Source organism: Vicugna pacos, chromosome 15, assembly GCF_048564905.1.
Source record: "Vicugna pacos chromosome 15, VicPac4, whole genome shotgun sequence".
In the NCBI taxonomy this organism is placed as follows: Eukaryota; Metazoa; Chordata; class Mammalia; order Artiodactyla; family Camelidae; genus Vicugna; species Vicugna pacos.
Window position 1 is genome coordinate 22,628,289 of NC_133001.1, and position 144,179 is coordinate 22,772,467.

Below are 144,179 nucleotides of genomic sequence, written 5' to 3' on the forward strand. Positions count from 1 at the left end.
CATACCTTGAGCCTCACATGTGTCTGATTTTGATGATACTTGAGTGAGACTTCGGACTTTAGATACTAGAATTGGTGTTAGAATGAGTTAAGACTTTTGAGGCTAGTGGGATAGAAAGAATGTATTTTGCATGAGAGAAGGACATGAATTGGTTGGGGGAGGGAGGGCAGGGGTTGAATGCTGTGAACTGGATTGTATCCCCCCTGAATTCATAGGTTGAAGTTCTGATGTGACTGGAGATAGGGCTTTTAGGAGGTAATTAAATTTAAATGAGGTCATAAAGGTAGGTCAGTTGCACTCACCATTCCTGTTCCTAAATCACCTGTTTCAGCTTTCATCTCTCAATATTTTATTTTGTTTTGTTTTGTTTCCTATCTTTTTCTTTCTTTCACTTTCCCTGTTACAGTCTTTTTATAATATTTTGAGTTGAATGTTTTGTTCATATGCTGCCTTTCCTTGATACTCACATTTGGAAGGGGCAAGACATTTCATCTGAATATAACTTTGATTTGCATACACCTTGAGCATCTTACAAATTGTGAAAGTCTGTAATTGATGTTGATGTGATCATTATTTAGGAGAGGGTATCCTGGAACAAAGCAGGCCTATGTAACTTTCCTACTGAACCAACCTGCCTATCTATGAATATATTCTACATACATGCATAGGGTATTTTTCAGATATCTGATTGGATTTAAAAATTAAACCTCTTATTAATTTATAATTTCACACATTTTGGACAGAAGGTAGCCTGTGCAGGTTGCCATCCATCGTTAGTGAATTTTTATTTGTTCTGTAAAATAAGGGAAATTTTTTATTCTTCCAAGTATATTAGAGGGAAAAAAAGGCATGTACTTTGTTTTCAGAATACAGAATTCTATATATAATATACTGATTTAACTTTTTTGTATTATTTTAATTCTCCATGGCTTGAATTATTTTTGTCTTTTTGATTTATCATTGATTGATAATAGTGTGTCAGCACAGTATAGAAACTTGAAATAATTAAAGATGACTTGAATAATAAAACTATAATGATGAGAAGAATATTTGAGTATTTGTTTCCCCGGTTTTGTCTCTAAGTAGATGACAGCTTGTCTCACGCACATCTGTGTCACACCAGTTGTCCTAGTTTCCTATCGCTGCTGTAACAAATTACCACAAACTTAGTGGCTTAAAACAACACAGATTTATTCTTTACAGCTTGAGAGGTCAAAAGTTTGAAATGGCTTTCACTGGGCTGAAATGAAGGTTTTGCTAGGGCTGCCTTTTTCTGGAGGCTTTAGAGAAGAGCGCTGTTTCTTTGCCTTTGCCAGCTGCAGGAGGCCATCTGCGTTCCGTGGCTCATGGTCCCGGCCTCTGTCTTCAAAATTAGCAGCGGAGTAGCATCCTCAGATATTTCTCTTTTTCTTCTTTTTTCTCTCTCTTTTACTTTGTCCAGCTTTGACTTGTGTTGTTGCAGCTCCTCTCTCTCATGCCTCCCTCTTTCACTCATGCAGACCTTTGTGGTAACTTTGGGCCCATCTGTATAACTCAGGATAATTCCTCAGTTTCAGAATTCTTAATTTAATCACACCTGCAAAATCACTACTGACATGTAAAAGAACATACTCCAAGCCTCTAGGAAAAGGATGTCTTTAAGAGGCCGTTATTCTACCTACAACATCAGCCACTTCTGAAATTTTTTCCCCAAGCCTTTCATGGGTGGAGAGCGTGTAACTACTCTGCTACAGTCATTTGCTTTTCATCATAAATGGAATGTAAATTTGCTGACCTTACATTACCATCTCTTTTTAAAATCTCAGACAAATGTTTACTAAAGTGAATTTTAGAATCCTGGTGTAACTTGATGATGCCTTTGACATTTGGATGGCTTAATTATGTTTCAGTAATGGGGTATTTTGATTTTTGTATGCTAATCTTCAATTCATTTATCAGCACAATGATGATTTTTATCATGTTTGAAAATGTGCCCAAAAGTTTCTAATTAGGATGGTTTCTAACCTGCTAATGGGCAGTATGAAAAAATATAAACTCATTGTAGGTTTTTGCAAAGGTAGAAGGATTAATTAATTAATTACTTTACCCTGTCCTCCACCCCCTCCCCCTGCCAAGAAAGAATAATAGAAGAGCCTTTCTTTCTGTTATTTACGTGGAGCTGGTTTTTTTTACTTCTTGAAGTTGGTAAGGAAAAAATATGACACATTATTTGTCAAAAATACAACAAGCTGTGTTTTGTATGCTTTGTTTTTTCTAATTCTGCCCTCAAATATGAATAAAGTATAGAATTGGCATATCTTTTATTTATTTAAGGATATATGCTAGCCTTAAAGAGCTATTAGCTGAAAATGTTTAATAGTGATCTTTATTTTTTGCATAGTTCATCAAACCAAAAACCTCCGGTCATTTTCTTTAAAAACACTTTTATATTTGCTCATTGACAGATAAAATATTTATCCTAGCCCTGAACACCTTACCAGCTGAATGCCTGGCACTGTTTGAAAAAAATAAAGGAAAAAAAAGGGTTCTGAACAGCATGTATTTATCAGTCAGAATATAAAACATCTCAGACTGATCTAGCCAAAAACACCAGCAGCAACAAGTGCCTTGTGAGTACTCCATCATTTTCTAGAAAACTAGGCTCACCACTGCAAATCTTCTAAAGGTCAAAGAAATAAGAAGATATGAAGGAAAAAACAAAACAAAGCAAAACACCCTAAGTCATATATTGATCTCCATGGCTCTCCAGTTTAGTTTCACTGTGATTATTGACATCCAAATATGACCTAAAAGGTGGAGGGGATTTAAAATTAAACATAACTTCTAATTTTCAGTAGTGTCTTTAATAGTATAGATCTTAATGGTAATGATATTACATGGCTTTTTCAAATGACCAAATTGCCATTTATTTTATTGCTAAATATTCAGTGGAAAACTAAACACTAGGCTAAATGAGAAAATAAAGAGCAACCGAGGCTACAAGACTGCCTCTTAGAGTATAAAGCAGTGGGTAAACTTCATGCTGTGAACTTCGGGAGTATGGACCTTCGGAGTAATTGCCACTTGATCAAACTAAAAATGAAAAATATGTAGGAGCTATAGAGAAGAGAAGGAGTGAAAGGACTCAGAAAAGGGGAGATGATCTGGAGCAATTCAGCAGCCCGTTAATTTACCTATCTTCTTAAAGGTTTACATTTCGTCACTGATGTTGCTTTTTGGAAAGGTTATTGGTGGGTGAAGATGAACATGCTTTTTTATTTGAAAGCCCTAAAGTTGCTGAAACAATATATATTTGAAGGATTCTAAGCATAAACATTTTTTTACTCTTAAGTGTATACAACAGAATATAACATGTGTAAGTTAAAACAAATAAAAATATAACCAATGTGAGCATCTCAGTGTCCAGTGTAAGAAGTAAAGCATTATCAGGATCTCGAAACTCCTCGATTCCTCCCTTATCAGTCTGATCCTCTATTCTCTACTCATAGATGACTACATTTTCTACTGTATTTATGTCATTCCTTTGCTCTTCTTTATAATTTTGCCACATGTTTAGCTCTGCATGCTTTCAAATGTCTCATGAAATTGTGTGCTGTTCTGAAGATCGCTTTTTAAAATAATTAATAGTACGTTTCTAAGGTTCATCTGCATGTGTTTCTATAGATTGTCCAATGTCAGAGGAGCATAAACCAGTCTATATATTTATAACCCAAGCTCTGTCCATGGATATTTGAATTGTTTCTGGTTTTTTTTTTTTCCTATTACAAAGCAATGTTTCTATGAACATTCTTGGATACGCCTTTTGGTGCCCAGAGGGAAGAGTTGTCTCCTGTGTACATGAACAAGTGTCACATTTCTGGGTCATGAGGAGCAAAATTTCTGAGTTAATGCTTTTTAATTGACTAAATATGCCAAGTTGTTTTCCATAGTGGTTACACTCCCACCAGCAGTCTATTAAAGGTTCTTGATCCACATCCTTGTGGACTTGCTATTTTCAATTTAGTCTTTATCCATGGAATGGATATAAAATACTGTGTATTTGAAGCCTTCAATGTGTATTTCCCTGACTACTAATGAGGTTTAATAACCTTCTGTATGTTTATTAGTCATTTGTTTTCTTTTTATATGTTAGATTTATTTATAATTTTCTGTACCTGTCCTGTTGTGCTTGTCTTTTATTGATTTTGCGTTCTTTTTATACTTTTGATATTAAATATTAGTTACATATGTTATGTTCCAATATAATTTTGCTTTATGATATGTATTGATGAATTGAAATTCTTGATTTTGAGTAGTTGAGTTTGTCTATCTTTTGTTGTTATTTCTTGCATCTTATTGTAGGTCTTGTTTTAGAATTCCTCCTTTGTTCTCAAGAATCTCTAATATGTGCTGCTATAGTTTCATGTGTCAACTTGTGCAGTGCAGGCCAGTGACAGAAAACAATGCCTGATGCAGGTTCACAAATCGCTGTGGGGGTCCTGGGGTCCTGGCTGTCAGGTGTGCCCACGTGTGGCTGCATAGTGTCTCCCTGGGCATCACAGTGGAGGCTGGAGACAGGCATCAGGCTGTTGGCATGCAAATGTATGGCTGGAGGGGCAAATCCTGAGTTGCGTGTATGGTGGTGAGAATCAGCCACGGGGGTCTAGCCTAACATCTTACACTCAAGCAGCTGCAGAGGCCTGGGTTAGCTGCCAGTGCAGTTTTGGGGCTGAAGCAAGTGGGGAAAGAGCAGAGACTCAGGCAGCCGGCATCAGCGAATGCAGACAGCTGTGGGGAACAGGCTGGTGAGATCTACAAGGGATCCACGGCAGCTGTGATGGCCATTGGTTCCTTCTTCAGCAGCGAGAGCAGAGTAGCTCATTGTGAATCGTGACCTTTCCCACTGTGTGGCTGCTATTGGTAGACCCTGCTTTACTTCCTTACTCCTAAGGATTTCTGTCCATCTCAGCTTTGCCAGTCTTGATGGGGTGAAATCAAAGAGAATCTCCGTGTGGTGCCCTGAAAGGTTGGGGAGGCCGGTCACTTTCCTTCCTCCAGCTCTTTCAGTGAGGGGAACTCCGTCTCGCTGGTGCTGAGCAATGCTGCATCCAGTTTTTAATGTCAAGGTTATTATGTAGGAAAGCAGGCCTACGCTACTGAAACCAGGCACATTCCCTAGAAAAACATGTCTGTAGGACCAGCTGTTGGCCAGTACCTGGGAGATGAACGCTTAGCCCTTGGGATATTTTGCCTTGTGTACCTGAGGCCTTGGACCGTTGGTACTAGTTCAGTCAGATAGTTAGTGCTAATAATATGATTCACGGTGAAAGCTTGTTTTTGATCTGGGGGTTTGGGGTCTGAGTATCTAAGATCAATTGTGTAAGTGCGGCACGTGTACCTGACAGAATCTAATAAAGCCCTGGATGCTGATGCCCATTTGGACTTTCTAGTTGGTAACACTTTTAATGTGTTACTGTATATTCTTGCTGGGAGAATTAGGTGTGTCCACGAGACTGTACTGAGAGTGGTCACCTGGAAGCTTGTGCCTGGTTCTCATGGCGTTCACCCATGTTCCTTTTCTTTTCCTGACTTTAATTTGTGTCTTTTTGCTGTAATAAGCCATAACCACCAGTATAACAGCTTTTCTGAGTCCTGTGAGTCCTTCTAGCTGATGATTGAGCATGAGAGTTGTCTTGGGGTCACAGTGGGCTTCAGAAATGGAATTTACTAGAATGGGACTGACTGACTGATACATGGCGAAAACACTGTTTGGGAAAAGGAAGGATGATGGGAATAGGGGATGACAAATCTTTGGTTCCTAAATGGCTATCAAGTCACACATGGTGTAGGACAGTAGCTGTGATGTGATTTGTTATTGTAAGTAAATAGTATCAGTGGAAATTAGAAATGGTAGAGCTACTTCCTGAAGAGTTAGCTCACTGGTGTATATACAAAAACACCAAATAATGAGAAACAAGGCAAATATGCAATCCTTGGTTATTTTTATCCATAATAGATAAAATAAAAGCACAGGGTTGGCGTGGGTCCTGGCGTTAGATGTTGGCCTTCCTGAACTATGGCCACTAGCTTCAGGGCTATTAGCGATGGGAGAATGTACACTGGAAAAAACATGTAGTACTTCCAGTATCTATAGTCACTGAGAATGCAGTTCATGTGCCAGCGATATGTGTGTGTTTACAAAACCAAGACACTCCTGAAACTGGGCGTATAATGTGAAAGAGTTGTCTGGATTTTGTGGATTAATGTAATCAGCTTCCCGAAGAGCCTTTACAAAAGTGAACTGTGAGAGTGACTAACTTTGAAGCAATCCTCTTAGTTCTGGAAGCTGTGGACTGGAGCAGCACGTTTGGGTCGCTGCAGGACCCATAGCTTGCTTTTAAACAATCAGAACCGGCTGCTGTACATGATCCTAACACACAACAGGGTCTTCCTGAAGGGACAGGTAGCCGGGTGGACTGGACAGAAGACACTGTAAAGTTTATCCTGGGAAGGGGAATTGTCTTTTCCCTCCTTCAGATGACAAGTGAAGAGGCTGATGTGCAACATATGCAAGGCAGGCTGAGATATTTTTATAACCATTGGGACGTTCATCCGTTTAATATTCTCTTTAACCACATTATGGTAAATGCTGTGATTAAATGAGCCCTTTTCGCATGGGCACTCCATGTTACCTGCTGTAAAATCCAGGAAAGATCAAAAAAGCCACATCTGATTTGTTGTCTTAACTTTCCGTCCTAAGACTCAAAGATTCTAAGAAAATTAGAATGATCTCCAGGTAATGGGGAAAGACAAAGAGAATAATAGTCAAGGGATTCATCTTAACAGGTTGAAAGTCTTTAGTTACTTAGGGAATTGGATGAATAAAATGGACATTGATGGCCTTCAACAAAGGTCTCATTCATTCATTGATGGGTCTTGAACAAAGGTCTTCAGAGATTTGGTAGACAGATGGGAGCCATTTCTGGTCCCCCAACATTGAAGGGCCCTAGACGTATCCACCCTATCTGCCCTAGTTTGGAGAGGTTTTTAAGAACCAGAAGGCAAAGATCACAATGACAAATGTGACCTCAAACTACCAGGAGGTGATATAGTCTGGCAAACTAATGAGGATGTGGATTAATGAAGGGGCCAGAGTTGCTTGGCTTGGCCTTTGGCTGGGGACTCAAGGCCATATGTACACGTGTGGGCAAACTAGAAAATGGACAGGGAGTAGGAAAGAACATTTCCTGGAGCCGAATGTACTTTGATTCCAAAACCTATTGGTGAAGTCCCAACAGGGGCTACAGTTATAATGAGATGATACAGAAATGCAATGGTCAATGAGATAAAGGTAAAAGCTTGGATGAAAATTAGAATGTCTGAAAAGACTTTATGTGACACAGTGGTATCTCCTTTACCTAAAAGTATTATTTGAATGGATATTATGTCTGACTAGAGAATCCTTCTCCTACTTAATATGTTAAAACAGAAGGCCTATAAGTCTGTCCTTCAGGTGGCATTAGTTGGACATGCTAAATGAGAATTTATGGAATATCCTATACAGGTTATTAATTTAAAAAAGTATTAGATAACTGGTGGATAAAAAGAGATTACCATTTTGATTAATGCTGTGTTAGAAATTGGAGTACCGGTACCATCACATTTTCTGTACAATCTCCCTGTGTGACCCATCAAAAAGACAGATGACTCATGGAGACAAGTGGTAGATTATCAAGGCTTGAAAGAAGCAGAACTGCCTCAAGCATCAGCTGTCCCTGGTATGGTTTCAAAAGTATTAAAGAAAAAAAAAAAACAAGGCAGAGGAGACTGGTATTTAATGACTGATTTTGCAGATGCTTTTCGCTCAGCCCTGAGCTTACAGAAGAGCCAACCAGTTTGCCTTCACCTCGGAAGAAATCCAGTTTACCTTTATTATATTGCCATAGGGTTATTTGGAGTCACCAATTTACTGGCATAATTTGGTTAGAAGGGATTTGTATTTGAGGCAGGTCCCACGTGTGGTAATATACTATCTTGATGATACAATCATATCAAAAAGTAAAGCACAAACTAGAACAGACAAATTTTATGGTGACACACATGAATAACAGAGGCTGGTTGACAAATCCAGGAAGGATCTAAAGACCCACTCAGAGGATGAAAGCATTAGGCATAGCCTGGGCAGGAGACACCCCTGACATTCCACAGGCAACGACAAGTAAATGGCTGTATTTCCTACCTCTAGAACTAAGTGAGAAAAACTGTACGTTGTCAGGTTGTTTGGATTTTGTAGGATGCATATTGCACAGCTCGGAACATTATTAGCTCCTATGCATAAAATTCCCCCAAAGAAGGCAATTATTTGAATGGGAACCTAAAGAACACCAGAGTATGTCACAACTTCAAAAGCAGTGTCTCATCCAGTGCCTTCGGGCTTTTATGATCAGCCCTCGGATACAGTTTTGGAAGGAGCTGTAATTCACACTTAAGTAGACTGGAGTTTTTAGCAAAATCCCATGAATACCACTTAACAACAGCTGGGGTTTGTACCACAGAACTTCCATATGCGGTGGTATGGTACAAACCATTTTATGGACTTGTTGTTAGACATTAATAGAAATTAACCCTGTTACTGAAGATCATAAAATAGACCCTGAAACTTAAAATACCTATAATGTCTGGGTAGTATCAGACAAACACTCTAACAAGGAAATCAGCGTTCAGAAGAGTCCCATAATGTAATGGAAATGGTTTACATAGCAGCATGCTACCTGAGGAATGCAAGGAGGTACTTACCATGCTCACGAGCAGGTAGCCTCTTTCCCTCCAGGAGTGACTTGGAACCATCTGTTGTTGCTTGATCCTCTTGCCATATGAGTGGTACCTTATGAACAGATCTCAATTGATGAAAAGGAAGCTGCTTGGTTTGTGGATGACAGTTCCAAGCACACCTTTGAAAGGCCACTGCACCATGAGTGACTCTTGGAAAAACTGTGATTGATAAAAGGCAGCAACAAATGAGTTCAGGGGACTGAATTGCATGCCATTTCCTTGTAGTGATGGAATAATTCAACAGCCATATGAGCACTTGATGTTTGAGTGTATACAGGGTCATGAGCAGTGGCCAGTGGAGAATTGTACTGTTAAAGGAATACCTCGATGGGGCATGGACCTATGGAAATCATGATGACAATTTATTTAGTGCATTAAGGCAGGGCATGTTGATACCCATCAAAAGAACCAGGACAGAAGTTGATTGGAATGAGCATATAGACGTCCTGGTGCACTTGTTTGAGGTGTCCATCTGAGTTCAGAAAAGGAGAGGAAATGGAGGAGCTGCAGCAGTGCAGAGATGTGCTGAGCATCGATGTATTCCTGTTGCGCCGTCTGAGGCACGAAGCATCAGCTAGACCTGTCCTGTCTGCCACCACGGAAGATAAACTTCAGATGGCAATGGGGAAGGCTCCCCCGGGAGAAGGCCTTCACACACAGCTGTCAAGCAGATTATATCAAACAACTGCCAGTGGCCCCAGGAGGCTATAAATGGGCTCTGACAGAAATAGACACTTATTTTGGATTAGCTTTTGCATACCCGATGGTTGATCACAAATGCTCAGAGCACTATAAAAAAACCTGGAACAGAAGATACAGTACCAGTTTGGACTACTGAGTTTTATTTCTTCAGAGGAAGGAATCATTTTACAGTTAATAGTGTCCAGCAATGGGCAAAAAGTTATCACATCAAATGGACATATCACATTGCATATCATCTTCAAATGCATGGTTCGATAGAGAATTGGAACAGATGCTGGAAACAGTTGTCTAAAATGGGAGGAGGAAAAGGCATACAAGGCTGGCTTACATGACACACTCAACACGAGGAGAGCCAGGAGAGGGCCCTCACCCTCAAGCAGGGCTCCTCTGCTTTTCTGCGGGACCCGAAGAAGGTGTGGAGGAAGATGCTGGGATGACTATAGAGTTCTTCCCCACATCACCTCTGCTTCCTTTTTGTCCCTATTTGGTGCCATGGTCTTGGGACCAGGGCAGCAACTGTGGGTGCTGGGAGGAAGGCTGACCCCTAAGCGAGAAACTATAACCGAACTTCTAAACCTTTATCCAGGATTTTTAAGAGCCTTCACCCCATCTGGAAAAATTAAGATGGACAGTGAATGCAGCTGTATTTTCTTGTCTAGTGGTTGGAATAGCCCATCAGTTCTCAACCTATGTAACCCTGAACTGTTGGTCTGAGAGTGGAATGGCGGGGAGGTCGTTGCTGGATTGGTATTACTGTCAGCAGTTTGGGTAAACACATTGGCTGACCCTAACGTTCTTTCCAAAAGCAGAAAAGTTTGGGTTAAAAATCAGTGTCAAAAAGAGAGAAGGAGAAATAGTAGCTGAGAGTAAACGCTGCACAAAGAGGGACATCCATGACATTGGTGCCTTGAAATAGGCTCAGAGAAAGCAAATGATACCGTCTCTTAGCACAGTTACACCTCACCTGAAACGGCGAGGCCCACAAGTGCAAGACCACCACTTTTGGGGAAACTGACAAGGACATATGGAAGCCTAAAAACCCGAGGGACATCACCCTGGGAAATACTTTGGTCATACATGATGACGATGAGCAGGACCAATATTTGGTGACCGAGTAGAACTCTGGCAATCTGCCAGTATCATTGGACTCTTGTTTTTCAGGTTACAACTGCTTTAAAGGATGTAATTTACTCTCCTCTGGGCCATCAAACCATGCATTGTACAACTTCTGGCTGATTGATTATTGTATAACTATATTATCTTGATAATAAAATTCTTAGAAAGGTACTTGTTCATACTGGACAAAATATAACAGCTGCATTCCAACAGGCCAATGTGTGCTGTGCTCAAATCCTTGTGTTCGTGGGTGGAAATCTACTGAAAAGTTGTCTTGTTTGTTCTGGAGCAGTTTTGCTTCTAGTTCATCTTTACCCGGTGGATGTAGCCTGGGGGCTAGGATTTCGTAGGGGTTTCCCATTAGGTTGTCAATATTGGGCAGGACCTAGGTTTTTCCCTTAGGCCTGATTCTCCTTCAAAATATACACATTAAAAAAAAAAAAAAAAGCAAAAACTCAAGTTTGCCAGGATTTAGATATGCCACATGGTGAAAACCAGCCTTAGAACTGGCTTTACCTATTAGATTCCAACTGTCACCAACTTTTTGGCTCCCGATCAGTAAGCTTATTTTATCACTGTCTTACTTATTCATTTATTTTTTTCTCTAACTTTGTAGTTTTTTTTTCAATTGTGAGAGTTGCTGCATATTTATTCAAAAGGAATTTTGCGATACCTCGTTTTCTTGTTTACAAAAGCATGGAGTAGAATTCTGATCATTTTGAAAAGTAAAAATTAAAGCATCACATATAAAATGTATTAGCATTTTGAATTAATCTTCCTCCAATCTCATACACACGCACACACACACGCACACACATATCCACCCCATGTATAGCACTAGTTACTTTATAAAGGGCATTTTGTCATCTTAAGCTTTCTTCAGAAACCTAATTCTTTGTATCTTTTTAAATTTCCTACTGCAAAAGTCACACACATTGATTTAGGAAACAGAAAACACAGATAATGGCAGAAAGAGAATTAAGAATTATCACCACCTGTTTATAGCAGCTGTCATTTATTTTATGACAAATGTGAGTTTATACTATACATGCTCTCTTGTAGCTTACTTTTCTTTATTAAAATACTGAAGATTTGTTTCCTAGTTATTCAGTGTACTTTCAAAATATCTGAAATAATTCATCACATTCCATTTTATGTAAGCAAGATGCTTTTAAAACCAATCTCATATTTTTGAGCTTATGTGTTATAAAATTACCATTTGTGTAACATATACGTTTCTGTTTATTTGCATTGAATAAAACTGAACTGTTGAAAATACTTTTTCTATATTTTTACTTCATATAGTGCTATGATAACTCTCCTTGCATTCCGATATTTATCTACAGTCTTATTCTTCTTAAGATTGCTTTGGCTATTCCAGATCTTTTGTATTCTGTACAAATTTTAGGAACATTTGTTCAGTTCAGTGAAAAATGCCATGAGAGTGTTAGAAATTGCATTGAATCTGTAGATTATATTGAGTAAGTATGACCATTTTAACAGTTCTCCCAATTCATGAGCAAAGTATATCTTGTTTGTTCTTCTTTTTCTAGTTCCTTAACATGTAATGTTAGATTGTTTATTTGAGATCTTTCTTGTTTCCTGAGGTAGGCCTGTGTTACTATAAACTTTCCTTTTAGAACTGCTTTTGCTGCATTTTGTCCCATTAATTTTGGACCGTTGTGTTTCCACTCTCATTCCTCTCAAGGTATTTTTTTATCTCCTCTTTGATTTCTTGGTTCACACACTGGCTGGATAGGAGCATGCTGTTCAGCCTCTGTGTGTGTTTTTTTCCAGTTTTCTCCTTGTAATTGATTCCTAGTTTTACACTGTTGTGGTTAGACAAAATGCTTGCTATGATTTCATTGTTCTTAAATTGAATGAGACTTGTTTTGTGGCCTAACATGTGATCTACCCTGAAAAAAGGTCCATGTGCACTTGAAAAGAATGTATGTTCTGATATTTTGGGGGAGGATTGTTCTGTGTATGTCTATTAAGTTTATCATGTTTAATATGCCATACGGCCAGTGTTTTCTTACTGATTTTTTGTCTGGATGTTTTACCCATTGATTTAACTATAAGGTCCCTTACTAGTATTATATTCCTGTCCATATCTCGCTTTATGTATATTAGTATTTGCTTTACGTATTTAGGTGCTTCTGTGTTGGATGTGTAGATATCCTTCTGTTGGGTTAATCTCTCTATCGTTATGTAATGCCCTCTTTGTTTCTTGTTACAGTCTTTGTTGGTTTTTTTTTGTTGTTTTTTTTTGTTTTTTTTTTGTCTAATATAAGTGTTGCTACCCTAGCTTTTTAAAACTTTCCATTTGTGTGGAATACCCTTTTCTTTTGTTTCAGTTTAGTCTGTGTGTCTTTAGCTCTGAAATGAGTCTCACATAGGCAGTTTATGTATGGGTCTTATTTTTTTATCCATATGGCCACCCTGTGTCTTTTGATTGGAGGATTTAGTGTATTCATACTTAAGGTAATTATTGGTGTGTAAGTACTTATTGCCATTTTGTTAATTGTTTTTCTGGTTCTTTGCTCCTTTCTTCTCTTGTTCCTTTCTGTTGTGATTTGATCATTTTCTTTAGTGTTAAGTTTGTATTCTTTCTCTTTTTGTGTATCTGTTACAGATTTTTGTTTTGTGATTACTATGAGGTTTATTTATAACAACCTAATGATATAGCTGCCTGTTTTAAGCTGATGGTCCCTTAAGTTGGAGTGCATTCTAAAAACAGTACATTTTTACTCCCCTCATCACCTCTTATGTTTTTGACTTTATATTTTATTATTTTGTATATTGCTTAACTAATTATTTTAGCTATAAATGAGCGTACTGCTTTTGGTTTTTTTAACGCATATTCTAGCTTTATAGGTAGTTAATCCACTACCTTTACTATATGTTTGCCTTTTATCAGTGAGATTTTTTTCTTTTATAGCCTTCTTGTTTCTAGTTATGGTCTTTTCTTTTCCATTTAAACAAGTCCCTTTAACAGTTCTTGTAAGTCTAGGTGAGTGGCCAGGTCAGTGATGATGAACTCCTGTGACTTCTGCTTCAGTTGTGAATGGTAATCTTGCCAGCTGTATTACTCGTGGGTATACATTTTTTCCTTTTAGTACTTTAAATATATTGTGCCTTGATTTGTTTTTAATGCTACCTTGGCCTACAAAAACCTTCAGTCTTTTTATCCTCAATTTTTTGGTTAATGATTTTGTTGTCATTCCTTCTGTTGCATTTTGGGTGAGAAAGTCCTTCTCAACTTATATTGTTGGCATTTTTCATTGAAACATATTTCAGTTAAAATATATTTTCATATATAGTATGAAATGTGGATCTGAGTTTCAGTTTCTTCACAATAGTTAGCCAAGTAGCTAGCTCAAGTACATTTGTATCTTTACATTCAATTGGATTCACAGAATGTACCTTTTATTTTAGTATTTAAAAAAAATTTAGAGCACAATGCTAAAAACACATGTATAAAAAGGAAAAGTGTTTTCGTCTGCCTTTACCTTTGTATCATTTTACTAAGTATAATACGGCTGCTCATCTTATTCTATATGCTTGCATCATTGAATAACACTACATAGATTTTATTTCTTCCTAAGTATTGGCAAAGTTTCTTTTTTCTCTGCTCTCATTTCTTCTTGGCCAGTTTTGCCAATTATAATATAGATTGCCTGTGGATGGATATGTCTAAAAGGATATTTATATCTGAGCACAGCTAATTCTAGTCACAGATCTAGTGTCAAAATAAAGTAATCAGCATATATCCTGTCCCTTGCCTTTCTTCACCAGTTTTAGATTCCGTTTCAGGGAACAAAAATACAGCCCCTTTTTCTTCTGCAGTGACAATCCAAGTGAGATAACAGACTGTTCAATTAGCTGAGCTAATGGAGCGGCTCCCCCAGTTAAATAGTGAGAATGGTTTTGAAGCCTTCATGCTTCCTGTTCAATTTCAGTCTTTCTGATAACATTTTTAACTGCCTTGCGAATCCTTTTTATTTAAAAGCATTCTTCCCATACCTTATTAGTAGGGTGATAGTCCAGCTAAATACCAAAGATGTCAACCTTGTTGGGCACATGGGGCAACATTTAAGCCTTATACACAGTGCATCTCCAGCCCATCTTAACATCTTCCATCTTTGAATTCATTCCGATTTAAATGAGGGCTGCCAGCTGTGGGACACATCTTTGCCACAGTCCTTCCCATAGTTTGCCCCAGACCTGCTGTCTTCCTGGAAAGGAAGCCTTCAGATGGCTGAGAGATGGAAGTGGAATTGTCACTTTCACTGAAATATGCAATGTTGACAGCAAGTGTGTAATTAGCGGAAACTAAGGAATGCAGACACATCTGTGGGACTAGTGGTTAGAAGCCATGCTTTTAACTCTGTCAGTGCTGGAGGAAGCTGTAATAAGCCGATGTGTCTGTGGCAAATGGGAGAACAGTGGATTTGCATTCAGACGATTTGACTCGGAGAATAGGGTCTAACACATACTGACTGTGCAGGTTGACACTCCCTTCATTCTTCAGCCTCAGTTTCCTCATCTATATTTCATATGGTTCCTTGAGAGATGATTTTGAAAGTGTTTTATAAACCCAGAGTGCTGTACAAAACAAACTGAAATGCTTGTATTGTTATTCCTGATATACAAACAATGAGGGGAGGAGAGAATTTTATTTATAGACCTTTTGTAGAAAGACTTGTAGAGTAAGACTGCAAGGAGGATGACGGGAAAAAGCCAGAATTACACGATGATCAGTCATCCTATGGGCTGCGTAAGCGTAAAGGCATGTCCTTCAGAATCTGGTCAAAACATTTAGAATATGTTGCTTGAAGTAGATACCATAAGAAGACGTTATTTGCTTATTAAGTAGGTTAAGTCCTAAAATCCATTTCTTAAGAAATAGGTTCATATATCTATCCATATTTCCATCCATCTACCTTATCCATTTATTCATACATATAATTTGTATGCATTCTGTGCTGACTTTGTGTAATCTACTATGTTAAGCTGTGTGATTACAAAAGTGAAAAAGACAGGGTTTCAGCTTTTGAAGGTACTCCAAGTCCTAAAGAAGACATGCATATGGCAATTATAGATGTAGGTCTTCTTTTTTAAAATTAAATCTTAATAGAAGGCTAGATAAATAAATTTACAGATGGTGTACAAAACCACTCTTAGGTACAAATTTAAAGACAATTCCGTATCACTTTGAGGGGCCCCTGACTAGTCTTGTTTCTTTCTGTTCTCAGGGTATTTAATTTTACTCCAAAGTGGCCAGTACGTAATTCCTGTTTTAAAACTTCCAGATATATTTAAACTTACAAAGTCAGAACCAGTACACTAGCTGAAATAATTGTGTTTAAGCATCTTTTAGTAAGTATAGCCAAGTTACCAGACTCAAAAAAAAAAAAAAGATTATTGAAATAAGACTAAAGCAGAACCTTCCAAAATACTTGGGCCCTAGGCAGGCTGATTTAGTTTGCACTCAGATGTTTTCTTTGTGAATACGTCTGTTTAAAGGGGTTAAAATAAACTCAGGTAAGGCAGGCTTTGTTGTTTGTTGTTTTCTATTTTAGGGAGGGAAGTCGATCATTTTATATTTCACTAGTCGCTCATGTGTAGGGAGATCTGAGTTAACTGGCAACACATTTTAGATTTATTGAGGTGATAATTTAGTACTCTTTATAAACTGGCTTATTTGGCAGCTCCCCTCGGCTGGCTTGCCCTTAATCTGGCTCAGAAAGGAGCCGGGCATATTCTTGTCTTTAATGCTTTACTTCTCTGCCCAGATGTCAGGGCAGAATCGGTTCTCAGTGCTGCCGGTCTTCTTGTCTCTCTTCCATTCACTCACCTTTATGGAACTTTTTTAGAGCAGCTGTAAAGACAATGGGCTGTGCTTTAATATGGCTTTTTTCTTTTTTCTTTTTTACCTCCCTTCTTGAAAACAAATTTTGTCAGAGAATATTTAGAAACTACATAAGAAAGTAAAAATTACTCAGGAAAGTACAGCTAACTCATATTTTAGTGCATTTCTTTCTACTTGCTGTAGAAGGTATATATGTACAGGCAAGTGAGTGCGTATGCAGTTGAAGTACGATTTATTAAGTTACTGTTTTGTAATGCAAGGTTTTTGTTGGCTTAAAACACAAGCATCTTTTAAAAAAATTTCTCTACAGTATAATTTCTTTCTAATTCATGGCTTTACTAAGGTTGATTTACCAATCCCCCAGTTATTTCTAAATTTACATTATAAACTATATTGTAACATCTTGTAGTAAAAATTTTATAGATGATTATTTTCTTTGACATACATTACTGTCAATGGGATAATTAGAACAGAGAATATTCATATATAAGACATGTACTAGAAATACAAATTTCTAAATTCTCTTCCAGAAACGGACAAATTTATACTTCTTGCATATGGGTGACTGAAAACTCTGTCAAAGCCCTCTTCTTACAAAAGGAGACTCCGCAGGGCATGTCTTTTCTCTTTTTTAACGATACAATATTTGTAACAGAAGGAAAAATTAATTTAACTCACTTTTGTTGCAGATAAGTATAACTTCCCTTTAATATTCTAATTAATTCTAATGATGTGGTCATGAAGTGTCAAAAAAACAAGGCAGACTAATTGAGAATTTAAGTATTAACTATAATTACTTTAATAATGTGAATTGATAAGTAACAAATATGAAGAGAGCAAAACAAAAAGCAATGAATTAGTAAAATTAGTGTGAACTAAGATTAGGTAAATTGCTTTGCAGAATGGAGGAAGCTATGCGTTATGCCAGAGAGAGCCCAGGGCTCCTGAGTTTTTGTATTGCTGACCTCAATGCTAGTAAGCTACAATGTCTTGCAAAATCTTAGCTTCTTTGTAATCTTTTTCTCCCTATATAAGTCTAACAATGATAGTTTCTATACCAAATGTGTAGGGCAGTTAGTAGGACTAATGAAAGTGCACTGACCAAGGTAAGGCATACTCAGACCTGACCTGCTGTTAGTATAAGCAGACTGGGACACAGAGTGAACCAGCAGCATCACCCGAGAGCAGAGCCGAGCAGGCCGCACTGCAGACTCACTGAAATCAGAGCCTGCGTGTTAGCGAGATCGAGTGATTTCTAGTCACATTAAAGACTGAGACGCATTGGCTTGAAAGCAAACGAAGAAAAATTGCTGTCTCCTTTAAACAAGAGATGTTTACCAAAATATCTTGTCAATCTCTTCTCTTCCTGAGGCTAATAACAGAATGAACATAAATAACACAGGTAAAATATATAGCATGGTTTCTTGGCACCCAATAAACACTCAAAATTGATAATGGTAACAAGTTAGTTGAACTACAATTTTCCCATCTGTAAAGTAGGGAATGATAGATAATACATTCACATGTCTCCTAGGAGAGGAATAGGACTGTGTGTAAAACACGGTAATATGACTGGTATTCATGTATCCTCCTTATTGGATGACTCTGAGATGCTCCTTGGTTTGGCATGATGTCCTTATCATCAGCATCATCACATCTAACATTCGTGCATGCAGTATTTTGCTTTAAAGATCACAAACATTACATTTGTGGTGATAAGTAGACTTTGTTATTCCCGTTTTATAGATAAGACTCAAAGTCACAGTTTAAATGATTAGCCCGAGGTTTCTCAGCTAGTAGGTAGGGAATCAGGAACTTAAAATCATTAATGTCTGAATTCAAAGCTCATGCTTAGTGTTACAGTGATCTGAAGGTGAATGAAAAGTACCCGGTTGGTTCAGTGGCCGTTTTTTAAGCAGAAAAAATGTCTAATTTTGTGAAGTGTAGTAACCAACCAGCAAGGGACTAACCCTTTTTTGTCAAATTCTCTGGTCTCTCTTATGGGTCTGAATTCTTTAAACCAACTGAATTTTTCCACGTAATATTTAAAATACAGAGTATAGTGTGTCGTAAAATAATATGACATGTCTGTAAGTAGAAGATGAGTAGTTACCAAGGTTTAGTTTTCTGTAAGCTTTGTGTAAAAGAAAAACAAACAAGCTATTCTAACAGTATGTCTTTCCAAAAGAGTAACATTGGATGATTACATTTTGCCAAAATCCACGCTTCTGAGTGCTGGAGCTGTGAAAATTAGCAACCTTTATAAGACAAGGTATCATGTGAAAGGTAAAAGAGTGTAAGTAAGCGTTTACTGTGGAACATGACGTTTCCCAGAGGAAGGTTCTTCCTGCATCTACTCTTTCTGATATGATGCCTTGTCGGGACTTTTTTATTTCTAATGGACTGAAAAATAAGAATGACTCCTGGGGACTTGAAACTTACTGGGTTTAAACTTTGAAATGTCAGTGAATTTCCTTCATGTTGGTATTTTTTTAGTTTTTGAACAACTACATCTATTCAAAACAAGCAGTATATGAGAATAAAAGTTTAAATGGTTAGCTGATTTGAACAGTCTTGCCTTATCTGTTTAGTGGAATTTCTATGATAGGTTTTTCTCTAAGATTATCAATTCTTTTTAAAAACAAATTTTATTTTGGTTTATATGTACATATGTACAACTGGAATAAGGAATACATTTATGTGTTCATTCAACTATATATCTTGAATGTCTCCTGTGTGCCTTGTGCTGTGTGCTGTGGGTAGAAGGATGGAGGAGAGAGAATCAGATTTCAAGAAACTCGTAGTCTATATGAAAAAATACAAATATAGGCAATTATAATAAATGAGGTTAACTGCTAAGATAGAGACACACTTGGCTCTAGGAATACTGATGAACACCTACCCTGCATCTCATATATGCCCCAAATACGAGAAAGTTGACCATCAATTTGAGTCCATACTTCCATAAATACTCAAGGCTATGTCCTATGCCTTAATGTTGTGATCACACAATTTTTCATTTAATTATATTCTGTTTTCCCAACAATGTTGTAAGATGGATATATAGCTTAGTGGTTAAGAGTGTGGCTTCTGAAATCAGATTTTTTCACGTCTAAAACCTGTGTTACCACTGCCTTGGGAAATTTCTTACCATTTTTAAAGCCACATATTCTTTAATTTTAAAATATAAACAGTAGTGCCCATCTTACAGCATTGTTTTGGAGGATTAAATGTAATAGTCTATATAATATATATCTAACACATTTTCTGTCAGATAGTAAATGATAGCTATTATCATTATTACTATTATTTCCTCTCTTAGACTGTAAGTGTGTTATGGACATGGTACAGTGTTTATAGTAGGAAAGACATTGGGATCAAGGATCAGAAGTGTGTTGATTCTAGTTCTGGTCCTTGACTTGTTCACTTAAACTTATTGGACATATACCTCTTTCTGAGAACTGGAGATGGGCCTGGAGAGTGAGGCTGAGCTACACAGACTAATGGGTCCCTTTGGTGTCTACCTCATTTGTCTTTCCAGCAGGCCCTAGCATTCTGTACTATTGGAACAACTGAAGAACATTCATAAGATGAAATTTCATAGAATTCAATGTAAAGTCTTTGGATCCAAGAAATTAATAAGGCAAGTATGTCAGGGCAGAGAAGTAGATAGTGTTAGGAGCAGTTCAAATCCAGAAGCCAAAGATCTTTAAATTGACTGTAAGTTCAATGTGAACCAAAAAGTGTGACAAGTCTGTTAAAGAGTTAATGGGACTTTAGAGTATTATGTAGACCATGGTGTCCTCCTTCTGATCAGAGCCCATGTGGAGGTTGTGTCCCTGTGGAGGTTGGGTAAGAATGTAGGCAAGGACGATGTTGGCAAGTGTGAAGTAGTGTGAAGTGGCTAGAGGAGGAGGAGTGGAACGTAGGCATGGTTAAGGTTCTGGGAATTATATTATGTGTAGAATGTCTGAGGAAACAGGAGCTTGTCAATCAAGGAAGAGGACACATCCAAGAGACAGAGAGAGGCAAGAACAGGAAGTTCTCTTCAAACATTTGAAACACTTCTCTATGGCAAAGGATTTAGATATCCTCAGGGTGGCTCCAGGAGGCTGAGCTAGGGCTGATGGTGGAAATGCCAGGGAGGAAAATTTGACTCAATCAGCAGTGTAATTCTCAACAATTAAAGTTCTTTTAAAGGGGTTTTTGGGTAGAGTAATAAGTAATTTTCACCATTAATGCTTAAATAATGATTAAATCAGCATCTCTCACACTTACTCCATGCAAAGAATAACCTAGGTTTCTTGATAAAAATACAGACTCCTTGACTCTCCCCTGGAGTTCTGATTCAGTAGGTCAGGGAAAAGGCATAGATACGTGTAATTTTTAGCCAGCATCTCATGAAATTTTCATGAGCAAGAAAGTTTGGGAAAGCCTTTGCTGTTCATCTGCCAAGGATATAGTAAGAATATTCTTGATTTTGATGGGAGGATTATTTCTCTGATGTTGAAGATTCATTTTAAATTTCTGGTAGATTCTCAAAAGACTTAATGATTGACTTTCATTGTAATCATTGTAGCAACAACATTTTAAGAAATACATATTAATTTGATGCATAACATATATACCAGTGTGGAAAAGGTGCTTTATATCTTAAGATGTGAAAGTATTTTTAGAAAGCTCAGGAATAATTTAATCATCAGTATTCAGGGTTTATTTTTAAAAGATGTACATATTTTCATAGTTTAAGATGAGGTTTTCCTGTGTGTTATTCCATAAAAATAAAGTTGTATCTTTCTAGTTAATATGATGGATAACTTTTTAAATGACAGCCCAAGGTTAAAAAAATAGTAGTTTGCAAACTACAAACTATTAAACTCAGAGCAATTTATGATCCACAACTCAGGATATATATTTTTGTATGGTTTAGAAAAAAATTAGCCTCTGACATTTCAGGCTGTGGAAGTGACGGCTGTTAACAGAAACATCTACTTTTAAGTTATTATTTTACCAGCTAAGTTACAGTAACCATCTAGGGATCTGTGTGCTTCTAAGTTTGTGTCAATTGTATTTCTGTGATAATTGAGCCAACTCTGGGGGTAGTGTCAGAAATTATATTTTGCAAAATGAAGAAAAATATGTTGAACTAAAAGTAAACTAAGGAAACATTCAGAAATGCTTTCTAGTTATAAGGAGCAAAATCAATTTATCAGCATACATTATCACCTTCTTTTACTTCTAGAGGGGAGAACATGGAAATTTAGATACAAGAAAACTTGCCAGCATTTATTCTGGAGGAAGAAAAAGAATAACGATTATTTATATACTGGCCGTTAGGTGGAACAATAAAGCTTTTAAGTTAGAGGCCTCCTGGGCAGCATGGGAGGATAGCTATGCGAAAGAAAGACTCCGGCCAAAGGGCTCTCAATTTCCATGAAGAGCATGAAATTTGAGCAAACACATATTGCCATTCCTGTGGTCTTAAAATTTGTCCACACGTTCTTTGATTCTCTTCATTCAGGACGTAGAGCCTCATTCACTTCCCCTGAGGGCTGTCTTGTCTTCGTTCCCTTCTTCTAATAGGTGGAATATGGGGGCAGGGGCAGCACGCGGCATCCGAGACGAGGTCATAGAACGCTTGTGCAGATTCCGCCGTGCTTGTTCTGACTGGTTCTCTCTTGATCACTCGTGCTGTGAGAAGGCTCGGGTAGCCTGTGCAGGGGCCCAGGTGGCAAACAACTGAAGTCTCCCACTGAGACCCAGTGAGGGGCTGAGTCCTCCCAACTGGCGACTGCAGCTTCCCCTACTCAGGTAAAGAACTGCAACCCCATGAAGGACCCTGAGCCAGATGCAGCCAGCTAAGTCTCTCCAAGGGTTCTGACCTAGAGAAGCTCTGAGATAGTAAATGTTTGTTGTTCTAGGTACGATCTTTTGAGATAAAAGTTGTTACTCAACAATAAGTAGCGTAGGGCTCTTTGTAAATTTAGATGTTTTCAAATAATATGTGCATCACTGAAATAGCATTGACAGAGTATTGTCAAAATCACCATTGACTTTGCCAACTATAATACCATATCTATTAGAGGATAATCACTGTATACAGAAGTTTGAGACAAATTCTATTATAATTCTATATTCAATTCTTGCAATTCATCCTAGTAAATTTCCTTTCAATGTGTACATCTCCAAATTCTAAATAATGAACAAGTTTATTTTTGAAGAAAGGACCGTATGTTGAGGAGTCTTTAAGTTTATCCCAGCTTTTCCCAGTGTTAGTATAAGCACGAGGAGTAGAGAAATGGTCAGAATAAAAGGTTTTTTTTTAATTTCATATTTTGAAATCTTTAATCTCATATTTTAGATTTATATATTATCAAGGAAACTAAATTTTATTGAACTTGTACCACTCAACTGACTATTATAGGCTTTGAGTATGTATATTAGATAGTATTTATTGACATAGTCTATTTTCATCTATATTAGATTAATGGATTCTCAAAACAACTTTGGTGGTGGATATTATTTCCATCTTATACTTGAGAACATGGAACCAGAGAAGCTCATTATGTTTTCCATGTCTCCCAGAGAGAGCCTTTTCCTTTATAGCCTAATTGTGCCTGTATTTCTACAAAGAACCATGTTTAACCAAATTGTCTGATATATATTGAGATAGTAATAATTCTTATCTGTAACTTATCTTCTTTGTTTTCTAATACTTTTTCTTTTATTAAGTTCTTGGGTCCTTTTTCAAATTCATTTCATTATTGCAATTCCTTGCTCAGAGTGGAAATTGGAACAAATCCATTTTTTGGAAATTCAAGATGGGGCTCTTTCATAGGGATAGAAATAGGAAGGAAATTAAGATCTTCACTACTGTATTTATGGTTACTTGACATTATTAGAAACTGACTATGCTTCATAAAATATGGCTTCTATTCTTCTTTACAATATATTGTCAAAAATGTTCCAAATTTTTTTTGGCCAAGAATCATCTAGAAGAAAAATATAATTTGAAAGTGCTTTGTTTTAGCTACAATGTTAGTAGCTTTCTCTGTTTTCAGTCAGTCAGCTTTAGTTGGCAAAGAAATTTCCAGGTGATTGTCTGTGGCTTTATCTTGGAGAGGAGATCTCAGGAATATTTCCCAAAGCGTTTGGATACTGTGGACAGTGAAGAAGAGTGAAGAAGTAGCAAAGCTGACTGGTTAGAGAAAAAAGTAGGAATATATATTAAAGTGAATTCATACCATATACTACACTTTCAAAAGAACAATGCTTATTAGAAGATGAAAGTTGCAATCCAAACTCAAAATAAATTTTATGCAGCTAGAAATAGGGTATTTTATTATAGATAATGCTTCCCTTTCCAAAGGATGTGTGATTGTTCATAGTCATAAAATCTGCATGTTTTATAAATTGAAAATATTGTAAGGGCAGTGTAATGGTTATTTTTGTGTCAACTTGCTTGACCATGGAGTTCTTAGATTAAACATCGCTTCTGGGTATATCTGTAAGGGTGTTTCTGAATGCAACTAGCATTTGAAATTGTGGACTCAGTAAAGTAGATTGTTCTCCCCAATGTGAATGGGCATCATCCAATCTGTTGAGAGCTTGAACAGAACAAAAGGCAGAGGGAAAGAGGAATTTACTCTGTATTCCTGCTTCACTAATTAAGCGGGGACCTCTCATCTCATCTTCTCCAGGCCTCAGACTAGGACTTAAACAATTAGCTCTCCTGGTTTACAAACTTTCAGACTTAGACTAATTATACCACTGGCTTTCCTCTGTCTCCAGCTTGCAGACGGCAGATCATGAAACTTCTCATCCTCCACATTGCAAAAGCCAATTCCTCACAAGAAATCTCTATGTAATAATATATTTATATTTATTTATCTATAACATATATATAGGATTATATATTATAATTATATATTTCTATATTATATATAATATTTATCTATTTAGATAAATATCTCAGTAGTTCTATATTTTTTTGAGAACCTTGACTAATACAGGCAGGGACAAAATATTTTAAAACAAATGATCTACAGCACTTTGTACACAATTGCTGTCTAATAAATATTTATTGACACTGATTAATGTCTTTATCTGGAGTCAGTGAATTGATGTGCAGTGCCTTCAAGAATTAAAGTTACAGTGGTTTAAATCTAAAGAGCTATTCAAAGCATTCTGGCAAATGGCCTGGTGCCTCACTTTTTGTTTTGTTTCTATCTCCATCACCTTGTATTCTCTTTCTCTTCAAATTGTAGAGTTCTGATGACACCATTCGATTCCCGTGTGTAGCCCAGCAAGTCTTTTAGAGCTAAATGAGCAAATATGTGAATCAGACTGTTAGCAGATGCTGGGCTCTGGGTCTGAAAGAAATGGACATCCTAGGTTATAAACATTAATTGGACAAAATAGTAGCCAAGCAACACTCCTAATTTTGAAAAATGTGCAGTAACAGAGAGTGTCATAAGAACATGATAAATAAGCAATTCTAAAGACTTCCTCTGAGAAAAATACCACTTGAAAGTGCACAGAGTTGTAATTTGTTACAGTAATTAGAGAGAAATACTCTGATTTTCCCGAGTATTTTTAGGATAGACATCTTACTTTTCTTTGTGATTCATGGATTTAGAATGTTCATTCAGGAGTAATACCAGCAAGAAATTAGAATAGGAAGTCCCAGCCCTCGTCCCCTACAGAAACACTGATTTAGTAACACTGTATGGAGCAAATACTTTTATGAGAAGTCCTAGATCCAGTTAAGACGTTGCAGTACTCAGAGCAGCTGAACGGATTAAAAAAACAATCAAAACCCAACTAAATGCTGTCCACAAAGACTCATTTTAAATCTAAGGACCACATAGGCTGAAAATGAAAGGATGGAAAAGATGCTCCACATAAGCGGTAACTGAAAAAGAGCAAGGGTGGTATACTTAAATCAGACAAATTAGACTTTAAGTCAAAACTGTCACAGAGACAAAGAACATCATTACACTGTGATAAAGGGATCAATTTATCAGGAAGATATAAAATTATAAATATATATGTACCCAACATCAGAGCACCTAAGTATATAAAGCAAATAGTGACAGATATGAAGGGAGAAATAGACAGAAATACAATAGTACTAGGAGACTTCAATGCCCCACATTCAACAATAGGTAGACCATCCAGACAGAAAATCAATAAGGAGACAGCAGACTTGAGCAACACCATGGATCAAATAGGCCTGAGAGACATATACAGAAGATTTCAGCCAACAACTTTAGAGTACATGTTCTTTCAAGTGCATATGACATACTCTCTAGAACAGGTCACAAAACGACTGTTAACAAACTTAAGACTGAAATCACAGCAGATAACTTTTTCAATCACAATGCAATGAAACTAGAGATTCAGAATAGAAAAAAACAACAACTAGAAAATTCAAAAATATGTGCAAACTGATACTCTAAAAAATCAGTGGGTCAAAGATGAAATCAAAAGGGAAATCGAAGAATAGTTTGAGACAAACAAAAATGATAATACAACATACCAAAACTTATGGAATGTAGTAACATCACTCTGAAAAGGAAGTTTATAGTGATGAACACCTACATTAAGAAAGAAGAAAAATTTCAGGTAAACAGCCTAACTTTATTTACACCCTAAGGAACTAGAAAAAAGGTGAACAAGCTAGGCCCAAATTTAGCAAAATAAGGAATAATAAAGATTAGGGCAGAAATATATGAAACAGATGAACAATTAAAAAAAGTCAATGCTAAGAATTAGTTTTTGAAAATCCAAAGATAGAAAAGCCAAGGACCAGATGACTTCACTGGTGAATTTTACCAAACATTTAAATAATAATTAACATTACACAGTGTTATGTGTAATCAAATATATTTCAATAAAAATCCAAATATCTTTATTACACATTTTTTAAACTACTTCTCTAGATGCATTACAGAAGAGCTATCACATCTAGTCCATGAAATAACACTCTTATCAAAGCAGCTTGCACAGACCACTCATATACTCACAGTTAATACAAAAAAAGGAAAATTAAACAGCAATTCTTCTTAAACTCTTCCAAAAAAATTGAAGAGAAGGAAATACTTAAAACTTACTTTACAATGCCAGAATTATTCTGGTATGAAAATCAGACAAGGACACTACACAAGAAAAAAATAATCACAGTCCCAAATCTCTGATGAACGTAGGTGCAAAAACTCTATGAGGAGTTTAAGTTAAAACTGGGACTGTTGTCATGTGATTCAGGAGAATGTATTATAGAGTGGAAATTAGATTTTACGACTTTTGGAAATGGCTCCAGCTACTTAGAAGATAATATTTTAAATCCAGAAAGTGTCTGCCACTCACATACTCTGCGTAGAAACACTAACCATCTATTACTCCTGTTGTGAGAAGAGTGATATGATTGAAGGTATGAGGTTTTATTTAACAAAAAGTAGCTGTTTCATTTAGATTTCCTGAAGGCTTTTAGATAACGAGGATAATATGGCACTATTATTAATACAGTAACCGTTTATTAACTATAATCGACAGTGCCAAGCCAGTTTATGATTATATCATTCTATATTTACCACAGATACATGTGATATTATTATCTATATTTAAAATTTAATGTAATTAACTAACATGTTCCAGGCCATAGAACTTGTAACTCAATTCTGATCCAGCTTAACTCTAAAGCCCTTTTCCTTAATGCTGTGGTGTACTGACAGGCAATAAAGCTACCCCAACCCCCTTTCAAGATTCAATTTTTTGAGGTATAATTTACATAAAATACAATGTACCCATTTAAAATGTACATTTAGATAAATTTTGGGTAAATGTACACAGCAGAGAAATCATCAGCTCAATAAAAATATAAAATGTACCCATCACTTCAAAGAGTTACCTGTGCCCCTTCTAATTCAATCCTCCTATGCCTACCTTATTTCTTTTGGTCATGTATGTTTTCTATAGAGATTCATAAAAATGGGATTGTATGATACGTAGTCTTTTGTATCTGGCTTCTTTTACTTAGCAGAATATTTTACATTTATTTGTGCTGTGTTTTGTTTTAATAGTTGCCCCTTTTAAGGTTTTAAGTATTCTGTCATATGAATATTTTAAAAATGTGTTCCTTTATCTGCTGATGGACATTTGGGATGTTTCCAGTTTGCAGCCATCACAAATAAAGCTGCTATAAAAATTTAAGTGCAAGTCTCATTTGAGCATAGGTTTCATTTATTTGGTAAACACCTAGCAAAAGGATTGCTGAGTCTTATATAGTGAATATATATTTAGTTATGTGAGGAAGCTTTCAAACTGTTTTCTAAAGCGGTGGTGCCGACCGCATTCCCACCAGCAATGTATGAGAGCTCCGCTTGCTCCGCAGGCTCATCAGTACTGAGTACTGTCGGACAGTTAAATTTTAGTCTCTCTCATGGGTGTTTAGTAGTATGTCACTGTGGCTTTAATTTGCATTTACATGATGGTGAATGATGTTGAGCATCTTTTGTATATTTTCTTTGATAAGTATTTAAATTTTCCCTGTTCTTACTGGGTTGGTTATATTCTTAAATAGAATTCTTCATGTAGTCTGGATATAAGTATCTGTCATTTATATGTAACATGATTATTTTCTTCTACTTTGTAGCTTTTCATTTTTTAAAATGAGTGTCATTCTTTTTTGGAATGAGATCCAATTTATCGATGTTTCTTTTATGATCTATCCTTTTCCAGGACTACTTCAGAGCTGTGTCTAATTTATGCTGAACCACTAAATATGTGGTTGGTGAGAGTGAAAGATTTATTGTATGTTTCTGGCTATGGTGGCTTGCAATAAAATTTGCTGAAAAACATAGAACTGAACAGCATATTTGACATGAGAAGTAGTGAACAGTAACATAACACTTAAATGAAAGTCATACTGGTCTTAATGTGGTGGATTTTTAAAGAGAGAAATCCTAATGTTGCTAAAATTATCACCATAAAAATTAGCCCTCCATTACTAATTTTCAATATAGATTAAAGAATATTTTGGAAGGCATGCTTTGATATTCATTTAGGACTATAAACTATTTTTAATTAGTACTTATTACTTAATATGCATAATATTTCATTGAATAAATTATTTTATTTTGTCCTTTCAGTAATTGTATAAGGTACATACTAACTACCATCTTCCCATTTCATAGATAAGAAATGAAAGTTTTAGGAGATAAATTTATACTTACAATTTCACAGCTAGTAAGAGAGACAGTCAACACTTGGATTCAGGCACATTTACCCCCAAGCTCATATTTTTCAACAGTGTACAAGTCTGGGCAATAATTAATATAAAATGAGTGAAAAATAGAGCTTATAGAATTTTTTCCTCTGAAATTAATGTTTCAGAAATAAGCTTTAAAAGACATCAGTGTCAGTGACTCTGCTTAATAAGTCTAAGGGAATAATACAGGTTACCATGTAGCATAGTTGGTTGGTTACTTTTGTTTCTTCTGTTAAAAACTAGGAATTACTTAAATGCTATTATCTATTTAAATGGAATACTTCTGAGTATCTTATGCCAGTAAAATTTAAGTATTTCTGATTAATTTATTAACTGTAGGATTATAAGTCCAAGCTAATTGTACAAACACAAGGATAAAATACGGCTAACGAGAAAGCTCTATATCATCCTTACTACTGCACCTGCACAAAAATACTATCCATTTTAGAAGAGAAAAACAAAATTAAGATTTTATATTGACATACTGCTGTGAGAAAACTGAATGATGAACACAGCATTAAAACACAATAAAAATAAAGACATATAATAGACATTTTGAAGTCCAAAATAGTAGAAATTTAGAATAGATTTTGTGTAGCTTTAAAGTAATCACTTGGAAGTGTTTATTAATGTAAAAAACAAAACTACTGAATTGACACATTATATCTGGGGACAATGAAATAGTTCTTGTTGTCGTTTTGTGGAGGCAGTTAAACTGAAATGTTTTTAAACTTGAAGAAAAAGATTGATGAAAATAGAGAAATGAGTTAAATTTTAGATTAAATGTAATATATTCAGGAAACGATCTTATGAATACTTTTATTGCTCCGAATAAGATTTATAGGGGGCCGGGAATAGACTAGTGCAGATCCATCAATAGCACATTATCAGTAGAGGGTACTCTTCAGTGTGGTGAGGGAGATTAGGAAAGGACACACAGAAAGTTAAAGAAGATATTCAGAAGAATAACAGGGGAGTAGATTTATATGGTAACTTCCATAAAGTAATGACTTTGAAGTGCCTTTAAAAAGAGATAGCAAATCAACTGGTCTTCATGTACATTTAAAGTAACAGATCCAACAGCCCAGGAATAGGAAATAGTAGAGGAGAGAGCAGCACCTCCACAAATGCAAAAGGAGGTATGCCCAGATTTATGGACAATCTGGTATTGGTGTTCCATGCTAGAATGCTGAGCTAGACTTGCTAAGTAACTGGAGATGGAGTTTCAGAGGCATTTCAAAGTCAACATGGCCGTTTTTGAATATCTCTCCCCTGGGTCATAGCAAACCAATAGCGTCAGTTTCTCGGAGCTGATGGAAGAAATTAGTACCACCATTTCCTTCCAGTTGTGGTGGGTCCAATGTTGTATTTGGAAACACACTTAAACTATGTCCACTTATCTCTGATACTGACCTTTCATTCAGTCCAAACAGCATGGTGTGTCTGGAATGCAGTTCTGTGGCTGGCAGGCGCTTGGAGCTCTCAGGAGCAGTGACTGGGCCCATTTGTAGACAACAGTATAGAGTGATTTTATGATGACATAGTCTAATTGGAACAGGGCAAAAAATCATTCTAGTACTGCATGTAAGGATTTGCATTTGTAGACTCAAGAAATAGATGTTATTACTTCTTCTGTTGTTGTAGTAAGAACACTTATTTGAGATATACCATCTTAACAAAATTTTGAATGTACGATACAGTATCATTGACTATAGCTACAATGTCGTACAGCGGATCTCTAGAATGCATTCATCTTACTTAACTGAAACTTTATGCCTGTTGATTAGTAACTCCTCATTTCCCCTTCCTCCCTCCCAGCCCCTGGCAACAACCATCCCACTCTCTGATTCTATGCATTTGATTATTTTACATACCTTATATAAGTGGAATCATATGCTATTTGTCTTTCTGTGGCTGGCACATTTTTCTGAGCTTAACGTCCTCAAGGTTCATGTATGTTGTCACATATTGCAGAATTTACTTCTTTGTAAGGGCTGAATAATATTCCATTGTACATGTAAACCTCATTTTATTTATTCATTTATCTGTCGAAGGGCAGTTTGGTTGTTTCTGTATCTTAGTTATTGTGATTAGTGCTGTAATGAACATGGGAGTGCTAGTATCTTTTCAAGATCTTGATTTCAGTTCTCCCGGGTATATACCAAGAAGTGGGATTTCGGAAGGCTTCTTTTCTAGAATTGAAATGATTCTCTATCTGAGTACCTTTCTCAGAGTCCCTTGCCAGCTCCTGTTCAGTGCACCACTCCAGGTGAGCCATGCAAGTAGCATGCCATAAAACGTGTGTCCCAGAGCTGTGCAGTGCCCTGCCATCTTGTCAGGATAAAAAAAATAATCCTGTCAGCCAATCTGGGACTTCTAACCCTTCATCCCTTTCTTCCTGAGATTTCCTCTAAATAACAGAGCATAGTGGGTATCATTCATCTGATTTTTTATGTCATGTGCCCTTGCTCACATCTCTGAAATACTGCCTGGTGGTTCTTTGCTCAACCATCCTTGCAAGTTGCTGATGTATGGACAATTCTGTGAGGAAGGATGTGTGAGGACCCTGCTGGAGGTGGGGTTGAGATTATAGCTTATAATTGGTTGATAAAAAGATTCTCTTATAATAGGCCTCTCAAGGCTTTCTATTCAAAAATGTCAATGTTACACAATTAGTCTTACTTCTTTGGACTCTGCCAGTAGCATTTGCCAGGAACTGTTGACAGATTAAGTAGAAGTTGATAATTTAACACCTGAAGTATTAAATGAATCTGTTCTCCTATCCCGGTTTAGTAGTATTATAATTTTATAAAATTTCACTAGAATCTAATGTGAACTCTGATCTGAAGCTTAACACATAAAGAATTGATTTTGTTTATGCATTACTTAAGGCCGTAATCAGATTTATTGATAGGCAGTACTGCATTCCTGTCTCTTCTAATAAACTATTTTCTTACCTGTTATCTCTGTCTGTCTGTCTATCATCTCTTTGTTTCTATGTTAATAAAAATTACAACTTTTACTTAAGACTAATATTTTTAAGAGTGGCAGGCTTTACTCCTCCAAGCCTTGCTTGGCAATAATTGTCCCTTTGACCAAGTCATTAGACATTTCTAGATCTTAGTTTCTTCATCTGCAAAATAATTTTGAAATAAATAATTCTTAAAATTTCTCTGAAATCTGTAACTCTATGAACTTACGATTCTCAGGTATCAAAAGTCATTATCTACTGACATGTTGATATTTGAGTATAGACAGTTACCACACAGAAGGTTGCTCAGTTGCTGTCCTCAAAGGGCTTGCATTCCAGTGAGAAGGGTATAGCCATCACATCCTAAAGCGCGGTACTAGCTGCAGTATCATGTAGGGCCAGAGAAAGAGACTGAACCAAATTACTTCTTGCTCAGCAGACCAGAACAGTGCTGTAATAAATGATAGCAAGGTTTAGGTAGGAAGCTTGCTTTGGAGGTAGGATATATATCTCATTGCTAAATAAACAGTAAAATTCACAAATAGGAAAATGAGGAGACCTAGGAAATTATTTTCTAGATAAGAGAGGACCTAAGTTTTCTAGAATTTTACATCAGTGCTAAGGAATTAGTAATGAAACAGGCATTGAAATGTTTTAGGCAAGGAATGACAAAGTCAAATCTGAGTTTCAGGTAAGTATACTGATGGTATTAAGAATGGATCTGAAGTTTCAACTGAGGCAGTGGATAGAGAGAGGGGATCTCAAGCAGACCTGGATGTGAACAGTGGGCAGAAATGGTCTCGGGGAAAACTATGGGGGGAAGACAAGCACTACATTCTTTATGCATGACTTTCCTGTCTCCTTAACCAGACTGTACCCAACTTGAGTTTGAGACCATGATATTTAGTCCCCATAATTTCTAATAGAGATCTGATTCATAGTTTTTGCTCAGTAAATATTTTTTACTTCTTTTGACCAGTTACATCAGAATAAGATCTCTGTGAGCTAGTATTTTGACCTAATAGTATTTTGCATACTTGTGTGCAGTCAGCCTATTCCAGGGGCTTTCTGGCATGGTATTGTCAATTACTGGGAGCTTCGTGAAATTTAGCCCTCTTAATTATAGCATCAATAAACCTGACTTGATAATAGCTTTTGATGTCAATAAAGTTTAAGTGTTTTACCATAGTCATTATGTCATTGGGATACTAATTGACATTAATACTAGACCCAATTTATGACTAATTTTATTATTGCTATTTTATGAACTCATGTTCTCCATTAAGGCAAAGAAAATACTGCACGTAACTTCCCTGTTCTCAGTATGAAAAAATTAGTTGAATCTTGAGTTTTAGGTTTGACATTTCACTGTAAATGTATTAAACTATGGTATAATTGTATATATGTATGAGTACTTATATGTATGCATATATACATAAGTGTATATACATACACAAATGCATGTGTATATTAATATATATTTTTTCTTACCATGTTTCTGATCCACTGACATAGAACAATGGCTCCCAAACTCAGCCATGCAGAGAATCCATGAAATAGTCTCATTACTTCAAAAATTCTAATTAAAGGGAATCATATATTTACTCATGACAAGGCAACAGGGGCTACTGACCCACGTTTATTGTTTTTTATTGAATTATAATTAATATACAATATTAGAGTAGTTTCAGATGTACAACATAATGATTAAGTTGCTTTATACATTATGAAATTATCATCACAATATGACCAGTTACCATCTGTCACCATACAAAATTGTTACCCTATATATATAACCTATGTATTATATATCCCTGTGATATTTATTTTATAGCTAGAAGTTTGTACCTCTTAATCCCCTTCACCTAGTTGTTCATCCCTCTACCCTCTTCCCCTTTAGCAAACCACCAGTTTGTTCTCTGTATCTGTGAGTCTGCTCTGTTTGGTTTTGTTTTCTCCTTTGTTTTGTTTTTTAGATTCCACATATAAGTGAAATGATACGGTATTTGTTTTTCTCTGTCTGACTTATTTCACTTAGCATAATACCCTCCAGGTCTATCCATACTGATGCAAATAACAATATTTCATTCATTTTTATGGCTGAATAATATTCCTGTGTGTGTGTGTGTGTGTGTGTACACACCACATCTTTATTCATTCACCCATCAGTGGACATTTAGGTTGCTTCCATAATTTGACTATTGTACATAGTGCTGCAATGAACATATAGATGTATTTTTGAATTAGTGTTTTCATGTTTTTCGATAAATACCCGACAGTGGAATTTCTGTATCATATGGTAGTTTTAGTTTTTGGTTTTTGAGGAAACTCCATACTGTTTCTCATATTGGCTATACAAGTTTACATTGCCACCAATAGTGCACAAGAGTTCCCTTTTCTCTGCATCCTTGCCAGCCCTTGTTTTTTGTTGTATTTTTTTTCTGTAATACCCATTCAATAGATGTGAGGTGGTATTTCATTGTGGTTTTGATTTGCGTATCTCTGATGATTAGTGGTGTTGATCACCTTTTCATATGTCTGTTGGCTACCTGTTAGTCTTTTTTGGAAAAATGTCTATTCAGACATTTTTATATTATATATATATAAATTATATATATATTAATAGAAAATGGGTCCTCTGCCCATTTTTCTATTAAGTTGTTTTTTGTTTGTTTGTTTTTTGATACTGAGTTGTGTGAGTTTTTATATGTATTGACTGTCAACCCCGTATTGGATATATCATTTGTAAATATCTTCTCCCATTCAGTAGGTTGTCTTCTCATTTTATTGGTGGTTTTCTTTACTGTGCAAAAGCTTTTTAGTTTGATATAGTCTCATTTGTTTAATTTTGCTTTTGTTGCCCTTGCTTGAGGAGGCATATCCAAAAAAAAAAAAAACATTGCTAAGACTGATGTCAAGGAGGTTATCGCCATGTTTTCTTCTAGAAGTTCTATGGTTTCAGGACTTACATTTAAATCTTTAATTCATTTTCAGTTAATTTTTATATACGGTGTATGAAAGTTGTCCAGTTTCATTCTTTTGCATGTAAGCTGTTTGATTTTCCTAATACCATTTATTGAAGAGACAATCTTCTCCCCATTGCGTATCCTTGCCTCGTCTGTGGTAGATTAATCAATCATATGAGCATGGGTTTATTTCTGGACTCTATTCTGATCCATTCACGTATGTGTCTGTTTTTGTGCCAGTTCAATATAGGTTTGATTACCTTGCTTTTTAGTATAGTTTCAAGCCTGGAAGAGTGATACTTTTCCAAAAGTGCTTTAGCTATTTGGGTTTTTTTGTGATTTTGAACAAATTTTAGGATTATTGTTGTAGTCCAGTGAAAAATGCCACTGGTATTTTGACAGAGATTGCATTGAATCTGTAGATTGCTTTAGGTAGTACAGACATTTTAATATTAATCCTTGTAGTCCAAGAGCATGGTATACCTTTCTATTTATTTGTGTCATTTTCAATTTCTTTCCTCAGTGTCTTATAGTTTTCAGAGTACAGGTCCAAAAACTCCTTGGGTAAATTTAATCCTAGGTTTTTTATTTTTTGATGCGATGGTAAATGAGATTGTTTCCTTTACTTCTCTTTTAGATAGTTCATATTAGTATATTAGTATATGCCTTTGCCATAGGTTTGTGTATTGATTTTGTATCCTGCAACGTTACTGAATTCATTTATTGTTCTAATAGTTTTTTGAGTGTGTGGAGTGTCAGGGCTTTCTGTATATAGTATCATGTCATCTGCAAATAGTAGCAGTTGTATTTCTTCCTTTCCAATTCGGATGCCTTTTCTTTCTTTTTTCTTGTCTGACTGCTGTGGCTAGGACATCCAATGCTCTGCTGAATAAAAGTGGCAAGAGTAGGCATGCTTGTCTTCTTCCTGATCTTAGAGGAAAAGCTTCCAGCTTTTCTCCTTTGAGTATGTTAGCTATGGGCTTATTTTATATAGCCTTTATTATGTTGAAGTATGTTTCCTTGATACTCACTTTTTGTTTTTTTTTTTTAATAATAAATGGATGTTGAATTTAGTCAAATGCTTTTCGGCATTTATTCTTCATTTTTTTACTGTGATATATCGTGTTGATAACCTTTTAAATTTAATTATTGAGATTTATTTTGTGGCCTAACATGTGACCTGTCTTGGAGAATGTTCAACATGCACTTGAAACGAATGTGTATTGTGCTATTTTTGAATGAAATGTTCTAAATATCTCTATTAAGTCCATTTGGTTTAGTGTATCATTTAATGCCAGTGTTGCCTTATTGGTTTTCTGTCTGGAAGATCTATCCATTGATGTAAGTGGGATATTAAAGTCCCCTACTACTATTGTATTTCTGTGTCTCTCTTTATTTCTGTTAATAATTGCTTTATATATTTAGGTTCTCCTTTGTTGGGTACATGTTTATAAATGTTATATCCTCTTGTTGTATTGATCCCTGTATCACTATATAAAACCTTTCTTTGTCCCTTGTTATAGTCATAGTTTTAAAGTCTATTTCATCTGATATGAGTTTTGCTTCCCCAATTTTCTTTTTTGATCCATTTGATTGAGTATCTTTTTCCATCCTTTTACTTTGTCTATTTGTGTCTTTAGAGCTGAAGTGAGTCTCTTATAAGCAGCATATAGATTAGTCTTTTTTTCTTAATCCATTCAGCTACCTTAAATTTTAGATTGGAATATTTAATCCATTTACATTGAAAGTGATTAGTGGTAGGTATGTACTTATTGCCGTTTTGTTACATGTTTTCTGGTTGTTTTTGTAGCTCTCTGTTCTTTCCTTCTTCTTCTAGTCTTTTCCCTTGTGGTTTGATGGATTCCTTTAGCATTATGTTTGGATTCCTTTCTGTTTATTTTTTGTATATCCATTGTAGGTTTTCGGTTTGTGGTTACCATGAGGTTCGTATATATTGACCTGTGTGTATGTATATAGTCATCTATTTTAAGCTGATAGTCACTGAGGTTTGAAGGCATTCTAAAAACACTGCATTTTTATCAGCTCCCCCACTCCATGCTTTATGTTTTGATGTCATTTTTTACATCTTTCTATTTTGTGTATTCCTTAACTACATACTCTACTTATCACTGATTGTACTACTTTTGTTCTTTAATCTGCATATTAGCTTTTAAAGTGAGTGATTCACTGTCTTTACTATTTATTTGCCTTTTTTCAGTGAGATTTTTCCTTTCATGTATTTTCTTATCTCTAGCTATGGCCTTTTCTTTTCTACTTACAGATGACCCTTTAAGATTTCTTGTTAGTCCAAATTTAGTAGTGATAAACTCCTTTAGGTTTTGATTGTCTGGCAAGCTCTTCATCTTACCTTCAATTCTGAATAACCCTGCTGGAAGCAGTATGCTATTTTGTAATATTTTTTCTTTCAACACTTTAAATATATCCTGCCACTCCCTCTGGCCTGTAAAATTTATGCTGAAAAAATCATCTGATAGTCTTACGGGGTCTCCCTTCTGTGTGATGGGCGTCGTCTGTTTCTGCCTTTAAGCTTATTGTTAACTTTTACCATTTTATAATTATCTTGTGTGACTCTCTCTGGGTTCATCTTATTTAGAATTTTCTGTGCTTTTTGTACCTGGATGTTCTTTACTTTCCCAGTTTAGGGATGTTATCAGCCATTATTTCTTTAAATAGTTTTTCTGTACCTTTCTCTCTTCTCTTTCTAGGACTCCTATATTTCAAATGTTAGTATGCTTTATACTAACATTTGCTTGATACTAACATTGCTTCATATCCCAGAGATCCTTTAAACTCATCTATTTAAATTTTTTTTCCTTCTTTTTGCCATCCTGATTGGGTGATTCTATCTTCTAGATTGCTTATCCATTCTTCTGTATTATCTAATCTCTTCTTGATTCACTATTAGTCTATTTTTAAATTTAAGTTATTGGATTCTTCAATTGTGATTGGTTCTTATTTATTCTAAGTCTCCTTTGACATTTCACTGAGTTTCTTAATCCTTCTGCATTTCCTGTACATCCTATGACCACTCTTTGAGCCCTCTATGAGTTAAATTACTTACCTCCATTGCATTAGGTTTTTTTCCCCTAGGGTTTTATTTGTTCTTTTCTTTGGAACATATTCCTGTCCTCTGTATGAATTAGGCAAAACAGTTACCTCTCCTGGTCTTGAAGGAGTGGGCTTGTGTGGGGGTGTCCCCTGTTTAGACCACTTTGTGCTGGGGATTTGGCCAGCAGGAGATGGAGTGAATGTGAGTAGGGGGGCAATCCCTGGGGAGTGCTGTGTCCAAGGCCACTTTAGTGAGGTGGCTTGGTCTAGAGTAGGGTGTGAACTGGAGTCAGTCCTTGGGGAGGACTGTGCCTGGGCTAACCTGGTGGGGCAGCTGGGGCCCTTGTCAGAGCCTATCCCTGGCTGAGGCTGCCTTGAAAGGACAGCTGGAGCTAGAGCAGGAACAGACTGGGGGGAGTCCTGGGACAACTCAAGCAATGTCACTCTCTGGTGCCGCTGACCCTGGAGAGGGCTCCAGCAGCTCCCTACCCATTTGGTAGAAACTCTAGGGTTAGTAAATGGATTTTTTTTTCCTGTATAGTCTGGGTGTTCTTTAAACTGCTAGTTTTTTGCTATGTCCCAGGGTGGGTGAGTCTGTGCTTTGGCCCCTCAAAAATCCCTCTCCACTGCAGGTCACTGCACTGGGGGTGGAGTCTCCCGTGGATACTTGTATCTATGTGTTTCCTGTCTATTTGTTTCTATGTGGTCCTTGTATGTGCCTTAGCCGTTCAATCAGCCTGTAGGTCTTCTTCAGGAGAAAATGGTCTATATGACGGTATAGATTTGGTGTGTCCATGGAAGGAGGTGAGCTCAGTGTCTTCCTACACCATTTTGGACTCTTTTCCACATTCCTTGTTTTTGACTAGAATTATGTATCAACTCAATATGGCAATATTCTTTTTCTCGTGCTTGTTTTTGATTAGTAATTTAAAATATACACAAACGCACCTATACATATGGAAAATTGTTGCTTAATATATGGTAGATCTATCCTTCAAAACACTAAGTCCAAGGTGAATAAATAGTAAATGAGATCCCTGAAAGTAAAAAAAAAAAAAATCAGAATTTAGAAACAGATAGCATAATGTAGACTCATTGAATTCATGCCTAATCAGATAACAGGTAGATGGAAGGAATTCCTCAACCTTCATTAAGCAACACTAGGCATCAGGCACTATTTTTGGTGCCCATGATACATAAGTGAGCAGAACAGAAACATATCCCTTATTAGTGGTGTTTATGTTCTAGTGAGATTTTTATACAGTACTGCCAAAAGGCAATTTATTGGATTGTTCTGGATTATAGAGTTAAGAAATAGATTATCTGTAGAGAAGGAGGGAGTGTCTCAGTGACATTAAAAATGGCTATAGAAATCAGAACACAGTAGAAATTTCTGGGTAGATGTCATAGACACACTGCTTCTTTTAGTAACTTTCCATACAGCCTGTCTCCTTTTTTCTGTAACAGTTTCTACTTCTTGATATGAAGACTCTTTGAAAGGCAGGGTACTTCTCATTTCCAGAGAATTATAACTAAGTATGTGCTGGGAGCTGTTTATTGATTAGTTGTACTGTGAAAGGGACAGGAAATGTTACATACTGATGATCTGTATGGAGGTTTAGTCCTGTTAAGCTATAAGCTCTTGTTTCTTTTTGGACAAAATATGAAGTAAAAGTTCTGAAAATTTTCTCTCTGGAATCTGTTCTTTTCAAATAAAACAAAGCCATAATCTGTAGGCAATTTATGGCTCTTTCAGAAAAGCACTATAACATCTAAACTCCCATAGCATTTGGCAGCTGGCTCCATTTTATTTTATTTGGAAGAATAACAATATTTTTAAAATTTTATTCAGTGAAATGCTTAGAGATGCTAGGGTGTTTGTTTGACAATGGTCACAAGAGTTATGTACTTTAAAAAAAAGGAGGTGGTGTATTGAAGAATTATCTTGATAATTCTAATTATAGGAACATATATTTTATAGAAAAATTCTGCCAGAATTATTCAGATCACAAAACTTATTAGGCTGTTGTTGAATTAGTCTTATTTGTTACCTCCATAGGCATAAATTTAAAGCAAATAGAGCTTTATCTGATATTAATGTTTAATTACACTGTTAGTTTATTATGAATGAATGTTTGAAGTTTGTGTGTGTGTTTAGAATTTTCCCTTGAAAGCCACAAAATAATGAAAAAATGCATTAAAAATACTGTACATCATCCACACTAACTTTGAGTTTGAACATGGTCACAAATGGACTCAAACTATTTAGAGAGATCTGATTTGTCATTGTGTGTAATTGTGTGTGTGGTTAATTTCAATTTTTTTACATGCAAATGTTCTACTCATCTAATAGTTTCAATATTTTCATAACAGACACAGATGAAGTGTAAAAATGAATGAATTCACAAAGTGAAATGGATGAAAGAGAGGAGTTGTCTTCTTTAGCCTATTTAACCCAGTGGGTAGTTTACATAACGGGTGGAAAAAAGTGTATGTCTTTATGTTTCCCAGAGGACTGGGGTTAGGAGACTGCCGTGGCTTGGTTTCTCCTCAACCAGTTGTTGCAGGGCGCCAGACAACACTTCCCCAAATTCTGTTTAGGGAAGTTGAGAAGGGAAGCAGTGCAAGGATGGAATCCCATGTGAAGCATGACCTAACACTTCTCCTGTAACTCTCAGCTCATTAGTAAATGTAATTACAGTCACAAGATGCATGATGGTCATTTTTGTGTGTGAGAAAACTGTTATCGAAACAAGATGGTAAGAGCAGGGACAAGGAAATGGTGGTGAAACAGGATGCATGACTAGAAAGTAGAACATTTATACTGCCCCAGGTGGTGATACTAGAGCTTGGATCACGTTCAACAAGAGGCAATTTGGCCTGGTTGACAGGATTTTATTTATATTAAGTGGCACCCACCTTTATTCTTTTTACCCATGGCTTTCTTCTCACCTTTGTAACTCAAGTTAACTTTTTTCCTCAGTAACTTGTAAGATGTGCTGCTTTCATAGAACTGAGACTTTCAGCAGGTATCCAATAGTTAAAATTCCTTATTGCTATCCTATGGTACTTCTGTGCTAATTTTTAAATTTATTTTAGCAAAACTGGGTCCATATCTTTATCTTGACATTCTCTACTACATCTGTTTAATGATGACTATAACAACAAATTACTTTTCATTTTAACTCTATTCAACATTGACTCAGTAAGAAGTAAAGCAGTCGACCTCTTTACCACACTTCCAGATACCAATAACACACCGTAAAAAACAGAATCAGCCTAAGATAACTATTGCCTTTTAACTACAATTCAACTGATTTTAAAAATCCACTAAGATATGCAAAGTTAAGGGAATAGTGTTGTAACATTTATGAGTTTATATACTGGGGGTTAAGTGCAGAAGACAGAGGCATAATCAGAAACTTGCCAGTGCAGTTCTTCAAGGTCACATTCAATCTTAAGAGTCTACAAATCCAGATGGGAAGATTTAGCCACTGTTTCAGGCAGCTGTAGATAGGCACAAAATAGTTGTACTGAGGGCAGGTAGCAGTGATTCCGGGGTCTGTTTCTGCCTGTGCACTCCCAGAAAGTTCCTCCTTTTCCTTAGAGGGTAATCTCTCTCTCCCTTTAGAGACTCTTCTCTCAGCATCTACTTTTGCAAGAAATGCCAGCTTCCATGATGAATTCCTGTCACTGCCTATGCTATTATGTGAGTAGTAATTTCTCTCATTAACAAAGAAATAGGGCACCCTGCTACAGTTAATACTGCCGTTTATTTCACACTGGAGATGTCTAAGTAAATGGATATAGAGAGATAAAAGATGGAATGAGTTAAGGAGATCAGTGCTAATTGTGTTCTATTTGGTTGCAATTAAATTCTGGTTTCATCTTTGGCTACACATCCTTTCCTGGATTTTATTAGAATGTTTCTCCCTCATCATGTGATGTGTTGTTGTGATGGAGATACCATAGAGGTCCTGAATCTTTAATGAAGAAGGGCTCATTTTTACTGTCTAGAGGTCTTGAGACCAAAGAAGTTTGTTTTAGTGGGGACCAAGCATGTCTGAGAAGACCTGGGAGGAGTGTGGCAGTGAAGATTAAATACCGATTTGGAGAGTACATGGTTCAGGAAAAGGGAAGGCACAGAGGTGAGGAAGTCCTAGAACATGGTAGGAGGCCAGAGGCCAACTACTCCCTTCAGAACTGAGAACTGGTAGGAACTAAAGAAACCAGAGAGGAGTGGTAACAGCTAACTCAGCAATACACCAGACCGCTCTAAGGCTCTCGACCTGCCTTGTGTCTTTCTTCTTCCCTTCTTTTCTCCCTCTGCATCTTTCAGCCATCTTTTATAGAGTCTCCATCAGGTGTTTACTGAGCAATTCTTTGCTGCCAGCCTTGGGCTGAGTGCTGGGGATATAAGGTGACACTGACCTTGAGCTAATTGATGTCTGTGAAAAAAGTATGAGACGATGAGTACAGCTTGCTTGAGGGGCATGTAGAAGGGGGCACACCTCAGGATCAGGAATCAGTTCTCTCTTCCCAGATGGAGAGGAAGAACATGGTGGTTTTATGGGTTTGTAAGAAAGTCAAGAGAGTCTGTGTGACTAGACTTTGGAATACTTGGTTGTGTGTCCCGGGGGAGCAGTGCAAGAGAAGAGTGCATTACAAGGCACAGTATTGAGAAACAAAGTTTGGGAGATAATCAGGGACTGATCATAAAGCTCTTTTTAAAAATAATCTGGACATTATCCTGAGGTCAATGGGGACCTGTTGAAAGATTTTAATCAAGCAGTGACATTATTAGATTGAGATTTTCAAGAGACCACTTTGGCTGCCACGTAGAGAGAGGATCAGGAGGAAATGAAATTTATCTATTATTCATTAAGGTATCAAAATTGGTCAGGGAGCATTAAATGAAGACTTCTCTTCATTTACTTCATTTACTCAAAAAATTTAAAGGCAAGATTTAAGCTCTTGTTTTGTGACTTAGGAAAAACATAGGTAAGACAACCAAAAATCAAAGAAAGAACAACCATGCTTCTGCATGCGTGGTGCTTCTCAGATTTGAGAATTACTTTATAACTGTTTCTTTTGCCCATAAATCTCCAGGCACACACACCTTTTATCATTAAAACAATAATTATCATTCTATCTGGACTTGTTCTTAAAAAAAATCAAGGGAAATCAACATTGTCCTCCCTTGATGTCTTATCTGAAATGAAAATGGATTCATATAAAAGCTTACCACTGTGCTTTGCCATGGCTTCATCAATTATCTCCCATTTTTAGGGTCATTGTTGGGTGAAGACCAAACACATTTCAGTGTGTCTGACACTAAGCTGTGAGATAAAGCTTAGGGGCTCCCAACTGATAATAGAGATCATACACCATATTTACATTGTGAGATGCTCTAGTTTCCATCACAAGGCAATTATCTCCTGCTGCAAGGTCTTTATGAATAGTATAGCAGTAAGAGCAACTTACAGGGGCTGATACGAGTTTGAGGGTTGGAGCTTCTCTCTTTCCAAGACCAGTCATGGAGTCGCTGTTTGCTTCCTCAGGAGAATTGTTCATAACACAGAATTATCACACAATTGAACACAGCTGGCACTCTGGCCTCCAGAGAAACCAGAAAAAGATTGAGGAGGCTAAATGGCAGGTAGGTTGAACACAGGCTAAGAAAGGGACCTGGAGAATAGAGAAACTCATTGTAAATTTAGGGATGTTTTATATCCCTGGAGGTTTCTTTTCACACTCAGCCAGATTCTGCTAAAATTGCAAAGTATACCATTTGATTATTAGTCCTCCTATGACCACATTTAATACAGTTTTCTAAATGTTTTTTCTACTTTAGGGGGACCTCTTTTCATCTTTGCATTTTCTTGTGAGATGCATAGTATATTATTGTCATTTGGCAGCTGAGGGAAATGAAGTACAAAATATTAAACAACTTATTCAAGGTCATATAATTAATTAAAAACAGCAAGGATAAGACTCCAGCTCAACTTCTTAATCCTAGCCTCTTTCCACTCAGTGGTGATCAAAACAGATTTGGATGTAATCATTAAGTTTTGCAAAGAATTAAAAATACAGAGTCACATAGCCTATAATTTGGGATTTGATTATTGAGCATCACTCCCCACCCCCACTATCATTTTGAAAATGGAGCAAATACTAGCAATGATTAAGAAAAGATTTAGAATAAGAAAAAATTTGATTTTGTGAGGAAGTTTCTAATCAGCATCCTGTCTTAAAGGCTTTGCTTTTTCTCTCTTCTCTGCCTAAACACAAGTTCCCTGTTGTTTTCCTATTCTTTATTTTAAGAAGTAAAGGCAGAAAGTTGAAAGGGATAGATGCAGGAATCTCAAAAACTCACTTGTGTAACTCACATATGAGCATATTAAATATGTTCACAGCATTGTGGTAGACTATGAAGAGGAAAAACAGGGTTAAGCCTAACAAAATGTTTGCCTTACTGGGTTTCACTGAGTTCCCATGGTGCTCACTGTAAAGGGGACTAGTGAGAGAATTTAAGGGGAAGAAAATCAGACAAAATCCATTCCCCCGTTAGGGGAGCTTTGCAACCCAATTAGAGAAATAAACTGTGCACACTTGAAATAGCTAAGTAACAGCACAAGGTAATGTGATTAAGTGTAAAAATGGATGATTCCTGGCTATGTTTCTTTTTTTGCTGCAAGAATCATAAAATGATTTCAAACCATAAAGCAAAAAAGGAACATATCCTTGCCCAAGTCAGGATATGCAGCAAAGCATCGCAAGAGAATAGAAAACTCTTAGAAACCTGATCAGCACCTGCTTTCAAATCTCATCTCTGCTCCCAGCTGCATCCCTACCATGTTCCTTCCTTGTTTTTATGTAGATGGAGATTTTCCTGCTTCATTGTACACATGGCTAAAAATGGCCTCCTTGTTATTCTGAACTTTGTTTTTCATTTAAATAATCAAGCCAGAGTCGTCAGCTCTCTATCTCTGAGTCCCAGTTCTGGTTATTAGGACAGAGATTCTGACCGGTTCCTCTTGGGACAAGTCACTGCTTCCTGATACAGTCAGCTGTGGCTGGGTTGCAGAGCCAAATATACAAAACAAAGGCCAGGTCAAGCATTTGGGGGAAGAAGTCCTAGGGAAAAAGCGTCATACCCTTGTAGGGTATCTTAAACTGTGTTTATAAGAGAAACTGATTAAGAAAAAAAGTTACGGGCTAGGATGAGTTGCTGCAAGTCTGTGAGAACTACAGACTAATCCAAGTGTTACTGATTCATGTTCTGAGAGGACGGAGGCGAGAAATAATTACAGATAGAGCAACAGAAATAGCATAGAAGTGGAGATGAGTCAGGTGAATTTGAGGAGCAATGGGTAGATGGGTCTTCCTGGAGTTGAGGGTTCATGTGGTACGGTTTTGGGAAAATAACTCAATATTTTATTTGTTTATGTGGGAAATACATTAGAGGTAGGTTTCTGGTTTCCTTTTTGGGTTATAAATGTAGTTTTAGGAGTTGTCAGCATTAGAATGCTAACTTCTCTCAATTCATGAGAACAGATTAACTTATCCAGGGATGTATATTTAAAATGAGTAGGGAAGACAATTAAGGATAGAACCTTGAGAAACATCAACACTTTAGGGATGGAAAAAAAGAAGAGAATCCTGAGGAAAAGCCTGAGAAGAAATGGCTACAGAGATTGAAGGAAATGCCATCCATAAAAGGCAAAGGAGAAGAGAAATCTCAATTAAAAAGTAGTCAACAGGTCAGTTGCAGAAAATTTGAATAAATGTTTATTGGATTTGACAGTTGAAAGCAATTGGAGACCTTAAGGAGAAACAGATGGATAAAATGATAAGTCTGTGGAGATGACAAATATATGCATCAATGTGTAAATGGGAGGGTATAGACAGTGGAGGCATAGAGGTCACCGTAAGAAGATGCTCTGTGAGGAGGAGGTGATTGGAAGGAAGTTACTGGGGAAGAAAGAAGGAGGCAAAGGACTAGGGAGAGGTCTGAAATAGGGGAGCACGTCGACTTGTTTATAAATTGAGGAGAAAAAAATAACGAGGGAAAATTCACAGATGGATTTGTGAGAACGTGAAATGTGGTGGAATTGTGTTTTGGAAAGTGATAATGTGCAGAAAGAGTCAAGGACTAAAAAAAGGTCATTAGATTTGAAAATACAAGCTATGAGGGGGTATTCTGAATTACTTGGTTTCTCAATTGCTTTTATTTACATGACAGTATTAAATCTATCTAACCGCTCTGTGAGGTCTGCAGCCCAAATGTTATTGAGCCACTATTCAGAAATGAGGAATTAGAGCCAAATAGATTAGTTTGCTGGTGGTTCCAAATATTAAGGCACAAGGATTCAGATTCAGCTTCTAAAACATTAAATCTGGTGCTCGTTCACCTTCACCGTGATTTGCAATACCTGTGTATCTGCAGCTACCGAGGAGAACTAGAGTCACAGTGAGAGCAGAGAGCGGGTGACATGATTTTGAGTGAGAAAGGTAGAAATAAGACATATAGACCATATTTTGAGAAGTGTAAAGGGAAGGGAAGGGAAGTTTTAGGACAGAGTAGGGGTGTGGGTATTTTCTATGGTTTTAAGTGGATATAGAAGCTTTGAGCTGTTTGTGCCATAAGGAGAAGTCCCAGAGGTGAAGGACAGCCTGGTCAGTGGGCTGTGAGCAGAAAGTGATGCAAGTTCCTTCTGGGACAAAATGTGAAGAGCCAGTGATTCTTCCTTGTCTTTTCCTCTGTCCAGCAAGGAAATGTTCCACATGGTAGAGGCACTGTCAGCCTGGGTGGAGAAGTTTCCCCTTCTACCTTGCCTGACTAGCATGGGACATGTGTCATCATGAAAATGAAAAAATGTACTTTTCTTGTGTTTTGCCACTGATGTTAGGGTTAATTTGTTAAGTCTGCAGAGCCTAGCCTATCCTGACTACTACTACCACCACCAGACTAATGGCATTTTCCACTTCCTATTCATCTTCTTTCTAAGAATATATGTTAAATTTATAAAGTATTTTCTGTTGAGCACTGGGACTTCTCAGTAAAGTTAAATTTACTTAACTTCCTTACAAAGCAATTCAGGAAGTACTGTTTCAGTATGGACCAGAGCCACCACTGTGCTAGGAGTTTAGAACACAAAGTTAATAACAACAACAATGTTATGTATATATCAAGTATGTATCAAGCTGCCTTACTCTAGGTGTAATGTGCCTCAAAACAAAATTATGAGTTTTACAATTAACTGCATTTTACAAATGAGGGATCTGATCCCAGAGAGATTAATTACTTTACCAAAAACATACAGCTAATGGGTGGTAAAACTAAAGTTCTAAATTAGGCACTAGAATTCATACTTTCAATCACTGTGTTCTATTTTCCCCTTAGTGGTGTCTATCCTAGGGGACTTCAGAATCTCTGGAAAGAATTCTAAAATTCTAGGCCATGAATTAGCTGAGGAACTTTTACAAAAATAGGGGCTCACAAGCCCTTCTTAGACTCACAGTTTCAGAAGCTTTGTGATAAGGCTTTGCTTATTCTAACTGCCAATCAGGTTTGAGAAACACTGTCTAGGAGTAATACAGACACTTAAGTAATTCTAATATAATGAGAGAAAAAGATTCCTTGAAACGTCCAATGGAACATATATGAGAGCAATTAATTCTGCTTCTGGAACTGCAAGGTGAACTTGTAGTTGAAGGAGGGGTGACAGTCTGACAAAAAGATGGGCAAAAAACAAAATCCATGATATAAAATAGGCAAACACAAAAAGGAACACTTTACTTAACCTCTAAATATTGGGGTTTCATAGGGCTTAATGGAAGCCCCCTTCTCTCGTCTCCCTATATTTTCTCCTAAGTGATCTTAATTATTGCCATGGGTCTGTTACCAAGGCCAAACTTGTTCTGTTCATTGCATGACAGGCCAGTAAATTGGGAGATGAGGTGCTGGGGCAAGGAATAATGACTTTATTCAGAAAGCCAGAAGACATTAAGAGGATGACAGTCTAATGTCCTAGAGAACCATCTTACCCAAATCAGAATTCAGCTTTCTCTTATACTAAAGAATGGAGAGGGTATGGTTGGTTGTTGTAAATTTCCTGGTGTTGGAATCCTTTGTTCCTACAGCTGTCCACGTAGGTCAGGTCATGAGGCTCCTATAAACCTCCGACAAGACGAATGTTATTTTCTGTTCTGCAACATTTTATCTCTGTATGAATGGAAAGATATCCTACCCTTAAAGGTCAGTGCCTCGAGAATGGGCTATCCTATATATTTCAGGCAATAGGCAACATTCTTTTTTACAAAAGGTGCAGAACCAGCATGACTAAGCACAGGCAACAGAGCACAGGGTTAGAGCTAAAGGAACAGATCTAATATGGAGTCAGATTTCTTCTTCCCTTACAGGTCTAAATACCTATCTCTGTATTAATGACTTCTGAATTTCTATCTTCAGCCCAGGGTCTTCCTCTAAGATCAAGGCTCTTCTAGGAATCGGTTATTATCATCTTCCTCAGATAACTTCACAAGCTTCACAAACTCAATACATCTGGAACTTGACTTTTCACCTAAACTAGTTCTTCACAACTTTTTAATCTTGATAAATGACACTGGTCCTGTGTAACAAAGGATTCCAAAATTTAATGGCTTAAAGCAACAATTTATTATTATTATTATCCCAAGATTTTGTGGGTCAGGAATTTGAGCAAGGCACAGAGGGGATCACTCACCACTCACTCACAGACATCCCTAATGTCCGAGACCTCAGCTGAGGTAAGACTGGTGGCTGGAAGCTGGGAAAGCTGGGGGCTTGCTTTTACATTGAGAATAAAATCCAGATTCTTTTGTGTGATATAAAGGTCCTTCCTGATCTACCCCATTTCACTCTCTAACCTTATGTCAAACCATTTTACCCTAATTTATTACACTCAAGGCCCACTATTCTTCACACAGTCTCTAGCATAGTGGTTCTCAACTGGGGGAAATTTTGCCCCCAAAAGGCATTTGGCAATATCTCCAGACATTCTTAGATGTCATAATGGAGAAGGGGGTTGCTGTTGGCATGCAGAGGGTAGAGACCAGGGATGCTGCTAAATATCCTCCCAGGCATAGGGACCCCTCACATGAAAGGCTGCTTCTGGCAAAAGATGAGAGGTATTTCTGTTTATCAATCAGAGTGGTATTACACTGTGCAAGTCACTTGGCCCCAGCAGCTTTGAAATATATGATTCTTTACGTATTTAAAAATGGGAATTTTCATTATTTCAATTATTTGCATAAATTGAGATTTTACTACTAGTTTTATATCACATTTCAAATTTGGATAATTCAAAAGCATATAGAATGTACTGTTTGCCATTTCCAGTCTATCTCCTTTAGGGAAGAATGAACTAGCTTTCTCTCTCCACTGCTCCATCTGTTTTGGGGAGATCTCAGGATGTGCTGAGAATGGCTCTCCCTTTGTTAGCTGGCAAATCCTTGCAGTTCTGCATCTTCCTCTGAGGCCTGATGACCACTGTTTTTTGGGATTTTTTTACATTTTTAAAAATTATTATAGTCATTTTACAATGTTGTGTCAAATTCCAGTGTAGAACACAGTTTCTCAGCTATACATGAACATACATATATTCATTGTCACATTTTTTTTTGGCTGTGAGCTACCACAAGATCTTGTATATATTTCCCTGTGCTATACAGTATAATCTTGTTTATCTGTTCTACATTTTGAAATCCCAGTCTGTCCCTTCCTACCCCCTGTCCCCTTGGCAACCACAAGTTTGTATTCTTATGTCTATGAGTCTGTTCATGTTTTGTATTTATGTTCTTTTTTTTTTTTTTAAGATTCCACATATGAGCAATCTTACATGGTATTTTTCTTTCTCTTTCTGGCTTACTTCACTTAGAATGACATTCTCCAGGAGCATCCATGTTGCTGCAAATGTCGTTATGGTGTCACAAGACATGGAAACAGCCTAAATGTCCATCAATAGATGACTAGTTAAAGAAGATGTGGTATATTTATACAATGGAATACTATTCAGCCATAAAAATGACAACATAACGCCATTTGATGACCACTGTTGCTAAGGAATCTGATGTGACCTTAGGCTCTGAAGGTTGATGGTGCATTTATCCTTGGTGTTTAGCCTGCTGCTGAATTCCCTTCTCCCTTACACTCCTTTTAGTACTTGTTATCATGAACTTAGACTCCAGTATTGTCCTTGACCCTGAAGTGCATTTATCAGTAGACTCTGAGCAATATGGACACACACACTTCACACAATCTTAGATATGGATTAAGTTATTCCAGCAGAAAGATTTGTGAATGCATCTTTCCCTGTCCACCCCTGCCCCCACTACATGCCCAGAAGAGTCTCTCTGCAAGGGGAAGTGACTAGCCACCTCTAGATAACACTAGTCACACTAACATGATGCTTCTTCTGGCCCAGTTTGGAGAGGAAAACATGGGCACATACATGTGCATACCAACTGGCACCATGACTTTGAGTTTTTTGGGGAAAAAAGCACAGAACAGTGAGGGACATCTATTTAATCACTTGTCTATTCTGCCTTTGGACATAAAAAGTACTGTTTGCGGTCAGTTTTCCTGAGTCTGACTGAGGTATCACTCGCAACTATGAAATCTGAAAGTTCAAGTAGGGTAGCCATGCAAGGCAATAGCTGGTTCTTTTTGCTAAGCTTTCATTTCATTCTTAGTTAAGGAATATTTTCAGGGACTATAACCTTTACAAATCTATGGACACTTCAGGCTATACTCAAGATAGCTAAATGTAGAATAAAAATTTATTTTAAGCATCTGTGTAATACTTTGAAATACACACAGGATTTTTTCCTGCTTGGTTTGCTTAATATCTACACTAGGCAAGATCATCAAAGAAAAACTGAGCTCTTTTCTTTCAGCTGTTAGATGCCTGGTTTAAGTAAAATCAGTCAATCTCATGAAACCAAGGAAGAAGAGGACTATGACCTCTTGTGGAGGCTAGCTGAAGCATTTTACTGCAGTAAGGATCATATAGCCAAAAGTATACAGACATACACATAATTAGCTTCTGTGATTCGCTGATCATAGCACCTAGAATTGGTTTCCCCGTCGTTTGACCTCCAGTACCACGTATCTTCTCTGCTCGTAAGGCTTTTAAATACTGCCATGTGTTATGATTATTTATTCAGTGTATTTATTTAACATACTACATGACAGCCATTTGTTATGTGGCTAAGACTATGAATAAAACACACTTTCTTCCCTTAAGCAACTCATTGCCTACTAAGAAATTACATAAAAGTAAATATATAATTACAATGGACTGTGAAAAGAGTGTTAACAGATTTGTACATAGTACTTTGAAAGCTCAGATGTATTGGTAATATACTGTATGTTTCAAAGTAACTTGTAAAATTTTGAAATTTGGTCATTTAAAAAAATTTTCCCTTTTTCCATTCCCATAATAACTTGAATTTATTTGAAAGGTCTTCAGTGTTGGTTGATTTTATTTCACTTTTGGTTTTGGTTTTGAATACTTCCTCATTGGGAGAACACATCCTATTAAAGCACTATTTTTACTGAAGTATGAAATGTATACAGAAGGTGTTCCACATCCTAAGTTTATATTTCAGTGAAATATCCAAAGTAAACAAGGCCATGAAGCCACATCCCAGAATAGTGTGCTGGAGATGGCTTGTACCTGCTTGTGAGATCCACCTGTTAAATAATTCAGAATTTTGCTGCTAGTTGTTCAAATGTGGGTAACTTAAAATTGGGATGCACGAGAATATTTAAATATTAGGAACATTGTTCTAGAAAACAAGTGGCTAAACATTTCCCATCACAGATTAAGCACTGCAGATTAGTAAGTACAGCATTAACAGCATCCCTGAAGCCACTCGAGTGCCATGTCTACTTTCAATCATGAGCCATTTCATTTGAGGGGTAACCACCAACTTGACAGCTGGTACTATAAGGTTAAATTTACTATTTTAGAATTGGCTAGCATGAGGAGAGAATTGATTCACGGGGGTCTGAAGCTTAAATGATTTGGGGACCCCCTTTAAATAAATACATAATTATAAATACAATACTAGCTTCAGGGCCTTAGATGCAATCTGAACAAGTTAAAGGAGCTCTAGATTTTCTTCGTAGTGAGTCTAATTCTGCTAGGGTGTGTATTTTCTTCTTTTTTGGTCTTGCTACTATCATTTACCACTGTGTTTGAGAGATTCATCTATGTTGTTGCGTGGAGCAGTCTGTACCATTCATTGTTTGAATTTACCACAATGTATTTATCCATTCTACTGTTGTTTCTAATTTGAGGCTTCTAAAAATATTCCTGCTACAGACACATGTACATGCCTTTTGGTGCAGAAGTGCTGTGCTGTGTCGGGCGTATGCCTGTGAGCGGCATTCTGGCATTATATGTTCAGCTTCAGCAGATCACGCCTAACAGTTTTTCCGAGTGGTGGTAAAAGTGTACGATCCCAACAGCAGCGTGTGGGAGCTCCAGTTCCACATTCCTGCCAAACCAGGGCAGTGTGAGACTTAAATATCATCGCCCTGGTGACCAGTTAGCTTTACCATACTTTCAAACAAATTTTGGCCTTTTGGATATTCTTTTGTGCAGTGTTTTGTGCATTTAAAAAATTGGGTTATATGTTTTTAATGACTTATAGGAGTTCTTTGTATATTATGGATATGAGATCTTTCAGGCATATATGCAACGCAAATATTTTCTCTCCCCCTGTAGTTTGGGTGTAATTCTTTTAAAGTTATCTTTAAATTTCCACAAAATCACAAACTTAGCTCCATTAAATCATTTTTAATAGCTAGTCCATTACACCTTCAGTTTATGATATCTTTGCCTCCCTCAAAATACTGAAGATATTCTGTTATTTTCTAAAAGCTTAATTGTTTTACCTTTTATTTACTGAAAAATATCTATCACTATGATGGAGGATTTTTTTTTTTGTATCTCTTTTAGTTCTGTCAAGTTTTACTTTATATAATCTGAATCCTTATTCACTGTAAAGAAATTTAGAATTATATTACATCCCTGGTGGATTGATACTCCATCAGTGCCTCTTGCCTCAGAGTCTACCTTTTTTCATAAATGCTTACAGTAGTTTTATTTTATTTAATATTTACATTATAAATTTTCCTTCCTTTATTTTCAATCTATTTGCATCCTTATTTTTAAAGGATGTATATTACATCTAGTGTTGTTTTTATCTGATCTGAGAGACTGTCATTCAATAGGAGTTACATTTAATAAAGCTACTGACATATTTGGTTTTAAATCTACTATCTCATGATTTGATTTATATTTATCCAATATGTTCTGTGTTCCTTCTGCCTTAGTCATTTTCTTATAGGTTATTGTAAACATTTTACATTTTTACCTATTGGCTTGTTAGTTATACATTGTTTACTACTTGTATTGGTTGCCTTAACTTTTACAGCATGCATTTCTGACTTATTCTGAAGCGTTAGTACTTTCAGCACTTTCCCTTCTACTCATTAGACTTTTTGCTATTTTTTGTCATACATTTTATTATGCATATGTCTAAATATCACATTCTTAATGGCCATTTAAATTTAGTCACATATTTATCCTTTCCATAATTCTTATTTCTTCCTGATCCTCCAAGATTCTACTAGGTTCATTATTCCAATGTTGAATGTATTTTAACATTTATTTTAGTACCTATCTTTTGTCTTAATTACTGTAGCTTTAGAGTGACTCTTGAAATCAGCTTGTTTATGTCCTCCAGTATTGTTTTCTTCTTCAAACTTGTTTTGGCTCTTCTACATCTTTTGTATTTTTATGTAAATTTAAGGTTACCTTGTCAATTCCTAGAAGCATGTTATACTCCATTTTATTCTTTGATTTTGCTATTAGTTCTAGTATCTTTTTTGAAGATTTCTTATTCACATATATGATTATGTTGTCTGTGAACAAAAGTAGCGCATTAATTTCTAATCTGATTCCTTTTCTTTTCTTCAGTTGCACTGGCTAGGACCTCTAAAACTTAGTTGAATGGAAGAACTGAGAGTGGACGAAATAGTCTTCTATTTCTATTTTCTCAGACTCAGGGAGAAAGCGTTCAATCGTTTCCCTTTAAAAACTGACGTTAGCGGTTGGTATTTTACAAATGCCTTTTATTGAGTTGAGGGAGTTATTTTCTATTCCCAGTCTCAAGAGAGTTTTTATAAATAGGTGTTGAATTTTTGAAGCGTTTTTTATTTCTATGAGAAAAGGAATAGTTAGGATGGAGAAGTGGCATGCCAAATTATCAGTGAATAAATACGTCCCATACTACCACTATTTCAATTATAAAATTCCTAAGACCCTTACAGTTTTTACCAGCAGAATCTTTTTTGACATATAAACTGTCCATTTTCTAGAGTGTCTAAAGAATGGAAAGAGATCCACAGAGAACGCAAATATCAGAGAAGTCATGTGTTAGTATAAGGCTTTTTGTATCATAAATAAGACTGGAACGCGGTCGCCCACAGTTCTAGCCTACTGCTGGCCCTAAGAAAGTACACTGGCTCAGCAGTTGGAAAGCTTGGAGTTGCTATTTTTGTGCAAAGATTTCAGACCCATGGTGGGAGACTGAGACATCAACTGAGTTTGCCTCTTTGGATGGTAAATGACTTGCTACTTTGCAGTGTGTTTAGTGTGCGAACCCTGTGAGGACATGCAGTCGCAATTACCAGTTACGGCATGGAGGCTTTGAGCTATCCTGAATGCGGGTTCCCGCTGCTTCCACGGCTTTCTTTCACACTGTTTAACCTTACTTTCCCCCTTTAACTCCCTTTTCTAACCTTTACTGAATCCTCTTTTTCTTCTGACTCCTTTAATATCTGTGGGCCTCATATTTCTGTCTTAGCCCTCGTTTCTTTCTCTGCATAATCTTTCTGGTCGTTCTTTCTGGAGTTCAGTATTAGATTTATTAGATACATTTGATACTACCTTCTTACATCTGTGTCTCAGAATCAAACTTTTCTACTGAGATCCAGGATTGTATCTTTGTTTCCCTCACATCTCAAATGTGTCCACATTGGTACCTCGAATGCACAACTCATGGTGCCATCATTTACTTTTCTTCTGCTGCCTTTATCTCTTTAGTCTTGAAGTCCTATCAGTCACATTTCTTGCACTTGTCCCCTCCTCTCCATCTGGACTGGTTCTTGTCACTTCTCACACAGACCGTTACTATAACACTTCAAAAAGTCTCCCTGGCTCTAGCCTTCTCCTTCTCCAATTTATCCACAAATCAGATCCTATTACTCCACTTCTTAAACCTTCCAATGTTTCTCCGTTGCCTAGTCCATAGCATTCATATTAGTGTGCTCACAAGCCCCCTTTTGACCTGGCATCTTGTCTACTTCTCCAGCGGAGTTTCCACTCATTTCACCTGGTGCCCCTAGAAGTGAGCTCATTGTGTTTCTTCACACCCCTTGGCTGTGCACATGCCTCTCACTCTGAAACAGTCCTCTACTTCCTGTCTGCTGGTCAAACCCCTACTCTCCATTCAAGAATCAGTCTAAACACTTCCTGTGCAAAACCCTGGGTAGAAAGTTTATGTATGTCAGGCTATCACTGTCTTCCTTCTCAAAGCCTCATCTTAGCATTTAAAAAGAGTTCTTTTCCTAAAGGAACACGCAGCCTATATTTAAATACCCATGACTCAGCTCAGTACCTGGCACTCAGGAAGTAATCAATAAAGAGTGTTAAATAAATACATAGACACATATATTTTTGGCTTTAAAATAATTAAGTATATTCCCTCTTCCTGCTATAGTAGGAACGGTAGTTTACAAATATCTGTCACTTATTAATTTTATTTGCTCATGAGATTAACAGCGTTATGGCACTGGAAGCTGGTGGGGCAGCTACAGTACTGGGGGAGGGCTGCGGGATAATAATGTTGGATTTCTTGTGCTTATTGGTATTTTTAAGAATAATTAAAAATTATTTTTCTCTTTGGTTAGTGTCTTGCATGCCCAGATTGATGTTGAGAAGTCTTTCTTTTCTTTGGTTAGATTATAAAAGAATCTTTAAATCGTCTGGGAAAAATATTTAGTTGTCTTTTTTTTTTTCGAATATAAATAAGAGCAAAAGTCTGTATTTTTTCAGTAATCTGTACAAAATTTGTACTTTTAATACTGTAACCTATATCCAGGTTGGCCTGAAAATTATTGCTGATTTTTAAACAGTGTAGACACTGCAGGTCATACAATGAAGTATTTTCTTAGTTTCTGTTCTGGGATCTGGCACTATAACAAACTCAGGGAGGTGAAGCGGGGGAGGGGCAGCTTGTTTTATTTAATAAAAGAATCGTGTTATACAAAGAACAAAACAATTGCTTCAGACAAGGCATGTAAGAATTTGGTTAGATCTGACTCAAATGGAAATGAAATAAGCTAATTTTGATTCCAAAGCCGCAGACTTTGCCTCGTTGTGAAATGAAGGGGTCGCGAGGTTGTCGTCATGGCAACCAGCACTGAGAAAGCTAAGCTTTGAGTGTCCTTGTCCTCCATCATTGTCAGGTTAGAGATCCCCTAACTGGAGGAATGGTGTTGGCCAGTTGGTATTAAGAAGTCACCAACTGGACCATTTCCCACTGTTACATTTGTGTTTTGTGTAATTAACTCATGGTTGTTTCTTAGGTTACCTCTTACCAGGTTACAAATAGGAACTGCTTCCAATATCAAACAGAAAGCTTTTTTTTTCTGCCTTAAAAAAATACTTTTTTTGCTAAGGATTATTTCCGCATGGGCCTCTGTTTGCTTCGGGGAGCAGTTAGTTCTGGTCTTACCATAAAAGATGCCGGTCCTTTACCTCTCTCTGTCCCTGCCTTGGTTACTCCCTTAAGAGTCCCATATAGTAAGCTGTCAACGTGGTGAGAGAGAAGTAATGGCATAATGACTTTCTTAAAGTAGGGAAGAGACTGAGGGGACACACATTCTCTTTCAGGAGGTTTGCCAGAAGCTCCGTTCAGTAAAGATTAGATCTACCGCTCTTAAAAAGGCTCTTTTAAGGAGTTGGCAGGGATTTCTGAAACAGAATTTTTGTTCCTGTTCTAAATCCTTCCTCTTACTTGTCTACTATGCACCCCCTTTCCACCATCCTCCCCACAATAAGTATACAGTGAACTATGGATTGCTTGTTAACATTGCTTAACGACAGTTACGTTAGGAAAGAATGTTGGAAACATTTAAAAAGTGGAATGATAATATAATTTTCAAGCCCTTAATGTGAGACTTTTGCTAAACACTTTATATACTACTAGTTCTTTTAATTCTCAGCAATCCAATGAAATGATATTATCATCATCTTCATGGGAAAAATGAGGAAACTGAGTCTTGGGAAGGTAGAACAGCTTGTTACAAGGTCAACAAGTAGCATATGAGGGAACTAGAACTCGAACACAGACTCTCTGGCTCCGAAGTCTGGGGTTCTTAACCGCTCCACTGCCTCTCAACATCAGGGCTTTGGAGAGTTAAGCTCTTAGGTTGATGTTAATATGTTACTTTTCTTCTGAATAATTCCTTTTGGCTTTCTATTTCTTATCAGGCTGAATTCATATTTAATGCCTACTATGTGTTGACCAGAAATAGTCTTTAGATATTTTTCAGACATTTCTCCAGCAAAGATGGAATTCTCTGCTGATCTTGAATAAACCCCAGTCAGGGCCGGCAACAATGTCAAACTGTGGAAGTCCCCACCTGGCAAGGGAAGGAGGATGCTTTGATGGAGGGGAAGGGACGCTGGGAGGGCTCTACTGAACCAAGAGTCCACGGCTTCCCCTTGGCTGAGTCCTTGTCAAAGAAGAAAGTCTCCACTTCTTTCCTATGTTGGGCTCTGCTGTTGTCATAGTGTGAGAGTTCCCCCTTCTTGTCTCCTAACTCTATTTAACTGAAGTTTCTATTTTATTAATTTTTAACATTTCCTCCTCTTGATCAGGATCTTTCTCTGAAAGCATCACTGATCGAGAGTCAGGCTTTCTGACCCTCAGTGTCAGGAAGGACTTTTCCTGGGTGTAATGTTTCACGCTGGAGGGAGAGTGTACACATAAGAAACCTATTAAGGTCACATTTGAGTAACAAGCAGAGGTAGGAAGGACAACTCTCATTTTTTTTTAAGTCTCTGTGTTATCAAGATCATAAATACTGGAGATTATCTGAAGCATTATATTATCATAAACGGTTTGACAGCAAAATTCCAGCAGGCCTGGTCTGGATATCTTGTGAAAACTGTCTCACCAGATGTGTGCTTTCAGGTCACCAGGTGATGTGTGGTGGTCTCAGTCAGATTTTGAGTTTGGTGGTACCAGGGTCAGTTAGCAATAATTAAAGAGCATTTTTCTAGAGACGTCTTTTCTAATAGGTGAAATTTCCAAGTTGCGAAGGTGATGCCTAAGGTCTTCATCTCCGATGGGTACACTGTGAAAAGATTGCTTCAACAGAATATGGTCTTTTTAATAGAAGCAATTAGGCTTTTTGCAGTGTTGAAGTATCTCTTCTTTTATCAGTTGTGGGTCAAAAGAAGCAGGAGCCAGCGCATTGGGAATCTTGTGACTACCTCAAAGGGCAAGAGTTTAAGAGTTCCAGAACAGGTGGATCTGAGATTTAGAAGGACCAGTGGCACTGCTTTTGGCCAAGGCATTTGGAGGGCCTCCACAAATTTTGCCAATTGAGTCTTAGTAATATTGTTAGTGTGTTCAGCTAGCACAGTGAAAGTTTAGTAAAACCAGCCAAACAGCACAGATTTGTTGAAGCATCTGGCCAACAAATGGGTTCCTCTATCACTAGGAAGCTCATGAGGAGTTCTCTAGGTAAAGACAATCTTTTCCAAAAGGACTTTAGCTACAAAACAGGCAGTACCCTGACCACACGGGAAGGCTTTAGTCTACTGTGAAAAGATACAGATCATGACTAAAACATAGGAAGTTGTATAAAATCCCTTTCCCAGACTTTGAATGGTCCATTAGGAAGCTGATAATGTTTGGGAGTAGTATGAACACTTCCCTGGGTTATACTTTGGAGAAGTGGGACAAGTGAGGAAGGCACCATCTGTGGCCTTGTTAAAAACATTTCCCATCAATACTGATTTGTGAATGCTATCATTTTGCCAGTAGACCAGTGGTTTAATGCATGGACAGCGTATCTCTGATCAGTATAAATGTTGGCAGTTTTGTCCTTGGCTAAAGCACAAGCCGCCCACAAGAGCATATAACTCAGCCTCTTGGCTGAGGTAGCCATAGGGAAAGAAGCTGCCCAGCAACATCAAAAGGATTCAAAGGATTCCTAACAGCATCATATCCAGCACAGTGTTGGTCACTATCACCTTGTCATCAACCAACAGCGAGCTGTGAGAAGTCAGCATCACCTAGTGGAATTTCCGGGTGGTGGGCTGTCAGTGTGAACCAGTCCTGACATACTGTGTTAGCAATGGAGGGGAGAAGAGTAGCAGAGTTAGGGTGATTAACATGTGGACAAGTCAGAGTGTTCACCTAGCTTCTCTCAAACTCAGGTGCAGTCATCCATGGAGAAAGCGTTCTCAGTCTAGACTCTAATTGTCCAGTTTTTGGAAAAGATCAATTCTGCCTCATTAATCACTAAACGGGCATAGTCTCTCCTATTCTTCAAAATTGCCTCCCTGAAGTTCACCAGACTTCTGCAAAACCACTATTACCCATGACAAGAAACACTCAACTTCCTAAGTGAGTACCATGTTTGCGTATCAGCCAAAGCTAGAGAGCCCCGTTGTCACTATGAAAATTAGCTTCCTTTTCCCTTGAGGTAAATTGCAGAATCTTGCAAATAATATAAAATGTGACCTATGCTCCATATGATAAGGGAAATATCTCCAGTCATCCTGATTGCTCAACAAGACAGGCTGACTTTTTCACTCATATTTTAATTGCTGTAGTGTCAGCCTCAAAGCTCATTAAGTTTTTTTAAGGCACCGCATCTTGGGTGTAAAATATTTTTACTGAGAAAATGAATTTTTTCCTGCCTTGAGAATAGCTCCCTAATTAGAAGCACATAATGCAAGTATATCACATTAAACATACCCTCTGATGAATTGATAATTCATCTCAATCTCAAATTATAATCACTTTATTACCTTTCTGCAAGGAAGAAAGCTCCAGTGAAAGGAGAAAAGCACCAAGATAGTTTGAAAAATTGGACTGTTCTTGGCTCACTTAGGTTTCCTTGACAGTCATGGTAGCCTACATGGTTTATAATTTATTTTTTCTCTTATTCCTTCAGCAGCCAGTAGGCATTTGAACCTACTGTCTCTAATCTGCCACCCTACTGAGACTTTTACATAACTATTAAATACTTTTGAGATTATTGCAAAATAATATTTAATGTTTGAAGGAGCTGTAAGAAAAGTTACACCTGTCATCATTAAAATGCCCTCCATTTATACTTCTCACTATGGTGTTCATATGAAGAGCATGGTCTGTATCTTCCTGCAAACACTAAACAGTGGCAGCAGAGAATGATCGTCTGCTATTGTCACAGAATCAGCAGTTTTAGGAAGCATATAATACATAGCTTTCAAATTCTCTTCATTAGAAACTCTCCAAGTTTAATTTATTCAACTGTACAGAGGTTAAAGATCTGCTGGTAAAGCACTCATCATTAACAGTGATTATTCATCGTCACGTTTGAGTAGGAAAATTCCATTTCTGGAGATTTTCTTGCTGAGGAGAATTAACAGGAGCTGAGAAGTCACAGTGGAAGCTCTAGGCCACAACTCTAAAGCTTGAGATTTTAAAATGGAGAGGAATCTAAGAGTCCTTGCCAGCTGGGCAGAGTCGGTCTTTGTCAGCGTAGAGAGGCAGAGGGAAGGGCAAGAAGGGAGACAGGAGTGACCAAGGGCAGGGTGGCCCCAGCTTGACTAGAGGCCGCTGACTTCCCTTTTCTTAGAGAAACTTGCAACTGTAAATTCCTTCTCTGTCCCTCTGAGATGTAAATCATCTACAAACCAGGAAAGTCTTTCTCAAGGACCTGAGAGGCTTCCCTTTGAACTATGACCCTCAAGAAAGATGTTCTAAGCACTTGAGAAGAATCAGTAAGGCTGGGATCTGTCTCTCAAAGTGGATTCTGTTGACCACTTACATAAGAATTACTTGGATAATTAATGAAGTGCAGATTTCTGGATCATTCCAGAAAGTCTTAAACTATCTAGGCATGAGCCTCAGAATCTCTTGTAAGTCCCTCAGTCTGTCTTCTACACACTAAAGTATGAGTATAATTGCTGTATGGCAAGGAACTACAGTAAGCTTCATAATAAAAAAGTAGAATATGATGCAAGTGATGAAACAGGATTGGAAACAACAGGAAGTGGAATTTTAATTCTTTTTTTATAATGATAAAAGCAGACAAGTGGAGGTTTTTCAAGCAATACTGTCCTGAGAGAGAAAAGAAGTCTTAAGTCACTTGATTTTTCTCCCTATGTGTGGTTTTTCCCATAAAAGACCTCATCAACTGAGACGGTATTGTCCTCATAACGTTTTCTATTGAAGGAAATTCCAGAATTTTTTTCACTTGTTCATCAGAATATACATGATTATGTTTGGCAGTGCTCCTTTGTAACTCATTCTGAATTTCTTACTGCAGTTGAAATTTATTTCTTCTTGTTCAAGCCATTAGGATTGTGGGAAACTAGTGATAGTTACAGGAGAAAAAGAAAAACTTCTTCCTTTTATACTCACTGTTCTAAGTGAAAAATTACATTTTTAAAAAATATTCTTTGATTTGTACAGTAAGAAAAAAGGTGTCCTAAACCAGGTCACAGAGAAGTGTCACTGGTCGACTGATTTTCAGCACAGTGATTTAGTTAAGTTTTGGAGGCCCATTTTTGGGAAAATGTGTCCTTTCCTTGAATCCTCTCATCGCTGTAATTAATAACTCCCATCTCTTTAAAAAATCTATTCCGAAGGCAGGCTCTGCCAGTATTTACATGAGCGAGTATGAATTTATTATATCCCTGTGTCTCTTTCCAATAGTTTCACTTTAGGAAATTTTCCACTGTGGAGTCAAACCTTTTCCACCATTAGTGAGGGGAGAGTCATTCTAGAAGCCGGAAGGCCTTTTTAGTGCCTCTAAACTTTACCCGTTTCCTCCGTCTCTAAACATTTCCCTGAGGAAACAAACAAACTGTATATCCCAGGCCCTTCTCCTTGCTAGAAACAAAGTAGCTCCTCCTTAGTAATCAGTATGGGAAACGGTGAAGGAAAAGAGGCAGAAAACCAAGTAAGAGGAATGTAAATAAATAGTCTTCCAGCTTCGGACATTTTTTTATCCCCCCAGTTTCTCTCTGCTATCAGAAGATGAAGCATTTGAATGTGGATTTTCCCTGCCACAGCTTCCTACCTGTGTGGGCAAGAGATCCCTGGCCCGGAACGTGGGACCCTTGGATCCTCTCTGACCTGAACGAGCACTACAAGTGAGATGCCACACTCTGCCCTGACTTCGATGGAGAACCAGCAGAAAGCAAGACCGCCAGTCAGCTCCGCCACTCACACAAATCTTCTAATAATTAGCAATCACTGGGGGAAATACAGGAAATCGTAAGTAGGTTAAATTGCTTTTTTGTTTTAATGCTCTTTGTTTGCCCTTGTTCTGGTTTGGAAAGCCCCCCCCCCACCCCGTGCCGTGAGGCTGCACTGCAGCCTTCGGTACAATTAAAGGCTCGGGAAGAGACTAAGGCTGAAAGAGCTCTCTCAGACAGAGCCTTTTAATTTTAGGGGTGGGTGAGCTGGGGCTCTGTAACACACTGAGATGGGGAGAAACACTGTGCCTCAGACAATAAGGTAGCATGTGGGGTTTTCCAGCCGCCCAGAAGATGATCTTGTGCATGTTCAGAGAAATGAACTTTGGAGGTTTTCTCTGCTCTGCTTCCAAATTGCCTAGGTAACTTGTTTTTTTCTAATAAAGCCAAAGATAATGAAGTTTTGCTGCTCAGTATCATAAAATGCCTGGCAGCATGATGAAACTCTAAGTGGCTATAAATAGAGAGATGGGGTGAAGGCCAAGTACTGATGGAGTGCAGACCAGAGGTTTGGGCAGGTGATCAGATCCAAAGAGGAGCCAAAGAGGAATAAGGAAAGGAGTAAGAATTTTGCATCTGGGCAGAACCTGAGAAGTATGGATGCAAAGGTTGACTGTAGCCTTCACGCCTGGCAGAGTCATCCATTTGTTTTCTTCAACATTTATTGAATAAGTACTATGTGCCAAGTGTTGTACTACATCCAGGGGCTACTTAGGAGAATAACATGTGGTTATTATCTACAAGAATATGGATACAGAAATGTAGGAACTGATCATTATATCCAAATAGGATCCAAATCAATTAAAAATATAGAATACAAGTAAAAACTGGCACTTGCCATCTGTCTCTACAAGGATTAAGTCACAAGTGACGGCAGCTGCTGACCTTCAACACACCCTGAAAGGAGTTCAGGCTGGAGATTAGGAATGAGGCAGGCACTCTGTGCTCTGAGTAAAACTGGCAGAACAGATATTTTCAGGAGAGGACTTTATGGGCCCAGATTCTTGCATCGTCTCACGTTTAGAAGAGTAGTAAAATCATTAACAGAGACATCTGCTCCTCATGACTAGTGACAACGTCCTCACGCCTAGCAGCAAGCCTCTGCCGAGATGCGTGCCTGACTGCACGCGCCCTCCGTGTACTGCTGACCCTCCCCCTTACCTGCCTGAGATGCTGTCTCCCGGGCCTACAGTCCTCATTTCGCCCGATGGAAAACTTAACTCTCACGTGTGCATTTTCTTCAGCCAACACTGCCAACCTTGAAGGTATGGTGACGTTTTCATAACTTGTACATGGGAGAGAAGTGTTTGAAAAATATTAAGGGCTAAAAACGAAGCACTAAAGTTGTATGCCCTGTGTTTTAGTCTAACAGACACAAGCATAAATACTGACTCCTACTTTCTCTCTCTCTCTACACATCTCCAGAATTCCAGTTGAAAGATTTTAAGGAAATAAGTGAGATGAGAAGAGTAGACCGATCTACTGGAATATCCATCTGCAGCACAGCCCTGAAAAGTGATCTCCTGAGGAATATTTTCAGGTAAATTGGAACCATGAGAAATGATGATGATTCTAAGTAGAGAGGTTGTCAGTATGCTGCTTGAGCTTTTGTTATTTAAAATTAACAATTTCATTGTGTATTACATTCTAAAGTAGCTCTAATGTAAAATGCAACTATATTAGCTATCAGAGAGTTCGACGGTCTCCTAGTTACTACTTTCTATATAGAATACCAGCTAACTCCTTGAAGGGATTTGAAACAGCTGCACCAATGACCTCATCAATATCAAATAATAATCTGCTGAAACCTCCAAAATAAGCAGATAGGTAATATGATAAACTGCAAAAATGGACACAGTCTTTCTTCCCTCCATTTGCACTATAACTATGATGCTCTTCTCAGTGAGAGGGGGGAGTCCACTTTCTACCCCTTGACTCTGGTTGGATGCTGGGATCTGCTTTGGCTGTAAGAATGTGGTAGAATGAAGATGTGCCAGTTGAGTCTAGGACTCTACAAACTTTGCGTGCATGGCTCCCCCAGCCCCACCTGGCTGCCACAGGCATGTGGACAATCTCTAACTGGCTGCTGGAGGTTAAGAGACCACATGGAACTAAGACCAATATGGTTTACCCATTCCTTACCCCAATTAGCTGCGAATTACTGATATTTCAGTGAACCTAGCTGAGAACAACAGAAATCCATAGCTGAATCCAGCCCGAATTGCCAACCTACAAAATTGTTTATTATGTAAATAGTTGTTTTAAGCCGCTAGATTTTAGAATAGTTTGTTACACAGTAATAGCTAACTGCTACAGGAAATGAACAGATGAACCACAGAATAGATTTCTCTAGATAAAGTAGCTTTACCTGCCAAATCTATAAAATCAGTAGCAAATAGAACAACATTGTAAAAATACCCATGAAATCTTACTAAAACCAAGAGAACTAGAGCAATTTTGGTAAGTAACCTCACAGTTATATGCACTGAAATTATATTTTTCTGATTATTTACATAGTAAAATTTCCAGTAAAAATATTTTTCATTGCTTACGAACAATCATTATTGTTCCTAATCAAGTAACCCAGAAATAATGTAATAAATTACATAAAAATGTATGTCCAGTTTTTAAATTTAAATGTTCAATTTTCTTTATAGCAAATGAGAAAAATCCTTTCTTCAGTGTAGATAACTCTTCCTAAGCAAATAGCAGATCAGTGTACAGACGTTGTAGTAAAAGAGCAAGTTCTAATCCTAGTCCTAACAAACTATGAACTATTAGTCAATCCATTTTTACCTCTGTTGTCTCACCCATGAATGAAAGTGAATAAAGCCTGTCCACCAGCCTTAGATAGTGGCTATTAAGATGAAATGAGATGGTTCATCTTACAATACTTCATAAAACATAGAGCACTGTGTAAGGTGATATCACTCCATTACATCAGGGGAATAGCCTTTCTTCTGGGCTGAATAAACACAGAGAGAAAGGAGAAAGAACTAGTCCCTATTAAAAATTAATCACTTTATTTGTTGAGATACAGAAAGCACTCCCTGGCCCTCCCCTGAGAAGTTGAGGGGAGACCGTCTGGTGGCCCCTCCAAGCATTTCACAATCAATCTCACGTTTCATTAATCAGCCGTGGGCATTTGAAAAGGCCACCTGTCCTCTTCTAGTTGTTTCTTAAAATGAAAAATGCTGCCCTGGGTGACTCTTTGATGATTAATTTGAATATTTATTACACTATTTCTCATATTGTCATCAATCCCACCAATATATAAAGTCAAAGGAGGCTTATAAAAATGTTATGTTCAGTAAAGACAACAAGGGGGAAGGAAGGGAGGAGAGCTGGGGGGAGAGAGAGAGAGAGGGGAGAGAGGGCAAGTGTTTTTGGAGCAATAAACTTTTCAAATGCATTTCTCCTGGTAAATCATGGTTTTTAATTTTTAGGAGAACCAGTTGTTAACTATGGATTTCATACTTGCTTTGTTTTTTAACTGTTAGTTTATCTGTTTACCTCTGAATGACGTCCTGATCAAATTGCAGTTTTGGTTTCTATGTCCACAGGGACCATTTTCCATTGCCCTATAGCAGGGTTGTATGCTGAGCCCCTACTCCCAACCAGCTGTGATAAGAGTATGTGAGCCCAGGGTTTTGTGTTCTCATATTCTCCCTTCTCACTGTCTCCCTCCCTCCCAAGTTCCAGATTCCTTGATTTCTTTAACTGTTCCAAAAGATTTGCCTAAAGATTAGTAAAAATAATACTCCAAATTAACGTCCCTGGGAAAGTTCACAAAGATTCATTGTAACAATCGCTCAAGTGACCACTGATAAATCCTCTCTGAAGGTAGCATATCATAGACTGGAGGCATTTACGAAATTTAGATTACCCTAATGGAAAATTGAGAGAAGGACAATGACAGTGAGAGTGGTTTTGGTTCTAAAGATGGACTTAATAGATATCACAGTTGGGGCAAGGGATGACCCCAGATAGGAGGTAATATGGATGGATCAAATTAAAACAATTTCCAATACAGGAACAACAGCTCAAAGAGGATGCTCATAATTGTGAATCATCCAAGCCATTTTGGTTGACACCACAACGTAGAGCTTAGCAGCTTCTGGAATCCACTTTACAGCCCAGTCATTACCTGGCACGGACCCAGGTCTCAAGCTTCATCTCCAGTGGATTAGAAGTCTGCCTTCAGTTACATCTTGAGTACTTTCACTTTATTTTATGGGGGAAGGAGAGCTAGGGAAAAGTCAAATCACATATTGGTCCAAAAGGTTAAATCTCCAGCAGAGATTTAAAGGCAATGGGAGAGAAGGGTCCTCTGAGGGTATTTTGTGTGAGATGACCTGGAACAGATCCTCTGACTCACAATAACCAATTACTCCCTACACCTTGCTCTTTTTGAGCAGAGAGTATCAACAATTGCAGTTCCTGCAGGATTCAGTCATTTTAGCAGACACCCAGATGTGAAATGGGTGCTGATTACGCTTGGCACGTGAATAAGATATTCTTCTTACATATGATGGAAGAACAATTCCAAATTCAAGGTACGGAGGCTCAAGGAAATAAATCAAAACCAAACAAAGCTCCCATGTTTGTTAAAATTTTGGTAACTGAATCACATCTAGCCCTTCTTTCGGCTGCTCTAATAGCTGCCAATTAGAAGGAAACTCTAGCCTCTCTCTTGTATCTGAGCAGTAATCTATAGGGTAATTACATGAGCCCTGTGGTGAAAGTTTAGCTAACAAGCTTTTTTCTGCAGGGTGAAAAATTTATTATTTTGCTTGTGGCAAGGTCTCACTATGATATCAAAAAATGAATCCCCTGTATTCTGTGGTTGAATTAATACATCCATTTGAAACTATTATTCTGCCTGTGAAAGAAATAGGCCCTCTTCATTCATATCTTGTGATTTTTGCCAATTTGTTTTTCAACTTCTCGCTACAACTTTATGTAAACCAGAGGCTTTAGAGTAATAAACAGACTGCCACTGCACTCCAAAAGGGAATGATTAAAATAGGCCCCCCAAAATTAATTATCACCGCCTATAATAAAACTGTACACACAATATTTGGTGTATACTGACAGATTTTGAACTATATCAGAAAGTTGACTTGACAGAAAATAATATTTCTTAGTAAATCACTTTTTAAAAAAAGATTTTGGGGATGAAAACGTGTTCACTTTACCTTCAGTCACTTTGGTTTCATTATCTATTCTTCCTTATAATTCACAACGAAAAATTGACTTGCCTTAAAATATGGTCCCATTTGATAGATGGATAACTTCATTATCTAAAACATACTTTGGCCCAATTGAAAAGGTATGAAGCTAGAAGTTAAACTTACGTTCTCAAATTGGATGGTGTCAAAACAAAACCATAGAATGTCCTTGAGTCTCAAATGCATTATTTGAATAATGAGAAAAATACCAACATTGTTGTAGGAAGTAAATGGTATAAACTTCAAAATATATTTTACAATTACAAGTGCAATGTAAGTATTGGTTAACATAGTACTGTAATAATCACAATAAACACAGTATCCTTTTAATGGAAAAAAGGGACAAATGAGCAATCTTATTCCCCATTTTATAGCTGGAACATACCCCATTTCACTAGATGACTATAATCATAATGAAAAATATGCAGCCTTTGTGTTTGTATTTTACAAGAAAGGATTCTTTGATTAACTTCCATGCCACAACTACCTACTGAACCCAAACTACCCTACCATTCAATTCATAATCAATTAGAAAAAGAAGGGACATCATTAAGTTGCCAAAGGCACGTGAAATGACTTGACACTGGAAATCTCCCCAGCTGAAATTTCTCTATATTAGATAGATACTAACAGATCCATCAATCCAATCTTGTAAAGAGTTTGAAATGAGTCATAGAGAATGGGTCACAGAGTAATGACATAGGAGCTGAGGGACCTGTTAAGTGGTGTCCATAAACAGAGATCTTAGGCAGTAGAAGGCATGAGGCCGTAAGAAAATTGAAGCCATGGGTAACCAAGGACAGAGGCTAAGAAAGGAGCGGAGAATTCAGTAGTTGAGAGTGTAAACCATGAGGTAGGTAGGTATAACTGGCAGTAGGAAAAAAAAAAAAAACAAGCAGTGGAAGCAGAGCTAGAAAGTTCTTACCACTATGTAACAGAATAAGAAGTTACAAATTCTTGGTGCTGAAGGGACAGCAAGATAAGTTAATTTAAAAAACCTGCAGCATATAATAAACCATGGCTGATTAAATTTGACTAGATGACTTTTGAACCAACTCCTTGCTCTTCGTTGATGGGGATTAGCCAATAACTGCCATAAATTAAGTCAGTATCTCCAGTCTTTGCAACCTAAGAAGGCTTACCTTGGCACAATAGGACTTTGGCAGTGAGATCCATATTCTTTACCTCTAAAGTTAGACAATATGTTCATAAGATACCTAGGGACCAGTTTGTGGTTTTTCCAAGACTCTTACTCCCTTTTTGTTCAGCTAAATTTAAAAACAAAATAAATGAAACCTCCAAATATCTAATAAGAGCTAACCTCAAATTATCTAACCTAAAAATTATGAGTTGATCCTTCAGATTAGAGAGAAATGAAGACAAAAGGCCAAGGTTATAACCTGAAGTCAGACAAGTACACTTTAGAGACTGGCAGAAACATATCAAAAGAACTAAGATTTAAACCCAGTTCCCTGCACCATCAAACTGACAGCTGTTGAGAAGTACTCTTTTCAGCGGGTTAAAGTGTGAACAAATATGTCTTATGCTTACAGCCCATTACATTATTTAATCACCCATATTCACAGTCATACTACACACACACACACACTTCTTCTTACCTCATTTGCTGCTCACAACCATATAAAGAGCCAAACTGAACTCTCTTTATTATCTGTTTGTCCAGGGAAGCAGCATGGGATGGTTAGATGCTTTGCCCAACGTCCTAGAACAACCCAGGAGACGTGGAACTCCCAGTCAGGAGCCTGGGTTCACAGTCCCTTCACCTTTCTGTGGTGCCACACTCACCAGTCATGCCTGTCACAGACGTGTGACCTTAGGAAAGATTTCAAAGATTATTGGTAGAAGTATATTTGAAGATGCCTGGATTTTTGGAAGAAAAGTGCAACATGTGGGAGGTGTTGAAAAGAAAGGGCTCTGTGGGGAGGGAGAGAAAAGGCTATGCTCTCAAATTCCATCGCTCTGTTCCCTGTGGAGCAGGCAGGGTGCCGTGGGCTGCACTTTCTTGAACGCATTAACCGTCTAAGTCTCATGGGTGGTGGCCTTAAGCCCAAGGCAGTTCACTTTAGGGTTGGGAACATTTCCCCAACTTTCAACCAATGCTTGTTTCCCAAAGGCAGGGGGAGAATGGGATTTATTACTGAAGAGAGAATAAAGTTTTCTCTTCACAGAGATGTGACTGCATAGATACAGAACACTGCCCAGGAATCACAAATAACTACTGTGAACTGATGATGAGAAACCTTAGGAATCAAAAGAAAACACTAAGCTACAATTCTAGGGGAAAAAAATAACAGCATAGTTTTTAAAAGACACCAAGCATGAATTTTTCATTACTTTTGAGAGCAGCAGTATAGATTTTTGGCAGATGAATTATTTTGTGGTAATTTCAGTGTCTTTCAAATACATGAATGGATAAAAAAGTTAATTTAGTTTGGGGACAAGAGTGATCAAGTTATGTGAGATTGTTCTATGAATATTTGAATTCTAAAGATACCACTCTGAAACATTCCGCCAGATCAGTCTGTGGTGTGAGGACCCTTCCTTGATCCAGACTATCAAGCACTCTGTCCGATACAGGTTCCTTTTTCTCTAGATCTTCTGTAAAACTGCTAACTTAGACCTTCCTTTATCACCAACTTGAAGACTGCCTTCACCTCTCTGGATATTGGGTCTTCTTTTTTGGTTACTCTCGTGAGCCCAGTAGCTCCCTCAGAAAAGATTCACAGAAGGTAATTGTTTTAGATCTTTCACATTAACAATACCTTCACTCTACACTACACTAATGACTGGTATTAGTTATGATAGGCTAGGTATGTTACAGTGCTACATGACACGAAAATCTCCTTTAGACATGAGTCTCTATAACTTGACTCTCTAATTTTTTTCTTCCATCTCTTCTGTCTTTAACCAGTATTTTCGGGGATACCTCAAATTTATTTTTCACACTTTGTTGAATTTTTTACATCTGTCATATTTTTATTCCCTATAGCTCTTGTTTATTCTCTTATTAATGTTCCTTAATAGGACATGGCTATATGGATGTATTTTCTTATCTGAGTATATTAATAATTTCTAAGTTTCTTATAAATTAATTTATAATTTGCATTTCCTTTAAATTATATATTTTTCTGTCTGTCTGCTTTGGTGTCTGACTTCAGTGCTGGAGATTTCCCTCAATGGTCCTTGGCTGACTCTAATATTAAACAATGAGAATTGAAAAGTTGACTGGAAACCAGAAGTGCCCCATGAAGTTTGTCAACCCTGGGTCGTCTTAGAGGTGAGTGAAATTCCATGATGGAAAAATATCACTGTACATATCTTTAGGTCTTTTTTTCTTGAGCTTTTCTGGTTTCCCAAGGCATAGTAATAAACACTTAACCAGTGCTTATTATATGTCAGAGTTCTAAGTACTTGTAAAATTCTAGTGTACTTAATCCCTATAACTCTTTAAGAAAGGTACTATTTTTATTCCAGTGTTGTAGATGAGGACACTGAGATAAAAATAAGTCACTTGTCAAAGGTCACACAGCTAACGAGTGGTACACAAACAGGCAGCCTGGCTCTGGTGTCCTCTACATCATATTGCCTGTCACATTCCCACTGGGAAGGTATAAGCTCAGAGTTCCCTGGGTGAAAAGGGCTGGGGTATCAACATTCTGTGTGTAGACAGGTATTCAATTAACCTGTGTTTTCTATAATGTATCCTTCCCTTTGGCACTGCCCGATGCCTCCTCTCATACTCACCTGGTTCAGAGACTACATGTTTTACCTTTTCTAGACAATAAACCTTCAGGCTTATGCAGGGTCATAGAAAGAAAGTTGTGTTACTTTTTGGCAAGGAGGGAAGATCTGATGTTTAAAGGCTTTTTAGGCAGACTTTTGACCAATTCTTTTTTTATTACACGTATGTTATTCTCACTTCCAGTGGAACCTGAATTTAGGAGCTTTGGGGTGTGTTTGTGTGTGTAAACCATGGTGTTTCACAGATTTCATCATTGCCAAGTTAGAATTATTTTGATGGGCTAAAATACTTACCAGATTTTTTTTGGCTTTCATTTCCCCAGATTTTATTATCATCCCATTTTGGATAATTTATGCTTTTAAAAAAACCCATTTACTATTTCAATGGGGTATTAGTAGAGAGCAGAGACAACTTTATTTTTAATAGTCTATGTCAACTGGAAATTTGTTACGTATTTTTCATTCACAAACATCTATTTTAGATGAACTACCCTTCCAAGGCAAGAATTGGAACTAATCTTGGCAAATTTAGTTACAAGATATCACACCTGGGATTTGGGAGGGAGAATTACTATTTGCTAAGCATTTGGCTATATAGCAGGCAATGAGATAAGCAATTTAATCACCTTCACTTGATAATTTACTTATTCAATAAATGTTTATGTGCTGGATTTTATGCATAGATTCCAATAAGCAGTAGTTTCAACCAGGGCAGATGTTACCCCTAGGAGGCATTTGGCAACGTCTAGAGACACTTTAGTTGTCACAGCTGCTGGAGGTGGGGGCTTGCTCTGGGCATCCATCCAGTGGGCATAGCTAAAAATGCTGCTAAACATTATACAATGCATAGAACAGTTCCCACAACAAAAACTGCCTAGGCCAAATGTCAGTAATATCAAGCCTGAGATACTCTGAAATAAAGTCTTGTGAAAGTAGTAACTGATTGAAATAAAAATGATGTGGTTTCTTGTACTAGTGCTGAATTAGCTACTCTTATTCTTGTACCCCTTGATTCTCTGATTTTATCAGAATAGGGGCTTCCATGTGGTGTGTGTATATGTATATGTATACACACATACACACACACAATGGAATACTACTCAGCCATAAAAAAGAATGAAATAATGCCATTTGTAGCAAATAATAGCATTTGTAAGACCTAAAGACTATCATACTAAGTAAGTCAGACTGAGAAAGACAAATACCATATGATATCACTTATATGTGGAATCTAAAAGATGATAGAAATGAACTTATTTAGATAAGAAATCGATGCACAGACATAGAAAACAAATTATGATTACCAAAGGGGAAAGTGGAGAGAGGGATAAATTGGGAGTCTTGGATTAGCAGACACAAACTACTATATATATAAAGCAGATAAACAACAATGTCATGCTGTATGGCACAAGAAACTATAGTCAATATCTTGTAATAAATGATAATGGAAAAGAATATGAAAAAGTATATATATATATATATAAATGAATCACTGTGCTATACACAAGAACATAACACAACATTGTAAGTCAACTGTACTTCAATTAAAAAAAAAAAAAGATGGGGGGGCTTCAACCACATTGCTCCTAGCCTGCTACTTTCTTTACAGCGTATTTTGGCTTAAAGAGAGGAATGTTTTCCTGTTTACCTTTCACTGTCCACTTTTGTCAAAATGGAGTAGAAGACTACTCTCCTGTAACTAAAGGTCAGCTACTACAGTAGGAATACAGATCCACAAGAACAACCCAAGATCCTCTGCCCCAGCCTTGAGAGCACGGGGCAGAAGATGTGGCGGAGGAAGTGGTCACTTTTCTGCTCTCACGGACATGGGAGGAAACAACCTTTTCCCGCAAAGAAAGCAAGCTCTTCGTGGGAATGTGGACACCAAGCTACCTCTGTGAATTAAAGAATTGACTTCATTGTGTCAAAAATGTAATATAGATCCCACAACTGAAGGTTTCTAAAGTTGTTAGACTTTTTGACAAACATCTCATAGGAAAAAGTGTATTTAGGGGAAAACGTAGCAGTTTTCTGGAGTCATAAATGATTTATTGTGGAAGGGATTTGTTGTACCAGAGACCAAAAGATACCATAACAGAATTCATCTGCCATAAAATTGTACAACTACTTTCAAATATAATGAAAAGTTCATAGCTCAATTTTTTCAACAGAGTTGGTATCATTTTCAAGTAGAGTGAAAGTCCTATGTCATTACCTTCAGTTTTAATGTGGAGAAAGAGAAGTTTTTTTATTTTTCTGTGAAATCTGATGTTAGTTTCATTTCTACTTGAGTGTCTCTTCACTGTTCCATCCTGACCAACCTTCCCCTCATTTCACCTGCATCCTTAAGGACATCTAGGTCTTTCCTGTTATGACCTTTGGGCAGTGGGTCTTCATCACAGTGTGTGTGTGTGTGTGTGTTTCAAAATACAGGCTCATTATATTGACCAATTTGTATAATGCTACCAACAATTTTAAAAATAGGTTTTTTGTGTGTGTCGAGACCTCAATTAAGGCAAATACTTCTGTAATTATGTTATTCACATTTTGGCCCATTTCCTTACATAGCTATAAAAAAGAACATGAAATTACCTTCTACAATTTTGTCTAAGTCTTTATCTTTTCCTCCTGAATACACTAATATCGTGAGTGCCTTTTCCAAGTAGAATATGATAAGAGGTAGTCAGTTTTCTCCCCAAAGAATAGATACTTGAAATAACACAATGGATAGTTAGGCAAAGCCTATTATGTTCTCCAAGTTAAACAGGAGGGTTGCCAGACCCAGCAGGAAACAAGAAGGCAAATTGGTGAGCATTTGTGTTTCAGTTCAAAAATTCTTAAATACTTAATCACATCAAAATGTTAGCCTATTCTTTGAAAAGGAAATGAATTTCCTGGGACCTTTTATAACTCATATAATATAGCCTTTCTTAAGACTTTTTGGTACTTAAGTGATCATGAACATTTTCCTCAAATATTTTATATATTTCAATAATGTTCAGATAAACCTTTCCATAAAATTAATGAAAACATGATTCCAGGGATTCGTTCTGTGTATCTAGAACAGTTTGGAGTCATCCTTGAATGGCAAGATATCTTGTTTTACCATGTATGTTTTACATAGCCTGGAAAATCTTTTATTTCCCATCCCCATTGAGGTGATGGGCATGTCAATGACCTTAAAACTTTGTGGGGCCTGCAAGTTGACAACAGAATCAATGACACTGCATTTGGCTTGATTAATCTTCTACTCATGTCTGTTTCTTCTCCAAGGTATATAATGTTAAATAAATCAGTCACGAAGGCTGAGCTTAAGAGGGATACTGGAATAACTGCTTTGTAAACTCTTAAATCAAGCAATCCAAAAACCAAGGAAAAATTCTGAAAGTGACACATAAGTTCTTGAACTGAATTTCATCTTTCTGTGGTAAAAATTGTTGACTTAAAGTCAAAAATGTTTCTGGGGGTGGGACAGGGAGATAAGCCAGCAACACAAGCTCTTGAGATCCTGCCTAGCACCTCTTAAGAGAGAACATAAAAGAAACACTGAAACTGCTTCCTTGAGACCAGTAATATAATGCTTAGGAGCACAGACTATGAACCAGACTGCCCAGGTTTAATTCCTATCCGTACCACTGAACTAATTATGCGACCTCAGGAAAGTTACTTAACCTCTCCTAGCTCAGTTTCCTCATCTGAAACATGAGGATAATAATAGTACCTATTTTGGAAGTTCTTGTATTACATGAGGTAAAGATACATAGACTGCATAGAACCACGCCTGGCGCACAGCACAACTCCTGTGAGTGTTTGCTCTTATTGTTCTATCAGCTCAAGGGGGCCCAATCTAGGGTAAAACATGGAATGATCAAGGGTCTGGCTGATGCAGTGTGCACTGGATAGGCCTGCAAGTTTCCTCTTCTTGAGGGCTTTCTGTCTACCCATGAGGGGCCAAAGAACAAAACAAGAGGACAAGACCAGGGATGGAGAGATGCAGCTGAAGCCACCTGCTGTATCTCAGCACTGAGCCTGCTTCCCCCGAGGACAGCAACGACCTTCGGTAAGCTGACCCTCCATCTTCCTTTACCTCAGAGCTACATAAATCCAAAATGCCTTACCAACTTTCTTTAAACAAGTGAGGCCACCATAATTTTTTAATTGGTGGGCTTCGTGGAGGTTTCTTTGTTACTTTTTTTCCGTATATAGCAAGACAGAGTTAAATGATGCCAGATAAACAAAATCAGGTCAAATTGGACCAAATTCTAGATTTATCCTCCATAGCTCTGTAACTTTGAAGAAGTTATGTATCTTTCCTGAGTATCTCCAACCCCCACTTCATAGTTTTGTTTGCATGGAGGATTAAATTACTTACTCTGTGTAAAATGACTCCTCTGGGGTCTTGCAGTGCCTAGCACATGGGAGGTACTCAATAAATACTAGATAATCCTTTGCTGCAGAGCAAAGGTCAGGCAGGTTTGTTTGTAGCCCCTGACGAAAGATTGGTGTTCCCTCAGCTTGGGGTTCCTCGGCTGGAACTAAGCCCACCTTGTGAGCAGCGTCCACCTGGACCACTCTACCTCACCCCCCGGGAGCTGGGTTGGAGGGTAGCAACACAGACATGAAGCTCGTGCTAACTGCTGTGCTGTAATAACGTCCTTTGTCTCTGAAAAAGGGCTCAGGGAAAAAAACAACCTCTGAAAGGGAGATTTAATATGTCATGGTTGAAAGCTGTGGCAGGAGGATAAGGGAGTAGATTCATGCTTGCCGTCCATCAAGTCCAGTTTGTTCTAGACACTACTAACATGCCTATGAGTATAAATATATGTACAAATAGCTAGCATTTATTAAATGACTGATACACACATGCACACACATATCCCAGGCACTGTTCTAAGAGCTTTACATGCACTGATTCATCTAATTCTCACAATGACCAAACAAGCTCGAAATGAATGAAGCACAGAACCTTTAAAATATGTGATCATGATCATGCAGCTAGAAGATCGTGGAGCTAGGGTTTGAATAATTGTATTGAAAAAAGAAATATTTTATCCTACAAATACGGCTTTATAAATAATAAAGAGTTTCCTTTTAATGAATTTCAACACTTGTTATCAGTAACATTTCTCTGTGCTTCAAAATAATCTTACAACTTCTTTTTGAGTTTAGTTAACTTTCACCTTGATTCCTGTTTTCCCCACCCTCCAAGGCTTTAAAGAAACAGTTGATCTAGACATGATCATCAAGAGTCCTCATTACACATTACATTGATATTGTATCATAGTATCCCAAATAATGCATTATAAAATGCTCGATAAATTGTGCACAAATGAATGAATCAAGGTTTCAGTTATCTGTTGTCACCTAGCAAACCACCCTAAAAGTCAGTGGCTTACAGCAGCCCTTAGTGATTGCTTTATGCGGTACTTGGGGTTGACCAGGGTGAGCTGGGCAGACCTCGCTGGATGTCTCCCATGCAAGTGCACTCAAGTAATAGTTAGACTGAAGTCACCTGAAGCCTCGACTAGGCTGCACAACCGTAATAGCTCTCTCACGTGGCCGATAGTTAACACCAGCTGATGTCTGAGAGCTCAGGGGCAGCTGTTACTGACCCTTCCACCGAGCCTGGAATGATCACAGCCTGGTGGCTGGATTGTGAGCGGGAATGTCCCAGAGGCGGGAAGCAGAAGCTGCCTGGCCCACTAAGAGTTAGCGTTGTATCACTTACGCCAGGGCTGAATTCTGACGTTCATGAGCCCTAGGCACTTTGGCTGTCATGAATGCCTTCCTCCATTAAACAAAAAGACAAATACATAAATTTTATATATATATAATTATACTTTGACAGTGTTGATAGAAAGATAAACATATGTTCAACCATTTTCTTACACCTAAATGTTCATTTTTTTAAACTTGTGATTTTAAGAGAAATGAAAACATTTGTTATGGGTCCCTAAAAGTGTCATGGGCCCTAGACACTCTGCTAACTGTACCTGATAGATAAGTTAGCGCTGACTTCTGTCATTGCCTACTAGTCAAAGCAATGATAGGGCCCACCAGATTCAGTGGGGTAGAGAGATCAACTCCAGTTTTCGATGGGGGAGGGAAAAGGTCACATTGCAGCAGAGCATGTGGGTGGGACATATTATTACAACCATCTTTAGAAAAGAAAATCTGTCAAAATGAACACACCTCTGAGAAACATGAGCCCTTTTGCTGTCTCTCTTGGAATGCACGCATATAATAACGTTAAGATCTACTACTCCAGTAGTCACTGAGAAGGCTTAAATAATATTTCCTGGTATTCAGGAAAACATAAAACAGCCATACTACTTTCAAAATTCTGGCATACAAATATAAAGATATATTGCAGGGTCAGGAAATTGTTATTGACGCAATCATAACTTTATAGAAAATTTCAAGAACTTTAAATGAGTTCATGAAGGAAAATCCACCTCTGCCCAGATCAGAAACACAGGACTACTGGAAACTGATGCTGTGCTAGATTGTTTCAATTTCAATGCAAGGTAGAACCTAATGGAGTAAACATGTATCCACACCTTGACATCAAATGAATAGAGAGTTGTGAGTGACTGTCCGTGCTGGCTTAATGGACCTAGTTGTTTTCCTCCTCAAAGATGGATGTATGTTGTTGCAGAGACGATTCCTGCCTCGTTCTGAGAAATTTAAGTCTCTCTCTCTCTCTCTCTCTCTCTCTCTCTCTCTCACACACACACACACACACACAGATGCCAGTTTGATCTGAAACATTTCCCAAATAATAGAAATACCAGATGTAGGTAACAAAGTGACAGTTCAGTACATTAAAGATTAGCCAAGAAATTTTTTCTCTTTCTTCCACAGAAATACAAAGCCATTTTTCTGCCTGGTTAATGTAGAAGACTGCAATTTTACAAGTCCACTTACTCAGGGCTATTTCAAAATGGCAATTACAGTGGCACAGGGCTGGCTTGGAAGGATAGGGTGAACACATTGGTCTGTGGAAGATTGATTTTACATGTATAAGAAGAAAACCATTTGGATCAAAAGAAAGAGCCAGTTGTGTGAGTCAGTATCACACAAAATAGTCATTTCAAAAACAGGACATGTACTAAGAATGGACTAGATGACCAGATAATTTTAAAATATTATAAAATAGAAGCTAATGCTTAAAAGAGTAGCAAGAAGTTAGACAGCAAGTTTGACATTCTAAAGGTAGGAGAAATCGGTCTTTTAGCCAACATCCATTCTTAGGGGCATTTCATTCCCACTGCTTTTGGGGAAACTGACCTCTTCACCAACCCTTCTTGGCCCCAGGATGGAGTTCAAATTCAAGTGTGTATCTTACCACTTTACCTCTTACTGCTACTGAATCAGTCTGCTGGGGAACTCCAATCCAAATGATTTTACTTAGGGACGTCCAAAATAATTCTAAAGAAATAATAATTGCAATGGATGTCTGTAGATTACTCTGTTATGGACCAAGTACTGTTCTCAGCACTTTGTAGCTATTAACTAATTTCATTTTGCCAGTAGTCCTAAGAGGAGGTAACATTATCAGCCACATTTTACAAATGAGGAAACTGGGGTAGGGATAACTTAACTTCCTAGTCAGCATAGGTCAAGCCAAGACTAAAAGTCAGGCAGTCTCATACCAGAGCCTGTGACCTGTGTGTTAGCCTACCTTTGGGACATCAATGTTGGAAAGAACACACAGGGTTACAGGAAAATTCCATGGAGGTTATGAGCAGTGGTTACTTTTAATGTGTCTAGGAGAGCTGCATTCTTTACCAAAGATACAACAATAATGCTCTTTTTGTGAAAGCCCTTAACATTAGATACATTTGTAATTGTGAAGTTTAAACTTTCAAATATTTAAAAGACACAAATTGCACTCCTTTCCTGAAGTCATTACCATACACATATCATATGAACTTTTGTTGCCAGAAACTTACCCATAAAAAAGCACCATTTCATTTTACTAGAATTATGATAGAAATTTGTTTCCCTCGGTTGGTTAGAAAACATGTATCTCAAAGCTAAGCAAGTAGCAGAGCAAACTTCACTCATCATTAACGGCAGGCTATTCCTGACTCCTGCCCTTGCTTGATTCTAGGATTTGAGCAGGTAGCATCCTCACCTGTATTCAAGGTTCTCCAGAATGGAAACAAAGTCTAATTTCTAAAGTGTTACTTTGAGAGTAGCCAGAGGACTACACCTGTTCTGTCAATAAATCAAAAGCCTCAGTCTCCTGGGCTATCCGTCCTATCCCTTTCCTAGCTCCTACATTCACCCTAAATGGTAAATCAATAGGCCGATCCTCAAATGTTTCGGCAGCTACAGAGGGTGCTGTATTTGTTGGTACCAGACTTTGTGCTCCTTGCATGCTCTCTGGACACAAATAATAGAGCTCTCACTTTGATGTGCGGGGTTAAGAGAGAATAGTACTCTGTAAGTATATATGACACATCAGAGTCTATAAAATAAAGTTGCTTCTTTCCCTGAAATTGGTCCTAAAACTCAAGTTACGTTGTCACAGTGCGAAATAGTCTGTGGGTCCTGAATAGCCCCACTTTGGTGCCTCCTCTGATCCTTTTATTCCATAAGGCTTCCTATTTTGTGTGTCTTCCCTACCCCTTTCACTGAGATCAACCTTTTCCACCCTTGGACACGCTCCACAGTACAGACCAAGTCCAGCAACAATAGGATTGACCCCCCTCCCACCCCCAATTCCTCTCCATGGAAGAAACCAGGGCCTGCTATCCATTGTTATGTTTGAAAGGAACCCCACTTCAAAATGACACCTGCACCCCAATGTTCATAGCAGCAGTGTTTACAATAGCCAAGACATAGAAACAGCCTAAATGTCCATCAACAGATAACTGGAGAAAGGTTAAAAACATAGAATAATTCCAAGAGAATTTTTTTTCAGTCTTGTTTCCTAGCTAAATGTTTACTTTCACTGTGGTTCTAATATGTAGAATTATTTACTCAGACCACTCCCTACAAAGTAGCCCTGATTCTAGAGATGCAGCATCAAAACGTCAGCCTCTTTTACCAGCATCCCAGCTTTCAGTTACTGACAGAAATACTAGTTCACGCTAACAATGTTCCTGAGCTGTCTTTACGTTCCTCTCCCAGACTTCAATGGAAAGCTTCTACTTTCTCTGCACCCTCCATTACTCCTAGTCCCAACTTCCATTTCCTTTTTCTAATTATTTGCATAGGATAATTCATTTAGGTATTGTTTCTATTTTTTATCTTTCATATATATTGATGTTTTGACTCTTCTGGCTGGGGAGAGACTGCCCCTCCTGGGACTAGCCAATTCTTAGAAATAGCAAAGGGCTCGGTCTAGAACATGCCTTGGATGAGCAAACCAACCAATACGGAGCCCTACTTCCTTTAACTGGCTGGTCCATCCAGGAAGCACTATTCTTCTCTCTGCCCTCATCATCCCAGAGCCAGGTTCTAGGCAGCCGAGAACTATCCCCTACAGCTTGGAGCCTGCTGAAAGTCTTTAGACTAGCCCATGCTAAATTATTTACGTTGGCCTACCTCACCTTCCCTGCAGAAGCCCAGGCAAAGGCTGAGGTTCCTCCTCAGCCCTGCCCCTTCTGCCTCTTGCCCGCCCTGGGTCTCTCTTACATGGCCACAGCTCTGGTCTCTAGGACCTGCGAGTGTCATAAACCTTGTCTTCTTCCTGAACTTCTCCTGTATCTTCTCTTGTGGCCATGCCTGACTGACCATCACATAAAAGAATACAGAACAATTTTGTCTGAAACCAACGATCTCTTTGTTGACAAAAATGTTACGTAAAAATAAAGACACTGCCTCAAGTGAACCTGACATTGTGGGATAACTATAGTTACAACATAGGATGTTAAGTACTATAATAAAACATAGTATTCAAAGCAAAGAAATATGAAAGAATGCTTGTGCGGGTGGAAAGATGAGTAGTTCCAGATGTTAAGAGACTGGCGAAGGGGTGTGGGCAGAGTTATGCAGTAAGAGGATGTAGCCACAGATAGAGGAAAGGGGTCACGCAAAGCTTTTTCTGCCACGCTAAGAAAATAGACTTTAATACAATGGTCCTCAATCTATGTTTCCTGCCCTGACACACATGGGAGATATTTACCTGAAAGAAAAAACAAAAAACAAAAAAACTTGGGAATATCTTAAACAATTACTACCATGTAGTTAAACGTAACCCCTTTCCCTAGCTCTCAAAAAAATTACAATGAATATTGCTTAAGCAAAACAACATTAAAGAATTATTCTAGCATCTTCTTTATTATATAAAGCATGTAAATCATTCAAAGACTGTTCAGCTTTGTTAGTGGACACAAAAAATACGAGACATTTCTCAGCTGAGCATAATGTAGTTGTATCTTGACAGGAAGTTTGAGGATCACTGGAAAAGAACATGATTTGGGTGAAGGAAGAACACTGAAGGTAAATTACCAGAGGGAACATGACTGCAATTGTCCAACTGAGATTTTACAAGTGACAGTGGGAACAGAAGCAGAGAAAGCCTAAACGTATCTGGGGACAAAACTGTTGTTCAGGTTGAAGGAGAAGAATGAATTCATATTCAGTGAAAAGTTTAGGCTACTAATTGGATTAAGAAGTCATCATTCTAAGAAAAATAGAGTAAATATGAGGAACATTTAGTGGTGGAAGATGATGGACAAAGGAAAAGAAACGTATCATGAAGGGATACCTTTGGCTACAAATTACACACTTCCCACTAATAGTAACTCAAATAAATAGATTTTTCTTCTCTCTTCATAAATGGAGTTCAGATATTGGTAGGTGTTGGCGCTGATTCTGCTTTCAGGGACGTCCTCAGAGATGCAGGCTTTTTCATTAAGTCTGAAAATGGTGACTAGCGTACTCTGCTGGGACATGAATCAGGAGTGTTAAAGATAAGCGTTCATAACAATCTCCAAATGTTTGGTAATACAGGGTAAGGAGGAGAAATTCAGAATTAACAAAAGAGAGGAAAATCAGAAAAACTGCTGCTAGTATTGGGGAGATCCGAGAACAACTATAGACTGAGGGGAAAAAGTGAAGAAAATAAGACAATAGAAAAGAGGCTAATTTACGTCTCAGAAGAATGTGGAGTGTTTGTGTCAAGAGCACAAGTAGGTTCTGGGTTTCAGAGAAAATTGATTTTTTTCTTTTTTGTAATTTCTGTATGTCTAAATTCTTATCAGTGATCATGTGTCACAGTTATAATAGAAAGAAAAAAATATTGTTATGTTCAGCTTATGCTGAACTTGGAATCAAGTAGAGATGACACACGTCTGGAGCCCAGAGTACAGCTCAGTGCATGTCAACGCTGGTCATGTCGCTGCCTTCCCTCTTCCTGAGATGAAGGGAATGACACAGGGATGGAAAGTGATTCAGGTACCTTTGCAAACAGACAGAAGGAAACTGAAAGGAATTCACTAGCTATGGTCTTTCTCTCAGAATACTGTGTGACTTAAAAGAAATAACAAATTAATACACTCCTTGATTGCACTGAAGCAGGGAACCCTCTCCACCTGGAGAGCAACCATTAAAGTAAAGCTTGTGATTTAGGCCTTGTGAAAGTACAACTCACTTCATAAGCTGAGGGGTTGGAAGGCCTGGGTTCATGGACGAAACTCTTTGACTTTTTCATCAGAGCTGTCCAGCACCCCCAGGTTTAAAAGTCCAGATCCTACTATATAAGAAAAAATACCAAAGTCAGAGACTATGTATTGGTTTTTTTTTAACCCTAAAACTGAAAAATGATCAAACTAACACTAACGTGGTTCCCGTTTATTGACATCAGTTTCTCTGGGAGTCAGAGAGAGACCACCTTTGGATGTCTGAGAGGGAACAAATCATTTCCAAATTTTCTAACTCGAGGCTCATTAAATTCTAAAAGCCAACTACACAAAAGATTCACAGCTATAAAGAATGTCACCACAGGTGTAGTACAAAAATCCAGCCCAACCTCTTCCAAATGCCTCAATAACCTTCCATTATATTTTACACTTTGGACTCCAATTACCTTTTCATAGCTGCATAGGATAAGTGTCCATTTACTGGAGAGGTGCGGTACTTTACCTTATCCACATAATGCTATCCTTTTAGTGTGCTACACAATCGGTAGCTGAAAATAGCTTTCATTTTAGAAAAAAAAAAGATTTTATTTTTCCACCTTGCAGTTATCTATTAAACAGACCAGGGAGGAAGACCCAAGCTTCATCTTAGCTATTTACTGCATCAAAACTGTAGAGTATATATATCCAGAAGGAGCCCTACTTTAAAAAGACACCTGCACCCCAATGTTCATAGCAGCACTATTTACAATAGCCAAGACGTGGAAGCAACCTAACTGTCCACTGACAGATGACTGTATAAAGAAGATGTGGTATATTTATACAATGGAATTCTATTCAGCCATAAAAACCAACAACCTCATGCCATTTGCAGCAACATGGATGTTACTGGAGAATGTCATTCTGAGTGAAGTAAGCCAGAAAGAGAAAGAAAAAATACCATATGAAATTGCTTATATGTGGAATCTTAAAAAAAAAAAACCACATAAATACAAAACAGAAACAGACTCACAGACACACAATACAAACTTGTGGTTTCCAAAGAGGGAGGGGGTGGGAAGGGACACATTGAGATTTCAAAATCTGTAGATACTGACAGGCATATGTAGAATAGATAAACAAGATTATCCTGTATAGCACAGGGAAATACATACAAGATCTTATGGTAGCTCACAGTGAAAAAAAAGTGACAATGAATATATGTATGTTCATGTATAACTGACAAATTGTGCTCTACACTGGAATTTGACACAACACTGTAAAATGACTATAACTCAATAAAAAAAAAAGTTAAAAAAACTGTAGAGTAACAATGCTCTGTTGCTGGAGTAAGAATAATCATTATGACAAAAATTCAAATATGGTCCCATTGCTCCTCCAGTGAAGATCCTTCACTTCCCGGACTGACCTAACCCCTGCTGCTCATTTATATTATGTCCTTCTGTATTTCACAATAAAATAATTTCCATCTTCTTAAGTGGGAAATTAAGCATCTTCTGAACACATTTGAGATTTTCAGCACAACCCATATACACGTGATAAGATGAGCATGAAGTCCTCATCTGTAGCATCTGTCTCAGTGCTTTTCAGAATAATTAGGACATACAACAGCAGCAATAGACCCTTGAAAGATTTCTTGAAAGACGTCAAAATTAAGAACTACCTCTAATAGAAACCTGCATGCAACTTCCTTTAATTGTAAATATAACCAACATACATTATCCTGGACTTATACAGAAAGTAAGTGAGCAGGTCAACATACTTCTGTCTTCATTGTAGCTACCCTGAGAAGAGTAGGAGATACTTCTTCGACACAGTTAAGCTCAGCCATTAGAAGAATGACATCTTGCCCTTTGTGACAACATGGATGGATCGAGAGGATATTATGCTAAGTGAAATAAGGCATAGAAAGACGAATACCACATGACTTCGCTTATGCATGGTATCTAAAACACAAAACAAATGAAGAAATAATACAAAACAGAAATGGACTTACAGATACAGAGAGCAAAGTAGTGGTTGCCAGAGTTGAGAGGAGTGGGGGGATGGATGAAATGGGTGAAAGATTAAAAGACACAAACTTCCAGTTATAAAATAAGTAAGTCATGGGGATGTAATTTACAGCATAAGGAATATAGTCAATAACATTGTAATAACTTTGTGAGGTTCCAGATGGTAACTAGGCTTATCATGGTGATTATTTCATAGTATATATAAATATTGACTCACTCACTGTGTTATATACCTGAAAGTAATATAAAATTTTATGGTGACTGTAACTCAATACAAAATAAAAAGCATACTTGGGGGGAAAAAAAAGAGTGTCACGGAGAGAACTCTCGGTAGCTCTAAATTTAGCTTAAAAGGCAACACAAGACATGCCCAAATTACCTGCTAAATTGTAATACTGCTTCTAATACCATGTGATTGGTTACTTATTATGTTTTGTGTTTAATGTCAGCTCCACCAGAGGTGTTATGAGGACCAGAGTCTTCATTTTGTTCAGTGGTCTAACGCAAGCCCCTAGAACAGTGTTGGTACAGCTCTGAATTAATATCTATTCAACAAAACAGGCTGGCTACTTTTAGCCCCCAGATAAGTGGAGAGCTACTGTCTTCGTGACTTCCTTCCAGGTCACAGTCCTCCACTTGGTAAGTCCTATTCAACACTGACCCCTGATACACATTCCGTGGGCAATGCTGAGGGTCTTTTCCTCTTTCTTACCAAATAAAATTTGACTTCCTAAAGGATCAAAATAGTAGCTAACATGAACCATCTTTTTAAATATTTCTTTTCTTTTTTTTTTTTTTGTATTCCAAAAAAGTAGAATTGCATTTAACATGGGGAAAAAAACAAGAAAGAAATGAATATACATAATCTATAAGAATTTGGGGGTATTTTATCCTTTTAATGGAAGTTTAAATTGGGAAATTCTTCAGCCTAGTGAAGTTATTTTTCCCCTTTACTGTCTAGTTTGGGGTACTATAAATATTGCTTGGTCTATTTTGCAGCCTGTCAAGGCAAACTGTGGTAGAGACAAGAGAACTAGAGTTGGTTTTAAGCACAGAAATCCTTTTGACTTCTGGTAAAATGCTATTTTAAAAAATCTGAACAGTAAGATGTGAATATAATAAAAAACATTATGAAATCTGAACATTATGGGGAAAAAAAGCTAGTAGCCTGTATCATGCACCTCAATATACATTAGCTTATTATGTGTTTACAGCTGCCCATTGGAATGGATAATGCTAAGTCAAACTTTTAGAGATATCAAAAAAAAAATGCTACTCGACCCCTTACTTTTATGTTAACTTTTAACATATGCTTCACAACCTAAGATTCTAAAATCATTATGGTATTTTATTTACTCCAAATTTGAAGCAGTTTTACCACATAAGACACTGGATTTGTGATCATAAAGCAGGTCCTATGGGCAGTTCACAATAAGGCAGCTGGCTTCATAAGGACAAGCCTACTAAAAGGGCCAGAGCACCTCTCAGAAGTCTGAGTTTTGTAACCACATCTTGTGACATTCTATTACTTTTACAACATTCTGTACGTTAGAGGCGCATCACTAAGTCCAGCCCACAATCAAGATGAGAAGATTATAAAGTGTGAATACCAAGAGGTGGGAATTACTGAGAGCTATTTTAGAAGAGACTTGGGCCCTCTGGGTCCTGGAGAGACTTGTGAAGTAATCTTCCATGTGTGGGTTTCTATCTTCACAGACTTGCCTCAACTAACTTCCTCTTGAAGGGAAACATAAGAGGTGGTCACACACCTGATGCTTCATGTCTTCATGACATGGCACCAGTCTGACCCTGTTTCCCATATTTACTCTGGCTCTGGTTGCTGCACATCTTCTTGATCCTCTGGTTACTGTCAGTAGATGTGCCTCTTCTGTACTCCACTCTCTATCTGCTTCAGGCCATTTCTTTTTATCCTCCATAGACTGATATTCATGAAAGCGGGTCACAAGACAAGTACATGTTCCACCATCCACTGAGTGTTTTCGTATTATCCAACTTAAGACCTAACGCCACTATAATCATTCTCATTTTACAGATAAGAAAGTTAGGTGTACATTAATATCATGCAGCTAGTGAGTGAAAAATAGTCACAGATCTATCAAAATTCACAGCTCAGGCCCTTAACCTCTGCGTTCTCCCCAGTAAGTCTCACCCTTGATATGATGTTTCATATGCTGTCATTACGTCTTCCATACCGTCAAATGTGATTCCCTTCTCTTTCATTAAAAACAGTTCTACTTTAATAATAACAGCTTCTACTTATAATTATTAACTTTAGTGGTAGTAATAGTTGCACTGAGTTCAGAGTAATTCTTGTGTTATTTTACATATTATACAAATCATCACTTAAAAATGAGGGGGGGAATTGACACAGTGGGGATAAATCATTTGCCCATTTTCAAAGTTACTATGGAGTAAACCGTCAGCTGTGCCTCACTTCAATTCATTTGCTCTTTGCATTAATATATGCTGTCTCTTGATCACATTATCTTCCTGCCTGTGAAATGTCAGTATGATTAAATGACATATGATAACTGGCAACTTCAACTTACCACCTTCCAATCCAGCCTTCGTTCATTACCTCTTTAATTTGCTAAGCAATCACATATCTGCACTTACAATGTGGCAACATAATTCATGCCAACTTCTCTCCTTAGGGCAGCTGTGACCTCAGTGCCTAATACAGCCTCCATCTGTTCCATTTCACCCACTCTTCTCTGGTCCAAAACTTCCTTCCTCAGTTATCACTGGCTGACCTCAGTCCCCTTGCACAACCCACTCACCACAAGCAATGCCTTTCAGTTATGTACAAAGTCCGAGTTTGAAATACATTTCCATGACTGTCCCTCCCCTACACTCTACTGCAGCATCACCAACTTCCTGATAGTCAGACATCCTCTTCTCACCTCAAAAATGTGAATGTCCCGGGGATAGGGCAAAACCTCCCCCTCCTAGCTCGCCCTCTGAGGGCCCAGTGCCCAATCATTAAGCTTCATCTGTTGAATCTATTAGGCAGAAGGCACAGTGGGAGTCTTAAGAGGACACCTCACATTGACTCATTTGCTCCCCAGGCAGCCAAAGAACCAGGGCAAAGTTATTTATTGTCATGACATTTATTGAGCCCCATTCTGTCCTCAGTTTTCAGGAGAGTATCATTTATGGTTAAGAATACCACAAAGTTGCCGTTTATCTTACCCTTTCTCTAAGAACTCTCATAGCTTCTGCTTGAGTTTTGTGAAACTGTTACACTCTATAAAAATTATTCTCTGTCCCTCCTTTTTATCCCAGTGTCCACTATCCATCTATTACTCACTGATTGAAACTGTGCCCAGCACAATCAGGGCATCTAAGGCACACAGTCAATACCAAATGCTTTATCCTTCAGCTATCTGTGCAAGCCTGAAAGTCTGATTTATTGTCCTCTTATTTCTCTTGCCTCCAAACATATGGCTTCATATTTTAATAACATTGGCTCTACTTGTTCAGGTTAAAGCTTGTGTGGGTACAGCTTTGTTTTTTATTTTTAAAGAACAGCCATTGAAAAGCTGCATCTCAGCACTGCTCTTCCCTAGGACAGTAAGCAGAGGCTATGTACTCTGTGTTACGGGGTTCAGTTTCCGTCTGTGAAGGAGAATGCAGTGCAGTCATGTTAATTTTCACCTGGCAAATCAAACTGCAGTGTCTTTCTCAGGGGCAGCGTCGTATAATTTGGGAGTGAGGGGTTTGGCTCTCTTACAAGGGATAACTTGTTCACATCACTAACCACTTTTAATTTCCATCAGGTTTACCAACTGGATTTGCTTCCTTTTCTCTTGATTTATTGTCTTCTTATTGAGAATGTGACACTAATGAGTATGGATGAAGGCAGTCTCCAGGCAGAGGAGCGTATGAGCTAAAACTGCCTGGGCTTCCGTTTCCAGAATGGAATCTCCTGCTCCCTGCTGGAGGCTGTGGGCAAGTTGAACAGCTTCTCTGAGCCTCAGTTTGCTCACAAAAAGGTGGGGGCAAAATAATAGTATTTTCTTCACATTACTGTTGTGATGATTAAATGAACTAAATTAAATAAAGTGCCAAGTACAATCCCTACCACAAGAAAGTGCCCCAAATATATGAGAGCTCTTACTGTTGATAAGGAAGAAAGAGAGGACCAGTGGAAATCTTCTCATTCCTTTAAAATCCCTGTCTGGGGTCGATTACGTCCCCTGAGGAAATACTGACCACACTCCAGCCTGTCTGGCCTGTGTATCCCTTATTAGAAAAGGCCGAGCAGGGCCTGCGTCCTTCTGGACTCGCACTTTGAAGCAAAGAGCCGACCACGGGGAGCTGCCAGTGGGTACCCGGCTCCTAGTTTCATCAGGGAAAAGGAACAACCTCCCCAGGAGGTTCCAATCTTATCAAATCATTCTAACAGACAGTTTCTATCATTGCCTTTCTTCCAGCAGGAAAATGCACCATTTGAAGCACCGCGAGGAGGAAGCACGCCAACCCCAGACACACACGGCTCTGTGTTTCGAGAAGTGTGCCAGGTGGGCTTCCCGAACTCGCTTTCACCCAAAGGCCACAGGTCCCCTTGACATCCAGAGGCAATCATTACCCTCTAAGATCCCAACTGAAAATAGCTCAAGAAACAGGAGCTTTAGGTCACCAGGGGCTTCTTGAACTGAAATGAGAGGCAGCAGGGTAGAAGGAAGAGCACTGGGCTCGGGCCCAGCTTAGCCACTAATCGCCTGCGCGGCCCTGACCACTCACAGGGCCTCTGACCTTCCAATCACTTCAGCTGTAACACGAGAGGATGGGTTAGGTCAGCATTTTTCAAAGTGTGTTTCATGGAATACCAAAGAGGTGGGCCATAAAAAGAGTGTTCTGTGGTTAAGTTAGGGAAATGCTGCAGATCACTTAAGTTTGGAAAAAAGCTGCTCTTGGAAATCTACTGAGTTTATTAGGGCATGATCCTTTAAGTTGTTTAAGCTAGTTTAAGCCAACAGTTTTCTAACCTGTTTGAACACTGTTTTTTTTATTTTGTCTTCCGATGTGCTGCTGTCAATGTTCCTTATCCCTGATTCCCACAGACATTCTGTGAGAGACACAGGTCATCTCTAGAGCAGCATCCAATCACAACTCCAAATCAGTCTCTGCTTTGAGATTTCTGATTTAAACTAGTCTCCAGACAGAGGGATGTGCCACCGAGGCAGGCATGCACAGTCTGCGCGCTGACACCCATTTCTACCTGCTCGAAAACAGTTTGTCGGGAACAAATGAGCCTTTCTGCCTGAAGGATTTTTTTCAGTGGTGGGAGCAGACCCACAGGCACAGAGTTACTGCCCTTGGAATGAGCTCAGGACAAGTGACAGGAAGGGATTCAGTGGATAAGTGCTCCAGCTGCATCACCCTCACGTGAGATAACTGGATCCTGTTCTGCACTGACTCCCAGGATCCCCCAGTAGGATTAAACTCGAGTAGTAACTTTGTGGATGAAAAATGATGCCATCTTATGTTGTTTCATGTATCCCCCTTCTCCCCCAGTGGTGTTTTCTGGGGACACCCAGATAAATTATTATATTAGAATCCTTGTCACAATGACTTCTACTGGGAAAACCCAAAGTAAAACAACCACAATCCACACTGAATAATGACCCCAGATTGTAGCAGTCCATTGACAAAAGCATGCAAAACAAGTCTTCAGTAGACAGAAATTGTAAACTACATTCGAAATTCATGTTCTATAAGCAACTGATACCATTGGCATTACACCAAACACGAGTTAGTAAAGGAAAAGGATCCCAGGCATATTTTTAAACATCCTGTTAAACTGATGGGTCCCAAGAGAGAATGCAACAGGGTCCTTAGGACTGCAGTGCACTTAACCTGGTACCTCTGCTTCTCATACGTGTATGTAGATATTGGAGGGAGAGATGTCACAATGAATTGCAAGAGAAGCTTTAGCTATACAGGACATTCTGACCAGAGCAAACATTCAAAAGACTAGGAGGCAATAAAATAAAAATGAGAATGACAACCATCATTTTTTTTCAAACTTACTTAACCTCATTGAAGAAAGGCTTTAAAATCAATCATATTCCATTGCTGTTAAAAATAATCGACCTCACACCAGTCAGAGTGGCCATCGTTAAAAAGTCCACAAACGATAAATGCTGGAGAGGCTGTGGAGAAAGGGGAACCCTCCTACACTGCTGGTGGGAATGTAGTTCGGTGCAGCCACTATGGAAAACAGTATGGAGATTCCTCAAAAAACGAAAAATAGACTTACCGTATGACCCAGCTATCCCAACTCCTGGACATCTATCCGAAGGGAACTTAAATTTGAAGAGATACATATACCCCAATATTCATAGCAGCACAATATACAATAGCTAAGACACAGAAGCAACCCAAATGTCCATCAATAAATGACTGAATAAAGAAGTTATGGTATATTTACACAATATACTACCCAGTGATAAAAAATAAGATAATGTCACTTACGGCAACATGGGTGGACCTGGAGATCGTCATTCTAAGTGAAGGAAGCAAGAAAGACGAAGAAAAATACCATATGAGATCACTCATATGTGAAATCTGAAAAAAAAAAGAAAAGAAAAAAGAAGACATTAATTAACTCATCTACAAAACAGAAACAGACTTGCAGACATAGTAAATGGGGGTGGGGAGGGATAAATTTGGGAGTTTGAGATTTGCAAATGTTTACTATATATGAAAATAAATAAAATACAAATATCTTCTGTATAGCACAGGGAACTATATTCAATATCTTGTAATAACCTTTAATGAAAAAGAATGTGAAAATGAATATATGTATATATATGAATGACTAGGATATTATACTGTACACCAGAAATTCATACATTGTAACTGACTTTACTTCAATAAAAAAAGTTTTAAAAAAAAACAACTCATATCCAGGAGAACTGTTCTTATATACAAGTAATTAGTATAAGTAATTATACATCAGAAATTCTTTATAGGAGAGGAAGATAGAAAGGGAATAACAGTTTCCCAGGTCACTATAATTACTTGGCATGAAGACAACAATATTGGAAACACAGTATCGCCGAGTGAAGGGTCTAACCAAACCTTCCACACTAGGACTTAACCTTTCCAGAGCCCCTTCGGAGAACATCTGCAGTGGGAGGTAGCTCACCATTTTACTAAGACAGCCCATTTCACTGCTGAGTGGCTGGTTCTTATCCTGAGCCAAAATTTGCCTCTCTTTTTATCTACTGGTTCTTATTTTACCCAAGTGTTAGAGATGTGACACCTTATTTGACAGCTCTCCTTTAAATAGGAATTTTTTTTATTTTTATCATCCACCGCAAATCATAATTATGGATGTAGGAAATTTAGTTCTATTTTTATATTGAAAATACTATTCCTCCTTTCTCCTGAATGAGAGGTAACATTTAATGGATGTTGTCTATTGTAACCCATGACTGCTGATACTATCATTCTAAAATTATCCTGGTGACTTGCATCTAATTTTAAAGGATTCTGAGCAATGACAAAGATACCCTACAACTTCACTCAGCCACAGAGTCCTGAGCCAAACTGCTATGGTGGTCTAACTTTTCCCTAATCATCTAATTTGGGTAATTTGGATTTCAAATAGGAATTGGGAATTATCATTAAGAGCTTCATAGAAAATTGAATCTACAGAGTAGTAACTAGGCATTTTAAACACATAAGCTGGCTTCACAGGTTCGATAATTATGAAATTGATCCTTTAAGCTCTATAATATTTGGAAATTCTGGAATCAAATGCCTGCTTGATAGTGTGGTGCCTCCATGACAGATTGTAGCCTGGATTATCACCAGCAGGGTAATGGGAAGACCACAGACCTGGCAGGGAATTTATAGGAGGAGTCAACACAGTATCGCCAAGTGAAGGGTCTAACCAAACCTAGGATATTATAGGTTCTGACTGATGAATTTGAGTCAATGTTACATGATGGAAAAAAAAACAGAATTTAAAGATAAGCTTTGAGTTATAATATCAACTCTTCAAAATGCATGTGATCTTCAAAATGTACATGACCTTGTATGTTTGAGTCTCAGTTTCTAGATCTGTAAAGTAAAATATGACTTAAATTTTTGTCTTTTTTTTAATCACAAAGTGATTTTTAATGCTTAAATCAAATGCTTCTTTTAAAAAATTTCTCTTACAAAGTACGAGGCAAATACATACTGTTTTTGAATTTAAGCCTTTACTATTGTATCTCTCTGTATAATTTGTCTTTCCTTTAAGAGAAAGAAAACTAACCTGATTCTAGGCAAGAACTCTTTGTACATCTGAAAATCATTAGTTTTATATTGTGCACTCCAATATTTATGTTCCTTCAATCATCTTCCCTGACAGATGGCATTTACCAATCTCTGATCACACCGGCACCCTAGCGTGGTGTGGCTGGACTTGGAGGTCAGGATGCATTATGGCACCGTAAGAGCAAAACTCCACGTGAATTAAAGAGAGAGGGTTTCCTCTTGGGTTCACACTCTGAGACCCCTTTGAGGAACAATTACAAAATGAAGACCTCTGTATGCTTTGTTGAACACTTAAGTTTGATACTACGTAAAATACTTCTCTATCTGCTCACGTTTTATTTGGTAGCAAAACACCAAATACATCATCTGGCTCTAGCATCTCCAAGTAACTATTTGTGCTGAGCCCAACAAACTAAGCGTGTGCTTAGGGAGCCAGAAGATTACAGTCACCAACAGTTGTTTTGAAAATATATTGTATTTGATATTTTAAGGTGGGCATAGTAAAGGCTAGGATGTTCAACATGTTCCCTCTGTAGATCTGGAATTTGGTCTAGGCAGCTATTTTTTAAAAAGTCCTCTATAGGATTTTAATGAACATAATAGTTTCAGAATCCCTGCCTTTGGTTAGTTCCCACTGTTTGTTTTGTTTCACTTTATAACCAAGTCTACCTCTCCCTGTGAGTCAGATGCTTTATAACCAACCCTTCATTGGTTTCTCTTTCCTAGCTAGAAAAGCAAGTTTTTGCAGAGTTGAGATAGGTCACATTTCTTCTGCCCTTTGAACTCTACTCAATAAGAATAGATGGACATACATGTAACAAAGGGACATACATGTTATAGCAATGGTGTAGAGAATAAGAAAAGAGTTATTAATGACAGAGATTTCAACACGTTCTTACATAATAAAGATCAAAAGGGAGAAAGGTAACTACTAAAGGTGATGGAGGAAAATGCAGCCTAGATGGTATGAAGACGAAGACTAGTTCAGTGGCAGAGACCGTCAGGGTGCTAACACCCAGACTGCGAAGATCACTGACACTCATCACTGTGAGGTGCTGTGCCAGGCGGGAGGAAGACTTGCTACTGAAGACAGTACTGAAGGTACCGAAGATAGGCTGGTATTAATCCAGTCACAGTCAAATGGTTCAGCCTTCTGGACGTAATTTCTCAGAGCTGTTTTCTCCCAAAGCAAAAACAATACAGCCACAACAAAAAGCCAAAGACAAAAACCCTTTAAGAAATGTGAGTCGGTCCTAGAGAGAAAAGTAAGACCATGATCTAGCATTGTGGAGTTCCCCAGAATTACAAATAGCTTTCTGCCTATACATTCTGGGGCAAACCAATCAATGTACAAGCCCTGCCAATGTAGACAGATCTTCCAGTCAGCTTCCTTTTGTCTCCTCCCTAAATACAAACAGATAAGCAAGTATCCCTTGATAGCTGATGAAAGCCTACACATTAAAAAGGATTTCAGACAAATAAACAAGAAAAAAATGACCCCATAAAATGGAGATACATCAAGGAATATAGAGAACTTAAGCATTAAAATATTCGATGCAGAGCAGAGTGAGCCAAGAAGACATTTTATCGATAGTTTAAGATCATGCTGCCATGGGACATAAACAACAAGAAGACAAGACCTGTTTCTGAGAAAGTAACTACTAGAATAACAAATTCATCAGAACTGAAAATTAAGTCAAGATAATTAGCTAAAAATTATGGGGGAAGGGATTTAAACAAAGGCATACAGAAGCATTCTAAGAGTTAAAGCCTGCACAGAGATTTCAGAAAAGGAGTACAAGAAATGGAAAGGAGAATTACATCACAGAAATAATGAAAGAGAATATTCTCCAGGTTAGAAGATTATACCAAGTGTCAAAATAATTAATAAATATACTTATATCCATGACTATTATAAAATTTCAGGACAGCTAAGAGGTGACTCTCTTAACCTTCAAGGTAGAGATGCTTAAAGGTTGGGAGGGCATTTCTTAAGAGGAAATTAAAGTGGAGGCAGTAATACTGCATGGAAACAATGGGACTATTTCCTCAAAATACCAAGGAAAAAAATATTCTCAACCTAGAATTTTAAAGCCAGTTAAACCATTACTCAGCTGTGATGTTACGAGATTCAAGAGTCAATGGATTCAATGCAAAAGATTAAGGAGGGAAGGTCCAGGAGGAGAGTTGTACAGCAGGGCTGGAGAGAAACACAGCTAGACTGAAGCAGGAAGCTTGATGGTCCTGGGGCAGAGGGCTCCAGACTAGAGAGAGAAAGGGAAGACACAACAAAATACCTGACATAATAGAGTGTTTCCTGGAAACAATTAAAGATAAGAGAAAAATAAAGGCATACAGAAAATCCAGAAAAAAACCCCAAAAAGTCTTACAGAAAAAGAAAAAAAGTCATGACACACAAGTTATCTCTAAAGTGAACCATCAATTACAGAATAATCATATTCTGATAGCTATCCACTGATTTAATTAAATAGGGATATAATTTTATTGGAACACATAGAAGAGGATGTAAGAGGTTGTGTAAAAAGCTAAAATTAGTCTATCATGGTGAGAGGCCAGGAGATCTTGTCTAAAACCATTAAAATAAGAAATACTGTAAAAAGACATAGTATTTAGAGATAAGACACATGTGTAATAAATGCTACACGAGTTAAAATGATTGCCTTTGGAGAGGAAGTCAGGCAGATGACAGAAGCTTAGACAAGGAAACTTAACTTTTTATAAAAAAAATCTTCAGTACTTTCTGATTTGTTTTCACCAGAGGCATTTTAATCACAGTTTGAAAAGCACATTTTGAAAATATCAAGCGTATATGACAACTCAGAAAGACTGGAGGTGGAAAAGGTTTCCAGAAGCTACTGCAGGCGTTGGAGGGAGGAATAGCTTTCTGGCATTAATACATGACAGATTTTAAACATCATACAGATGTTATTTCTAAAAACAAAATGCTAGATACATTTACTTCAGTCCTGTGATACATAAACTTGTTTGTTTATCCATGAAATTTGTCCTCTACTTTCTCTTTTAAATTATTATTTGGAAATAATTTTAGATTTACAGAAAAGCCACAAAAATAGTACAGCTTCTCTTAATGGTAACATATTACATAACCATAGTACAATCATCAAAACCATGACCTCAACACTGATTCACTGAATCTAACCTACAGATCTTTTTGCATCACCAGCTCTCCCACTAATACCTCTTTTCCTGTTTCAGGATCCATCCAGGTTCCCACATTATGTTCACTTGTCAGGGCTCCTTGGCCTTCACTCTTCTCTGACAGTTTCTCAGTCTTCCTTTTTATTTCACCACCATAATGCTATCAAAGAGTCAGCTATTCTGCAGAACGTCCCTCTGATTGGGTTTGTCTGATGTATTCTGGTGACTAGATTAAGGTTATGAATTTCTGGCAAGAGTCCTACAAGAGTTACACGGGCCTTTCTCACTGTATCGTATCAAGAGGCATATGATGTCCGTGTGTCTCCTCACGGGCAGTTTCACTTGGTTAGAATGGTGTCTGCCAGATTTGTCCACCATAAAATTATGATTATTCCTTGCATAATGAATATTTCACAGGGACAGGTCCTTAGTCTTCCTAACATTTTTTTCTGAGTCATTAAATGTTCAGTGTATACAAAATGCTAGTTATTTAACTGTTCTTATTATTTGAAGCCTTTAAAATTTTAAAAAATTACTTATTTCTTCATCCAATGAGTTTTTAAAAAATTATTTAGGACACTCTCCAGAAAACCCTACGTTCAGGCTGGCGGTCATTTAAGCTGTTGACTGTGGTCTTGCCCAGGCTAATATAAATTCGACTCCAACCTGCATAATATCTGTGGATAGGAACTGTTATCCTCAACAGGTCTTTTTGCCCTGCCTAGGATATGGGGATATTGTTGATTTTCTCCCTTCTCCGTAGTGACTGCTATGGGGCGGGGTGGACATGGGGAGGGGTGCTGCCCTCTGAATGAGCTCTACATTGTGAAATCTATGCACGATGGAGCAGATTAGAGATATGCCAACTCTCCTAAGGCAGAGTATTCTCAGATCAGCCTTCCTTGACTGTAAACTGATTGAATGCATTAACATACTTAAAGACAGAGTATGTCCTTCAGAAAGGGATGAGTCAGGCTCTGGAAGCACAGAGCAGGGTCACTTTGCAACCATTAGCACCATCTCCCCAAGCAGGGTCCAAGGAGAGCTCGGTCTCCTTCAGAACAGCTGCAAACAGGCCTGCTGTAATCAAAACTCCCAGCACAGGAACTAGCACCTCTTATTTTGAGCCCAGCAGACAAATCATGTGTGTAGGACACCAACAAAGCAAAGTTACAAAAATTTAGTTTTGAAAAAAATACAAGATCTGATATTTCAATGAAAGTAGTCATCATGGGAAAAATCAAAACTTTGTTGGACTTTTCAGATTTTTATAGTTTTATATTGTTTCTTTTTTGAAAAACTTAAGGGAAGTGAGGAGGCAAACTAAAATGCTTACAGCCTCAAAAGGTCTTAATCTTGCCCTGTTCTGATCCCATGCTCACTAAGCAATCTCAGTGTTACAATTTAGCTTCCCATGCAGGAGATGGTATATACTTTCCTGGAAGAGCAAGTTGACATTAGCATTCCGGTCCATGTAACAGCTATTTTTCTCACTGTAAATCAATAAATAGGCATTCTGGTTTTATGCATTGTTCTGTGAGCTTGTTTAATTTGAGTCTGCCCCCTGAGAAATAAGGTACTGTTAGCGAACGACAGTATCAGGTCTCCAAGTCTGTCAATCTAAAATCCAGTGTGGTCAATGTAACCAAATGCAAACAAAAGGACATCTTTTGCAGAAGTGTCATCTAGTTCCTCCTGGAGACAACTTTTTAATTAAATTTTTATTTTTTAAATAGCCACCCATGTTTGAGGATTAACTCTTCAAAATAAAAGCTCTTTATCAAGAAAGCACCATATGTTCACATGCAATTAAATAAAAGAAGTATTAATGCTCAACAAGAAAAACAATGTGGATTCCAAGTCTATACCTGCAGGGATGGAAGAAGTCTTAACTAACCTCTTAGGAGAAAGCTTAATTAGGAAAACAGACTTAGAAATAAACAACATAATGATCAGAGTTCAGATGCAAAGAGTATCATTCCCTGAATACCAGTATGTAGTGGTTTTTACCAGCCTTGATAATCTCTTGCTCTAAAGAGTTTAAAATCTAGAGAAACAAGACAACTACACATGCAAAACTCTACTGCAGAGATATTTTCAAGTCGCTGATGAAATATAGGCTGGAGGAGCTGCTTTCATGTAAAAGACATCTCTTGAGAAGAACATAGATGTATAGTCAAGGATTTGAAAGGAGAGTTCAATCAAGAAGAGTGACATGGAGACTGAGGAACTGAAACTAGGCAGTTTAGCAACAGTGAGATGTGGAAATGATCAACTGAAATTCAGTATGTGTGAAAGCAGGAGATGGCAAATCTGACAGTAATTTACAGGTGGATAATGAATAGTCTTGAAGTCATATTTGTCATCTTGATGTTTCACTGCAGAGGTAGGTTGGGGAGGTGGGCAATAATTTTCTAGATAATCGATGCCTGATTATCTTAAGTCCCCTTTTTTCCCCCCAAAAGACAACAGTTTCTGCTAAGTGTGGGAACAGACAGAAGGAGGTTCTGAAGACAGAGATGCAGGCTAAAGTTTGATGTGTTTTTTAATAGTAAATATTAGTTTATTTTTTCTGAGTGCCCAAACGCCCCCCCCCTTTTTTTAAGGAAATGTATTTGAGAAAGCAAGTGTCCTGAATCAGTCTGCAAACTCATACTGAGAACCTACTGTGTGGGGAGTTAGCCAAGATTGTAGAAGAGAAAGGAAAAATTAATAAAGTGGAAGTTGGCCCTTTACTTGTATGTAATCTGGTTGAGGAGACAAGATTTACCCGTATAAAATGTTAAACTAGAAATGTAAGGCAGAATGTTAAAAATCCTCAGTAGGCAACTTCATCTCTCTGGGCTTTATTTTCTTAATCTATAAATTTAGAGGCTTATTTAAAGTCCTAGGATTCTTAAGTATCAAAGGAGTGTCTTCAGATAATTAGGGGTTCAGAAGAGAGAGGAAAGTGTGGGCTGTGATCGTTAGAGAAAGCTTTAGGGCTCAGAGTCCATAAGAACAGGTAGACTGAATTTGGGGAAAATCAGGGAGACAGAACAGCAGTCAAGAGGATGCACGAAAATAATATTTTTTTTCTTCTAAAGGAAAAATGCAATAGCTTGTGAGACATCACATATCCTCAACTCAAGTTTTCTCTTGAACATCCTTTTAAAAATAAACATATCTGCCATCTATTTTCCTAAACCAGACAGGTCTTCAGGATCACTCTGTAATTCCTCTAGCCTCCTGCCCACTGTCTCCCGACTTGCTCTGCTCCTGCCCTCCTAAACTGCTCACTCTGCCTTGATCTTCAGATATCCTCTCTTGCATCCATTAGCTCTTACTCTGTGCTTCAGATGTCTCCCCACTTCACCTTGCTTGTTTGGCAAACACCTTTCAAATCACCCTTCAAAGGACCAGCAGAGGACCCCTCTTCCTCTGTGAAGTCTTTCCCTTCCTGCCTCACCCTCTTTGGAAAGCTGTTACTTCTTTCTTTGGTCGTCACTTTTGGTGCACATGCTGCACATGGATTATGCTGCATCCCAATTGCTTGCCTACCCTGCAGCCTCCCTATTGATCTGTGAGTTCTCTCCTATTTATTAGGTGTTTGTATGTCTCATTTGGCACTGTTGCCTCAGTACCTAGCAAAGTATGTGCATATAATAGACACTCACTGATGTAAATATAAACTCACAAGTGAAAAAGTCGAGTAAGTTAAGTGAATCCTGAGGGTAACTGTTACCTATCGCTTTCTTTCTTGCCTTAAAAATTTAGACCCCACGACTCACATAGGGAATAGATTAAAGACAGGGTGCCATTCTTCTCTCTTTGCCATACTTAACTGTTTTGATACTGTGAGTGTTTGGCTTCAAAAAAGTTGGATAACAGGTTGCTAACTAGGCATAAATGAAAGCAAAATGATAGCTCCACAAGAAAATGTTACGAATCATTGCCATTTACAATTTCCACCCTCGTATTTTGTCCTAAGGGCTCTCGTTCACTAACGACTTGGAAAAAAAAAACAAACCAACAAAAACAAAGTTATCAGATCTATCAGTTGTGCTTACCACCAAAACTATTGTCACTTTTCACCCTCACAAATGTTAAATAAAGACCAAGACAGATTAAAATTCCACTAACTTTTTTTCCTTTCAGAATAAGCAAACTAGATGCCAAGCTGAGCAGAAAGTATTGCTTTCCCCTTTCTCTAATGGCCTGGTGACTGCCAGAGAGGGACTAACGAGCTTTTTGGAATCGACAACTTTCTCACTGCCCAGGACATGCCGGGCTGGATGCTGTCCCTGGCATCGGAGGATAATGAACCATCATCCTCTGTCAGAAATAAGAACTCACTTAATGAATAGTAAAGCTTGCAATCATAAGCAAGAAAAGTGCTTAGTAGCATTTCACACCATTAAAACACATCCAACTTGATTCCTTTGTTACATTTTCCCTATTTCTCTAGGGTTATTTCCTGGTGCTTAATTTAGTAAAATTTCTTCTGATCACCTCCATCACGTTCTTCCTCATCTTGTTTAAATTCTTCTAAATTCAACTTCCCAACCCTTGTAAAATTCGTAACAACATACACATGCATAGAGGTGTGTTCTAAACACTGAACTAAGGAACATTTTAGTCTCCAGTCTGAGTTTTGTATCCAATCATCTTAAAACTACTTTGAAAATAGTACTTTAAAATTGTTTTACACAGGAATTCCACCGAACTAAAAAAAGTACTGCTCCAATATTCAGATATTACTGTGAAACCCTTCCTTGTCTAATTCATGACTATTTTCAGATTTCATTGAAAGAGCACTGACACATTTTACCAGAGCCTACTCACTTCCATTTTGAGCAAAAACATAATTTAGGGGGGGAAAAAAAGGAAGGAAGGAAAAGTTGGTATATAAGGAAACAAAGAGGAAGAAGTAGGTACATAACACCTTAAATGTTCTGAATTGCTAATTTTCAGGACTATTTTATGTAATAGTTTTTTTGTGGTTTTTTTGCATGCTCTAAAAAGACTCACTGAGACTGTTTATAAACCTCTAAACGAGCAGTGTGCTGGAGCGCTACTGGAAAACCCACAGAACTGAAACCTACTTCCTAGGAAGACTCTCAAGGGCTTGGTTTACTCACCCAAGATTAAGTGCAAACTTTCAAGCCAAATGGTCAAGTATTAACTCCCAGGTCGGATGTGGACTGACTCCTTTCTGTACTTCAATTTCATGCTCTAGACAATAGAGGTTATAACTGGACCTCTGTCGTAAGGTTGCTATAAATAATACATCTATAACAATCAAATAGGCCTTGGCTCCTGGTAACCATATCGTAAGCATTTGTTATTATTATCTGTACAGTGATTATATTACTTGTTACCTCATGCAATTTTTATGTGGCATAAATTAAACTACAACCATTTTCATGGTGATTTGCAGTCTTTAGAGCACTTTTCACATGTCCACTAGGGACATGTTTAATATGCTCATCTCTCTCGTAAATAAAACATTGTGTTTATGTATGCATTGAAAGATAGCTGACTCAGCCTTTTTAAAGAATCATCTATAAAAATCTATGCACCATGAAATATAAGTAAATGATTTTGTTTAAAATAGACTATAAAATAATATTCATCATAGTACTTAACATTTATTGAGTAGTGTCTGTGTGCCAGACACTATGATAAACACTGTATTCTTAGCATTGCCTCATCTAAGCATCATATAAACCTCTGAGGAAGGTACTGCTAGCAGTTAAAAAGCAAAGTAAATGGCTCAAGATTATGTAGTCAATCAGTCGTAGACAAGGCTTGGAACCCAGGTATTCTGACCCATTCTTATATTAATAATATACTGATTTACTTTTCAGAGGCCATATGGTGCCTTTAAAACAAAGCAGATCATTAATTACTACTATGTGTGGTAGAATGGTAATTACTTTGAGTCAATTCACTGTTACCTCTTGTTTCTGTTACCTTTGATTTTCTGGCTAACCTTAAGGTGATATTCTTTGTCTTCAGTTTTCTGTAGTTCTACATAATGATAGGTATGAATTTCTTTTTTTAAAAATTTTGATTAAGATCCTTTGGCTTCTTGAAGCCATGGGAAAATGCACTTTCATTTTTTCTGGAAAATTTTAAGCCATGTTCACCTTAAATAATACCTCTATCCTATACTCTGAGCAGCAAAGTTCTAGGTAACTTCTGATCTTTTTATACACTTGTTCTTTTTTTCAGCAGTGTTTAATTTGGTGTTAAATCCACCTACTGAATTTCTAATTTGGGTTACTATTTTGTTTTAGTTCCAGAATTTCTATTTAGTTATTTTTCAAGCATACTGTTTTACTTTTTATAATTTCCTACAGATACTCAAAAGCATGTCTTTTATTTCTTTAAAGATAGTAAGTATAACAATATGTTTTTCATATTTTTTCACTCATTCCAATCTGTTTCTCTTTTTTTCTGCTGCTTTTCTTTGTTTCTGTATGTGCTCAGTAATCTCTGCATTTGAAATATTATTTGTAGAAATAATTTGAGGCTTAGAATAAAGCTCCATTCTAAGTGAGAAGATTGTTGGTTACTTCTGTAATCTGTCTGGGGCTCATTGCCAGTCTGAGAACATTTTCCAGTTTATCTGGAGTATAAGCATCTTCACTGCAAGTTCATGTAAGAGGCAATTTACAAATTTCTTAAAAAAATTTAAGTTTTCCCTGATAGCATAGCCATTCAGAAGCTTAGTATATCAGATGGACTCTCCGCTAGGAGACCCTGTGTTTTAAGTGGTGTCCTCTTAGCCTCATAAGAACACCAAAATGAAAGCTCAGTTTCTTTTGTTTGTTTGTTTTTAAAACAAAAATGCTAAAGGGCTCTCTTGCCCAAACTTTATTTTTTTCTTTTTCCGTACATACATATTTTTATTGAAGTATAGTCAGTTTACAATGTTGTGTCAATTTCTGATGTACAGCATAATGCTTCAGTCATACATATGCATATGTATATTTGTTTTCATATTCTTCTTCACTATAAGTTACTACAAGATATGGAATATAGTTCCCTGTGCTATACAGTATGAACTTACTGTTTATCTATTTTATATACACATATATAAGTATCTGCAAATCTTGAACTCCCAAATTATCCCTTCCCATCTCCTTCTCCCCTGGTAAACATAAATTTGTCTTCTATGTCTGTGAGTCTGTTTCTGCTTTGTAAATAAGTTCATTTGTCTTTTTTTTTTCTAGATTCCACATATAAGTGTTATGCGGTATTTTTCTTTCTCTTTCTAGCTTACTTCACTTAGAATGACAATCTCTTAGTCTATCCATGTTGCTGCAAATGGCATTGTTTTCTTTATACAATGGAATACTACTCAGCCATAAAAAATAAAATAATGCCATTTGAAAGCTCAGTTTCTTAGCCTTTTATTTCTAAATGGGAAAATGCCCTCAGGAAAAAGATTACTATAAGGCTTGACTCTAACTTTCTGGTTTCTCAATTCTTCTAGGATTTTGGCTTGGTAATTCCTTTATTTTTTTTTAAAAAAAAAGCTCTCTGGTGCTTTTTAAGTTTGTCCTAAAAAGGACAGTTGCTCTAAATTTCCTAGTCTGCATTACTAGAAGCAGGTGTTTCAGCTCCATACACTTAGCAATTTTTATTTTTATCTTGACGTTCAAAGCTGTCTTTCCCTTGGACTGATATGAAATATTCCTTAAATAAACATCTATTACTGGTACTAAGACCCACACCCAGCAACTTATTAAAATCCAACTCTTGGCTTTGCAATCCAAAGTGGCAAAGACTGTTCAACATTTCAGTGTCTTGGTCCTTTTCTAGCTGCACTGCTCCCAGAAAACACCAATAATCCTTCCAAGTTGGAGAACTGAAGCGAGATAGTCACTTTAAGGAGAAAGGAACTAGAGGCTGCATGCCCTTTAAAATGCCTTGAGTGACTACTAACACTGTAGTTGAACAGATGAAAATCACCAGTGTGACAACAGGTACCTAGCCATTCCCTGGTTCCCAGTAGCACTGACTCTGGATTAAGGCCATCTAATTTCTGACTCAGTTGCATTGTTTAGTTTCCTCACTCCTTACCAACATGTTTCTTATGTCTTCGGGTGAAGGAAAGTTGCTATTAATTAGAGAAAATCTTGATACTGAAAGGTCATGTTTACAGTCAACATAGCAAACACTCAGGTTTTGGTTCTGCCAACCTCTGGAACACAAGAACAGTAAAAGTTTATTATCATTTACCTATCTCACCAAAACTTTAGCACCATTTCACCAAACATCCATCTCATATCAGTGAACTTAATTCCCACTGCCTTGGGTTTAAAAGAACATTTTGTTGTTTTCTCTGCCAATTACTTACTCTTTGATTAATGAATGCTTTCCTGGATACATTGCTTGATTTTTTTTTTTTTAAGTAAGCAGTAAACATAGGGTTCCTACCTCCACCTTTGTTCAAATGATGACATACCTTTTTAGATTTCATTTAGCAACTGCTCATATTTACAGAAACTTACATATGACATTATGTAATTAGCACTGATATCATCAACCATCTGTTGATGAGCCCCAAATTTTATGAGTACCAAGCCAAAAGGACGAATTAAATCTGTGTTCGAGAAATTTTGAGAATAATATAAAAGGACTCATTAGTCAGATCCACACACTTTTGACCTGTCCATGCTTTTGACCTGTGAGCATACTCAGCACCATTTAACAAGGACTTACTGAACCATAACTTTCTGCTCAGAATGCTGGGAATAAAGTAAAAAATATGGTATCTGTCTTTAAAAGATAAAATATATCTTTCAAAGATATACTTGAAGAATAAGATATACAAGCTGAAGTGAGAAGAGGTGAGAGGTGGTAGAGGTTAAGGGGCCACAGTAGGGACAACATATTGGACAAACACATGAAGTATGAGCATGTTCAAAGTCTCTGCTGGAGACTAGTGGGACAAAAGCCTGGATAAAAAGTTCTGATACTACTAAGGACCAAAGAACTTCATCTATAGAATTCATAATTTATCATCCACTCTGGAGTCCTTCTAAATTTTCTGGAAAAGAAATGGCGTGATGAATGAGCTTATGGCCAATAGATATTTTCCCAGTATGTCTAAAAGAAAATGAATGAGTTGGTGTAGGGTACATCCTGGAATCTTAGAGAAGCAAAATTTGGGGAGCACTTTAACAGCTGCATGCTTTTACATAGATATGCTATGTCAAAATGGCACAAAGATGTTTTCAGAAAAAGGGATCATCAGGTTCAACCTCTGGATATTCAGATTTAGTAAGTCTGGTAAAAGTAACCGAGATTCAGGTGCAGAAGTCTTGAAATCACTAATTGAGAGAGAAAATAAATGCCAGTCTAAGGCAATAGCAGAAATGGAGAGGAGATTTACTAAAAAGTGTTTCCTGAGAGGAGCCTCAGTAGTATTTGGATTCAGAACATGAAAAGCAACAGAGATATAGTGTATCTAAGATGATTCTGATACTGTCACCTAATGGGTACATGACAAATCTTGATTAAAATGTTAAGTGCATTGAATCAATTAAAGTTAGAGTAATAGAAGAAAGAATCGACAGAACTCAAACCATTAGTCCTTAAACTTATGGAGAGAATGGGAAATAGCAAAACTACAACAGAATAACAAACCCCTAACCTCCCTTGACATGACTGGTAATTTAATTATCATTGGCAATCAACTACATAGAAAAAAAATCTACAATCATGAAGGAATTGATCACATTTAATTTCCCTAGATGAATAGCTCAAGAAAGCAGAAATACTTTGATATTATTATCAAGGAGAAATTATACCTAGCCTGAATTTTGAGGGAATTATTTTCTCTCTACAGGCAGTTTTCATTTGTGTTAATCTTTGAAATGGGTCAGTCTGGAAGCAGTGAAATAAAGAGAAAAATCAATTTGTAGTGCATGACCATAAGTCAGGACATTCAGGCTTTTTTATTAACTCCTAATGAGTGAACTACTTTTTGGAATGAGGGAGGAATGCACAAACAATCTCAGTGGATTACCTCAAGCAAGTCACTTATTCTCCCTCAGCTTGTTTCTTTACCTAGAAAGAGAGGGAATTGGACTAAATGCTCTCTGAATCTACTCTGGTTCTAACCTGTTTCCACAGTATCAGCTGAATGATTGATGTTCTTAAACGACCAAATGTGCTGTGTATATTAGAATTAAAGAAATGCGAGAGGCTCATAAAAAGCCCAGGAAAGAGGATAATAGTACAGTATACATTACAATATGTTGTCCAGTTCTTTCCTTTCCATGATTTAGTGTTTATTATTTATTCTTGGAAGAACAGAGAGAGAGAATTTAACTATCATTATTAATATCATCACCATCATCACTTTTTTAAAGAGTGTGACAATTCAGCAAGTGTCATTATTATTTTCTTAAATGCTGTTATGTAAATTGCACTAGCACAGACAAATCTTGAAATTCCTCAGGGATTTCCCAGATAGTTTCCCAAACTAGAGTTTTCCTATAGGATAGCCAATGAAGCATTTATTACAGCCACTAAAATGAATAAAAATTCAAAAAAAATTCTATTTTTGACAGGAAGAAAGATGAAAATAATAACATGTCATCCTGGTTTAAACAGTTATCAACTTCAGTGAACTGTATAAGCTCATACTAATGTGACACTTAAGCATGCCTTTGTCTTGCATCCACACATTTAGTGTTTGCAGCACAGGACTATCCACAAGGCATCTCTACTGATAGAAACGACCATGAACAGATATCCCAAAGCTCCCAGTAGCTGCTGCTTCTCCCAGACTTACGATTTCTTCCCTCATTAGTCCTCCTTAGGGTCTTCCCTCCCGATGGTCACCTGTATTTCACTTTATCCATGAGAGGGTGTGCTCACCGCTAGTAGCTTCCTTCCATCTCTCTAGGCTGCATGAATGCACCAGGAGGGAGCACATATCCAACTGTGGTGGTTTGGCCATGGGACCACTGGCTCTCTGTTCTGTTTGGCCATTTGGATACCTCAGAAAATATGCAGATATGCCTGGTCAAGCAAACTCATGGAACACACTATTTTTGCTTCATTTGTACAACATATTTGGATTGGGCCAACAGTGATTTTATCTCAGTCAGACAAGTAGAGTTAGGGAATTACTTGAAAGTCTTTTGTGTACTCTAGGCAGACTAATTCTCTGATTGCTAGGATCTTCAGGTCACTTCCTAACAGTGTGCAATATTAAGGAGCACTGAAACTGATGTCAGGGGTCCTAGGAGATCAGTTGCAAAGACTTTAAGCCTTGTCTAGAAGTATTTTTCAAAGATGCACAGACTAGCTGGATGGACCCTCAAAGGCGACTAGGCTGAAAGAAAATATAGAAGACTTCCTTGGACTGAAGCCAAGGGGAAAAATGTAGTGGAGTGGGCCAGAAAGACTCTCACAGCATAGCTAGTCGGAGGGAGCAGGGGAAGCTTCAAGTACCTTCTGGGCTACACTCAACTTGCCCTTACTGTGTGTTTGCTGGGAAAAGGACCCCTTTAATAAAGGAAAGAACTGTGTCACTAGGATTCAACAGCTATGATCTTGGAATATTCTTAGAAAGAGCTGGTCAGGAGATGCTCACACCTAGGAAACTGGGTAAAGAGACTGAGTATAGGATTCTAGGCAAGGAGGCAGGCGTGGGCAGAGGCAGCAGGCTTGGGCTCAGGTGGGAGACCCCCTCCAGAGAGTTCTGACTACCACCCTCCACCGTGACACAACCTGCAGAGGTACACTTTTATAGTTACACAAGCCAGCTGACTCTTGGTATTCTCCGAAACAGAAATCACTGGGAAATACTGATCTTGCTGATATAAGGAGCAGGGGACTAGGAACATTGACACTGGAGTATTGTGACCAATCTGTACATACCGACAGGTCACAGTCAAGGTGTATTGGTCATGTATATCCTTTAGCTAGCTTGGTCACAATATTAAAAGCTAAATTTTTGGAGGTTGTATAATGTGCCTAGTACTTTTCTAAGTGTTTACCCTGGATAATCCATGTAATATTCAAGATTAAACGCTCACACTTCTGTGTAGTTGGGGTTATTCACATCTTCTAGGTCAGGAAACTGAAATGCAGAGAGGTTAAGTAACTTGCCCAAGATCACACAGCTGCTAAGGGTGGGGATGAGATATAAACCTGGACATCCTAAATCCAAGAGGCATGCTTTTATTCATAATACCATACTTTCTTTCTTGACAATCAATTGTTTACTGTTTCATCTGAGGAAATGAGCACTGTCACTATAAGACCACCACTGTTGTCTATACAGTATATATATGCAATCTTTTTTTCCCCCCAATTCTCTTCCTTACTGTCCCTGATTATTAGGTCTGCTTTTCCAATGTACAATGAATGCTATGGCCTATTACATAATGTAAATGGCTCAAGCAACCAGTTCATTGGTGGAGAAAGTAAATAGACCATTATTTTTCATAGGAGATAATTAAAGTTGTCCATATTTATAGAATCTCCTATTTGCCCAGAGTCCATGGCTGTCCCAGGACATCTAGCAGATATCTTTAATTTACAAATTGCTGTCTTAATGCTTTCTTCAGGAGCTCTCAGCGCCAGGCAAGATAATTGCTTCTGTTTGAAGTAGTGCCCTTCTTTTCAAATAGGAGTTAATTTAGGAAGCAGGATGCTAGACACCTTGATTATATAACACTCCTTAGCATACAGATTCCTTGGCACCCTTGCTCTGGTCACTGTTGCTATCACTGCAAAGTAGAGGGTGACGCCTAGGACTCTACACAGCCTGAGAAATGACAAAACCTCCAAACAGAGCTCTGATACCATTTACCTAAAGTACATGGATGGCCCTGTCAGTGAGGACACCATCACCACCTCGTGTCCCATCCACCACATGTGTCTCAGGTGAGGCCAGATGTAGCCATCTTCACTATGGTCGGGTGGCCAGTTTCTTCTGGACTCATGAGGATGAAAAAAAGAGAAACTTCTACTTTTTGGACCATATTTAAATCTTATGGACAAAAGAATTAGGAAATGTCTAAGTAGAATAGGCAAGGAAATAAAATCAAACTACTCTACAGCTGTTTTAATTCTACCTCATCCATTTCTCTTGAGCTAGCACTAATGTCTGTATCATGTATGAATTTTTAATCAAGGTAAATTACTCAATTAGTGCTCTGTCTACCTGGAAAACTGCCTATCATTCAATGAGCATATGAACTATGTCTTTAATGAGAACGGTGAGCTCTCTTTTTACTTCTAAAGGAGCAAAATCATATTGCTATTTTGCAATTCAGAGCTGGTTTTGCTGTTGTCTGCTGCCATATTCTTGACTGGCATTGATGTATGAGAGAAGTTACTGAAGCCTTCTGCATCCTTAGAATGTGAGCTGAATATATGAGTCAGGAAAAATCTCTCCAACACAAGGTAATAAAAAATACAATTTAGTATTGTTTCACTTATGATCAGGCAAGGCAATAAGACTCTCGTATTACATTGCCCCAAATCCTGCATAAACTATTCCAAGTGTGTGTATTTTAGGTAAAAGACTGTTGTGTATTTTCTATTGAAACGAACAGCTCCCCGCAAGGGATCAAATAGACAGCGATTTACATTTACCCAAAGGGGGAAGCTCTACATACAATGGTGTTACTGTAACAAGTAAAATGTAAATTGTGTACTCCAGAGACCAGAGGGCACAACTCTGACTTCAGAGGTTTTCAAGTCAAGGAACAGTGCTATTCCTTTCCTAACGTTGTCAGTTAAGATTACAGCGAATTTGGAGGATAGTGATAGTACCAGATCCAGAAAGACGTAAACTTGTGAATTACTAACAAAGATACTGGAATATTGCTTTGGTTTTCAATATAAAGTGTCTCTATCCCGGAGGGGAAGATGTAGTTTAGTACTGCTCCCAGCAACACATCTTGCTCTTCTTACTAGTTTCACTCATTAGATTTCATAGCATTTCACTAGTGCTGTTTCCCTCTCTGTCTTTATTCTCCCTTAAAAGAGTCATTTGGAAGAAACTGATATCATGGGCAATAGAAACCTTTTAGTGAATGTGGCCTAGAAACTGCATGTGGTACGACAAATTCTATAACAGATATAGGGCCTACGCTGAGTGCCAGGTACTGTTTCAAGAGACCTAACATAGGTTTAATTTTCACAACCCTGCTTGGCGGATGCTGTTGCCACCCCCCATTTTACTGCTTAGGAAACCGAGGCATAGAAAAGCTAAGTTACATTTCACAGGGGCAGAAAACAAAGGAATGCGGGTTTGAATCCTCACAAGCCAGTTTCAGAGACTGTGCTTTTAAACTGGGGTAGATATGTAAATGGGTTACCATCCAAATTGAGATAATTTTGAGAGTTAAAGGGGGCCCTGCTAATCATTACACTGGGAAAATAGGTGCAAACTGAGATGATCCCAGGCAAACAAGGGTATGTGGTCACCCTCCTCTTAATCTCCATTCTGTGCTGCCCCGAGTTTACTACCACACTTCCTTAGTTGCCAAATGGAGTATTTACACAGGGTAATTGTAGCCCTGTAGTAAATATAGGCGTTTTATCATTTATAGAAGCAATATATAGATAACTAGTAAGTACTTTCATTAGTAATGAATCCATTTCTCAGTTTCCATTACAATATAGAAAATGGGCTACTATTAAGGGTGCCACCTTATCTCCGTATTTCCCATTTTCAACTGTCCCTCAACTTCCTTATCAGAGGAAATTAGCCACATCCCTCTTACTTAAGAAAGATTTACTGCCGTAGGAATGAAGCCCAACTTTATAAATTCCCATGGCATAGTCATCCATTGCAAAATAAAGCTAATGATGACAAGTCAAAACAAATTAAGCAGTGTCAGGTTTGTTAGTCTTCTGCTATAACAACATTACTTCTAGAATGCAGATTAGGCTAAATTGTCATTAAGGCAACATCACAATACCTTATTTTAATGAAAATAGATTTAAAATTTATTTCTAACTCATTGAATAGAGTTACATGTTAAGAGATTGATGGAGTCTTTCCTAAGGACAATGAGGATTTATTGGAAAAATCTCATTTGCAGAGAATAACTAAATCTCAGCTGATGTCTGTAGAATTCAACTACTCAGAGTTAGAAAATTTTCCACACATGAGAAATTTTCTTCAAATGAAATATATGAAGTAGCCATAAGTCAAATGCAGGGTCATTATGTGCACAAATTGGCTCTTATTATAAATGGGACTAAAGAATCTGAGCTTTAAGCAAGCCCATTGCAATAAATGGGCATATGAAAGAACTTTAAGACTAATCAGAATGTAGGTTCTACATTCCATCTAGAGAAGTCTCTGTAAAAGCCTGTATACACTAAACAATTATTTATTTTGAGCTCAGATGTCAAGATATGGCATATGTTGGATGAACTGTAAGAAATACTCACTCCAGTATCTTTGCCATTCAGTGGAGGGGACAGGAAGAGAAATTTGCTATTTGCCTAAGCAATTATGTGGCACAATCAATTGGTTAAAGGTTAAAATATTAAATGCCAGAGGGTATCAGCAGGAATGGTGGGGTAGAGATCTCTGGAAATTTGCTCCCCATAAAAATCAATGAGAGCAGAAGAATTATGTGGAGATTCCCATGTCTGTAAGGTGCTTTTAAAAAGCTCTGATACATACTTAGGAATCTAGAAGTCCTTGCACATGGGCTATGTGTATGCCCTGAAAAAACCTAAGAAGGCCCTAAACTCTCAACTTGAGGCTCTGTGCAAACAGGAAGTGAAAGCTAAGGTGGAATTGTAACATGCCTGCTGGAGTGTTCAAGGAATGCCCGACAATTAGAGCTCTCTTGTGGCTCTAATCTCTCCTTCCTTTATGCTGTTATTGTCATAAATTGCACTCATATAAATTGTGTGCTTATCAATACAGATTTATAATTACTGCTTTATATAGTTGTCTTTTAAATCAGACAGGAGAAAAAAGGTTATACAACAAATATGTATATTGTCTTTTTTAGTCTACATTGTCATGTACTAAGTATTAATCCTATACTTCTTAGTAACTATAAAATTTTTTTAAATATAGCAAATACAAAACAAAGCAATTAAAATGGTGCACTAAAAATCACTTCTTTAATACAAATCAAGGCATTAATAGAGGAGTATGGAAACAAAAGCTCATAAGACATATAAACAAATAGCAAATGAAAGATGTAAGTTATACCTTATTATGAATAATTACTTTAACATTCCAATTAAAAGGCAGAGATTAGAATAGGTTTTTTAAAATGTAAAGAATGGAAACTATATACCAAATAAACAGTAAACAAAGAGATCTGAAGTGGCTAGGCTAATCCTAGAAAACATAGTTTTAAATTAAAAAAAAATGCTTCTAGAGAAAAAGAAAAATATTTTCTAATGATAAAAGTTAAGCCCATCAAGATGGCGTAACAATTATAAACATATACAGACCTAACAACAGAGCTTCAAAATATATGGAACAATATCTGAAAGAATTTTATAGAAAAGACAGTTCATCAATAGTAGTTGGTAATGTCAATATCTCATTTTTAACAACGGACAGAAAAATTAGCCAGAGGATCAACAACTGGAACTCTATAAACCAACGAGACTCAACAGACACCTACACAGCACTCCAGACATCAACAGCAAAATACATATTCTCAAGTGCACATGAAACATTATCTAAAACAGATCTTATATTATCCCATGAAACAAATCTTAATATATTTAAAAGGACTGAAATAACACAAAGTATGTTTTATGACCATAATGTAAAAAATTAGAAATCAATAGCAAAGGGAATTTTGGATAAGTCATACATGTGTGTGGAAATTAAACAGCACACTCCTAAATGACCAATCCATCAAAGAAGGAATCACTAGGAAAATTAGAAAATACTTTGAGATAAATGAAGATAAAAAGGTAATATCACACTTACGAATTACAGTGAAATGATTCCTGCCCACACAGAGTTTTGACTGCAGCATGTAGAGATATATAAATAAATTGTCCTATCAGTCATATCAGGTAGTTCCCTTAGAGTTCGCTCCTATTGTGCAAAATAGTTTCTATCTGTATCACCGTCTTTCATCACAGTTCACAATATTGTCCATTCTATCACATGGTATGTTTTGAGGAACAGACTTCTCTTTGGTAAGGGAAAACTAACAAGATTTTGTCAGCAAAACAAGATCATACTGGTTCTTCATCTTCCCTCCTTCCAAGAGAGGCAAGCTGGGACGAAGGTCCTCTGCTGGATATACAACATGCACCTACAAACCAGGAGAGGGAGTCCTCCCTTTGCGATTCTTCTTTTTCATAAGTAAGTGTGGAAAAGCATTGTTTCTAGTGGAGGAATACTCAGAACACTTTGGTCCACGATAGTCTGGATTTTTGTGCTGCCTGTTTAGAGGTAGTCTCTGAGAAGCTGGAACTTGCACCTAGAACACTCTCCAGTGCTGATTTGTGTTCCCAGACAGTGGGGATTTACAGTCTCCCACCTTCATTCCTCCATCTCCTATCTGAGGGAGGGAGCCGATCAAGCCATGGGAAGCTGACATGGGTACAAGGTGCAGTACTGGATCCTGCTAGCTCATTGTTCAGGAAAAGTGGAAAATATTTATCTCAATCCCAGTTTGGGCTCAAGGGACTCTACTATTAACTGAATCAATATCCTCTATTTCATATGACTTTTTAGCATATCTCAAAGTTACTGATTATCATATTTTAAAATAAGAAAAAAATGTAAATGAGTGAACCATGGAGCTAACGAAACCTCACTTCCATCTTGAAATGAAGGGATTGCCCATGATGACGACCACATACTGACTAAAGAGATTCCAGTCTCAGACTCTCACTGTCTCTGGAAACACTATTATCATGGTACATTTAGCAAATGCTTTATTATAATTGAACTTCTATGAAACTACATATTATGCAAATAAATTAATTATCATTTGTAGCCTTACAATGGCTAGTAAATCAATTCATAATTATATGACACTTAGAATAAATAGAATAACACTCTTTAAAATTTCCCTGCTGAAGTGCTAATGCGTAACACGCTCAGTAGCAAAGCAATAAAACAGTCGAAGGCGAAGCAACATTGTACGCTGAGTCGTGGGTACTGAGCATAAAATGAAGCCACGGTGATTGCAAGCTTTGCTTTCCATCCCTCTACACAGAAGCCTTTTGAACACTGCGAATACCCTGAAGAACTGCCTATCAATATATGCAATGTGCTTTTATTTTCATAATCAATAGCTGATATCTGAATCTAAAACAGAGTATTTGTTGAAATAACCTTCTTAAATTATATTGTTTTTTAATCTAGAGTATTGGTCTCAAGAAGCTTCCTGTATCAAGGGATTGCTTTGCCAAACAAGACTAACTGAAGAAGTAAAATTAAAAAAAAAATACTGAGGAAACTCCTGCTCTCTCATTGCACTTGCAAAACATACAGGCTGGACACAATACTGCTAGTGGCACTCTGTTGGCATCTTGATGGAGAAAGCCTCTCTAGAAATCGAGATATAATCCAACTCTGAAGACAGACATCAGATCAATCTGGTCTCCAGAGAGACAGTAAGAATAAAGCATCAATGAGAAACCATTCTTTATTTTGTGTTTATTTCCTTGTCGCTATCTGAGGATCCTGCCATCAAAAGAATGTCTGTAATCCAAATATCGAGGGAAGCATTTGATTTATCCCAGAGGCTGCATACATTTAAAGGCCTTCAATAGGTAAGAGAGCCAAGTTGGCTCATTTTATTTTACTGCTACAATAGAAACTGCACATATACATACACACTAGAAGCCATGCGCTGAAGAACAAATGGAATGTATAATGAGATGTGGCTTTGACATGCTTGGTTGGCAATGTTTTCTCCATTCCATAGTAAATCATAAGAATGGCAGCAACATGCTGTCAGAATGTAAGATAAATAATAATTTTCCTAAGTCCCAGGAACTCTCAACCTCTAGATGAGGGAAAAAAACCCAATTTAGAAGCAGTTTGATTTTTGTGGAGCATGGTCGCAAGGGCACAGCACTAACAACAGGAGGCCTGGGCTTTCTAAAATACTTCTCTGGGACCTTGGAAATTCTTTTACATCTCCAAGTTCTCAAATCTGAAATGCAAAGATCTGAAACCTTACCAATTCTCCTCTGATAAAATGCTGTAAGCTTGAGATCAAATGATACTAAAATAGTAGTGATTACTATCAATTGCCAGATGCAATAAAACTGTGAGTAGAAATTTTGCTGATCAAATGTCATGTCTATTGATTCATTTTTATAACCTTTGAAGCATCCAATGAATAATTGTTTCTCATACTTCTAACATTTGTCAAACACTCATTAGGAAAAGTAATCTGAATACACCCAAAATGTAGTACAAAAGATCTGTCTCCAGGCTAGTTAAGGAAATAAAATTCCATGTCTGCAGGGTGTCTGGAAGCAACTGGATGGGGAGTTAGTGAAGTCCAGAAAAGTGGGAGAGGTGAGCCTGCAGGGCTGGATAAAACCTTGGCCTGACTTTTAAAACTTGGTAGATAAAAAATAGCTAGCTGTGTGTGCATAGCTGTGTGTGTGAATGCCTTCTCTTCTGCTGGGTGACCTTAGTTGCACTGGGGCCACTATCACAGTCAGATGAAGGTGGAATCCCTTTACAACCCAGGCCCTGAGGAAGCACCTTGCAAAACTGAAGCTCAAGGTATGAGACCCAGAGTGCTTCTAAATTGTAGGAAATCTAATGCTGACCTTATCTACTGAAAGACACTAATGAAATTTGGTGGTTCTCAACCCAATTCAGAAACAAAAATAGTGGAAGATACTCCTCCCTGATTTTGCTAAAATTATCGAGCCCCTCTGTTTCCTTTCTTCAGGGAAAAAAAAAAAAAGGAGATGTTCTGGCAGAGAAAGGCTCTTAAACACACACACACACAAAATACCATACAATTTGTTTTAGTGACTCTTCCTCCTCTATGAGGTTTTTGTGGAATTTGCTCCATCCTCTCTGCTTCTCTGTCAAGTAGACGGTTTGAAACAATAACCGTGAGAGCTATTTTACTAAGATCTCTGTAAGTGATTGGGCCCAAAGCCATTTAGCATAGCAACTAGAGGAAGGCATTATCTATAGAAAAGCCAGTGTGATTTTAAAAGAAGTTGAAACTGAACAGACTACTGGCAGGCTTCAAATCCCTAGATGGCATCCCACTGCTCTTAGAATAACAGCCCAAATCCCCACCGCAGCCCAGATGCAGGATACATGGTCTTGCCTATATTGCGTTTTCTGCCTGCCTCGTCATTGCCCTTTCATACCCCACCCTCCCTGGTTCACTGCACCTGAGAGTGTTGCTCCCTTTTGTCTTCCAGACAAGCCAGGCACACTGAAACCTTTGAGACTCTGTACTTACTGCCTCTGTTTGAAAACCTCTTTCTTTAGCTTATTTATATCCTTTTTAAAAAAATTTATTTAAGTATAGTCAGTTACAATGTGTCAACTCCTGGTGTACAGCATAATGTTTCAGTCATACATATACATACATACATTCGTTTTCATATTCTTTTTCATTATAGGGTTACTACAAGATAGTGAATATAGTTCCCTGTGCTGTACAGAAGAAATTTGTTTTTTAATCTGTTTTATTTACAGTAGTTAATGTTTCAATTCTCCAACTCCTAATTTATCCCTCCCCACCCACTGTTCCCTGGTAACCATAGGGTTTATTTACCATGTCTGTGAGTCTGTTTCTGTTTTATAGATGAGTTCATTAGTGTCTTTTTTTTTTTTTTTTTTAGATTCCACATATGAGTGATATATGGTATTTTGCTTTCTCTTTCTGGCTTACTTAGAATGACAATCTCTAGGTCCATCTATATTGCTGCAAATAGCATTATTTTATTCTTTTTATAGCTGAGTAGTATTCCATTACCCCCTTCTGATCTCAGATTAAATGATTCTTCTTCTGAGAGGACTTCTCACCAACCTTAACTAAAGTGACTTACCCTTTGCTCTGCTTTTTGATCTGTTAACTTTGTGGCACTCGACACAATCAATCATTAACTTGTATGATATGTATTTCTACAGTTGTCTTTATCCTCCACTAGGATGTTACCTCTGAGATCAGGGATCTCATCCTTTATGTACTACTGTATCTGCAATGCCTAGAACGAAGCTTTGCCCATAGTACAGACTCAGAATTTGCTAGGCAAACAGAGTTGTTTTACCTCAGCAATGTTTTCAGTATTGAAATCAATTCAGCCAGAGAGCATATTCTATAAAATATTAGAGCACTTTGGAGAACTAGCCTCCCTTCCTTACCAGAGATGAAATGAGATTTCATGTAGACAAGAGCTTTAATTAAGGCTGCCTAACAGTTACACAGCCATTCCTGGGCCTGCAGTCCTACTGCAGCTGTATTACAGAAGGAAACAAGCCCCACAGAACCCTACTGAGGTAAGCATGAATCAGTCTGGTCAATGTAAGTGTTTCAGTGGCCCAACACTATTTAGGAAGGTCAAGCAAGTTATCAATATTTACCACCTGGATGGGAACTCAGCTTTCAGCCTCTATGCTTCTCAGAAGTAGAACAAATTTTTCCCAACCAGTATCAGCAATTAGTTAAAGAGGTCACACCTCTTTTTCCTGATATCCCTCGAAAAACTATTCAAGAAACCAACACAGATCACCATGGCAACTATAAAACATGAAAACATCTAGCTTTTTAAGCAAGGTGTGCGTATCTACTGTTTTCTGTAAATTTTCTCTATGGTTCTCATGTGGAAGAAGGGAGGTGTTGTATGAATACAAAGTTGTAATTCTAGGCAAAGGGATAAACGATGAAATTGTCATTACTCAGATATAATTATCAGTTGCCATACACATTCAAAGTTGAACATATTTACCTCCTGAGACTAAAAACTCGGTTGAATTCCTCATTTTTCTTAGGAATCCTCCTGGGACAGACCTGGAGTAAGAGGAATGAATGGGGATGTCCTATGCTACCTACGTGTATGTATTTGCACATAACTGCAATATATTACAATATTGTCAAATTAATAGATGGCCCCCAAACTACTCATAACCAAACCACATTAACACTTCTGGATTACCAAGAGACTGAAGTCAAATATACTTATAACTTTTTTTTTTTTTTTACAATTTATCCTTTTTTTCTTTTTACTTTGTATTATGCTTTCAAAATGCATTTCTTCAGCTCACAACACTAGGAGGGATTTTGTTTATATTAACATCCAACAGGGAAAATGCTATTATACAATCTAATTTTTGGTTGAAATTAAATTTAATCATTTTCTTCATCAAAATAACTATTTACTACATAATGAAATTCCACTAATGCCATAACAGCTGCATTTTAAAGACAAGCATAAATCACAAAATGGTATCAAATTTGTGTAGATTAAAATAATTCTTGAGAAAATTCTGGAATATCTAAAACCTATTAGAATTCTATCAAGTTCCTCTTTGCAACCTTACTGTTTCAGCAGAATGAGTTGTACAGAGGTCAACTAAGTCATCTCTTGGTCTCTAGACAGAATTCTATAAAACACAGTATCTACCATGAAAGTTTATAAACATCTCTGGAACCTTGAGAGAAAACAAGGGAAGAGAACTTTAGTACCCCACCCAGTTATGCTTCAGAATATTAAAGCCTCTAAAATATGAAAGCTTCTCATTTCTAACTGTAGACCCTCTCATTGAGGTCATGACTGTTTTGTCTGCTGGTTATATTTAGAATCCTCCAATTACTAATATCACATCAAACTTGAAACAGATATGTAGAGATCTAAAACTTTAAAGGTTAAAAAATTAGGGGTGGAATTACATGCACATTTAAGAAATAGGACTATTAAAATAACTTGTGAAAGAGGGAGAAATTTCATACAGTAAAGTGCTAAATTAATGACTCTAAACAGAAAAAGCAAATGAAGTACAGAAGAGTTCTACGCAATTGGCTGGTACCTGACAGCTGGTGTTCTAGCCCACTGTTTCATATTCTGTAAAACTGTCTCTATATAAATAACTATGCTCAGTGACTGTGTTTCATACAGAGCAAGACTTTTGTGAGGAATGGCTAATTAAGAGTTTCAGTTAGCCAATGCCACAAAATAGCCAATAGACTTTCATAGATGCATATAGTAACTGCGTAAAATGACACATAATTTTACTTTTAATTGCTTTTAACTTGTGGATGATTTTACAACATTAAAGATAGACACAAAGTGAGAAATATAAATGAACTATCTGTGGCTTACACACTCTTTTCTAGAACCTAAGAAATGAAACTCAAATCATAAAAGACTGATTATTGAGATCAGTCAGAAAACCAAACTGCAAACAATTAAACCAAACATTGTTTCTTACTGCTGGGTTATTCTGGGTTAGTACAGATATTCTGGGTTAAGATATTCACGTCTGTGACAGCATCTCTACTTAGCATTACTTTTAGGTTGGGGAGAGAAGCCTGCACTGCTCTCCTGCAAGGCCATCTTGAATCTGGCTGAGTAATAGCAAGGATCTGATCCTCTCCTTGATCATAAGGATAACACTCTGACTCTTCTTTCTAATTACTCATGAGGTATTCTGATTTGACCAACCTCTCCACTGTAACATAACACATTAGCCTAAGATGAACATTTGGCCCTAATGTTCTCACAAGAAGGCTGGATGAGATTCACATACACGTAAACCTGTGCCCTTTCCCACCGACTCCCCATTAAAATAACGATAATAACCTATTGGGAGTAGCTATGTACACTCTTTATGGGATAAGTCAAGAAAAGATGCACATAAGGCACAATGGCGACTCTCCATTTTCATGTGAAGTCTACAATTCAGGAAGTAGCAGTTTTTCAGAGATAATATTTGAGAGAATCCAGCCAGTATTAGCACTTTTTCTCCTTCAATTTAGCTACCCAAATGAGATGAAAAGAACTATCTGCCTTGGGAGAGATCCTATGAGGGCACGGACAATATGGTTGTTCCAGTATATGTTCAGCTGCTAAGCACACCATCACTCAACTTCAATACAAAACAAAACAAAAAAAAGTGAACAACAACAAGAAAAGCCTGTGGAGAAATGTGGTTCCAGCAGATGGGGTGATGGACAGAGTAGAAGAATGAAACCAATTTTATATTTCAGAGGGGAAAAATGAAGGTACTTAAGTCAAGAGCATTTACTGGCATAAGGTTGCATGCATAGAGCTGGATTTCTGGAACTGGTTCCAGGTCATTCTCTTCACTGGAGGCCCTTTATCTTCGATTTTTTGCTTGCTTTCTCAAAAAAGACAAGTAGCTCGCAATTGTCTGGTGTGAGGAATTCTCAGTCACTAGCCCAGATTTCTACTTTTTATCCCATTTTTCTTTTCATTTAATTCTTCTCCCTAAAGAAATTCCCTTTATGTTATTCCTGGAATTCAGTAGGGTCTGGGAGATGTCCCCTAGAATACACATTACTCGAAGGAGGTAGAATCAGATTTAAATGCAATGAAACCACCTGTCATCTTACTCAACAATCATGCTCCCTGAGTGGTCACTGTTACAGACATGCAACTGAAATTAACATTGCAAAGGAACCTACTGTTTTTTATAGATATTGATTTAAAATTAGTGATGTGATCATTTCATTTGTACCACAAAACCTAAAATAGTCCACCTCTTTGTAATTTCTAATAAACCTAAATGCTCTGTGCCATCTTCCTTTAAGCACTAAAATGTAAAAATATTCTAAAAGAAAAGGAACTTTTCCCTCTATCTCTTTGTGATCTCTTGCTCTTTAAAATCCCAGCATCACTGGCCACTTCAATTAGCCCTGAATGTATACTGTCTTACATAGTTCATCTTTTTTTTTAAATTGCTTTATTCTACTTTTTAAATCAAATCCAACTACTGGTGGTGAAACCTATGGTAAAGATTTTATGTACCTTTCAAAGCACCTTTTAGTATAAACTCGGTTAATTATTGTTAATTGGATTACATCATTAAATTCTGTTGTCTTATTCTTCTTCCAACTTGAACTGAGATTCTACTTGAGGTTATTCATTTCCTCATCTCCATTCATCGTGCTTTACAAAAAAATCAGTGCCTGTGAGGTTAGGGGTAATATGTACTTTTCTTCCCTCAATTATGATCCTGCACTTTTACCTAATATATACATATAATTGGCTGGTGGGTCAGTGCTTTATTTTTTTTAAAACCTGACAAATTATTTTATTTCATTAAATAATAAACTTTATGTATAATGAGACTTAACAATATACAAAGGAGTATTTTAGTGCAATATCCACGTTATCATATGAAAAAGAACACCACAGTTTTACCAACAGGAAACTTCAACCTTGGTGTGTTTTTATGATAATTTGTACTCTTGATGATTTTTTTTTACTGTCAGCTTTTACAAAAAAAGATTATCTGTAGAACCCATGATTTGGCATGTATTACAGAAAAAAGATGAAAAGTGGTTCAATAATAGTTCCAGTGGCAGAAATAGATTTTCAAACACTCAGAAGGAATACAGGTGTGTCAGGAGGGAGATGGTAATACAGTGGATATACAATTTAGCAATATAATATCACAAATCACAAGCATTTCCTCAGTACAGTGAAATGGGTTAAGCCTGCATCAGGCTTAGAGTAAGTGAGAAGCGAAAACACACCCATTGATGCAAATGACCTGATGAAAATAGGATATATGACCAAGTGACTTACTATTTCATTTGGATATCAAATCGTATTAGTTTATACCCTATATTTTATCATTCTAATAATCTACTATGATAAAAATAAGGATACAGAGCACTAGTGTGCCTTATAACATTCTGAGAAAGAGGTTCCAGGATAGGGTTCTGGTACCATTACAGGCAAATATACTTCTGCCACTCATTTCCCATTGATTCTATGTTGGTCACAAGAATTCACAAGCATTTTACTATACCATAATATTCTTACCCCCCAAAGAAAAATCCAATCCAAGAGTTATTGGTACAACCATGGCAGCGTGAGCCAAAGACTCATGCTCCACCACTTACTACAGCAAAAGCTCCTTGGAGGTGAAGAGAGAAGACACTCTTGTGTTATTAGTATTTGTGCTTCCATCCTGCCCTTCTAGCACCCACCACCTATTGGTACCTGTTACCTAGTAGATGTATAAATTAAGGACTTAATAACTGATCCCAGGAAATCAAGTTTTCTTCCTGGGGTTTAACATAAACGTAACCAGAAGAGTAAACATCGAAAAAGGCAGGAAGGATAATCCATCTCCTGCTTCTTTGTATGATAAGAGATTATAGAACAGATTCACAAAAATTAGAAGATGCTGTACAAGAAAAGCTTTATGCCTGTCTTTACTCAGATTCTGTAAGGGTTAGTTTCCAGGCAATTGCAAACCAAAATCCTGAGATGCAAAATGACAACACCTCTCTCAGAGACTGGAATCAAATTGCCCAATAAGCACAATGGGCCTGACTGACAACATGACAAGTAGGAAACTGCAATATGGAAGATTCTGGGGTCCCTCCAAATGACACCAACACTGGACTGAAGTCACTTCTTCTGTTATTACCAATTAAGTGACCTTTAAAGGTGTGGATTTCTTCTCCAGGTCTCACTGAGTTTAATTCAATAAACATTAATTATATCTCTACTATGTTCTAACACATTGTATGAAATTGTGGGAATTTCAAAGGCAAATAGGATGTGACTCCACCTTCAACTATGTCAAAGTAGAGTGAAAGAGACAAAACTACCTGTAATATAATGTGACCAGTTCATGAGACTGTTTCATAGGGTGATCCGCAAGAAAGTGAAATACCGGCTGGGACAGACTCCATGACCAGCAGAGGGCTGAGGGTGGGGTCAGTGTTTTAGCATCAGCTGACCTTGGTGGAAGTAATTCTGAGGGTGAACTGATAGGCAAGTCTGCGGTGCAGAAGCACTGCTGAGATAATCTAACGTATTCAGAGTGTGGCTATGATTGTCCATGCTCTTATTCTTACTGAAACTAAATTGCTGAAAGCTGTGAATAATAAAGAAACCAAAAGTTAAACTTTTCAACAACATTTTGGAGGGTCAGGTCATGCTCTTAGAATTCAAAAAGTCAAGTTTGTTCTGGTCCTGAGGGAAAAGGACTTTAAGTGGCTGGCCGAAGTTAAAGAAATTCTCTTCTTTTTGTCGGCTTATGGGAGGACAAAGGGCAAAATTTAAAGACAAAGGGGCAAAAATTAGAGCAGTATTTTAGTTCCCTTTCTGAATGTAATGCCCAGAGGTTTGAGAAGAGTCTATATTTGTATGAGATACACGTCAGTCATTGGCATCTTAATACAGACTAAATAAAGAATAGTACCTTACATTCTTTAAAAAAAAAAAAAAGGTAAGCTCTCCCTTTGATAGGGACAGTCCTTTGTTGCATTTTATTCTCAATTCAGAGGCAGAGACATAAGACAAAATGGCAGGTTACAGTTAATAAAATCGAGATCTTTAGTTGTTAATAAAATTAGCAATAATAGGAAGAAATGGACAATTAAAATTTAAAGTAAATATATGTAATGAGAGCTCATACAACAATGCTATTTTAGTACAGTGCTGTTTTGTTTATAGTTAATTTGGAAATTTTTAAGAGTTGCTTGGGAGATCATAGGAATCCCAGATGCTGAGAATTTAATACCACTTGGACTTTATGATCCAGCTCAAAGAGACAGAGACAGAAGAGAATACCGTATAGAAACTGTGGCAGGCCCTACAAAGACAATCACAGGAATGGCACTGAGGGTTTGAAGGTAAAGTCATGCCTTCTCCTTCAAACAGCTATTTGCTTTCAATAAATCACTCCTGGCCTAGAACAGAAGTGTCACAGTACAGGGAGGAGTTAAGAGTGTCACGTGGATCAGATACAGCTCTTCATCAGAAGGTTTAGGTGATGGGAACCCACTGAAAGTTTTTAAGCTGGGTAGTGACATGATCAGACGTGTGTCTGAGTGGAGCAAATTGAATAAGGGGGGAAAAATGCTATTTTACTTGTTCAGGTAAAAGATACAGAGGGCTTGTGCTGGGGTAGATGTAGGAAAGCAAGAGAGGAAAAGCCTTGTAAATGCAGAACTCTTTCTCTCCTCTGTAACCCACAGCCTTCTAGCTTTTATTTTTACAACACTTACCTATTGCATTAAAGTCAACCACATTTAATGGGAGTCAAATTTGAAATCAATGAGATGTGGGAGATAGGCAACTGGGAAAAGTCAAGAATATACCACAGGCTTCTAGCTTGGTTAACTTGGAGGATAGTGATATACAGAAAGATCAGTAGATGTGGACGAAAGGTAGCATTCAGAATGAGATTATGCTTATTGACTCATTTCTAGACATGTTGAATTTGAAATTTTTGTGATATGTCAAGGTAGAGACATTCCACAGTAGTTGATCGTGAAGCTGGGTATGAATGCGAGTTATAAGTAAGGTTTTTAGAATTAAAATCAAGACATTAGCAGTATCTGGATGTTGAAATTACAGCAGATGAAAAAATGAAAAGGGGTCTAGAACAAGAAAATACGTGGCCTGAGGAGACAGCCTTGAGAAATAGCTCATTAATGGTGGACACAGGAGAGTTCCTAAAGAAACAGACACAGTAAGACACGTAAGGTAAGATAAGCATGATTGCTAAGACAGACATAGTAACGACACAGTCTGGTAGGACACACAATAGAATCAGAAGAATTTGGTATCAAGGACCCAACGGAATAAAAAATTTTACTATTGAAGGGTAAGAAATGGCGTCAATTCAATAGAATTTCAATGATGACATTTTTAAAAAGTGCCCTAGATTTGGCAGGTTGGGAACCCTTGGTGGTCTTCCCAAAATCAGTTTCAGTAGAGAGTGGAGGCGAGGGCCAGGTTGCCATGGTAAGGGAGAGAGTCTCCTGGAGATTCTCACAGCATATCTAGGACATCAAAGCCTCCAGATGTACTGCAGCACGAATTCTGCTTTTATTTATTTATTTTTAGTCTGGCCCTTCATGCCTCCTAATTTACAATTTTTTTTCAAGTAGCAGGAATGAATGTAAAAATGGGATCCGTGATCATTAGAACACGCTTTAAGGAAGATAAAGTAGAAGCTGTACAGATTTAATTATATCTAAACTGAAACAAAATCATGTACTGAAAGTAATCATCTGAAAGGGAGATCAATAGAAGTTTTGTAATGAGGAATAAATCATTTCAAAAAATTCCGAACTGTTTTTAAATCTCCATTTTTTCCAAGACTACTGGTGTGTCCTGACATTTAGCTCGGCTGTATATAGAAAACATATGCTGAAAAGAAGAATAAAACAATATTGCTTTTGGGGGATTTATAGATTTGCTTATCGAGATTTGAACAGAAATTAAATAATGCCTTAGTGTATTGTTCTGAGCCGGAGGCCGGTAAAAATGCTGATGTAAGAGGAGCAAAAACCTTGATCTATCATTCATACTGCCCAACAACATGTCAGAAACAGCTATTTTCTTTCCTATAAAATGTCTTTTACTGGATTGGAAAATATGATACAGTTAAGTAGCCAGGCACCTGCATATTTAGTCCATTACGTGGTCTCGTGGGGCTTCTAACTCCAAGGTGGCTGGCTCAGAGGCAGTCTTTAAAATCACAGCAGTTACTGGCGGTTTTTTGTAAACTCTCTTTTATTTTCAATTATGAATGTATTTATATGTATGTTTGCATGTGGGAAGGAGAAGTCATTTTTGTTTTTCTTCTTTAGGAGCAAAATAATTTGCTTAGGAGTAAAAATATAACAGAGACAAGAGCAAAATCACTGATCACAGCAATGCCAATGTCACAGTAACTTCATCACCAAGTGAGATCTTTTTTAAGGTGTATATACATATAATGAATTCTCCCTACATCACCACTGCCCATTTTATATCAAGAAACTTTGGAGCTAAATAATTTGCTATCAGTAGTTCCTGGGTAAAGATGAAGAACCTATGAGCAAAGGATGGGCAGATCTTGCCATTCAAATGCATGTTCTGTTCTCTGGTTGATCCTTTCCTCGCTCACTGTAAATCAGTGATACCATTCAATCACAATGAGATAAAAGGGCATGGGCAAACAAACAAAAAGGCATTTACCTTAATGAAAAAAAGCTTTGTGATTTTCCTAATGGTAATAGCAATGGAAATGAAAATGGTGATAAAAATGTCATCATTTCTTAAGCACTTATTATCTGGCAAGCAGGAGACAATGCTTTCCAACCCTAATTCATTTGAACCTGAAAAGAACTATTTAATACAGAAAAAGGCTCCTTTTTCTAACAAAGAAGGGAAAGATAACTAGTCCAAAGTCATACAGTTGAGAAATAGGGAATCTTGGGCCCAAACCTACATTCTTAAATACCATACAATACATACCTATACCTGCCACTCTATACTTAAAAAGAATCCTAACAATAACCTATTTATACAAACTCCTAAACTGTCATCTGTCAGCTGACTTCTATAGTGAGAGACTGTATTATTGACCATCAGTCATCCTTGTCAGTAAAGTTGGGTCAAATTACCTGTTGCAACATTGCATTTCCTAAAGGTAGGCAAACCAATATATCCCACTGCATAACCTCTTTGTAAAAATGCAGTTTTGACTTTCCCACTGAGGAGTGAGACTCTAATAGTTGCCCTTCTTGGATATGGCCAGGTCTGTAACCATGGCACAAGTTACTACGTTACTTCTGAAGCTTATTGATAAAAGGTCATTAAGCTTTCACCTGGTTCTTGTGAGATACTCACCCTTGGAACCCAGTTGTCATGCTCTCTAGAAGTCAAGATGCCACATGGAAAGGCCATGTGCAAGTGGCTAGGCTAGAGTGCCAGCTGAGGTGACAGCTACATTCTAGCATCAACAATGAGACAGAAGAAGGAACAAGCCTTTAGGTGACCCTATTTCCCAGCATCTGGGCTGCTCCCGATGATGTCTTGTGGACCTGAGACCAGCTGTGCCCACTGAGCCCTGTTCAAATTTCAAGTCTATGAACATAGTAAATGTCCTTATTTTAAGCTACTAAATTTTGAGTCAGTATAGTACACAGCAATATATGGCTATAACATCTGCCTAACTTCACAGTATTGTACGTTCTAAATGAGATACCACATACAAAAATATATTGTGCACAGCTAAAAAACATATATGATTATTATTGCTTTTGTTTTTCTTATTATAACTCTTACTACTAAAAATATGGTCCACTGACCAGCAGCATCAGTGTCACCTGGGACAGGGTTAGAAATGCAGAATCTGAGGCTCCACCCTAGATCTACTGAATCAGAGTCTGCACTGTAACAGGATCTACAGGAGACTCTTACGCGTATTAAGTTTGAGAAGCACAAGTATAGACCATGGAACAGCTCCATGATTGTGTAGGGTATGTCCATGATCAATCTTATGTATCAGTTAGCCTAAGGGAATGGGTATCCTGTGGTTAGACACTAGCTTCTTGTCTTCTATAGATAGACATGTTGAACCAGTAAGAAATCTGCATTTTCATGGGGAAATTCATGAGACATAAAAACCTTCAAAGCTCTGTCTCTTTCAAGATGAGCGGAAGGCTGACAGAGACGACCCAGCGTGATCTGACAGATGGTGTATGTCAGATGGATGAGTGGATAAGAAGAAAAAGAGCCTTTCAAAGTACCTGATTGTAGTTTTCGCTAAAAGCTGCCTTTAAATCAATTTTCCAGAGTCCAGTAGCTTCCATATGTTTTGGATTAAGGGCTCACTATTCCAGAATTCTGCAGGTAATTGGCTAGCTGGATTGCCAATTACCTACATAGGTAAAAGTGAGCATCCCTGCCTGTGCTTTTACCAAATTAAAGTTGCTGGTTTGAGAAATAAACATAAGCCACTAATACGGCACTGTGAGATCAGAGTCTCTTCAAGTTTAATTTCACCTGGTGTGTCAGCTCCAAAATTTTCAATTAGATCTTAATTTCTAACTCTGTTTGGCCCTTACCCTTAAACTAAACATTAGTTTATATATGTTTACTAAGAAAAATAAATGTACAAGAATTTTTATCATTGCTTAATCTAAACATTATTAAAGAGACACCAGAAAAATAACTAGGACTCTAAAAACAGCAAACATTTTTGAAAGTGGGAGAAAAGAAAAGCTGAGCCCATACGTTTCTCTTAAAATGGGTTTTAAAATATCACATCCTTTTTAATCATCACCATCATAATAATAAACTTCATAATTATTGGGTATTTTACAGCTTCCTGGTTGGCTTTTTCCACAGCCTGTGAGATTAGCAGGCCTCTATTTCCTCTGTCTTACAGATGAGGAAGGTGAAACGAAGAGCAGAGAAGAAATCAATACAGGTAACATCACTAGTTAGCTCTTTTATGGTTGAGGACAAGCTATGTTCATATGTCCTAATTTCTTAGAGGAATATTCTCCTATGGGAAATAGAAGAGGGGCCTTAATTTCACATATAAGTTATGGCTAAAATCACACAGTATGGAACATAACCATGGTCTCTATAGGGTGTTATCCTATTCCTAGAGGACTTTCTGTGATGAGAGAAATGCTCCTTTACAAAGTTTTAATTGAAGTATAGTTGATTTACAGTATTATATTAGTTTCAGATATACAACATAGTGATTCAATATTTTTATAGATTATACTCCATTTAAAATTATTATAAAATATTGGCCATATTCCCTTGTACTGTACAATATAGCCTTGTAGCTTATGTATTTTATACATAGTAGGTTGTACTTCTTAATCCCCTGTCCCTTCCTTGTTCCTCCCCACTTCCCTCTCCCCTCTGGTAACCACTAGTTTGCTCTCTGTATCTGTCAGAAAGTCTAAATAACAAATACTGGTGAGGATGTGGAGAAGAGAGAACAGAACTCCTATACACTGTTGGTGGGAATAGAAATTGGTAGAGTCATCATGGAAAACAGTATAGAGATTCTTTAAAACACTAAAAATAGAACTTCTATAATATGATCCAGCAATCCCACCCCCAGGTATCTATCTGAGGAAAAGGAAAACACTAATTGAAAAGACACATGCACCCCAATGTTCATAGCAGCATTATTTACAATAGCCAGGACATGGAAGCAACCTATGTGTCTATCAACAGATGAATGGATAGAGAAGATGTGGTGTGTATTTATATGTACACACACACACACACACACACACACACACACAGTGGAATACTATTCAGCTGTAAAAAAGGATGAAATTTTGCCATTTCAAAAACGTGGCTAGACCTGGAGGATATTACACTTAGTGAAATAAGTCAGAAAAAGACAAATATACTATGTTATCACATATATGGAATATAAAAAAATAAAATAAACAAATGAATATAACAAATAGAAATGATAGGAATAATTTTTACCTGCCCTGTTCACCACTTCCTGCATGTGGCTACTGACTACTTGAAATGTGCCTACTGTGACTAAGGAACTGAATTTGGGGGTTTATTCTATTTTAATTAATTTAAATTAAATTTAACTTTGTTCTGAAGAATAGGAGCATGAAAGGCTGAGAGTCAGGCTTTAGAAAACTCATCCTCCAACTCTGATTTCTAGCTATCTTCTTGCACAAAGCACCCTGAACCATCTACAAAGATACCAGGGGGAAAAAAAAAGGAAAGTAGTGTAGTGGCTAGAGGCCAATGAGCTCAGAGTCTGAGGAATCAGATTAGAGTCCTGAACCCTGCTCTCTCCTTTGAAAAAGTAAGAAAATTATAGTAAATAAGTTCTAAAGCACTTTCTAGTTATAAAATTATGTGATTTTAGCTAGATCTCAATTGGTTTCTCCCAACCCCTCTCTCTTCCTTATCTTCTCTCTCTTTAACATCATCTTGAGATTCTTTCTAAGCTCTCCAAATTCAAAAACACCATTTCTAATGGGAAATTTCATGTTCCCCTTTCATAAGCCAATTAAGAATAATTTTCCTGTGGTTATCATTTTGCACTTTAAAAGAGCTAGGTAGTATACTCATCCAGCTTCTGAGATACGGCAAAAGCAATTAATTCAAAGCATGATTTTGTTCTTCCTATTCTCTTGCCCTTTCAGAGTCATGAATCACAGTTATTTGGACCTGGTACTTATACTTGCTTTGCCTTAGGATGTTCCAATCTTTTTTTCACAACGGTCTCTTCCACAGCTACTCTAAAAAATATGCTCTATGCCCTAGGCAGCTCTCTTTTTTCTTACTTCACATTAAATGCAAAAGGGAAATAGTGATATAAAACCCTCCATTTCCTGATAACTTCTCTTTAATTCTCTACTCTTTAACTTTACTAGGGCTACTTTTCTCTCATGTACATTTCAAGTACATTTCGTTAGTAAGACTCTGGTCTGAATGACATATATTTCTTTTCCCATCCTTAATTATCCTTTTAAGTTGTTTCTGTTCACTCTCAATCCATCTCTTTTCCTATCAGCCTTCTTGGATTAAAAATAAAATAGTTATTCATCAATTTCAATCACATCATTTTAGTTTCCTGTGCTCTTCCGCTAACATTCAGATTGAACCCAATTTAAGAAAATTTGCATCTCTTCCATTTGAACAAATGTGCTTGGGGGTTTAAAGTAATTTTGAAGATGCTTCAATTTTTGAAAACAGATTTTCTACAAAGTATTAAATCCTATGAAACATATTTAGGGCACTAATTTTCTCAAAGTCACTATCAGTATGTTTCCTACTATTCTTGTTTTTTAGAATGTTGATATTTAAAAACAGGAAATAGATTTTTAAAAAAATATCAAAGATTTCATTCTTTTGCTCTAGATGTTTATGGGACAGTATTACCAAACTGAACTTGGGTTTGACCCACCATGCAGCAAAGCCAATTTACTGACATGGAGTTGTGATGAAAGAAAGTACATGTCATCTGCATATAGTGACAATTTTACCTCTTCTTTTCCAATTTGGATCCATTTTGTTTCATATCTCTCTTGTCTGATTGCTGTGGCTAGGACTTCCAAGACTATGTTGAATAGGAGTGGTGATAGTGGGCAGCCTTGTCTTGTCCCAGATTTTAGTGGGAAGCTTTTGAGTTTTTTACCATTGAGTACTATGCCGGCTGTAGGTTTGTTATATATAGCTTTTATTATGTTGAGATATGCTCCCTCTATACCCACTTTGGTGAGAGTTTTTATCATAAATGGGTGTTGAATTTGGGATAGACTGGGATTTCAAAATTGTAGAACAGATAAACAAGATTACACTGTATAGCACAGGGAAATATACACAAAATGTTATGATAAATCACAGAGAAAAAAATGTGACAATGAGTGTGTATATGTCCATGTATGACTGAAAAATTGTACTGAACACTGGAATTTGACACAACACTGTAAAATGATTATGAATCAATAAAAATGTAAAAAAAAAAAAAGCTTTTTCTACATCTATTGAGATGATTACGTGGTTTTTGTCCTTTCTCTTGTTGATGTGTATGTCAACCCACCCTTGTGTCCCTGGGATGAACCCCACTTGATCATGATGTATAATCTTTTTTATGTGCTGTTGGATTCTATTTGCTAATATTTTGGTAAAGATTTTTGCATCTATGTTCATCAGTGATATTGGTCTGTAATTCTCTTTTTTTGGTAGAGTCTTTGCCTGGTTTTGGTATCAGGGTGATGGTGGCTTCAAAGAATGAGTTTAGGAGTATTCCCTCCTTTTCAATCTTCTGGAGTAGTTTGAGAAGGACTGGTATGAGTTCTTCTTTGTATGTTTGGTAGAATTCCCCAGTGAAGCCATCTGGTCCTGGACTTTTATTTGTAGGGAGGTTTTTTATTGCTAATTCGATTTCATTTCTAGTGATTGGTTTCTTCAAGTGGTCACTTTCTTCTTGACTCAGTCTTGGTGCACTGTATGTTTCCAGAAACTTGTCCATCTCCTCTAGGTTATCCATTGTGCTTCCATATAGTTTTACATAATATTCTCATATGATATTATGTATTTCTGTTATTTGTTGTAATTTCTCCATTTTCCTTTCCTATTTTGCTTATTTTTGCTCTCTTTTTTCTTTTTTGTGAGTTTGGCCAGAGATCTGTCGATTTTACTTACTCTTTAAAAAATAAGCTTTAGGTTTGATTGATTTTTTCCTTTTTGTTTTTTTTTTTACTCTCTATTTTACTTATTTCCTCTGTGATCTTTATTATTTCCTTCCTTTTGCTGACTTTTGGGGGTTTTTTGCTCTTCTTTTTCTAATTCTTTTAGCTGGTGGATTAGATTGTTTATTTGTCAGAATGCCATCATTCAAAAGTCCACAAGTGACAAATGCTAGAGAGGCTGTAGAGAATAGGGAACCCTCCTACACTGCTATTGGGAATGCAGTATGGTGCAGCTACTTTGGAAAATAGTTTGGAGATTCCTCAAAAGACTAGGAATAAGACTTACCATATGACCCAGTAATCCCACTCCTAGGCATTTATCCCAAAGGAACCCTACTTCAAAAAGACACCTGCACCCCAATATTCATAGCAGCATTATTTACAACAGCCAAGACATAGAAACAGCCTAAATGTCCATCAGCAGATGACTGGATAAAAAGATGTATATTTAAACAATGGAATGCTATTCAGCCATAAAAACCGACAACATAACGCCATTTGCAGCACCATGGATGCTCCTGGAGAATGTCATTCTAAGTAAAGTAAGCCAGAAAGAGAAAGGAAAATACCATATGAGATTGCTCATATGTGAAATCTGAAAAAAAAAAAGAACATAAATACAAAACAGAAACAGACCAATAGACATAGAATACAAACTTGTGGTTGCCAGGGGCACAGGGGGTGGGAAGGGACAGACTGGGATTTCAAAATGTAGAACAGATAAACAAGATTATACTGTATAGTACAGGGAAATATATACAAGATCTTGTGGTAACTCACAGCAAAAAAGAATGTGACAATGAATATATGTATGTTCATGTATAACTGAAAAATTGTGCTCTACACTGGAAATTGACAGAACATTGTAAACTGACTATAACTCAATTTTAAAAAAAGGGAACTACATCTGTCAAAGAGCAGGATCTCATTACTTATTGGTTGACTGAAATGTGTCAGATGTCTCTATTTGTGGTCTGTTATACTAGGTCAGTGATTCTTGTCATGTGAATTTCATGTTGAGACTAATAGAACTAATGAATGAACAACAACAACATAAAAAGACAGTACAGTGTTTATTTGCAGGGCACAAAGCAAGGAATACACACAGCTCATGCTCGAAAGACCTGAGCTCCCCAGTGGCTTTAAGGGAAGGGTATTTAAAAGCAACAGTTGGGGTAAGGGCTGCAGGGTACATGACTTGCTTTTGATTGATTGGTAGTGACATAACAGGGTGATGTTTCAGGAATTTTAACCATCAACTTTCTGGTTCCAATCAGTCTGGGGTCTAATGCTTGTGCTCAGCATGTAGTCATCATACCCCACCTGGTTGGGGGTCTTAGGTCATATAGAGCAACCCAAAGATGTGTGTCAGATTGTTATGCACATCCCTTGAGGAGGAATTAGGACCCTGTTTTATTGCTGAACTATTGTCATTACTTTTCTCGTTAACTGCTTTTCCTTTGTTTCTGCATTCCCTCATTTCCCTAATTAGTAACTGCTTGTGCCTGCTCTTTGGAACTTAGGGAAGGCCTACAAGACTAAAGCCTTTTCCTACAAACTTGAAACGGGGAATATGGTAGGGCTTTTCTACCTCGAAGGGCCCTGCAGGGTCCTGCTCGGTTTCAGTCCCTGATTTTCTTTGATACTCCTTAACCCTGAGGGGAACAGGTTGTGAAATAAAGCTCGTATTTTATAGCAAGACAAGAAAAATTTAAACATGAATTCTTCTCTGCCCCTTGGCCTCCTCCCTCCCTGCTCTGTGCATTGTACAGCTGCATTATGCATTCACAAAACCCTCCCATCAGCAGGAATACCTCCTCAACCATAAAGAGCAACATTCTCCCAGCCTCAACAAGACAATTCCTTAAAAGATAACATTCCTTCTTAATCTTGTAAGGGGTCATTTGACCCACAAGGCTGGCACTTAGATCTGGATTATGTAAACCATTAATAAGAAGTCATTTGATATACAACTCTCTGTCTCAAAAAACTTACATAACGGCGCCTTGATTTCTAACAGGTGGAACAGTTCTCAGAGCTTTCTGAGATGCTCTTCCCGGGTTATAATCCTCAAATTTGGCTCAAATAAAATGTTCCATTTCTTTCATAGATCAACTAATTAACTTTTCATTGACAAAGGGCAGGACAAGGAAGGGAATAAAGTTTTGGATAGAGAGGTTAATCATAAACTCAGCAGGAGAACTCAGTTTCAACAGTAGAAACAGCATCTAAATTTAACCCATAGTTTCACAAGATTCAAACTGGCATTAATACATCTCCATCTGGAAGAATTTGGGGAGAAATAAGGTGAGTTTTAGAGGTTTCCAGATCAATTAGGCCTAGAAAGGATCTTCAGGAAAAATCCAAACTAATTTAGATCCCTGAGAATCTTACACCCAGCCTAGAGCTAACTGAGGAAATCACTATCTCTATGGACCTAAACAGGTTCTAGAGAGTGTAGGACGGTGGGGACAGCTGTGCCCTGGCCTCCAGCTCTCTTAATGTGTCTCACTTTAGCCTCCCCTGCTCTTTATGCGAAGTTCAGTCCAAAGTGCTAGGGAGCTCAGAATTCCTACGAATAATGCTTTAAGTTTGAATAATCAATAGCTATGTTTCTATGGCCCCCTATCTCAGCCTCACAAGAATTCTAGTTCTTTCAGGCATTTTCTCCTTTCTCATTTATCAAGTTCTCTCTCATGCTTTGAATACTTAAGAAACCCATGTGACCCTGTTTGCCCTCAGAGTTCATCGCAAAACATTTCCTTTTGCACAACTGACGCTTACTGACTTGGAATAAGAAAAACTTGCCTCTAGTGAGGGCAACTATTTTTATTGTTTTCCCTCTGAACCAGCTCTGCTTTGTCAGCCAAAACATTCGTATCCTTTTCATTCTGCCCTTTAATATCATATTTCTCTAATGGTATCACCTGTATCTTCTCCATCCTCCAGGCACAGCCTGAGGGAGCAGCCGCATTTGGCCTATGAAACAAAGGATTCCGAATCCATATTCCAGGTGTGACTGCCCACTCCTTTTAGAGGTCCTCTCAACAACCCCCTGCCCCAGGCCCCATCAGTTTGTTTCATCAATCACCACCCTGGGCCAAGCTTCCTTTGTCATCCTTTATTCCCCAAACTCATATGCCGCTTCCCATGTCCCTGGATAGGAGCCACTGCCCTGTGCTACCCCACTTCACTCCTGAATGCTTTATATGGATCCCTGGAACTCACATTCTCTGAGTAGTGGTGATACCGACCAGGACTCTGTTGGGTCCTCCCTGGTACAAATCTTTCCACGTTCCTTGTTTCTTGTTTGTAGGAAATAGGCTTCATTCAGCCTCCTTGACCTTCCCTGAGTTCCAAAGGGCAGATTCAAACAGTTGCTAATCAGGGAAGGGAGGGAACGCAGAAATAAGGGAAAACAATCAGGAAACAATAGTGCAGCCTTGGGGCAGGGTCCTGGTTACCAAGGTTGCCCATAGGATCATATCCCTGTCCCTCCCTTGAATAGAAACCAGTTACTCTTATCTAAGTCTCAGGAGGCAAAGAGAAGAAAACTAGAACTGGTTAGAATGTACAAAGCCCAAGAAGTCAAACGATTGACTTCCAAGTGACCTTGAGGCTCATTATGTAGTTATTGTAATGCATTAGCTAAGTCACACACCCACCAGAGCCATGATAGTTGACAACTGCCATGACAACAACCAGAAGAGCCCACTACAAGGATGGAAAAGAAGGGCAATTGGCTCCAGCATACCTGGAACCAGGACCTGACGGCAGAAGCCTCCCATAAAAGTCCACATGGCCCGAGCCGCAGCTGGAGCTGTTGCTACCCACCAAGATGCTCCCTGCTAGAGCATCTCTTCCTCGCTAGAGCACTTCCTTTCCTTTTCCTCTTCTGAGCAACAAAGCAGCTGTTCACTTCGTCCCTCTGCCTCTACTGCACAAATGCCTTCACAGCTGGCGACAAGGACCCACACTTTGGTGGGCTTCCTAATTTAGGGGTCTCTCTATCTACTAACAGTGGATCTTAGTATATTTTCAACATTTTCCCCAAATTTATTGTTTATCATCAGCCCTCGACAGTGTAGGAGTTCAGAACAAGCCTCCTCAAAATGTGTCACTTTTGCATGACGATTATTTTGAGATAAAGGTTATAAAGACCCTGTGGGTCCAAGAGAAACTACTGCCCCTCCCTTAACTACCTACAAGAATTTAAATAGGGGATTTTTTTTTTCCCCAGAAAGCGTTATTACCAGAGATAAATTTTATGTAAGTGGCCCCATCTGTATGGCAGGGCAAACATCTAATGATCAAACATCTACTCTCCTTGTTTTCCTGTGAATGACCCTCCTGTCCTTGGAAGCTTTAGACCTCCATCCCATTTCTTAGCTACGGAAGGACAACAGACCTTACTTTACCTTTCTGCCTTTGAACCTCTCATGTATGTGGGATCTCTGATGCTCACATGTATGTACGGTTCCCATACAAACAAAACTAAATTTTATTTTCTCCTATTAATCCGTCTCATGTCAATTCAACTTTGAGACCAGCCGGAGGAACCTAGAAGAGTAAAGTTTTCTTCCTCTTCAACACAGAAATCTGTTCAACCTTTGGAAAACATTTCCTTTTTGACTAGGTGAACTCTGGTTTTCCTTTCCAGAGGTTGGCAAGGTTTCCCCCTTTCTCCCCATTTGATATTTATTATTCTTTCTGTCTCTTGCCACACTTGCTGTGAAACATGGTGATTATAAGCACAGAATCAAAGTGTAACTACTAAGGTTAAATTCTTGCTCTACCCCTAACTCTGTGCTCTTCCACAAATATTTTCTCAGTTTGCCTCAGCTTCCTCATTTTTAAAATGACAAAAGCACCTTACTCAAAAGAATGTTTAAGCCTTATGAAGATTAAATTAATATGTGCAAAGTATTTAAAAGAGTTACTGATTTAAAGTATATCTGACTCACTTTTATTACTCAGTTAAGGTTCTGAGAAGGCCTGAAATTAAATAACAGTTTTATTCATCCTTCCAAGTATATTTAACCTTAGAACATCTCTCTCTTTCTCCTTTTTTTTTTTTTTTAAATGTAACTCTTACTGTGTTTTCCTGAAAACCTCATTACTGAGAACTCAATTTGGGAGACCCTGATCTTGAGTTTTAAATAAAAACAAATAAAAGCCCTAGAAAGGTGAAATGACTACAGAAATATGATGATGATTAATGCAGACAAATCCTAAATTAAAACCCAGGTCTCCTGGTACTCAAGATGCTAGAATTTGATCCATAAAGAAGGAAGTGTAAAAGGGTCTGTAGGTGTTAAATGAGACTTCTTTTTAAAATAATCAATTCTGCACAAATGCTATTTCAAATCATCTTCCAAAAAAGAAATAATTGAACACTACTTGCTTTCTTTTTCTGGTATCAGTAAGTGTTTCTGTCTTTCATCGTGCAATTGATTAATTTTCAGTCATTCCTCAAAAAATATGCTATGTTATATATTAATATATATGATATAGAATGATAAAAATAAAAACTTGTCTTCTAAGGCAAGTCAAGAAAAATTTAAACATAAACATTTTTCTCTGCCGCTTGGCCTCCTCTTTCTACCCGCTTCCTGTGCATTGTGTACCTGCATTTTCCCTGACCAAACCTCCCCATCAGCAAAAATACCTGCTCAACCATAGAGATCAACATTCTCCCAGCACCAGCAAGACAGCTTAAAAGATAACCTTCCTTCTTTATCTTCTAAGGGGTCACGGTGATCCACCACTTTGTACCTACAGATCTGGTTTGTACGAAGTATTTACGTCATTTAATGTAAAGCCCTGTCTCAAAACCCTATATAACTGAGATTTGACCTCTAATGGGCAAAACAGTGCTCAGAGCTTTCTGAGAGGCTGTTTCTGGGATATAACCCTCAATTTGGTGCAAATAAAATTCTCCATTTCTTCCCTAGACTAATTTTACATCAACAACAGTAAATCGACAAGTATTCTACATATATATAATGTGTACATACATACTGTGAATGCACAAATACTGAGACTTCTTAAATGTATACACCTGTGGGTATAACCCACATTCCTATCAGAATATAGAACATATTAATCACTTATACTCCTTCCCAGTCAATTCCTCCAACCCCAGGGAAGCAGCAACTTTTCTTATTTTGATTTTCTTTACTATACGTTAATTTTGACCCTTCTAGGGCTTCACATGGAAGAAATCACATAGCATATACTCTTTTATGTCCAGCTTCTTTCACTCAGGATAGCATTATGAAATGAATCCATATTGTTGTGATATCAGTACTGTATTCCATTTTATTGCTGAGTAGTACTCTGTGGTATGCAATATACCACAATGTTTCTCTATTCTGGTGTTGGTTGTCTTTCAGATTTTCCTAGTCTGAAGTCCCGCAATCTTTAGTTGGCAAGCTAGAGACCCAGTAGAGCAATGGTATCGTTCCAGTCTGAGCCTGAAAACCTAAGAACTAGGAGAGTCTATGGTGTAAGTTCCAGTCCAAGTCCAAGTCTGAAGCCAAGGGAAGAATTGACGTCCCAGCCTGAAGACAGGCAGAAAGAGAGAATTCTCCCTTACTGAGTCTTTTTTTCTATTCAGGTCTTCAATGGACTGTATGAGGGCCACCTACAATAGGGAGGGGAATCTGTATACTCGATCTAACTACTCAGAAACAGCCTTATAGACACACCCAGGATAACAGTATATCTGGGCACCCCATGGCCAAGTCACATAAAATAAACCATCACACTATTTTGGGGTATTATGAATAAAACTACTATAAGACGCTTGTGTGTTTTTGTGGACATATGCTTTCATTTCTCTCTAGTAAATTCCTAACAGTGGAATTTCTGGGTTGCTTTTTTAATTTTAACTATTCTAGTGGGTATATACTGTTACTTATTGTGATTTGAACTTTCGTTTTATTAAATTTTATTTCCCTGATGACAAATACTGATGAGCATTTTTTCATATGTGAATTGGCCATTCAAATATGTTTCTTTGTGAAGTATTTCTTCCAGCCTTTACTTATTTTTCACTGGGTTATTCACTTTTTTTATTGTTAAGTTTCAGGAATTCTTTCTGTATAGTCTGTATAGAAGACATTTTGACACACACATTTTGCAAACGAAAATACTCTCCTAGTATGTGTCTTGCCTGCTCATTTTTTATATGATGTCCTTTTGATGAACGCACATTTCTCATTCTGAGAAAGTCTACTTTTCAGTTTTTCTTCTGTGGTTATTGCTTTCTGAATCCTGTTTAAAACTGTTCCCAATTAAAGGGAAATTTGATTAGAGAAAAAAATCCAAGATTCACTTTATGTATGAAATCATTCCTAGGTTGACAGTAAATGGATGAAACAGTTATCTCATGCAAAGATTAGTCATTAGAAAGTCAAGGTGACTATATTTACAACAAATGAATAATCTTCAAGATGTGGAGTATTACCGGAAAAAAAGCAGGGACATTTCATAATGTTAAAAGGAACAATAAATATATCAAGAAGGCATAAAAAGAATAAATGTGTGCATGCACTTTGTATCAAAGCTTCAAAATACATGAAGCAAAAAGAATAAGAAAGAGAACTGAATCCACAAGTACAGATGAATGTTTTCACATCTTTACCTTTATCACATAATTGATAGAATAACTAGAAAGAAACTCATCAAGTAATAGAAGATATGAACACTTTCAATCACCCTGACCTAACTGACATCTATGTATCACAATACCCCAAGGGGAGAATAGATTCTTTTCAAAAGCACGTGGAACACTGACCAAGATACAGGACCTTCTCACCATAAAACAAGTCTCAGTAAGTTCCATAATATTGGAGTAATACAGTGTTCTCTCACCATGAAATAAAAGGAAGACATCTAGAAAAGCCCCACATATTTGGAAAATGCATAATACCTTTTGGAAAGGATATCAAGAATGTGATTAGAGAATATTTCAAACTAGATAATAAATACCTAACAGATCAAAATTTGTGACAGCGTGTCTAGCAGCACTTACAGAGATGTTTATATTTTCCCCAGGGCCTTCCAAATAGTTGTTTCAAAATATTTTCCCCAGAGTTTATAATTTTTATCTGGAGAAAGATAAATACAATATGAGGTACTCTGCCGTTATTAAAAGTAGAATCATTACTTTTCCTTTTAATAAATTGAGTACTTGTGGTTAAAATAAAACTCTCCACACTTTTACATTTCTGAAGAAGTTGATCATCGCTTTGATAGATTTCTGATCGCCTAACTTTACACGTATAATGTATGATAGCGAGTGGTATAGTATCACCAACATCGCCGGAAACAAAACTGTACTCTTCATCGGTGAGGCCAGAATGTCCTAGGGGCTTATATGCGCTCGTGCTCCTGGTTCAGCAAATTATTCTGTTTCAAAGGGCAGTGACTCCTCAGAACTACACCTTCATCAGTTTATACTTTAGTAAAACTTCCTGTTTCTTGTCAGGTGATTTAGCCACCATACATATGTGACTGAGTCTCTGGAATCTAAATACATTGCAGGTTTTCTTTAAAAGATCCCAGGTGTCCAGTTGTTCATCCCTTTTCATTAACATCTTCTTGGTTTCCTTTATTTAATAAGATATACTACTGAGTTTTGTATTTCTATCACGACTCTTTGGAAACTGACTGATTAACAATGGGATGCATCAAATTATCCAGAGGCTCTGGAAAAAGAATTACTGTGTTAGTAATTTGTGTTCAGTGGCTTCATGTGCTGGACACGGTTGTTTCTGACACTTCCCTGCATTGGTTTCTTTTATTATTCAGTGCTGGAAATTGACAGGCATTCTTGTTGCCTCATTTTATGAGTTGTTGCTATCTGGCTCTGTGGACTAGAAAACCGTCATCTATCACAAGAGTTTATCAGCTGCTCCTCCTCCTACACAACCTCCTGCCCCTTTACATGTACGACAAATGATTCCCTCCCACCCTGGGAGGCAGGGCCACAGCATCAGCACTCGCTTGTACACTCTATTAGTTTTCCAGGCTCCATACAGAATTCAACAGACCGGGTGGCTTAAACAATAGAAGTTAACGCTTTCCCAGTTCGAGAAGCCGGAAACCCAAGATCAAGGTTCTTCTGAGGCCCCTCTCCTTGGTTCTCAGACAGCCACTTTCTGGCTGTGTCTTTACATGGCCTTTGTCTTTGCATGTGTATCTTTAGTGTCTTTCAGTCTGCAAATTTCCTCTTATAAAACCACCAGTCACACTGAACTAGGGTCCACCCTAAGGGTCTCATTTTAACTTGATCACTGAGGTACTGGGGGTTAGGGCTTTAACATAGGAATTTGGAGGTAGGACACAGTCCAGCCCACACAGATACCAATACAAAAACTGGATCAAAATATCAAACCCTTCTGTTTTAGCCTTATTCCTCAGCGTAACCTGTGTCAACAATGAGGAAACTTGGGTGCAGCCAGAAAGCAGAAAATAGCAGCAGACCTTAACTATGATTGCAAACAACAATCACATTCACTTTGCATTTATCTTTTTTGTTTAACAGAAGTAGTTTCTAAGTGTCCAGGTCCCCACTGTTCAGAAGGTCAAGGGCCCGTGTGTTCTTAGTGGCTGTCTTTGTGGTAGACACATCTTTTGTGTGTGTGTGTGGCCCAGAATTTGAGCTCCATTCTTACATCTGGGGAATTCCTCGGCATGTGAATCTTGAAAAAGGCAGAGCTTGTCTTTAACAACAGAGGGCAAACTTGCCAGATGCTCATTTATTTATTCTTTTTGCCTCAAAGGCATGTGCACTTGACCTAGAATGTGTTACCTCTGAACTTGGAACTAAGAGACGGTAACATAACAGGAGCATGCTCCCTTGGGAGTACATTTTAATGTAGGTAACAGTAGCATCAGCAGCAGCAAGGAGGAGTTTGCAGGGGCAGCAGTGGCACTTCCAGTGTCAAGCATGGACATATGGCAGATTTCAAGCTGAGTCCATGGTTTGCAGTGGTGTCTGCACCACAATGGTTTCTGGCATAATTTTGCCTTCAGTCCTTACGGCTGCATACCTCCCTAGTCCCACCTATTCTGTAAGCCAGAGTCAGTCATCTTTCTGGCAACTCTTTTAATAAATTCTTTGTCTTCTTAAGATAGCCACAGAAGGGTCTGTTGCTTAAAAATAAGACCTTGACTAATTAAAGCTTAGTCTTAAGTGAGCCGATAACTCTCCGTAGTAGGGTGTGTGTGTGTAGGCAGAGAGAAGAAAGAGGACATTCTAAAGTCCCTGAATTGAGTCTTTAAAACATTTTAGTGTGTAAGATGCTCACACAAAATTAGCCCAAGCTTTTCCATTCTCTTTTATAGCTCAAACCTTATTCAGCTTGTGTCCAATAGGACCCTTAAAGTCAGCTATTCAGACTAGGGTACATGTACTTCTCAAAATATACAGAAGCATTCCCAGGGGATATGTGAAAATAGATGGCTTGAAGATAATTCATTATCAGCACCCTGTGTATAAATACACACACATAACACACATACATATACTATGTGTGTGTATATTTACATATACAAAATATATAAAATACATAATGAATATATATGAACATTTTCCAAAAGTGAGGTATTTTAACCACAAATGGTTGCCACTGTTACCTCCTTCCACTCCATCTCTCCTCTATAACAATTCTTTTTGTGTTGAGTGACTTTGGAGTTGCACCAAGTGTTTTTGTGATTCAGTTATGGGAGAGCAGAATAAATAGTAGACATACATTTGATTTAGGTTGAGGAGGACATATTTATGTGGTTTGCAGTCACTTTCTTATATTAGAAAGTTATTACTAGTCATCACATTGTCATTTCCATAGATAATTTCCAGGAGTACCACACACTGGGTTAACTCATCTGACTTTGCAATGGGGTGGCACAAGTCAGAGGTCATTCTACAATATGGATACGAAGGCATCCTACAGCATCTGGCAACCAAAGATTGTGGTTATTGGAGCAGGTTAGAAGGATGGTGTGTGGGTTTGTCAGCCTGGGTCTCTTGGTGCACTGAGCAGCCATGTAAAAACTTTAAGCATCTTTGGGAAGGGTCCTATGGAGAGACTCTGAAAATATATGCAGAAGGAAAATAGCCTGGATGAGCTCAACCGTTCAGCTATCTCTGCCAAAGTACCCAACAAATAGTTAGTCATGTTGGTCCTTCAAACCAACCCAGCTGCCAACTGAATACCATCAAGTGACCCTGGTCAATGACACATGGAGAAGAATCGGTCATCTGAGAATCACTCAAAATCCAGATCCACAAATTCACAAAACAACATGACTGTTGTTAAAAAGCCATTGTACTTTGAGGGTAATTTGTCATATAGCAATAGGTACTTAGATTGTGTACCATTTGTGTATCAGCCACAGAACTCACTGAGATTCTCTGTGTTGTAGATAGTTGCTAAGTATTTGATATTACTTATTTTGGCTAGAATTCATTAAGGATCGAACAATGTGCCAGGGACAATACTTTGCATATACTGTCTCCTTCAGTCCTGACAACGTGGTTACAAAACAGTGCGCATCAA

At 37.6% G+C, this 144,179-nt stretch overlaps 2 long non-coding RNA genes across 10 annotated transcripts; one reads left to right on the forward strand and one right to left on the reverse strand.

Annotated features, from left to right (window-relative positions):
• Positions 1 to 22,207: 22,207 nt before the first annotated feature.
• LOC116279403 (uncharacterized) lies at positions 22,208 to 115,079 on the forward strand. Of its 7 annotated transcripts, XR_012059036.1 has the most exons (9): positions 48,886 to 48,950; positions 59,351 to 59,540; positions 62,146 to 62,405; positions 63,457 to 63,651; positions 63,812 to 63,926; positions 70,232 to 70,367; positions 70,797 to 70,915; positions 89,443 to 89,529; positions 114,801 to 115,079. It is a non-coding gene; the product is annotated as an uncharacterized lncRNA (long non-coding RNA). The 7 variants fall into 7 exon arrangements; XR_012059035.1 differs by lacking the exons at positions 48,886 to 48,950; positions 70,232 to 70,367 and adding an exon at positions 22,208 to 22,315; XR_012059033.1 differs by lacking the exon at positions 70,232 to 70,367.
• LOC140685698 (uncharacterized) lies at positions 24,602 to 48,737 on the reverse strand. 3 transcript variants are annotated; one of them, XR_012059041.1, is made up of 7 exons: positions 48,527 to 48,737; positions 43,263 to 43,466; positions 38,727 to 38,815; positions 32,035 to 32,194; positions 30,186 to 30,317; positions 28,738 to 28,823; positions 24,602 to 24,876 (listed from the first exon to the last, which is right to left on the reverse strand). It is a non-coding gene; the product is annotated as an uncharacterized lncRNA (long non-coding RNA). The 3 variants fall into 3 exon arrangements; XR_012059042.1 differs by lacking the exon at positions 38,727 to 38,815; XR_012059043.1 differs by lacking the exon at positions 28,738 to 28,823 and having other exon boundaries at positions 24,602 to 24,824.
• Positions 115,080 to 144,179: the final 29,100 nt, after the last annotated feature.